Raw genomic sequence first — 144,179 nt, 5'->3', positions numbered from 1 at the left:
GTGAGTGTGTGCTCCATCTCTCCGACTGTACTTTTAAGCTAAGACATGGTAGCATTGTTAGCAGCTTTATCATGCGCCAGCTGTGTCTTTACCACTTGCAGGTTGAGCTGGTTAGCAGACAAAACATCGCAGAGAGTATCCTGGAGTTCCTTTTTGAAGATATCAGCAATATCTTTCCTCAACGAGGCCAGTAACTCGGGCTTGAGAGAAGTGGTGTCAGGGTTAGTGTGCGTTGAGGTGGCCTCCGCAGGAGCCGAGAGCGCATACGAGGATGTGGTCATGGTTTGTGAACCAGGCCGCAGTTGTGTCTGAATAGTATTGCGAGTTTTAGAGTTTTTACCAGACATCTTACGCAGTCCAAAGCTAGACTTCCCAACTAAAATTACTGCGGAGTAAGGTAAGACTATATATAGGACCAAAAAGCTCAGATAAATTACAATTTCGGCAGGAGCTTCCAAACTCACGTCCTACTCTATTGCAGCTCAGAAAAGCCTCCAGAAAGAAGAATTGTATCGTAGTTTGTGGATACAATTAATATTAATTCTGCAGTTTCTGCCAAAAAACTATATTATAAAGACAAAGTCATGCTTAACAGGTTCTTTGCATACTGAAATAGTTTTTCAGATCGATGGAGAATGTATTGTATATGGTTCCATATATTCACAGAAAAAAAGTACCAAACTATCACTGTCTCTTGTCACTGGGGTGGTGAATCTCAGTGCCTTTAGTCAGGGAACATAATTGTACCTTGTCCCATTGTAATTATATTTTCTAAGTTGTACTGACTCCACACATGCCATCTTCAATTATGCAAGAAGTCATTTTGGATTATAATGTTTGCATATCATCCTACTATCACCACAAGCCTCCACTATAGAAGCTCTTGCAAATAGCTTACCAACTTAATCAAATGTCCCTGCCCCATTGGGCTTCATTATCTTGGAGGAAATACTGAAATTCTTCAATTCACACTTCAGTCATCTCTTGATAATGTGGTACCAATTAACATGAAAAAAGTTAGAAGAAAAAAGCTCACAACATGGTACAACGACCATACATGTACACTAAAACGAAAAGCTTGTAGCGTGGAATGTAAATGGCGTATATCAAAACTATTTTGATTGATTGAATGGAAAAACACCATCAGAGAATATAAGCAAACCTTAAACACAGCCAAAGCATCCTATTTTTCATTACTAATTGAGAATAACAAAAATAATCCTAAGATCTGGTATTGCAACTATATCCAAACTAACTGGTAACATTAAACAGTTTCAAGACAATACCCAAATGACATACATCAGCAATGATTTTATATGATTCTTCAATGATAAAATAGAAAATATCAGACTACAAATCCAAAATTTGCCTGTAGGTCTAATATCACAACATGATGGGTGCCCTGCCAGCCTAAAAGCCTAATTATTATCTTTTAGTCCTATCCAACCAAATTAATTAGTCATACTGATTATCAACATACATTCTTGACCCAGTACCTACAAAACAGATTGTCCCCTGTGTTGTTAAACCTCTGCTCTCTATAAAAAAATTGTCCCTCAGTCTGAGATATGTAGTGAGGTCTCTTTACATTCATCTTGTATTTGTTATATTGTTATATTCATGTTTTTCTTTATATTTTTGTATCAACTGTTAAGCTCTCTTTTCCTCTGTAAACGTGTGTGTGTTCTGTTGAGGGCCTCTTTCGCCCCCTCCTTCAAGAGCGGGAGCTAATGTATAGAATAGCATTCCAATGGTATGAGAGCAGTATGTAAAAGGGGGATCCCACATTTTGGCCTTCAGGACTCTCACAGGGCTTTAACATTATCTTATTAATCTGAAATAAAGTTGTTCATGTTTAAATCCATATAGTGTCTACAGAGCTTTCATCTCCCCACCTACACAACTGAGAATAAACAACAGTAGCAAAATTCATTAAAACTCACAGTCGTTAAACCCCTGCTTTAAAAGCAAGATCATGATCTTAGAAAAAGTGGTCTCACATCAACTGTGCTCCTATCTACAAGAAAACACAAGATGTTTCATTCTGGCTTTAGATCCTTTCACAGTAATGAAAAACAGCATTAACTAGAGTAGTAACACATCTCCTTATGTCTCTCGATATTGGCCATATTTCCATACAAGTGCTTCTAGATCACATAGATTTGACCACAAGATCTTCCTTGATAGGCTGGAAAATCTGGTTGGTATTAAAGGACAGGTTTTGTCCTGTTCTGATCCAATCTGACTGACCATTATCAATTTGTCAGTGTTAACGGTAAGTACTCTGATAGCACGCAAGTACAATATGGTGTCCCCCAAGGATCAGTGCTCAGGCTTCTGATTTTCTCTCTGTACATGCAACCTCTTGGTAGCATAATCCACAGGTTTAGCATTAGTTTCCACTGCTAAACCAAATGAGTTTCTAAATAAACTTGAAGAATGTGATAAAAATATCAAAAGCTGGATGAACAACAATTTCCTTCTTCTTAATCCTAACAAAACTGAGGACCTACTATTTGGACCCAAAGCAGAGAGATCTCAACTCTCCAAATTTGTACTAAATTTAGATGGCCATACAATCATTCCATGCAACACCATGAAAAATTTAGGCATCACCAGTCTCTCTTTCATACACGTTTGCAACATAAGTTCTATTGCTAAACAATGCAGAAGCTGGTGCCTTTATAACCTCCAGGCTGAACTACTTTAACTCCATTTTAGCTGGATGCTCCAATACTTTACAAAATAAGCTAACACTATTTGCTACTCACTATCAACCAGAGAAGGATGGGTTCCCCTTTTGAGTCTTGGTTCCTCTCAAGGTTTCTTCCTTTCGCTCTTAGAGAGTTTTTTCTTGCTGCTGTAGCTACTGGCGATGCTCATGGGGGCTTGGACCTGAATTTTTCTGTAAAACTGCAATGTGACAACACCTGTTGTAAAAAGTTCTATATAAATAAACTTTGACTTGACTTGACTTAAGGTAGACAGTTGGACCTTAAAACAACTGTTGTACTTTTGCGTGTACATTTACACTGTTTGTACCTTGATGAATGGAAAATGTACCTGCACAGCCCCTTTATTTCTAACAGTGTATAGAACCTTTTAAAAAAAAGAGTTCTGTATAGCATCAAAAATTCTTCTATTAAGATTAGGATTAGGATTCTTCTGTTGTTACAAGCTTGACATCTCTATTTTTCCTCCTGTACAGTTGTATCCCCCATTTGTTCATATTTCCACTGTGTCTAGCTTGTCTCTGCATATGGGGGCGGTCAGTCTCTTGCAGTTAAAAAATAGGATCGAATTAGGCCAAGTGGCTATAGGCTTTTCTTGACACCTCTCTCTGTAAGAGCTGAAATGTGTCAGCATTTCTTACTCAATAAAGTCATCATTTTTACAATTTTGATCTATGGAACCAAATTATATGACCCAGTACTTTACCCAAATAGTATTGCTGTTTTGATTCTTTACTGTTCATTTTTTAACATTTAATTTTTTTCTTGTTTTCTACTTGACACATCAGTTACATGTAGGATATATGAACAGTGGTGATAAACCAAATAACAACTTTATTTCAGCTATTGAATTTGAACTTGAGTACTTGAGATAATGGGGCAGTGAAACCCTTGTTAAATAATGGCAGTTCGGGGACTGCAGCAGGTGGGCAGCATCACTACAGTGTTTTATTTCTCCATCTACTCCATATATTTTCACTTTAATAGACCTGTTCTTCCAAAGTAGCTTGCAGTCTGAATGAACTATAATGATTATTATTATAGATTGACTTTACATGGAGTTCATTCAGTGTTTTTTTCTTTTTATGCCTCATTCTAAATGAGGTCAACTTTGTCTTATTTAGAAAAGATGGATCTTTAAGGGTACTTTAGTAAAGGCAGTGGTTCTGCATAGAACCATTTTGTGCTTAACTGGTTTTTGCATGGTGACATTGTTCTTCAGGTTGATGGATGGGCTGTATATGGTTCAATATAGAATCTTTCTGAGAACAGTTCTATATAGCACCATGAAGGTTCTTCTGCTGTTTCAAGCTTGACACTGAACTCGTTCAAAGACCAAACTGTACACACAGCAATGGTTAAACTGGTGCTCTACTGAATGTAGGCCTGGCCTTTCATATTCCAACTAACTGAGCACATTACATTTCATAGCCCCCCTGTTCAAGTAGTCTAGGTTGTGCCAATTAATGAACTATCACTTTAGTGTCATCCATTTCTGTCTTGCCTTTACTTGTTTCTGCAGATGATCATTTAAGAAAGCTTTTGGAATACTTTCTGTTGGCAAACTTGCATTTGTCTGATTCATTCCTTCAAAATGCAGCCTTCATTTTGAAAAACAGAGCAATAACTATTTGGTCTGCCTGGTTTTATTAGTATTCAGATAAGCCCCACCTCCTGCTCTGTGATTGACTTATTCATATTCACAGGCAGTGAGAGAAACAGGAGGGGAATAAAACAGTTTCCTGCTGTTAAAACTTGAGGAGTGTCCAACACTTGAACCATTAGAGAGAGAGGAGCTTCAGAGGAGGATTCAGCTGAATACTGACCTCTCTTTCCTCATACAACACATTATTTATCTGTGAACGTCTTTAAATAATTGAAATGGTGCCATTGAAGCAGCTCTTCATCTTTTGCCTGATAGTGACAGCGGCGGCAAGCGCAGCAACCAGTAAGTAATGATTTAACATTTACACATTCACATTTATACATTTACTCAGTTATTACTGCTTTTTATTCAGTTATGTTTTAGTTTTTCACAGTTTAGTCATTCACACCCATTCACACCTAAAGCTTTTAATACTTATAGTGTTAATGTCATTTTTGTTGTATTTTATTTTGGTGTTTGGTTCAGCACTTAGACTGCTTTGCTGGACACATGTCTGTCTCCTGTTCTAGCTTTAGCATTTTTGAAGAAAAATATAAAAAAGAGAAGAATAGAGCTAACAGACTTCAGTTTCTATGCTGATAGGCGGTTGAGCTCAAGAGAGTTTTGACCCGCTGCTTTTTTTTTCATTTAAAGCTGGTTTTAGTAGCTAATTTCACATGTACTGAAGCTGTTACTTCATTGAGGTAATTTTTTAACATGGATCGTTTTAGTAATTTCAGTCAGGTTCCATATTTGTATATGTAAAGCATTCTTTAAAAAAAATATTTGAATACCGACCCTCTAAAATAATTTATTCATCATCTTTAACCACTTAATCCAGTCATGTAGTTAAAGTACTACTATAGTAAATATTCTACTTAAAAACAATACATATATATATAATTGTCTGTTTTCACCTCATCACGTTATTAGCTTAGCCACATCGTATTTCACCTCATATGTTAACAGCTGGAAAACAGTGGGTTTGTGAAGGGTTATTTAGATATATAACAAATCCTGATAAATTTACTAAAAGTTGTTGAAAGTTTTATTCTTATGTGCTATAGTTTAGTTAAAGCTTGCCATAGACGAGATGCAGCAGTCTTTCTATGCTTCCATCGTTAGACAGAAGACTCAGACAGGAAACAAGCTAATTTGCATGTATAAAATGAGTTTCCTGTTTATTTTTTTAAACTTTCATGACTATTTGAATGTTTGAAAATTCTGATTCTTAGGCCCAATCCCATTTTGTCTTTTTTACACCTTGTTTTCGAGTGTCATCCTAACCCCTTGGAACTGAGTTACAAGGGGTAGTGGTTGATATTTTGCCCTATGAAATGGGACAACCCTCAATTAAAAGAAAAACATCGCTTCATTAACAGGCCGCTAGCACTACTCTGTAGGCGACCCGGCCAGTCTTCAGTGAGAGCAGTGAAGGGAAAACTTCAGCAACCTCACTGCAGGGCTTCAGTATGGAGCCCTGCTGGTGACATCCTGTATAAATAAAAATAATGTGTTACCATGCCTTATAAATGCGTGGCCATGACTTAGTAAGGAGTGAGAATGATATCACAACTTACTAAGTCTTGACCACATATTAGGATCTCATTCCCATGCTGTACTAAATCGTGACCATGACTTAATTATTCATTTCCATGCCTTAAGTCATGACCATGCATTATTTTTATTTATACAGGATGTCACCAGCGGGGCTCCATACTTTAGTTAAATTTAAGGCATCATATGCTTTCAAAGAGAGACAGTTGTTTATTATCACCCACTCCTAATTTTTTGGTGATACGAAGCTGAAGTCAGCTATTCACCAACTTCTTGTTCAGATTTTCCCAACAGATACATTCTGGTGCTTCAGGCGTCAATACTGCTGGACTATTTAAGGTGGAACGGGAAAGTTAGTTATAGCTAGCTACCAAGATATTAGCACACTATTAATGATTTTTTGTGCTTGTTATGAAGAAAACGACCTTTAGCCATTGAAATGACATTAAACTAAGATAATACAATAGTTATCAGAATTTTTAATAGAGAAATTCTTGTATATACTCCGTTTGGAGTGTGCCTCTGAAAAAAGTAGCCCCAACCCTTTGGCCTACCCATCTCTCTCAACAAAAATCAGACACCCTTACCCTACACATGCACAACGGAGGGCTCAGTGGTAGGGGCAAGGGGATGAAATAGGATTGGGCCTTAGATTTTACCTTGAATGTTGTTTTCATGATTTAAAAGTGCAGGTAGTAATAGAGGGGATATTTATTGATTTGGTTGGTTTTTGTTTGCAAAGGAATTTTCCACCCTTCCTTTACGTTCCCTTTTAGATTACTGTTGTTTTATCACCTGAGATATCTAAGATGTCTAAATGTATTGTAATTTCATCAATAGTTTAGATTTGCACTCCAAGTTGCCTTGGATACCATGGACCAAGTTGATGTCTGGGCCTGAACCTACCCTACTTATAGCAAAACAGAAGTTTTGAATCCAAGCCCAGTTGTAGTCCAGGAGACCTCTGGAGTTTCATTGTATTCAGACAAAATTCTGTCCCAACACTTCCTGAACCCGACTGACACCAGTGGAGGCAGTTTAAATCTCTTTCATCAGACCAACAATAAAATTTTATTATTTTCAGCTATCCAAGAATAATTCTCAGTTCTACTCAACACCTGTTTTTGTAAATCATCAACTTCAAGCAATAAAAGGTTTTAGCCTGATTATAGTTCACAGGATGTGCTGTTCTCATGACCTTGTGAGTTTCGGTGCAAAGTTCTCCAGCATGGCAGAGTAAACGTTGTTTAAGACAATAAAAGAAGCTTCATTGTTTAAAGTAGGACATGTATTTGACTGAATTAGGGAAAATTAAAGCTGTAATGTTGGCTGTTTGGGGCAAGAAATCTGAACCTGATCAAGCTTGAGAAATATCTGAGAAAAGAGCTTCAAACCTGACCGAACCTGATAGTCATGTCCTGTTGGGTTATGGCAAATATTTCATACTGTGAGCGATCTGTAAATTTGGAAATTTCATTGCCCTAGCCCATGAGGAAATCTTACATTTCATGACTAATATTAATAATGACAGCACTTGCCCTGCTATTCTGGCTTTTATCTCGTTTGTTAGGTTTTGTATACTGTACTGTATATATTTTACTATATATGTTATGCACATACATAAATAGAGTATTTTAGCATTGACAAAAAACTGTTATTTTTTACAATAATGCTAACTCTGGTCAAAAAATATGGGGAATGTTTTTGGATTAGCATCATCAACATTAATTTCTTACTGATTAATGCAACTATTGTTAACCTCATGTTGTCTTATTTTTATATTAAAAGCAATAAACACTTTTAAATTGTGTGTTTGAAGTGTGTCAGTTGGTTTGGTTTTTTAGGACATTCCAAAGTCCTTATGCAGTATCAACCTGACCCTGGCTAGTGCTTCTAGTCACATAAAAATATATGATAAGAGCATCTAATAGAAAATGTTGCTGGATCAGGATGTGTAACTGTAGATATTGTGCTATTTAAAACTGAGAATATATCTCAAATCAGACATATTCTTGGCCATTAATGCAGTGGAAACATGAAAATTGTTAATTAAGGTAATAGTTATGCTTTTTTCTTTTTTTTCTTTAAGGCATGACTGTCACAACCTCTGCCACGACTGTATACACTTCTGCCCCAGCCACAGTCACTTCCGTCCCAGCTGCAGTCACTTCCGACCCAGCCGCAGTCACTTCCGAGCCAGCCGCAGTCACTTCCGACCCAGCCGCAGTCACTTCCGTCCCAGCCGCAGTCACTTCCAACTCAGCCACAGTCACTTCCGACCCAGCCGCAGTCACTTCCGATCCAGCCGCAGTCACTTCCGATCCAGCCGCAGTCACTTCTGACCCAGCCGCAGTCACTTCCAACTCAGCCGCAGTCACTTCCGACCCAGCCGCAGTCACTTCCAACTCAGCCACAGTCACTTCTGACCCAGCCACAGTCACTTCCAATCCAGCCACAGTCACTTCTAACCCAGCCACAGTCACTTCTGACCCAGCCACAGTAACTTCCGACCCAGCTACAGTCACTTCCGACCCAGCCACAGTCACTTCCGACCCAGTCACAGGTATGTCTGCCACAACCCCAGGCGCTCTTGTCCCCACAAGCCCTCCTTCTCCAGGTATTGCTACTTCAGGCATTGGTAGAACAGATAACATCAAAATTCCGTTCTAAGTGTACAAAAATTGTAATACCATGAAGTATATAACATTAGTTTTTTTGCAGATGCCCTAACTGACCTAAAGAAATGGTCCACAGAGAAAACGATCAGGTTAAAGAGGTTATTCTGTTTACATGCCATTATATTCCTATTATATTAAATTTAATTGAGGAATAGTCTACTTAAGTTTTCAGGGTTTCTTTGGAAAACATGACTGGAATAAGATATTTAAATGTTGTGCTAGTCTTAATAATACTATTTGTTGAAATTTTACTTTACAAAGACTTGGCTGCAGTGGAAAGTTTTGATGAACAATTGGATTGAGTGCCCAAAAGATGTCGAAAAATATTTTGGGAAATTTGATTTGGAATGGAAGAAATACACCTCTTTTGTTTTCAGTTCTACATCTATTGGGTGATAGATTGAGAAATGGACTTGTAATTAATCACCTAATCTTATTACTTAAAGGCTAGTCTCAGTAGCAGCATCCGTGCCCACACACGCATGAAACGTCTGATATCTATGGTAAGCTGAGATGGCCACAATTCCATTTTGATTGGCTACCGCCATGTATATGCGAGCAAATTTCTGCATAGTGTGTTTTATCTGTCCAACAAGAAACACTGTAGTGACTGGCTTGAGAAACATTTGTAAAATGCACAGTATCATGTCTTAAATAGTTATTTAGAAAGTTTCTTTGAAACATTTAGTGGCTATTAAGGTAGATATCCCTGCACATTTGCTCACACATACTTTAGTAGTAGGAGACGGTTCTTCAACTTGTTTAAGGGCCCATTGGAAATCAGTTTTTCCTAACATTTTGAAAGAAGAGTAATGCAATATGAAAACACTGTTCAAGTTTCTAAATATGTCACTACCTTCTCAGTCCATAAACTGAAACTAAGCAGTAAAAACAAGTTTTGAAGATCATTGTTTCTGAGATGTCACAAAAAAGTGTGTATTTACATATATCAGCCTATTCAGTTTCCAGCAGTTTTGCCCTGCCATTTCAAATTGTGGACACAGAGTATTTCACCCTAGACATTTTTACATACATCAGTCTTAAAGACACAATAACAAAGAACCTGTTTATTTCTTAGGCATAAATAGGAACATGGTCATGTAAAAATTAAGATGAACACTTGTTTATAAATATTTTAATATTATTATGTCCTTATGTCAGTTTTTACAGGTTACCATGCTGGCAGTGAAATAAGGAAAATAAGAGCTAATAGACAGAAACCAACAAAACTGCAAATAATGCAAAATAAACCCAGCCTTTTAGTGAGCAAGTAGACACTGACATAGTCAGTTATCTTGCAAATGTTACACAACAGTTAGCTAGTTAATTAACATTAACCTTGTTGAACTGAGTCTCTCAGAAACCAGAGCTCACTCTGTTAGCTTTACATATGTTTTCAGGTTTGTAGCTTGCTAGCTACAAGACTAGTGTGTAGCAAGGCTATGTGCTTATGCAGCATTGCTTACAGATGGTGAGATATGCCCCCCATCAATCAAGTTTTTTTGTTTTTTTTTTACAGAGGCCAGCTGGAATAAGAGGAAACCTCAAATATTACAAAGTGTTGTGACAAAAAAATTTGATGTAAATGACGATAGAGAGAAGTCTTGCGAAACTGTTGCACAGTTAACAACTGACAATCATATCAATGAGTGAAACACTTTAATATTTTTGTATACTGATGTGTGTTAGGGCTGATAGATTAATCTTTTTTTTATTGAAATCACAATTTGAAAGACAGCCATTTCAAGTTGCAAGAACTGCAATTTTAATTATGTATTACATTATTTGCAGTTTTAAGTTGTAAGCAGTCAGCATTTAAGCCTCAAGCTTTTAAGAATTGATGTGCTGGACATTTTGGCTAAAAAAAGGCTTCAGACCTTTTTTTCTAAATTGAAATTAAACAATCACTTTTAAATCACAGTTGCAATATTGGGCAGAAACATCACAGTTACATTTACCACTATAACTATAAACAGTGTAAAGGTACAACTGTGGTTTTAGGTGACTAATCATGTACCCTAAATAAGCTTTTCACCGTGGAAATATGTTCCTTTTCTTATCTTAATGTTTTAAAACAGAACAATAGAAAGCCTGGAGAAGAGACGGGGTGTGTGGAGTCAATACAACTTAGAAAATATAATTTCAGTGGATTATTATTATGGTACAATTATGTTCCCCTGAACATAATGACAAGAGGGGTACTGCCCCAGTGACAGTTTTGTAGCTTTTTTTTCTGAGATTGTATTTTATGTTTAATTTTTAACAATGCACAATAACGGAAATTATTAGCAGTTAATGAAATTTGTATCCTTTAAATCAATATTAGATACAAAATGTTCTGCTATATTCTTTCATTATACCTACTGTACCTACACTGGATTTTATTGGACTGTGTTATGACACATTTTATTTACCTAAAATGCTTGTTAATGTTTTATTGTATGTTAATATTTTCACCTTTTTTACTCCTGTCATTTTGCTGTTGGAACATTATTAACCCTGAAGCCACAACGACAACCATTGCCACTACAACACTAGGTATGACAGAAATAGGAAATAATGTAACTATTAAAGACTATGGAAAGTTATTGCTGCCTTTAGGGAAGAATTCAGTTCTTTAATCTGTCTTTTTTTCTCGTTATCAATGTGGCAGGTCCCTGTGGTTCGAACCCTTGCCCTCAAGACAGCAGATGTGAGGAGATCTTTGAAGGATTTAGGTGTTTGTGTCGGCCGGGACTGTTCTACAACGTAGAAGTGAATTCCTGTATTCGTGGTACATTCCAGCTGCTGTTTCCTTCCTTTCCTGAATGTTTCCATGTGCTTCACACAGACTGCAGGACTATTTGTTATAAAATAATAAACTAAATTAAAGAATTGAATTGAATGTTTTAAATTCTAGTTTAATTTGCAGGTAATAGTAATCTGTCAACTGCTGGTAATTGCAATCCTGTTTTATCAATTACAGGGAAGATTTTCTCCTTTGAACTAACAGTGAATGTAAATTACACTTCCGGTATGGAAGACGATAAAACAGAAATATTCAAAACAACAGCAGAAAAAATCATTGTGGAGGTAAGAGGTTTTTTTTTTGACCTGTTATATGATTTGAGAATGTTTCCACCTTTAATCATACTCTGGATAATCTGCTGGTTAACATCTGGTAAGTTTTCAAAGAGACAAAATTCTTCAAGTAACACAAGTTTCTGTAATTTTTCCATATTCAAAACAGCTCAATGAAGCTTTTATGAATCAACCAGGATACAGGGGATCTATAGTTTACAGTTTAAAGTGAGTATCATTCCTTTCAGTCACTTTTAATATTGATAGCAGAGTTTACAAATGACAATTTATTGTTTTAGAAGCCTTTTCACTTATTTTAAGTTAAAATGCTACCATGTTACCATCACTTTTATTACCCTTTCACCAAAGAAAAAGAAAGAAAGAAGTCTCATTTGCATAAATCCATGTGCGAAAGATACTAGATAAACGTGTTCTTGAGTAAGCTAACTGACCTGACATTGTTCAATTACTTCAGAGTTTTGAACACTAGCATCACCGATGTTAGCAATTATTTAGCAAAAGCCATGTAGAAATCATGATGGTCAACACTCCACATGTAACCCTACCGCAGGTCTTCTATAGCCCCATTTCCAAATAAGTTGGGATGCCATGCAAAATGTAAATAAAAACAGAATGTCCACATCATTTAAACCATACATTTGTTTGAAAATAATGCAAAGACAACATATCAAATGTTGAAAGTGAGACATTTTATTGTTATTTGAAAAATAAATGCCAATTTAGAATTTGATACCAGCAACATATTTCGAAAGTTGGGATGTGGTGACAAAGGACTGGTAAAGTTATGTGATACTAAAACACCTTGTGGAACATCTCACAACTAATTAGGTTATTCGGCAACAGGTCAGTAACATGATTGGGTATAAAAAGAACACCTCCGAGAAGCGGAGTCTTTTAGAAGTAAAGATGAGGAGGGGTTCACCATTCTGCAAAAGACAGTGTGGGCAAATAGTGCAAGAAAATTGATGGAAATTCAAGAAAAACATTTCTCAACATAAAATAACAAAGAATTTGAAGATTTCATCATCTACAATGCATAATATCATTAGAAGTTTCAGAGAATCCAGGAAAATATCTGTATGCAAGGGAAAAGACCGAAGACTTGTATTGGCCAGTCATGATTTTCAGGCCCTCAGATGGTGCTGCATTAGAAACAGACATGATTCTGTAGTGGAAATCCCTGCATGGGCTTAGAAACACTTCTGAAAACAATTATCTGTGAACACAGTTCCCTTGTCCCAACTTTTTAAAAATGTGTTGCTAGCATTGAATAGCATTGAACCAAAATGGTCATATATTTTTCAAAAAACAATAAAATCAGTTTCAGAATTTGATATGTTGTCTTTGTAGTATTTTCAATTAAATATAGAGTTTAAATTATTTGCACATCATTGCATTCTGTTTTTATTTACATTATGCACAGCATCACAACTTTTTTGGAAACAGTTTTGTACCTGACCTTAAAAAACAGACAGAGAGGTGTGGAAAGACTTCATAAACATAATAACAGATTGTATTTTCAATTTGTTACATTTTGCACTGCTCACGTCTAGGTGATTTCATTACAGATCTTATCATGAATGCTTTAGAAAAAAATAGGGATTCACCCTATTGAACCTGTTCATTTTTCTAGAGATGCTTCCATTTCTGTGGAGAACAGGAATGTTTGCTAAGAACAGTCAGGAAAAAGGAACTAAATATGGTGCTTTAAATGTATAAAAACATTGTTGGATTTGTTCATAAGCTAAGAAGTATAGGCTCACCATATAACATCTTTTAAAAGTCAGTGACACTTTCATTGAAACTACTGTTCAATAGTGACATAAGAATCCAAACAAGCTTTTCAAGAGATTACAAAGAACCAGCAAAACATCAAACATGTCAAAACCATGACTATTTCAACCAAAATACTAAACCTGTACCTCTTTTATGATGGGATCTAGACTGGCAGAAACATCTGGCTTACAGTGCATGGCTGACAGCAGGCTAGTTATCTCCGTATCAGTCATTACATCACATTTGAGTTGCATTAACTAATATGCCAAATTATTCAGCAGACACTTCATTACATGTGAACACTTTAGAACAGAGTTACATAGTTGTACGTGTATTTATCAAAAAACGGTTACCTAGATTTTCAAAATCTGAGCCAGAATGACTTTACATGACTTTTCAGATTTTACTCCCAAAGTGGGATTTGACTGTGTTCTGGCCCATTTCTGTCCAAGGTAACAAGAAAGTCTTAGTATTTTAATAAATACTTGTATTACTTAAAAATATATATTTCCTCTATATAGATTTTCCTGCCCTTGTCCATAATTTACACGTGTGCTATCCACAATAGCAGATTACATGAATTCTGTACTGAGCGCGAGCAGCACAGCACAAACACAGGAAGGACTATAAATCTAATTACACTAATATGAAATGTATGTTATATGTTAAAAAGAGCACACCACACCTAAACAAAACAGAATTGTCTCAGTAACAGCTCTGTACATTTGCATTTTATTCTAAGATGGTTCTTTTTGAACTGTTTCTAGTGACTAATCTCGGCATTCAGCAGTTTCATTCAAGCATTGCTGGCTGCCTGTTTGAAAGCCAGGATGGTGGCATACCTGTAAAATTATATTTAGTGATAGGCTTTGTCTATGTGAATAAGGGCTACTGATAAGGACTACTCTTATATATTTTTGTTTGATGCAGATCTGTATGGTTTTTAGAGAGCAATGTAGACATAATGAGTAGTGAGAATTTTTTTCTGTACACTTAGAAATGTACTAATTACTTTACTAATTAATAAGTAATTAATCCCTTAAAAGTTTGAGCACAGTAATTAGTCATTTTTAATTACTTATTTTTGAGTAACTACCCCAACTGTGTTAGATGGTGCCATACACATTACTGAAAACTGTTGTTTTTGAATGAATTGAATTACTGTTGTGCCATTGCACAGGCTACGCAGTGTGTTTGCAGATGTGGAAAGTTTCTTCCTTGCCAGCTCAGACGTTACGGACAACTTAGTAGGACAGTTGTTAATTAATGCAACTGCGAACAGTGGACATATCACTGACTTTACACGTATGTGCTCATCTCTATCTGTGTTCAGATCCAGTTGCTATAATAAAATCATTTATAACGGGTGAATTTTGCAGCACAAGATCACCTGCTAAGTTTACTAAAACTTGAACTAATTGAACACTATTGTACAGGCCTGGGCGATAGAGCGATTTTGTTATGTTGAAATCATTGATGAGTGACAAGTAACCTGATTGCATAGCTAATAATCACTGTGTTGGGAAAATAACTGATACAGATACTAGAGAGAACTAATTTACTGTTATAAATTTTGATAATTAAAAATTTCGCAATCGCTAAAGAAATGTGCAGGAGTGCACCCCAATAGCCAGGTTTTAAAAAAAAATTTTTCAGTTTAGGAGGCAGAGAGAAAGACGGGGGTTTGTTAAGAAGCTGTTGCAATATTAGCTTTACCTACCACACAGCTTTTCCCCTTCTAATTATTCTACTTTGTGTGAAGTTTATCTTGAGTGCATAAAACTAAAAATAGATGCAGTTGTGCTTTGAAACTTGGAAGGCCCATTGCACTGCACATTTTAGTGATTTTCCTGCTTTACCTCACCCACTTAAACTCAATCATGGGCTGTTAATGAGCTGATTAGTTAGATCAGGTGTGTTGGGTGCAGGGAAAACACTTAAAAATGCATGGCAATGTGGCCCTAGGACCAAGGTTGAGAAACACTGCCTAAGAGCAGCTAGCTCTAACCTGGACAGAAAGTTCCTCTGATCACCATCTTAGGCAGGAAATCAATCAGAATTCCAAGGTCAGTAAAAGGTAATAAATAAATGAAATACTGTGTAGAGTAAATTCCCCACTGTTTCTGCTTTGCATAATTTTTTGTTTGAGTAAAATATGCAGTATTCCATACAGCTTAAAAGTCCAGGGGGTTATCTTAATTATGAAAACACTGCTATAACAACAGAAAGCACCACATTTCTTAAAGTGTAAAGCATGTGGACATGGTTTTGGAAATCAATTACAGTTTGAAGTTTCTTTTGAAGTAGTTTTTAACAGATGGTGGGTTAGTCAGTATTGCATTATGTAAAGTGTGAACTTTAGATATTTAGATATTTTCATTAAAAAGGTAATGTAAAAAGAAAAAAAAACCTAAAAACAGAAAGTAAAATAGAAAGTAGATCAAAGCTGCATCTAATGGTGGTTATTGGTTCGGTGGACATATATTCGACAATCATAATTTTTTAAATAGAAAATATTGTGCTAATTATTTCTGTATGTCACCCAGGCCTACTGTACTTTGCAAGAACACATTACAAAGAATTGTCTTTTGTTTATAAAAGTATGCCTTACTGTAAGTCTTATCCATTTGGTCCCTTTTCAGAAATTGACACATGTACTAAAAATTACTGTGATGAGATGACCACAACTTGTGATGCTAAAGATGGTGTTATTAGCTGCATTTGCAAAGCCGCATATGTGGCCTCGACTGAATGGTCAACAGAACGGTCGTGCATTGGTAAGTTTCTTTTCATGTTGGTCTAAATGTTAAACTAAATTTCAGTGCATTGTCTTGAGTCCTCACCATTAAAGTGTAGTGAAAATTTTCATTGAACTTCTCTGACGTGAGATGGCTCGCTTCCTTTCTCTCTAGCTTGTCCCAGCGGTCAGCAAGCAGTGAATTCGAAGACGTGTGAAGCGTGAGTGTAATCTTTTACATATGGATTGTGAAAATTTTTCTGATTTGGAAATTGAAATCACTAAACGTATGATAACTTGTGCTTGATACAAAACATATATTATATAGACTATGGAACTTTCTTTGTTTCAGATGTGATTTTGGTTATTCTGGTTTCAACTGTGATGAATGTAAGTGCTATTATTATTACTATCCCCCTTAAATGGCTTTGAGATATGCATGTCCACTTCTGTTCCTCCTACTATAAATTACTCCTAACAATTAAGAATAGCCTAGCTAATTTTTATACGTTTCTATGCAGTTACTAAAGGTAAGCCTTAGGAGGTAAAAGCTAAGGATTTAAGTGGTTAATATTATAATAAAACCTAATATGAATGATGCTTGTACACAATATTTAAACCAACCTGTGTTTTAAAAGAGTGTGCGATTATGAACCTTAAAATATGTCTCTTTACAGATTATCTCTTGGCTGTGGTCATTATCTCTTGTGTTTTGGGTGCACTGTTAATTGCCGCACTTGTGGTTATTATAGTTCTGAGCTGCAGGTGAGGGCACATCATTTCACTATGCACAGATATGCACAACAATTCATATTACGCATATGCAGGTTCATGTTAAGATATTTTATGCACATTTGTGTGTTCACCTTTCAGAGAGTCAAAGAAAAGCACCCAGTTTTCAGAGGACAGTATGAATTTCCATAAACCTGTAGGAATTCCCAGAATCCCACGGGCAAACCATAATTCTGACTGGGAACAAGCCGATCTGGAAGTGACAGACAGTGGAAGCACACATGCACTGGTGACCAAAGACCAGCCAGAGAACATAGCAGTAAGAACACTGTTCATTACAGCCTGAACATCAACAAAATGGTCATTACTTCTGCACTTTGCTGGAGGGTTGTTTGACCTATACAGTGTTTCTTTTACAGATGGAAAAGTACTATGATCCCTACAATTATTACACTAGGGGCAATAGCAGCCAGACCCATGCCAGGAATGGGTATGGGAATGGGTATGGCTCCAGAGGCACAAGGAATCCCTACTATGATCCAGACGAAGACAGAATCTGAGGTTATTAATTGCACAGTCTACCCATAATTATATAGAAATAGAAAATTATGTTAACATGTCAGTGGATTCTAAATTGAGGCCCTATATATGGACTAATCTACTGAATTCGTTTACACTGTGATTCTACTAAAAAATCAAAAACAATGAAGTATTCAGATCTTATTTATATTTATAAAAACTATGATAAGATCTATTTATACCCAAGGCATTAATTGAACAGTAATAAGCTCAATATATATAAAACCATAATTTATAGGGTACTTTCTAATTGGAGGAAACTGTCTTAAACCCTGTCCCATAAATTTCATCTTGTAAAAATAATGCTACATTTTATGGTATTTTCATTTGTTTTAAAGTTTTATTTCTTTTAAAGTTGGAAGACTTAGTTTTATCATGAGTTTAGCATGGCTTTACTGTCAGACTGTGAGCAGTTAGATTCCATTATTTTGAAGTATGTGTCCCAAGGTTTAAGAATTTTCATTTAAGAATTGTCACTACTGAAACACAAATTTCTGCAGTCAACTACCATGTTTTGTGTTTTGTTAACAATATTATGACTATATGTGTATACAGAAATCCAAAGCTATGTTTGTTAGACATGTGCCCACCATTTTTGAGTTGCTGAAAACAAGCTAAAATGGTTTACCAAAACAGTCAGTACTCAAACATTTGGTAAGTTTGGTAGTGCATTTGTCTGATGAAGTACTGTACAGTTTGTTATTTTATGTCTGTTTTTGGCAAACAAAAAATGAAAGACAGAAAATAATTTGGAAAAATTGTTTTAAATCATTTACCTCTTAGAATGAACAATAAATCTGGGGATTTCAGATCATCTTTGTCATGGTTTAATGTCTGATGTAATTCAGTGTGAAAATTGTTTGACACATTTCATCTGTTTTCTTTTGCATGTATTTTATGATTTAATGCTGCCTAGGCTGGATCTTGGGTAAATAGCACTCGCAATAGCACTCACATTGTAAAAAATGATTTGTCACTTCAGCTTACAATCCTCCATCTGCTGATAAGAAATTAGACGTTTTACTTAATTCCAATCAATACTTTAAAAAACAGTGCAAAGCAGATCAGTTTAGATCAGAGGTCTGTAATTAAAATTCAGTAATGTCCAGTCAAAGAAAATTTCCTCAAGCAAAGGTCCGGAACCTCATGATGTCTAATTGCATTATGATTCAATCCATATACTGTATACTGAAGAAGTAGTTATATCAACATCTTATGTGGTCAGCAACTGAATGTCAAATCACATAAAGTACAATTCAGTAATATTTCAATAATATTTATTATCAGTTTTCTCTTTTTAGAGCACATCATGTAAAATAATCTGGCCCACTTTCGCCTCGTCCCTCCCCTGTGTGTACGCCACTCACTCAACTCTCAGTGCTGAATACTGTCACGTGTGATTTGTACAATGCATGCAATTGGTCTGTGAGTCTCTTGGGCCGCTAAAGATGCACCATAAATGCTAGAAATGGTATGCCAATTAAAATAGGACCACCCAGTCAAAATTAAATAATTCTCCTTAGTTTACTGGTTATAAACTCAGGTACACACAGAACAGTGTCTGGGTCTGGACTCGGACCTCGGTCCACCTATTAGTGAGCTCTGGTTTAGATGAAGCAAAATTATCATCAATGCAAACCTCTTAAACACTTCAAATCAACATCTGTTCCATGTTTTATAATGTACTATAACTTTAGGTAAACTTTGTAAACAAATATGAAATATGCACAATGAGCTATGATTTTTTGTCAGTTTTGCTATTGTGGACGAGATGAGTTTATGTTTGAATAAATATCCATAACGAAATACAGATGTTCGTTTCTTACTACATTATTAAAAACAGATAGGAATGTCCACCATTAGCAGTAATGACAGTAGAAGTGATAAGTTCATAATTAACTTAAACATTTCAGTCTGAAATGTTCACTGTCTGAACACTATAAAAATAGTTCATCAGTTTAACACAAAAAAGAAAACTGCTAACTAGCAGTTAAACTAGTACTAGTAAACTGGTACTAAACATGTTTAGCAGTAAAAACACTCCTCAAACTCAGATATTACAATCATGTCAATATTCAGTTTTCTCTGTGTTCTTCCAGTGGGCCAAACATTTAACCCCATAATTATTGGCACCCTTGGTAATAATTATTAAAGGAAAAATGTGTTTTTGATTAATTGGCTTAATCTCACACTTAAATTATGCAAGATATTGAAGTAAATCTAGTTTAAGAAAAAAAACTTTGAAAACAAACAAAGTGTCAGTTATTGGCACCCCTGCTTTATGCATACTTTCTGCTATGATGCTTAATGAGACTGAAGATACAGAGCAAAGAATCTGAGACCCCTCCACAGTACAGAATAATAAAATTCTAAGAAATATGGATAATCATTTTAATAAAAAACATTGACTTCATGTGGAAATATGTAAATTAACTGGTTTTGTTCAACAAAAAATACTTTACATACTTTGAATGAACAATTCTATTGAATGAGCCATTGAGCTCATTACCAACCCCTTACAGAGTTGTAGTATAGCAGGAAAAGCATTAAAATGTGAAAGGCAGTGTGCCTGCGCGATCAGGATTGGGGCATCACTGCTTTAGTGGATCACGAAGACAATTGTTCTGAGGTGAAGGAAACAATACATGGTTTTTACAAATACAAGCTGTAAAATTCCAAAATGTTCTGTATACGAAGTGAAGGAATCACCCTGTATGTGCACACAGTATGTACTGTAACTTTACAGAGTTTTCTGTTAACCTTCTAGACAACCCCACAGTCTTTAATCAGAATTTTCAATTTATAATAAAATGTTTCACAGATTTAGGACTCACCTTTAAAATGAGCTTGTAATTGTCTTTTTTACCCAGTTTGATGATTCATTTTTTTAGAACAGTAGTCAGTCATCCTATAACTTTGAAAATGGTCAGGAATCCACAAGTGTTCTAGAATTCTTTTAGGGTCTAAAGCACATGTAGAGGTCTTTTTTTTTGTGAGTAGAGCTTCCATTTTTATCTGTTTTTTATCCAGTGTAGGTCCTGACTTTCCTCTTAAACTCCTCAGGTTTTCAGTTGTTAATCTTGATTAACCTCTCTACCACCTCCTTACTGTGTTTGGGGTCAACACTTTTATCTGCTTCCAGGCAGGTTCTCTACTATTCTGTTTTTTTCTTCTAAATTAAAACTTTTAACAGTATATAGGCATGGAGCTATTTTATAGACTTCTTAAAAGGGTAGATGCTTTAGTTGCATTGCTTAGTAGAATTTCTAAATTTGTGAATATTTATCACATGTAGGCTTGTTAAAAAACATCGTTTGATAAAGATTTTTGTTTTCTTAGATCACATTCATTCCTGCTCCTGTTATTTGTCTAGTAATAATTGATTTATATGGCAAAAAAGTCTTGTAAAACTCACTCAGGTATTGAAGGCTTTCAAGGACCCTGAATTCTAACTGATAGACACAGGTGTGTTGGATCTGGACTCTTCAGCGTGGTAGATCTCCAGAATCAGGATTGAGCACCCTGATCTACTAAGGAGTGAGTCCTTACGTACACCGCTCAAAAAAATAAAGGGAACACTTAAACAACACAATATATATGGAGTCAAATTAGGGTCTTTAATGGTGACGAGAAAAAAAATATATCGCAAAAATAAGATTAGCATTTTGCATTTTACGTTCCTATTTTGTTTCTGCAATACTTTCCCTCTTTTGCGTTTCTTTCTTTTGTTTGCGCGTCACACTGCTTTTCTTTGCGTCTCGCATTTTACGTTCATCATTTTTTTTCGCGCTTCTCTCTTTTCTTTGCTCCGGTTTTACCCTCTGTGTGGGGTTGGGGAAAGAGGCGTGGCCAAGAGCGAAAGGCGTGTCGTGAACGTTCCGCGTCATCAGTTGGAGCCACCGTCACACAGAGCGGCAATTCGGTTTACTGGTATCATGGCAGTCGGTCGCCCAGCTGGACCACAGGTAGATACACTTTATAGATTGACGGTAATAATCGACCTGTGCTAGGCTGTGCTGGCTTTGGTTACAGGAGCTCACAGTGCACAGTATCTAAAAAACATTTACACACAGAATAAAATTAGAATAGAATAAAATATCATGAAATAAAATAAAACAAGCATTTCTACCATCACTAATTCATACATGCATACACACAGTCATACCTGTAAACCTTACAATGAGTCTTAAGTTAAAGTGCTGGGAGCAGCAACAGTTAACAGGTGTATAGTGGCAAAGAAAGGGAACAGTGAGATAACAGCCCAATAAGTAGGACAATAGGTGAGGTGCTAGAAGAAACACTGGTCTGTGTTGGTAGTTTCAGAGGATGGACTGTTGAGTGTGATAATATATACCAATATATATAAAAGTTCATTTTAGAAGCTGGAATATTGTTTATGTGTAATATTTTCAGTTATATTCAGTTACTATATTGTATATGTGTACTGTATATTCAGTTACTATATCATAAAAAGTTACATGTTCACAATACATTTAGATTAAATGTACATTGAATCTTGTTAAAAGGTACTTTTTAAAAAATTTCTTCCATCCATCCATCCTCCACCGCTTATCCGAGTCCGGGTCGCGGGGGCAGCAGCCTAAGCAAAGCCTCCCTCTCCCCCGCCACCTCCTGCAGCACTTCCGGAGGGATACTGAGGCGTTCCCAAGACAATCAAGAGATATAATCCCTCCAATGTGTCCTGGATCTTCCCCAGGGTCTCCTCCCCGTCAGACATGTCTGGAACACTTCCCTAGGGAGGCGTCCAGAGGCCATCCTTACCAGATGCCCGAACCACCTCAGCTGGCTTCTCTCAACGTGGAGGAGCAGCGACTCTACTCCGAGCCTCTCCCGAATCGCCGATCTTCTCACCCTATCTCTAAGGGAGAGTCCGGCAACCCACATATTATTTGAATCAGTAGAATTCCTCTGACCTGTAGTTAAAAGAAAACAATAGAAAGACCAGATATTTCATGTTTTATCTCATCATACTCATTGTTTATTGGGAATATCTGCTCATTCTGAGATTGATGTCTGCAACATGTTACAAAAAAGTTGAATTTACGACTTGAAACATTGTTACATTTTCAGAAAACATTTTAAAACAGGTGATGTAATCATGCTTGGATATTAAAGGAGCCTCCAGGAAAAGCCGAGTTCTTTATGAGTCAGGATTCAAGATTCTTTGTTATTGCAATTGGATTACAATCATAATGCTAAACAAAAAAAGATTTAACACCGAATAAAGCAAAAATATAGGCTAATGTAAACTATAAAATGCAAGACATTAAAAGAAAGACTATATAATAAGTTCTAAAAATACAAAATTAAACTATAACAATTTAAAATAAAATGATGAAGTAAAATTAAAAGGGTGGATATGAAAGAATGTAGCAGCGATGCACATGAGTGTATTGCACATGAGGGTATTGCACATGAGGGTATTGCACATATGTGAATGGGAGTGTTTCTATATACAGTGCACTTTAATAATAAAGTGCAGATGAATGTGAACATCTTTAACATCTCTTCAGTAGTTTTGGAAAGGTGCTGGTAGACCTGGTTCCTGTGGTACCTGTGTTGTTGGTGCCTGAATTGCAGTGTGCAATGTCAACATTATGATCTTTGTCAATGTCAACCATAGGATCCTTCTGGACGTCCTCACCAACCTTGGAATCACTGGCTTATCTGGAGGATCGTTCTTATTAGGTAACATGGAGAGGGTTCACATCCTCTCCATGCAGGCTCTCCACTGGTGTCCCACAAGCTCGGTGCTTGGTCCTCTTCTCTTTTCTCTTTACACTAGCTCTCTTGGGGATGTAATATCTTCTCATGGCTTCTGTTATCACTGTTATGCTGATGATACTCAACTAATGTTTTCTTTCTCACCCTCTGACACACAGGTTTCCAGTCGCATCTCGGCATGTCTGTCTGACATCTCTTCATGGATGGCAGCTCACCATGTGAAGCTCAGTCCTAGCAAGACTGAGATGATATTCATACACAAGTCCTTCGAGCTTCGAGTACAGCTCGGCTTTATCCGCCATCCTTCAAGGCGCATGGAAGACAAGTGTCGAGAATGTTCTCTGTACTGGCACCCAAGTGGTGGAATGAACTCCCCCTGGCTGTCCGAACATTAGAGTTTCTTGCTGTCTTCAAACGCAGACTGAAGACACATCTCTTTACACAGCACTTAAATGAGCATTGGAATTAAATATTGTTTGCAATATATTGTGCTGCACTTATATATCATATTTTATTGTATTGCACTGTGTATTGTATAGTTTACTGTATTGTATGGTATTGTATTGCATTGCATGGCAGAGCTCTGTGTTCAACTCTGTTCCTTTTTTCTGGCTATCTACAGTGACTTTTGTTTCTAGTAGTATCTGAGCTCAGGACTTTCTTTTTCTCCAGCCTATTGGTAACTAGCAAAGATACTTGCTCTAGTAGACTAAGCACTTCTTGTAAGTCACTTTGGATAAGAGCGTCTGCTAAATGCTGTAAATGTAAATGTGCAGTGTTCAGTTCTCTTATTGCACTGGGGTAGAAGCTGTTCTTAAGTTCGTTAATGATGTGATGGACATGTAGCGTAAGACATCAGAAGCTTCTCTTGCAGGTTGTTTTTTTGGGGGCTTCTTAGAAAGTTAGAGTCACTGCTGTGTCTTTTAAAATAATGCTGTGGTGTTGGTGGTCCACTAAAGATGAAAGGAGAGAGCAAGAATGTGTTAAGGCTTACCGCTTTGTCAAAAATGCATCAGCAAAAAAAATTTCAGCCAGAGACTGCAGGGATTTTAGGCATTTCACCCTCTACAGTGCATACTGTCATCAAAAGGTCCAGGGAATGTTCATGCATAAAACTGAACACCTTTTAGAACAACATATGCTGCCTTTTAGGTGCCATGGTATTTCAGGGATGCCCAGGCTTACTTCAACATCGCAACATCCATTCTGAAAAAAGTGTCTTCCATTATTAAGCTCAAAATATGACAAGAAAGGCCCTGAATGGCTGTGCAGCTGAAGACTTGTATAACAGAAGAACGGTAAAACATCCCGCTTTTTAAAATGGATCAGTCAGTGCTTTCAGTCCCCAAACAGTAAATAATTAAATAATTAAGTGCCGTTAAAAGAAAAGTTTCGGTAACACAGAGGTAAACACGCTTCTGTTCCAGCTGTTTTTGGAACATGCTACAGGCATCAAATTTGAATGGGCATATATTTAACAAGCTATGATATTCAGCTGCTCTAAATTGGGGAGCTGCTCTGATTTGCTGTGCATTGTTTGGCTTTCAGAACCAAATCTTAAAGGTAACCACTTTTCTTCTATTTGTATTATGAAAGGCATATTTTAAAAATGATTTTCTCTTTAATGTTTATTGAAGCAAAGTCAAAGCAATTTATTGCAAATGAATTAAAGTAAAAATAAAAATTTAATTCTACACTTTAATTCATACCTTTCCACACTACACATATATGCTTTGACATAACTTTTATTTGAATCAATACAGAAGAAGCACAACTGAAAGATTCTAGTTTTACTCATGAGATACTAATCTCAATTAAGTGGCACTCCAGTCTCTTACTCTCAGCTCAGGGGATCGAACTGCCAACCTTCTGGTGACAAGGCTGATTCTTTAACCTCCAGCCCAGGGCTGCCCCAAAACATAATGACAACAGTAAATAAATAATCATATTAATAACAAATAAATAAAAGAAATAATGCACTGCAACATTCAGCATCTCAACTTTTTCTCTCTTCCTCAATTTTTATACTAACCCTATCCCTCATAATGTTTTTTATTGATTTAAAGCTGATTTATTACACTGAAAGAAACTAGGTCTCAAACAGTGATGCTAACATAGAGACAACCTCTGCTTCTGCTTCTGCTTTGATTGATACTTACATACGGTAAACATTCCATTACAATCTTATCAGTATTTCAGATGCAATTCTCCACAGACGTGTCCTTGCCCTTTTGTCCCCAACATGCATCAGGCTACTGATAGATGAGATCAAAACCACAGCACAGCTAATCTGATAACTGAGATACACAAAATGCTTCTGACTCACTTAACAATACAGGTGTATTTCATATAAAAGCTTGTTATTCAGTAACTACATGGCAAATAAATTGAGCTATTCTTAGTTTAAGTGTGTAATAAAACTTTGAGCTTGTTAAGGGGTTAAAAGATGTGAATAAGTAATAGAATAGTGGATGTTACATCTCATATGTGTCACGATTGGCCCCTCCCAGTCCTGTCCATGTGCTCGTGTTGTGTTTACTTCCCAGTCCTGTCCATGTGCTTTGTTTTGATTTTCAGTCCTGCCATCTTGTTTCATGACTCCACTCCTGATTGTCTCCACCTGTGTTTCCACCTGTCCCTCGTTTACCCTCATGTATTTAAGCCTTGTGTTTTCCCCTGTCTGGTTGCAGGTCTTTGTTTCAATTGGTGTTTGGATGTTTGTTGATGTATGCTTGTTTGAGTTGTACTGTCGCTATTAGATCTCTGTGTTCAGCCTGTGTTCTGTTAGTCGTGTCTGCCTCACGATCTCGTATTGGCCATGTGAACCTGGACTGTTCTGACTACAAACCCTGGACTTGCTCTCAATAAAAGTCGCTTGTCTTAGCACGTGCGTCTGCCTCCTTGCTCCCTGGCATTACAATATGTCATTTGAAAACCTCCAAATTCTGCATATTTACTTACAGTATTGGAAAATAAATATTTTTTCACCATCCAAGAAATGTAAAATTTAATGGTCAGTGTTGTTTTTTGGGGAAAAAAGGTTACACATGTATAAATAAACATTAGTGTTATTTGTTGATAGAAATAAAATGCAAATTCACAGAAACAAATGATCATCTTCATTTCACAGACATTTCCAACAGTTTTAATGGTTAATGTTACTATTATTATGAATAAATGTACTGTATGTCGGCATACCATAAAAAAAGTATTTTCACTGCCAAAGTACTGTATAATGTAATGGTCAATAGCTGTTTTTTGAAAAAAAAAGTTAAAATGACCCTAACGTTGTTTTGAATTTACAGAAATATAATGTAATTTCACAAAAAAATCTTATTTCACAGATATGTTATACAATTTGACCATCATTCCATCATTGAGAAAAATTTTACTCTATCATTATAATGTATATTAATATAATAAGAATTTTAATTTATGTCAAAAATAAAATGATCTTATCCTTAAGTAACTTTACATTAAATAGACAAAAATTTGATCCAAAGAGAATACCATTCCTAATACAAATAAATGTCACAGAAACTGTTCAAATTTGGTCTATCAGCAATTTATATTGAGGTAACTGTACTCTAATTGACTGAATGGAAACGTTTGACATTTTTAAATTAAGTTCATAGATTCATTTATTATTTGAATGTACATTTACTGTTAATTAACGGGTTTTGTGTGGCATCCCTGTTGCTGGACTTTTTACCCTTGTTTTTTTTTTTCATTTTTGTACAAGGTATTCTTTACATTGTGTGAATATTTGATATGTTGAAATTTGATATGTTGAAATTTTAAATTATACAACATTATTCTTTCTAAAATAAGACAGTTGAGTTCAGAGCATTTTTTGCTTCTACTAGCAAGTCACCATTTCAGATAGATGAGGTTTTATAACAACTGTAGCATATTTAACGTCACCGGTTTGTAGGTATATGTCGTGTAAATTCAGAAGTTCTATATTGTGTATCACACTCCTAAATCTGTTTTTATCTTGATTGATCCTCTGTGCTGAAGTACAGGGCTGTGATTGTTGATAACACTTTATGGACATCTACGTTTTTATGGCACTCACTTATGTTCTGGTAAACCTGTTGTGTTATGTTTATGATAGATGTTCCAAAAATAGCTTTTATGGTTTGATCTCACGTCACGTTCATGTTTGATCTGATATTGTATGTATACCAGGAAATGTGTTAAGCATGCATTGCTACTATAAGCTGGAAGCAGTGATGCCACACCATCATCTTCCTGATTGCCACCCTGTGGACAGTGAGAGACCCCACCGTGTAGGTGATTCTAAGACTCGACTCCACCCCTTATAAATTCAGTAGAACAGGGGTATTCAACTAAATCTTGTGAGGGTACAGTTCCATCAAATGTCTTGCTCACAGACGTCTGCACATACAAACAACATAAGCAACTACATTTAAAGGACATACTTCATATATTTTTCAAAATAAGAATTTGTAATATTTTTTCATATGTTTGACACAATATGTAACTATTAAAAATGATGCTATTACAGACATTTTGTCTACATATTTGCATATACTTTTGCACATTTGCACATTTTTTTGTTTTGCTTTTGTTTTGTTCTTCGCTTTGTCCTAAATTGATTTTGTGGTTAGGTTCATTCAAAGTGATTGACATGTCTCACAGTAGCACTGACATTTAACATTTCCACTTTTGACCAGCACTATGGACTCTGAATACATGATACTTTTGAACTTGAAATGTGGAGAAAAGTGCACAGATCTGTGGTCATTCCTTTTTGCACACTCTCCAGTTTTAACAAGCTGTGTTGTCACTTCACTACTCACTACCACAAATAGCAAATAAAATTAAAAATATATGTTAAATGTGTGAAATTCTTCTCTTTCTAAGCTGTTTATCCCTTTATTCTCTGTTCTGATGAGCTGCCTTTATGTAAAAATCCATTTACATAAATCCATGGGATTGGATAAACTGACTGCTACTGAATCCATGTTCATGCATGTTGCTAAAATACAGCCATTTTTACTTGCGTTAATTGTCTATTAATTGTCTATAGTTTTTTCAAGAGGCTCAGTAGACTGATATACTCTGCTGGGTCCACATCTGCCCCTGAAGTAGAGTATAGGCTAGCATGATGGGAAGAAAGTCTGTTATAGAATCACTAATTTTACTACAATGTTATTCTGAACATTTGCAGTAACTTTCTTATCGCATTCAATTACTTTCACGTTGCTTTCCATATGTCCCTGAAGTGTACAATAACATTTTGCTTACATGTCCTGAATGTGGGCTTCCACATTATAAAGTAACTCACTGTAAGATAACAGTAAATAATGGCTACTAGTGGCATTACTTTCACCGTAATTTACTGCACCATATTAACAATAAATAACAGTACGATAGCAACACACCTTCTGAGCCACTACTCCTTCTGTTCACCCAGCTGGGGAATCGAACCCAGACTCTACTTACCATGAGGCAACAGTGCGACCCACCACACCACCATGCTGCCCAGTTTATAAATATGTTAATTTAAAGTAAACTATATATATATATATATATATATATATATATATATATATATATATATTTGAGACATTCTGTGCATATACAAAAATATATGTATATATGCTATCTTTTCCATTTTTGTGTATATGCACATCTCAAATATGCAATGATGCAAATACACAATTTACAGACAGTTTAAATCTACAAGGGAACAACACCTTCTAAGGTATGTGTCTGTTTGTGTGTGTTTGTGTGGTGTGTGTGAGAGGGAGAGATGTATGTGTTTGGGGGGGTGGGGGGTTGAGTCATTCAAATGAACTGTCACTCTGTTATTATGCAGCTCTTAGTGGAGAAGCCTTGTTTGAGTCTGATTTGCACCCTCTGTCATAACTCGGGAAATGTTTACTCTATCGCATAACCGGATAGATGGTGTGAGATAAGACCCCTTGAGGATTATTTTGGTGTAATGTTGTGTGTATTGAGAAGAAAATGTCTGAGTTATGACAAGTTAAACACAGAGAAAATCTTGAAATAAGCATATTCTAATTTGGAGAAATTTACATGGGAGTGAATGGGGCAGTTTTCTGTGCCTAGTGCCAAACAAATGCTCATAACGCTAAAGTTAATTGATAAAATGATGAGAAATTTTGAGGTTTCAGAAATGACGAGTTTCTCTACCATTTAAAACTGAAAATGAGTTTCTAGGTGAAAGTTTAAGGATTTTAAAGCAGATTCCCTGCATGACAGCTGCGTCTGTGAGACTGAGTGGCCTGCTGATTCATTCTTATGGGAGGTTTATAATTTTTAAGCTTAATTTTATTAAAAACTACCAATCGGATCGACTCCAAAAATACATAGTACAAGTCACAGCACGAAGACCTTCGAAATGCAGTTTGAACAGAATCTGTATGTTAAGCAGTTCGGGCTGTTTTAAACACAGAAAAGTGTGGTAGAAGAATAAGAAGAAGTATGAGAGATAACAATAGAACACTTTTTCAAGCACTCTAATAATAATCCCACAGACTCCAAAACCTGAATCATCTGAATAAAAGCATTTTATTTAAATGTTCATGACTTTTTAACTCTCAGACACCCATAATCATCCTCAGATATCCCATAATGCTGTCTGACGCAACATCCTCACAGTAATTCTCTGTAATGATTTCACATTAAAATGATTTCACTGTGAATATTGTGAAATCCTGACAATGATTAACAGCGCAGATGCTTCACTCATCATGTCTGTTTGCATTAGAAATGCAGAACTGACGGGGCCAGGATGGGTGTGACCCACTGTAATGTCAACACCCTTCATTTACTGAGAGTAACCTTTTCTCAACGCCTTTGTCAGACATGGTGTCCCTTCATCTTCTGTAGGCCTGACATTCTTCGCATGAATTTGCACTGGTTATTTGAACTAATTCACCATGCTTTTGAGCTTAAAAAATACAACTCATTAATGATTCTTTGCTTGGTACTTGTAGGATATTTACATCATTGGGAGGTTCTATGAATTTAAAACCACTTGCATTGTCTTATTTACACAAGTGTTTTTTAAAGAACCATTCACTGAAAGGATCTTCATGGAACCAACAGTGGCTCTTCTGTGGCATCGCTCTAAAGAGGCCTTTTGTCCTTCATATTTAAGAAAATTTTCTAGAACAGGGATGGGGAACTGAGAGAGTCCAGCACAGCTTGGTGATTTCACTGCTCTGACACACCAACTAAACCTGGTAATTGGCTGATGAGTTGAATCAGTTAGTGTTACTTGAATCAATGATGAATAAAGTACCAAACTGAGCAGAAATCCAGCCCTCCACAACCAGAGATATAACTAGCTATGAGGACAGTGAAGTCCAGACCTCAGTAGCTCAGTAGTTTCAGACAGGTTTTTTCACACATCTCTCAATTCATGACATTTGATGTTGAGCTCTTTTGATAACAGCAGCGTAGCCACAGCTAGGCTTGATTGATCACAGGCCTACCCAATCAAATAGGGGTGGAAAATGAACTAAACTGCATTTGATTTGTTTTGTTTTGATTTTTTATTTGTATTAAGGCCGATCAAAATCATTACACTCTCTGCAAAGCTCCTCTCAGTTTTTTCAGCCCTTCAATCACTGCTTAGCAACTGTTGCTATCTGTTATTGCCTCAAACCAGTTCTTTATCAGTGTCCATTATGTTTGTAACTATAAGCATATGTAAGCATATGGATACCAAAGTCTGAGATGAATGCAGTTTTGGAAGAGTTTTGTGAGATTTACTGTGGAAACACTGATGAAACTGCTCAGTTAACAATGCCTGGTTATCAGTCCTTCTCAGAACAGCTGTAACCATCAGCTCTGTTTATCACCACATAAGACGCTATGCTAACATTACCCAGAGTGACTCTGACTTCTTGAAATGATCAGGTGTGTAGCATACTTTCAGTAGACTAACATACAACATAGCTGTGGCAAATATGTGAAAGCATTAGCATAGCTCCAGTAGCTGCTTTAGACTACAACCTCTGTTATTAGCTTATATTAGCAATTAGATGAGAAATTAATGATAGTTGTGTTTTGTTACCTACTCATAACATACAATAAACTTTAGAAATTCACTATAAACTTTCAAATTCTTGGCATTAAGAAACAAGCCATACACATAGTCTGTTGGCATGTATGTGGTGTCTACTTGTCATTTTGGAGGTATGTAACAGGATGTAACTGATTCCTGTAATTGTCTAACTGTAATCCTTCTGGAAGATTTTGCCCAGGAACTTGTCTTCCTTATGTGGGGGCAAAATACACATGCCTCTAACGTGAAGCATTTTTATAGCCATAACCCAATTATAAAGGTTGACAGCTTGTTTATTCTATGATCTTCTATGTTGATAGTTGACTACAGTTGACTGGCCTGCAGTGGTGGACAGTAACTAAGTAAATGTAATTCATTACTGTACTTAAGTAGTTTTTTCGTGTATCTGTACTTTACTTAAGTATTTCCATTTTGGGCGACTTTTTAACTTTCACTCCACTACATTTCAAAGTCAAATGTCTTACTATTCACTCCACTACACTTTGTGAAATCTGTCGCTCCTTTTGGTCTATGTGTGTATAAAAATGTAATGTCAAAACGAAAGAAGCACAAAACAAGAACACCAATCAGGGCACAGCGCGCACTTTGCTTTGAGCTTATTTTGACCTGTTGGTCATACCGACCCAGTGCAAGTACAAGTTCAACATCAGTGCAGCAGCGTAAAAATTTGGGAGTGTCTATTCAACATAAATGATGAAACTAACCTAACTTTGTGTAAATAGACCACAATATAGACATATGTATACACATGCAGTTGTGACTGATGTGTCTTTTTTATCTGAATTTATACAAACATTATTTCATTTTATAGTAAATTTGTTTTTGCCAGTTTATGTTTATGAACATACAGATGAGACCTATAGATGCAATATAGTAAAGGAAACTCATTTGTGATCCTGAGTTTTTTATTAAACTTAAATTTGTAACTAAGTTGTAAATAAATCTTAAACCGAAACTTTGCTTGTTTGTAAAAAGTTATTTCACAGCCACTTGATTCTACATGATGGAAATTGTTTTGTGCTCATGGTAATTTTAATAGATGCCAGCGTCAGACTAATTTTGAACATTCTATTAAAAGACTGGTTTACCAAGAATGACATTGGAGTATTTTCACCTAAAACTAGTTAATGATGCAAGTCTTGTTACAAAAATAGTAATATGACATTAGAGTCATAATTAATCTTTTAATTTTTTAGTACTTCTTATAGCTCTACTTTAACTCAAGTACATGATTTGTGTACTTCATCCACCTCTGCTGGCCTGGAATTAAGAGTAATATATTAAGTAAGTAAATATAGCAAATTAAACCATTACTGCATTACCAGGATTTGTCCATTATGTTTTATACTCTGTGCAGTCAGGGTAAACTCATTGTAACATACAACCTTAAAAGACCTATTCTTTTTATAAAACAGCAACATAAAACATAACATTTAGAAAATGTTATTATCACAATAAACAGTTCTTCCAACAAAAAATGTCCTACTTTTTGCCGATAATTGTATATCAAAGTTTTTGAATCTCAATTAGCTCTGCATTCTTTGGTGTGCTATGTAGATCTTAAAATAACAGCTCCTTCACCCAAACAGTTAATGTCAATAATCAATCAATATGTCAACGAACTGGGATTCAGCCACAATTCAGCACAATTCCCTACTTGATATAAAGTTCACTATTTGGGTGAAGACTCCAAAATTTTATAACTCACATAGTGCACATATGTGCAATAACAACAATTGTGTGCGCAAAAACTCAGAGGGACACTAACTTAATTTAAATAATTTAAATAGTTGAACTGCTTTATACCAGATGTTTCATATTTATTATCACAATCACCGCCACTTTACTGTATTCATAAGTACTTAAATCTCGTGTACATACTGCAAATTTCTGCAAAGTATTTATTCTTTTATATAAATGGCTGCAACTGTAACAACTGCAATTTCCCCCTGGGATCAATAAAGGAATCTGAATCTGAAATGTAGACAGTATGGAGGCATTTTAGATTCAGCCTGGGTTTAATAGCACTTAAGGCAGACCTAGCAAAAGCACAAACATTTAAAGCTAATGAAGTGAGAACCTGGTTTGTTTAAACTGAGGGACTGACAACTTATTTTTTTTACCAAGATTGCACAAATGATCTTAACGAATCAGCTAGCTGACAGGCTAAAGCATAGCTAACTGGCTAAACAGCTCATCCATTAATACCAGAGGCTTTGAATTAAAGTACCTACTATATAATTTACTATATAATAAAAAAATCTAAAAGATTAAAGAATATGTCAATGTCATACATGTTTCATATGTGTAATGTTTCATATTAAGCAGATCTGCCTTCAGTAGCATCAATCCCAGGCAGAATATAAAACAATGCTTCTAATCCCAAACCATTTGTTCAGTATGGAATTGTGTACATGTGTCTATACCCCAAATGGCTATTGATCTTTTCACATATAACTTTTGCCAAACTTAATGAAAGCAAAGACTACTGAAGGTTAGAAAAATGATGCTGGCTGACAGATGTTGAGTTGTGTCTGGCCCAGTTTCTCACACTAGCCTTCTGTCAGGTCTAACAGCACCTCTGCCTCTCTTCCTGCCGAAGTGAATAAGTGTGAGCAGCAGGCAGTCTGCAAGAGCACTGGAAGACACTATGGTTGCAAGGGTGCCTCTGGGTGTAGGATAGAAAGCTCAGGCTGAAAGGGCTCACCCCCAGTGTTGAGGTGCAGTCTGACAAATATTGATGGAGAGGCACATACAGACAGAAAGCCTTGCACAGCTGGATTAGACTCTTGGAATGTTTCCAGTACTTCAGTTCCCAGTGGGCATTTGTTTCCTGATGCAGATGCTGAGGATGAAGTGGAGGAGTACTGTAACTTCATGGGCTTCAATATGCACCTTACTGACATTCCTAATGGCCAGATCACACCAATGTAACACGCTCCAGAGTGTCTGGAATGTTGTCCTCCATTCAAACTGTTCTATAATGTTTCCCATGATCTCATTAATGATAATCTCATTATTATAATATGTTGCCCACTATTTATGCAGGTGTGGAATCCACCCATTCAGTATGTTCTAGAATGGTTTCCCTCATTCCGACTGTTCTAGAATGTTCTCCACCATTCACCCTGTTCTACAATGTTCACCTGGTTCACACTATTACATTATGTTTTTCCTCCGTTCAGACTGTTCCAGGATGGTCTCCCTCATTCTAACTGATCTAGTATGTCTTACTTATGAATAACCAATCAGAAAATAATGAGTCATTAATCAGGAACAAATGAATGTCATATATTACCAACCACAAGAGTAAATTACTAACGCATGTACTAATGAATGAAGATGAAGGTAATAAAGGCTTTCTTCAGTGCCTGAATTTATTAGGAATTCATGTGTTAATTAATGTTTGTTGTCACAAGATCCCCCTGAGACACAGCGCTCTGGAATATTATGCCTATCAAAGTCAACTGTGTTTTTTTCTGTAACTCCATCTACTCATCATCCTGTCCTTCTGCTTCATCATGCTCTGTAAGCAGCCCTTGTATTTGTCTTTTTCTGTCTGTCAGGTTACCTCATCTGTTTCTACCCACCTAATGACAGTTTAATAGAATTAAAAGCTTAAACTGACATTGTTTTGCAACTAGTCTTCATTTGTGATAGTTGCCATAGTTTTAATTCATCTTTCATGTTAATAATATGACGTTTTAACTCCTATATTGATACGCAATGCTTCATGAGGGAATGGTTTATTCTACAGTTACCACTGAACTCAGAAATGAGTTAATTGTTGATAGGGAAAGTGCAGTGCCTTTCTCGTAGAGTTCTAAGAATCCTTATTTTTGTGCTTTCCCACATCTAGTACACCTGATTGAACTCAACTTCTAATTTAAAAAGAGTTGGAGGTTTACTTATGAAACAGAGTAGGATGGTTCACGTACATACAAAAACAGTAAGAACACTGATGTGGATTTGATTAACTGTACTGTGTTGCTCACCTGAGGAACAAATGAGTTCATTTACCTTAATCCTAATTAGGCCAAGGAAGAGAAGAAGGACTGTTCTGTGCTGTCAACAAATATAACTAGCCTTTTTGAGTGGGCATGAAAGAAAAATTGATTGACTGTAATACTGCAAACTGAATGGGCACTTGACATGAAAATGACCTTTAGTGAAACAAATAATGACAGTGTTATTTACTTGTTTACTTGCTGCTGCTTTGTCTCAACCAAGCTGGTGCTCTAATGCTTGCTTATGCTTTAAATATAGTATTAAATGATCAAAAACTACCCCATGAGTCATGGGTACAAACGTGTGTGAGCAGTCTAATAAAGATATTAGAGGGCCCAATTGCTGTGCGTCACCCTTCACTATGGGGCCTGAGCAGTTGCACCACCTGCTCTTGCAGTAGTCACGATACTGATAAAGACTGTATATTTTCAAGGAAGCCAAGTGATGCAGACAGCAAGCTTGCACATAGCTGAGGCAGAGGTTAATTTAGGTGCCCTTAACACTGGAAACAATGCCCTCAGCCTGCCTGCTGGAGCATGACCAGCACTGCCCCCTAGAGGGACAACTGTGCACTTCACAGAGAGTTCAGTCTGCTATTAATATGCCACTGCAAATGTGCTTTGAGTTCCTACTTTAAACATTCTTTGAACTCCTCTGTCTTTTAGGAATCCTGTCTGGTGACATTAGTGACACCATGGGTGACATCTTACCTGATTACCTGAAATCCAGTCAGCAATGCACAGTACTAGTTTTTCTTTTACATATACATTTATGGCATTTGGCTGATGCTCTTATCCAGAGCAACTTACAATTTGATTGCTTTACACAGGTAGGCAAAGGTAGTGTTAGGAGTCTTGTCCAAGGACTCTTATTGGTATAGCGTAGGGTGCTTACCCAGGCAGGGGATTGAACCCCAGTCTACAGCGTAGAAGGCAAAGGTGTTACCCACTACACTACACCACTTTTCTGATATTGATACTGAAATCTTCAGTATCAGCTGATACTGATATAAATCTGATTTTTTCTTTGAAAATGACTGTGCTTATTTTGAACTTACGATGTCTATCTAAAGGTTTTGTGCTCAAACCGCTCAAAAATAAACTAACAGATCGACTTATGAGCTAACTAAAGCTTCTCTAGTTAGCATGATAGCAAACATAGTAATACTTTACACATCATGATGAGTTGCTTGTTCTGGGTAGGCAATAGCTGCTGGTTCTGGATAGTCAATTAATGACTGTGTTAATGTGAGATAGAAAATATTTCTTTTTATTGACGGTACTGATGCTGGAAGTTCACACATGATATAACTAATGGTATTAAACCTGGATTGCCAATTAACCTAAATGATGACCAAATTTATTGGATGGTCAACACAGTCATAAAACATGATCCAATTAATGACTATATCGATTCTAGATAGCCAATTAGTTGTATTCACTGTTTTGATCCTGGACAGCCAGTTAATCAAATTCAGAATTGTATTTATCCTGGATAGAAATGTAGTCCTTTTACTGATGGTATCAATCCTGGATAGCAAGTTACTTGCATTATTGACCTTGTTGATCCTAGATGGCCATTTAACACAGCTTATGACTTTACTGATCCTGGATATGTAGGTAATCCAGTTTGTGACTTTATTGATCCAGGATGACCATTTAGTAATACAGTATATTGCCAAAAGTATTTGCTCATCTGCCTTCACACGCATATGAACTTGAGTGACATCCCATTCTTAATCCATAGTGTTTAATATGATGTCAGCCCACCCTTTGCAGCTATGACAGCTTCAACTCTTCTGGGAAGGCTTTCGACAAGGTTTAGGAGTGTGTTTATGGGAATTTTTGACCATTCTTCCCGAAGCGCATTTGTGAGGTCAGACACTGATGTTGGCCTGGCTCACAGTCTCCACCCTAATTCGTCCCAATGGTGTTTTGTTGGATTGAGGTCAATGACTTTGTGCAGGCCAGTCAAGTTCTTCCATACCAAACTCACTCATCCATGTCTTTATGGACCTTGCTTTGTGCAATGGTGCACAGTCATGTTGGAACAGGAAGGGGCCATCCCCAAACTGTTCCCACAAAGTTGGGAACGCGAAATTGTCCAAAATCTCTTGGTCTGCTGAAGCATTAAGAGTTCCCTTCAACGGGAACTAAGTGGCTGAGGCCAACTCCTGAAAAACAACTCCACACCATAATCCCCCCTCCACTAAAGTTTACACTTGGAACAATGCAGTTAGACAAATACCATTCTCCTGGCAACCGCCAAACCCAGACTCATCCATCAGATTGCCAGACAGAGAATTGTGATTCGTCACTTCAGAGAACACGTCTCCACTGCTCTAGAGTCCAGTGGCGGCACTTTACCCGACTGAATTTGACACTTTGCATTGTGCTTGGGTGCAGTTCCTCGGCCTTGGAAACCCATTCCATGAAGCTCTCTACGCACTGTTCTTGAGCAAATCTGAAGGCCATATGAAGTTGGAGGTCTGTAGTGATTGATTCAGCAGAAAGTTGGTGATGTCTGTGCACTGTGCACCTCAGCATCAGGTGACACCGCTCTGCCATTTTACATAGCCTATCACTTTGTAGCTGAGTTGCTGTCATTCCCAATCACTTCCATTTTGTTATAATACCACTGACAGTTGACTGTGGAACATATCGTAGCAAGGAAATTTCACAACTGGACTTGTTGGGCAGGTGACATCCTATCATGGTATCACGCTGGAATTCTCTGAGCTCCTGAGAGCGACCAATTCTTTCACAAATGTTTGTAGAACCAGTCTGCATGCCTAGGTGCTTGGTTTTATACACCTGTGGCCATAGAAGTGATTGGAACACCTGAATTCAATGATTTGAATGGGTGAGTGAATTCTTTTGGCAGTATAGTGTATTGTTAACTCTTTTGATCTTGGATAGCCAGTTAATCCAGTTCAGTTTTCATCATTGTGTGACAGCAGAGGACTGTGTTGTAGAAGCAGCTGCATCTTTTGCTAGTTTTACCAACTGAACCTGAAACACCATCACTGGCAGTTGAGTGCAAACTAGCAATGTAGTCTGTTTTGTCTAACAGCAATGCAAGCATTTAAAGTCAGTGGAGCACTCTCCCTTGGCGTGGAGCCATGCAGAACTGGAAAAAAATCTTGTCTTTGAATTTCTGAGAGCAACGCTGTTGTAAATAGCTCATAAAAAAGGCCTGAATATAAGTTTACATCTTTCTTTGTATGGTAAAGGAGGGTGAATGACTCTTACCCTCTGAAATATTCGATGCATTAAGACTTGCTGTATGTGAGACAAAAGCTCATCACGAGTAATCAGGAGAGTTTGAGAGTCACTACACAACACTGATAACTCATCAAGACTGTCCATAGCGTTGAGAACTGTAATCATGCCTTCTGAACATGTAAATGAAGAAGACGTCGGCATGTCAGGATCCAATTGTATCTTACAGGATGGATCACTTTGTGGAGATGATTTCTTGTATTCAGCAGTTGGACTTTTATTCTTAACATCCCTAAATGTCTGCTGACAGCTTTTCTTCTCTTTTGGTCAGTATATTGCTGCCAATTTCTGTTGTATTGTCCTGAAACTGATTGCTCAACAGTTTCTCAGGGAGCTCAGAAGAGGGACGATGATTTAACGTAGCCTCTTCGTGAACAGACACTGATTCAGCTGGGATTGACACAATGTCCTCCTGATCTCTACCTGGTAAACTGTTCTCAGATGAGCTTCTGCTAATGATGACAAGTTTCTCCAGCTCTTACATCACCTGATGAATCTCCTGGTGGTAGGCTAAGGAGATTTATGAACCTCCTGTGGATGTGCAGGGTTTAGCTTTGGACACATCTGCATGACAAATCTATACAATTCCACTTACTATGTCATTTATGCAGGTCAGTGTGAGATGATCTAGCTGGGAAGCACTAGCAGGTTGAATCAAAGTGGAGACTTGTTCATCCACTGACAGCTCTGAGGTCTTTGGTGCACTCTTGATTATTGAGGGTTCATCCAGTAGTGAGAGCAGATCTTCTGATCCACTCTGTCTAGGGACACTTATTTTAGTCAGTGTCTCTGTGGCGCTGCCCATCATATTTTTTGAGATGTTAAAGAAGTCCTTCACCTTCTGATGAACAGTGTGGAGCATGGCACTAGTGACTGAGCAAATTCCACAGTCTTTGCAGAAGCCACTGGTCAAGGTGTGGTCAAGAGAGAGGCAAGACATGCTGTATGTGGACAAGGCATCCATGTTTTCCACAATAATGTCCACAATTTCAGTAATTGAGTAGTGCAGATGAGACATTAAGGACTCATTTGTGATTTCTGATGGTTCTTCTTCAACATGGTGTCATGACCTAGCTCGCGAGAAGGGCTGCTGGAGGACTTGCAGGACCTTCCATTCATCATTCTGTTTCCAGCGCTGCTAGGAAGCACTAGACTCACAGCCCTGGAAGACTTAGTCTTCAGGTCTTCACAACTCAGGTGAGTTTTCTTCTGAGAGCCTACCTTATTGGCCAGGTGTTCCTCTGAGTTCACTGCTGAGGTCATTAGTTTGATTCTCTCAGCAGCAGCAATCAACAGATCACTGGTTTCTTTAAGATCAACACTCTCATCACTGTTGCCCTCCATGAAGTCAAGAACGATCATCACAATCTTACCAGTCATTGCTCTCTGAAATTTACTCCCAGATTTTACTCTCTGAAATCTCTGCAGAAGGAGAACACTTATGTCTGGCTGACAGGGCTTTCATAACTTCATTAGCCAAAGGACTGAATAGAGTGTTCCCCATGCTGGATCCTGAGGACGATGGTTTTCCTGAGGCTAGCCTCTCACATTGCCATTTTAACCTCATAGAAGATGTTCTCAAGGTTGTCACATATGACATTAGACTGGTCTGCTGATGATCTATATAGATAATAAACAAGAGAAGAATATTTAGGACAATATTTAGAACACATTAATAGATCTATAATCAAAGAAGATTTCAGGCAAAAGAAAAGTCTAAAATAAATACATTCACAAAACAACAGACTTTTCTAGAGAGAAGTGTTCATTTGCTTGTGCTTTCCTTTGGTTTTTCTCTTTCCTCTGGACGAACTGAATCTGTTCTAGGTTCATCAGTCAGAGTGGGGATGGAACTATTTCCTGATCTTGACACATTAGTCACAATCTTCATGCAAAGCGCTGCAAACTCCAGTTTAGATTTCTTTATAAATAAAAAAAGTCATCATGTCATTTGAGGGGTTTTCTTTTATCTGCTATTATCTTCTAATAAATGACTGGCTGCTGTGTTTTATTAATTATTTTTCAGTAAATACCTTTTGATGGTGGTTGTACTCCATGCCCTGCATCAAACACTGCCATTCCCTTTAAATATTAATTCAATAATCAGTATATAATATCAACATATTAGTGTATAATATCGCTGAATAATATGAAGCTTAAAGTTAAAAATCAACATACTCATCACTCAGACTGAGTAATGTGCAACCAGTTGCTCAAAACATTCCAGGTTTTTCCTAAGAAAAAATTGAAAAAATAACTGTATAAATACCAAACAATATTGTGCAAAGCATTGTGAACTGTTGAAATAAAACTGCTTCAATTTAAACATTTCAGTAAGATGTACAGACATGATATTCAGAGTTCTTTGTTAAACTTCACCAACACTTTAGTCTCAAAATCCTGAATGAGTGAATAATCTCTCAGCAGAACTAGATTTGTAGGTAAAGTAACAATCCTCCTTTACTGTAAAATCATTATAAAACACTCTAAAACACATCTAACACAGTTTTCACAATACATGGTCTTAAATGCTGGAGTTAAAGCATAACTGCTAATTCACCAACCTTTAACAATGAAGACTGACGTGCAGACTGCTGATCACACTGCCATGCAGATAACCTAGCTCATAGCTAACAAAAAGACAAAGAGAAAGATTTAAGACAAACATTGAGACTTTGGAGACTAACGGACTTGCATTTATGAGCACTGGTTTCCTCATGCGTTTAATTGTCCTGTTCCACCTTAAATGGCACAGCAGTACAGTCTTGTGCCTCAGGTGCCATTTAAGGTGGAACAGGGCAATTTGAACAAGAAGCTGGTGAATGAGTGACTTCAGCCTCGTAAAAAGTCTAATGTTGAGAGACATTTTACAAGAAACTCAGGGAAAAGCTTCCCTACTGAGGTGAGAGAAAAGCAGCTACAGCTGAGCTAAAGCTTAAAGCAGAGCAAAGTAAGTCTGCATTTTCATTTATATTATAATTTTAGCCTGTACTAGCACATCAGCAAATACTGATACATATTTACAGGCAAGATTGTAAAACAGATGCAAAATTTTGTGGCTCCCAAGGTGAACTGAGCTAAGAGTGCTAGTAAGAGGTGATCAGCATGTGTCCTGCTCGAACTGTCTGTGGCTCAGTCAGGATTGCACAGTCGCCACCAGCCCATGTTCTATGGTTCAGATTCTGCACAGATTGTCTGATGTCTGTAGCGAAATTGTAGCGAAAATTATCACTATAGCTGCACAAATATTTGTAGGCACTACAGCTATTAGCTACACTATATTGCTAAAAGTATTCACTTGTCTGCCTTCACACATATATGAAATTGAGTGACATCCTATTCTTAATCCATTCTTAATCCAACTTCAACTCTTCTGGGAAGGCTTTCCACAAGGTTTAGGAGTGTGTTTATGGGAATTTTTGACCATTCTTCCAGAAGCGCATTTGTGAGGTCAGACATTGATATTGGACGAGAAGGTCTAGTTCACAGTCTCCACTCTAAATTGTCCCAAAGGTGTTCTGTCGGGTTAAGGTGCAGACCAGTGTTCAAGTTCTTCCACTTTGCTTTGTGGACTGGTGCGTAGTCATGTTGGAACAGGAAGAGGCCATCCCCAAACTGTTCCCACAAAGTTGGGAGCATGAAATTATCCAAAATCTGTTGGTCTGCTTAAGCATTAAGAGTTACTTTCACTGGAACTAAGGGGCCAAACCCAACTCCTGAAAAACAACCCCACACCATAATCCCCCCTCCACCAAACTTTACACTTGACACAATGTAGTCCTGGAGTACTGTTCTCCTGGCAACCGCCAAACCCAGACTCATCCATTGGACTGCCAGACAGAGAAACACTCTAGAGTCCAGTGGAGGCGCTTTACACCACTGCATTCAGCGCGTTGCATTGCACTTGGTGATGTAAGGCTTAGATGCAGCTGCTTGGCTATGGAAACCCATTCCATGAAGCTCTCTTTGCACTGTTCTTGAGCTAATCTGAAGGCCACTGTCATGATTGGCCCCTCCCAGTCCTGTCCATGTGTTCGTGTTGTGTTTTGGTTTAGCCCGCGTGTTCTTTGTTTTGGTTTTGTAGTCCAGCCCCCTTGTTTAGTGACTCTGCCCCTGATTGTCTCCACCTGTGTTTCCACCTGTCCCTCATTTACCCTTATGTATTTAAGCCCTGTGTTTTCCCCTGTCTGGTTACTTTGTTTGAATTGTCTGAACTGCAGTGATGGGAATAACGCCATTACTTTTTTCAGTAACGAGTAATCTAACTAATTACTCTGACTGTCATTATAACACTGTTACCATTTCCGACACCCCGTTACTGCACATTACTTTAGCCGCTCAATGAACTTTTTTTTTAACTTTGTGCATACAGACAAAGGCGCAAGTGTGTGTGTGTGTGGGTTGTGTGTGTGAGTCACAAGGGAGGGGAGGATGAGATAACCGCCTAAGCAATGATTGGCTAAGGTATAGTAAGATTACGTCTTCAGCCAATCAGAGAAAATAGATGGGCGGGTGTTTACAGCGCATAACCAGAGATGTTGAGTGAGGAGGACTCCAATGGCAAAACAGCCTTTTCCATATGGAAATACCGACACTATTTCAAACTCACTGAGGTCAAAGGTAAAAATTTGTCTTGTGTAAGCAACTCCAACTTGATGAAACACCTGTCGATGGCTCATGCTTCAATCAAACTAGTGGCCCAAGAATACACAGGTAGTAGGGCTAGTGTTGACGAAGGGTCCGCTAACAAGGAAGGACCCTCCCCATGCAAGCAACAAAAGCTTGACTTTAGTGCCTTGGCTCCTCAGACAGAGCTCAATGGCTTGATGGGGGCATACATTGTGGAAAACATGCTTCCGATATCAACAGTGGAGTCAGACTTCAGGGCGTTGATAGGCAAAATCCCAAGAAAAGGAGCCGCCTTGTAGAAAGACGTTTTCGAAATACATTGATGCCGAATATGCTAAAATGAATGCTGAGCTAAAAAAAGAATTCGAACAACTGGAATACTTGGCAACTACTGCAGATATATGGACTGCAACAAAACAAAACAACCTTGGCGTAACTGCACACTGGATGCATCCAGCAAACTTGCAACGGAAAAGCTGCCCTGGCATGCCGACGGTTCAAGGGCCGTCATACACACGAGATCATTGCCACAGAACTTGACAACATCCATTCGTCATATGGCATTTTGCACAAAATAACGACAACTGTCACTGACAATGGCTCAAATTTCATTAAGGCTTTTAAGAGGTATCAGTCAGTTGAGGAGGATGACTCTGTGGATGAGGAAGATGACGAGGTTACTTTTGTTGACATGAATGATGTCTTGAAAAGCCGTGTTGATGAGGATGATGATGTGATTAATTTCCCGCCACACTACAGGTGTGCATCACACACACTGAACCTTGTGTCATGTTCTGACATTGAAAAGTGGATTCTCTCCAGACCAGAGAAGGCAGTTTACAGGAGTGCAACTGCAAAATGCACAGCCTTGTGGAATAAGGCCAGCCATTCCACAGTGGCTGCAGAGACAATAGAGGATGTGGTTGCAAAAAAGCTGATAGTGCCTTGCAGTACCAGATGGAATTCTTTTTATGATGGTCTAGCTAGGATTTGTGAGATTCCCATAGTGGACCATCTCATCCAAGTTTAGCTTGAAAGCAATCACAGAAAATGAGTAACAGCTCCTGAAGGAATATTGCATTGCGATGAAGCCACTGACAGTCGCACTAGATATCCTCCAGGGAGAGGACAACTGCTACCACGGCACACTGCTACCTACCCTGGAGACCTTGATGATGAAAACCCTTGAGCTGAAGAGTGGACTTCAAATACTTGTGGGCCTTCCAGAGGCAATTGTGGAGGACTACATTTCTGTCTAATACATCCATATATTTTGAAAATTAATAATATAGTATATATTGTACTCGTAGTGTGTGTGTGTGTGTGTGTGTGAGAGAGAGAGAGAGAGAGAGAGAGAGATTGTATTTGTATAGACAGTCAGTCATATGTTCTTTGCTTTATGTCATTTCAGGTGATTAAAGCAAGATTTACAGAGGTGCTGGACAGCGACAGTGCTCTCCTGGCTGCTGTGACTCTGCCCAGGTTCAAGTTACGTTGGCTGCGAACCCAAGAAAGAAAGGACAAGGCCAAAGCAGAACTGCTGGCGGTATGTCGTGCAAGTGTAAGAAATGAAGACCAGCAAAAAGGTACAAGCACCACCACACCCACATGTACCAACTCAACTGTTGAGGACTCCTTTGATGATGAGGATGACAATTCTGCTACTGCGGAAAGTCAAGTAGCAGATTATTTGAAATCAGGAGCCCAAGGAATGGACTCACTTCATGGATGGATGGAGAGAGGAATGCATGCATGTTTAGAGTTGAATTTAACAAACCCATGAATATTTTCAGTTCAATTTAAAAAGCACTCCTGTTAAGCTATTTACTTTCTTTAAGAAACAAAATTGGAGCACTACGTCCGTCTGTTGGCTATAGTTGTGTACTAGTTCTGTTAATTTAGAGTTGCAGTAAGTGAAAACTTGTGCAGGTAAATGTCGTTGCTTTGGTGAGACAACTGGGTTGGCTGGGATAAATGATTGCACACATGCAAAATGAATGAATGCGTGTTATGGACTTAGTTGGATTTAAGAAATCCATGTACATTTTAGTTCAGTTTAAACAAGCCTCTGTTAAATTGTGTATTCCTCTTTTTTAAAACATATTTTGAGAACTGTATGTCCATCCGTTGTCGCTTTACGTTGAGTTGCAATAAATGCAAACCTCGATGCAGGTACTTGTCTTTGCTGTCATGCACACTCATCATCTCGCTTATGAAACACGCTCTGAGAAGGTGTTGGGTGGGGGGGTGGGGGTTACGGGGGCGAGTAATACAAAAGTAACGCAATAGTTACTTTTACTGGTAACTAGTTACTTTTATAGTGGAGTAACTCAGTTAGTAACTCAGTTATTTTTTTGGAGAAGTAACTAGTAACTATAACTAATGACTTTTTCAAAGTAACGTGCCCAACACTGCTGAACTGTCTGAATTGGTGGATGTATTGTATTCTCATGGTGTTTGGTGTTGGATTCAGCGTTTATTTCGTCATGTCTGTCCCTCCTGCTCTCCATGTTGGATGTTTGAGTCTGGACTGTCTAGTCTATGACCCTGGATTTGCCCTTGATAAACGTCGCTTACCTCAGCACATGCGTCCGCCTCCTCGCTCCCAACCGTTACGGCCACATAAAGTTTGGAGGTCTGTAGCAATTAACTGCAGAAAGTTGGCAACCTCTGCGCACTGTGCACCTCAGCGTCCACTGACCCCGCTATCATTTTACATGGCCTACCACTTCGTGGATGAGTTGCTGTCGTTCCCAATTTCTTCCACTTTGTTATAATACCACTGACAGTTGACTACGGAATATTTAGTAGCGACGTAATTTCATGATTGGACTTGCACAGGTGGCATCCTATCACGGTACCACTCTGGAATTCACTGAGCTTCTGAGAACGACCCATTCTTTCACAAATGTTTTTAGAAGCAGTCTGCATGCCTAGGTGATTAGTTTTATACACGTGTGGCCATAGAAGTGACTGGAACACCTGAATTCAATGATTTGGTCAGTGAATTCTTTTGGAGTGCTACAAAAAGTACCACACTACTTACCCCCCCATCCCTGCTGATCATGCAGTGATAAGGACTATTAAGTTCACTAGTGTGCTAACTAGATAAGCTCTAGTTAGCTCATAAGTGGACCAGTTAGGTATTTGTTTATGTTGTCATACATATCCTTAAACATCTAACTCCCCAGATAACTGACTAGCCTGTATGAGAGATTGAACATTATCTATCCACACTATCTGCCTGTGGATAAAATTAGTTTAGTAAAATTTTGTATTCTAATATATATAAGTATGGAAAAAGCTCATAAACAATGTATTTATGTAGGTAAATGTTGTTCAGCATGAGCAAGAGACGTGCTGGTAGGAATTTGAAAAACAGCAAATCCGAAAATCAGAAAATCACATCATGCACCTGATCCCTGAGGTTTTGTTTTACAGCACATTTGAGATGAGGCTTTGGATTTGGACTAATTTAACAGCCATTCATGGAAGAGAGGTGCATGCAGTAAAAATAGTAGCAAAAGGAAACTATTTTTGGATTTACCACTGATTTATCATTATGACTGTTACATATAAAACACAGAGGCAGGTCTAGGTTCATTTTACATAGTAAATGAAATGACTCTATTCTCTATTCTGGAGAAATTTGAGTCTTTAAGTTTCTCTGCAATAAACCATTTCATATCAAGCCACTCTGAATGACTGAATGTAATGATTGAATTTTGCCTTTACTTTTAATAAATTGGTGCAATTGCCCTCTTATCCTCTTATCACATTGCCTACTTATGTTGTGCTGCGCTACTAGGTATTTACTGAAATTTCAGGTTAGATTTGTTACAGACTCCTCTGATCAGTCTAATACCGACAGTTTGCTCCCTCTCTGAGGCTGTCAACACCTGAAAATGTTGACATATTAATGTCACATAAATACACATAAATGTTGTAGAGTTTCGCTCCAAACAGTCCCCTGATGCTGAGCTGCTATTGAAATATGTTCTTGCATTGCGTCGATTGATCAGTGAAAGGACATTGAAGCCAGCAAGACTGAGGAAACCAAGGTAACCATGATCTTTCTATTATCTCACTATGTCTCTCTCACTCTCTGTCACACACACACACACATTTGAATTCCTTTCTTTCTGTTGACCTTCTGTATGACTGCAGCTGAATGCTGCTGTGCAGCACCTAAGCCCACCCTCCCCTTAACTTCAGCAAGCAGAAGACCACCTTTAATATTTCCCTTTTTACATAGAACAGTTTTTGCTGTGTATATAAAGAGCATTTTTTAACCTTAAAATGACCCCACAATGTCAGAAATGTTTCCCTTTACCCTGAGGATACTTCTCCCCTCACAAAGAGCTAAATACACATCAAACAAACACACACACATGTACACAAAGTGTTCTCATGTGTTCCTGAATTACACAGTAATGGGCGCTGAGCTGTTTCTTTGAGTGGGCGGCAGGTATAAATGAACCTGTGAAGAAGAGAGAGGCAGAATATTTGTGCTGCCAGGTGTTTCAGTTACTGTATTAGAGCTCACACTCTCCACTGAGGAACAGAATAAAACCCCTCACACCCCACCCACACACCAGGAGCTTTTCCTCTTCTGCAGGAGTGAGAAGAGAAACAGACACAGTGTGTGGGAGAGAGAAGCAGAGAGAGAGAGAGAGAGAGAGAGAGAGAGAGAGAGAGAGAGAGAAAATAGAAAAAAGAGAAAGAGAGGAGAGAGATTTATGTAAAAAATGTAATTGAATTAATGTCTAATTTATTAATTATTGTAATTATTACTATTATGATTATAAGCATATACATTATACTTTTATTATTATTATTATGATTATGATTATTATTGTTGTTATTTTTGCTGTTGTTATTTTTGCTGTTGTTATGATTTGGCAATATTGTATTTGATACAGTCATGCCAATAAAACTAATGCCAATGCCAATAGAGACAGACAAAGAGAGAGAGAGGGAGGGTGGGAGAAGGAAGGAGAGAGACAGGGAGGGGGGGAGACAGAAGAATAGAGGGAGGGAATGAGAGAGAGGGAGGGAGAGAGAGAGAGAGAGAGAGAGAGATTAAGTTTTATTCAGGCACCATTAACATTAAAACTTCGCTCAGCACACCATTCTTCCTCAGCTCTATGAATGTGAGTAAAAAACAAATTCAAATAGAGCCTTTTTTCCATCATGGCCTGGAACAGTTTCCACAGATCTATGTTTATGAAATATGACCATATCTAAAACAGAGAGAAAAAAAATAGTCTAGAACCAACAGAGAAAGTATGAAAAACAGTACTAGGATTCAGAGAAAAGTGGTGAAAGAACTGGGTTTAGTTTGGCTACAAAAATATTGGGAGGTATTAGATGGTAATTTCACTGCAGCCCACTCCACTCACTCATACACAAAAAGAGGGAGGAAAGCAAAAAGTGTGTCACACTTCCAAAGCTCCAAAGCAAAGAGTCCTGTACAGACTCATAACATTACTGTTAGTATAGTTGTCATTTTTTGCACTGTAGAATGTAGAATTTAGGAGCCCAGAGCCTCTACTAATATAAACATGTGCATCCTTTTTTTTTTTTTTTTTTTTTTACGTCTGTGTTTCTATTGACATAGAGAATTCGGCCAGAAACATACTGAACACAAGCAGGGGTGGTTTTAGTGATTCTGGAGCTCTAGGCAAAAGACAGGAATGGAGACCCCTGGATGCATGTTTTAAAATTAGTTGAAACTCTGACGCTCCTGAGTTGCACATCTGTCTACATCGCAAAAAAGTCTAGAAATAATTCAGTCCTAGTTAATGTATCTAACATTTCTTATTTTACTTGTTTTAAGCAATTTTATTAAAAGAATTTTATTCTTTTTATTTAAAAAAATAAAATAAGATTATCGCATTGTTTTGGGTGTACTAAGAACTATGCTATGCGTGCCAATATAGTGAGATAATGAATCTGTGCAGCACTCTGTTCTGACTGAAACTACTTTTGCCTAGTACAAAGACCACCACCCCCCGGAAACCAAGAGTGTGATCAAAAATGATAATGCCTGGCCAGCGCATTGCGAAATCACTGTCCTTCTGTAAGTGTCACGCATCCCTCCGGCTCTGAGACGCTCACAAACTCCATCTCCCGGAAACCTCTGGGGGATCAAATGACCAATGACTCTTCTCAGAGCTCCAGTCAAAAATCTCATTCTGCTGAATACTAATCTTATACACCTTTTCTGTCATGTTAGATTTAGTATATAGCTTGGGCTTTTAGACAAGTCCCTTTGAGGTATTGCTTGGCCAGGCTTAACTGTTACTACAGTGCAGTGTTTGTGTAGCTTGAGTCATTTGCATTCATGTACTTGTGTGAGGCACATTTCAGGTCTAATTTTAAACTACTGAAAAATATAAAGAGATGAGGATGATTATTAGGTGAGGAATGTTTTTAGCCATTTAGAAGCACTGCATGGCATATGCTTGTATCCATTTTTTTCGCACATGGATGAAAGTAACATATTATAAAAAAAGATTTTAGCCTGCAGTGCTCATGCGTGGCACATTCAGTTTACTTTACAACTATCAGCAGCTACTGTTTCTGACATGGCTTGAAGGCAGTACGGCAAGGCAGAGAAAGTGCAACTGTGTTACTAGCTAGACCAACTAAACAGAAACAATAAAAAGCCTCAGTTACCCATCCAACACTCCAACCTACCAAATTCTCTTTGTGATTTTTAAATAATAAAACATTCCTCTACATGACGCTACATTTTTTGTGCAACATCAGTGCTGTCACCTAAAAAGGCAAGCCTGCAGCTCTACAGTCATTTTCCCCAAACATCCATTTTGCCCATCCTTAATACAACACACACACACACACAGAGATGGATACCTCTTAGCCTGGACTCCGATGCCAATATGTTCTCCAACACAATGTATGCTGAGCGCTAAATATAGAGGAGCTGTGAAGCTTGAGAATCATTAGCGTGTCAGGGAGTGTGAGTGATAGCACACTGCAGTAGGATGGTAAACTATCAGAAGAATAGATGGCTAAAGGCAGCAGATGTGGGTAGTAAACTCTGGAGCCTGATAGATCATGTGCACTGCGACAGCATCTGTGAACTCACTAGGGGAGTGAGCAGACAGAGTTGTGCTGTACACAACCAACAACTACACATAAACTACAGGGCACCCAATTAAAGATGGGAAAATTTGTCCCAACCAAAAGGGCCCAACCGCTCACATCAAGTTCAGTTGGGTTTTTAAATATGTTTCAAGCTTGGGTCAGGATCAAATTCTGAACAGGTTTTACCCTGCAACTCCCCCACTTTAGTTTTTCTCCTTGTTTGATTCATCATCTCTAATTTCATTACCTTGAAATTGCCTTGAAAATCTGATATTTTCTTCCAATAAATTTTCTAGCAATTCCACTCATCCTGAAATTTTCACATAATATCAAGGACAGCTGCTGTGCTTCAATGGCAAGTTAAAATAGAAAACCTCCTTTAAAAGGAAAAAAAGTGAACCTGACAGGATTCAGGACAGCGCAAATCTTCAAAGCCTGTTTGAGCCGCAACCATCCAAAGATCTACTTATAGTATGTTCAAGGTGGGGATGTTATCACTCAGTTGGTACCAAATGCACAAAAGAAATGGGGAAAAAAGGTAGAAAGAGTTCTCAATATTCAAAACAACAACTTTACACTTTGGCTGTAAATAGTTTGACAACAAATGGGAATTTTTGCAGACATCTGACAGCTCTTTTTAAACTATCGTTTGCCATATGTCTGCTATTTTTGCCTCTTGTAACATAGTTGGGTAATCAAGTGCCACTGATACACATAACTTAGAAGTTAATGAGCGTAGTGCTGTTTAGAGACTCAAGATGCCGCAGGGAAAGTTTGGAACTGATGAGCAGCACTGCTTTGACAAGCTTGTTTAAAGCTAGTCCTTTACTGGTCCATGGCCAAGAAAAGGTCTAGAATTTGACAGTACACCTGCTCCCACCAAGATGTAATGGTTACATCTGGTGTAAGTGAAAATTCTGCTTACAACCAGCTATTCAGTGGTTTTAAAGTCACACCCAAAAAGTTATAACTGACTTATAACTGGCTTATGACCAAACAAGCTCAAAACAAAGTGCCACTGTGCCCTGACTGGTGTTTTTGCTTTGTGCTTCTTTTGTTTTGACATATGTTTTTATGCACACAGAAACCAAAGGGAACAACAGATTTCTCAAAATGTAGTGGAGTAAAAAGTAAGATATTTGACTTTGAAATGCAGTGGAGTGAAAGTGTAAAGTCGTCCAAAATGGAAATACTACAATAAAGTACAGATACACAATAAACTACTGAAGTAGAGTAATGAATTACATTTACTTAGTTACTGTCCACTGCTGATGGTAACCAGTGTTATCCTTTCAGACGTGATTTGACATGTGGTTGTTGATGACAGGTCATTTTCAGACTCAAAAATGTAATGCTGCATGTCAGGTCAGCCTAGGACAGAAAATTCTCAGGTGGTATTCAAGGTCACACTAAATTTCAGGCCAGAAGAATGTTATATGTCTCTTCTTTTGCAATTTGGTCATGCAGGTCCATCGTTCACTCATTTTCAGAGTTCAGATTAATTCAGTTCTGGCCCTCAGATACCTAAAAAAATGTGACACAGATCTAGGTCTGGCTAATTGCATGTGGGTTTGTTTCAGCCGCATGTCGCCTTATGCCTCACTGAAGCCTTCACATTCTCAATCTCTGTTTTGCTCTTCATTCTCTGCCTCCCTATTAACTTAGAAATGTCTTACAAGGGGATCATATGCAGATCTTGTTATAACTGCTGTGCTGGATTATTTTTCTCTGGAGGAAGATCAAAACCGTTCATATGCTAATATATATTGAAGTATTATCCTAAAAGCAAGAATTTAAATGTGTCCTAGTGAACTTTTGTTACATGCTATGCATGTTTAAATAAAAATAGTTTATTGCTGTATTGTTTAAATGAGGACTTGTAAATTTATATTTTTTATCAATGTGATATCAAAGAAATATCCTGAATTCAGCAGATATTAAAATTAAGAATGCACTGAACTACAGGTCTGCGTGGGACTGTTTTTTCAGTCCTGCACCGACCCATAACTGAAATGTTTTGGCTAATCCTGCCTGTTCACTTTCATCAAGGCAAAGCCAAAGAGATCCAATATCTGACAATCTATTCACAAATACATTATTCTCTGCTGATAAAACACAGCAGTCATGGTAAACAAGCTCACTGTGAATTAACTTCACCAAATGCCATTTATTTCCAGTAAACACAAAGCAGAAATTAAACCACATAGCAAAATAGAAAAATGCATTTGGTTGAGACAAGCTTGTAGTCTGGTATATTTTAAAGAAATCTCAATGATGTGCAAGATTGCAATCACACATACTTGCATTATTGTCTTTTTGGGGGATTTCTGCTCATCTGCGTATGTGACGCAGAGTGAGGTGGCGGACGCAAATGCGGAGGTAAGCGACTTTTATTGAGGGCAAATCCAAAATCAGGGTCATCACGGTCCAGGGTCATAGAGCCAATACAGAGAGATCCAGGTACAGACATGACAGACAAACTAGACTAGAACTGAACAAAACATCCAACAGCAAACAACAATTCAAACAGAAGCAGGACATCAAACAAAGACCAATACAAAGACCAGCGAACACTAAGGGCAAACACAGGGCTTAAATACAACAGGGATAATGAGGGACAGGTGGGAAACAAGTGGAGACAATCAGGGGAGGAGTTACAAAATGAGGGGGCCGGACTAGAAAGACCAAAACAAAAATGCACATGGACAAGACTGGGAGGGGCCAATCGTGACAGCTATCACTGTGATAATATGTGCTACTCTGGCTAAACCTAACCCAAGTCTAACTTTAACCCCAATACTCCAAAAGTAAAGTCTTTTATCTCATTGTGCTTTTTATAAAAAATTTATGTTTCTGATTGCAAAGCTTTCTGTTAAAAAAATAACTGCCATCTTTGACACATAAGATCAAACACTTGTTTACCATGTTTGGTGACTGACACACCTTTCAGTCAATCACAATCATCTCAATTGCTACTTCCTCCATCCAGCAGAGCAAAATCTGACAGAACTCCTCACAATAAGCCTGCAGTGGTGGCAGTATGGCAGTAAGTTTCTCATTTCTCATAGGACATGGTGGAAATGTGTGATGCTCACGGCTGTGTGCATTGCCAGTCCTTCCTGCAGAGAGAGACTGTGAGCTGCGCCCTCCACCCCAGCGCAGTGGATCTCCTCACCACTCCCTTGCCTTTTCTCCGCTTCCTCCAACACGGCAGCGCTACCTCAACTGCTCTCTGCTTTCTCTGCCATCCACTGTGCTGTAGACACCAGCAAGGCTGCTGCTTGTGTGTGTTGGAGCTCTGATGCTTGGACTTACATCACCATGCCACCGTCGTGCCTAGGTTCACCACCTAGCTGTCATTCTCAGCACTGTAGTAAGACTGGCGAGATGGCGGTGTGTTAGTGTGTGTTGTGCTGGTACGAGTGGATCAGACACAGCAGTGCTGCTAGAGTTTTTCAACACTGTGTCCACTCACTGTCCACTATATTAGACATTCCTACCATGTCAGTCCACCTTGTAGATGTAAAGTCAGAGACCTTGTGTAAAAGATGATGAGTCCCCTCAGCATCTAACATTGCTCTTATTAGTTTAGCTGGCTTGCTTTAGCATTTGCTCATCTGATGTGGCAGCTTCCTTCACTCAAACCTCCTTATTAGATATGAAAGCTTTAACACAGAGTGGCTAAACAGCTTCCCTGGTCTGATTAATATGAGCGTGTTTTTGTAAACGTCACTTGCATTAATAGTTTGTCATATCTCAAACACGTATTTCTGTACTGAGCATCTTGTAAAGCCAGCTGAGGTTTGAATGGATTTTTTTTTATTTGTGTTAACAGCGGTATTACAAATACTAAAGGTGGCCTGAACTGAAAGTTTGTTTGGGGTGACAAATACCAAAGCAAGTAGGACTGTCAAACACAATAGAGACCACTAGACAGCTGCTTCAGCACCTGCACTTTGACTTTTATTCTATGTATGTTTTACGTCAACATTTTTTCTATTATGTTAGAAGTACAGAGCAACTAATATCCATGGTAATTAAATGCTTGCTAGAGATGTATCATATAGAGATTAGGCTGAAAGACTTTGCAGTATTACTGTAAAGAAGCAGGACTTTCTTTCTGCCAAGCTTCCTTTTGCAAGTGTATTTTAGTGCCCAACAAAACATCTCTGTAATGTTATCCTATCATCGTGTTGACATTTCGTCTTCACAACACAAGCAGACACCCTGATAAATGCCATGTCTCTATATTATGTTCCTGGTGGTCTTGTTGAAACACCCAAGGGCTACAGAGCTGAACAAAAGGCCAGACAGAGTAAGGCATCGCTGTGTCCTCTCTCAGACAGGCACGTCACTTTAAGAGACGCCCCGCAGTCTCTGTTTAACCCAAACAGGACTGAATGACAGACTGATGCTCTTTTCCTCACGCCTGATCCAGATGTCTCACTGATTCAGCTTCGCTTCTGTGCTGGAGCTTAATTAGAGTTGTTGGCAGGACAGGCCAGGCGTCTGTCTGACCCAGACTGGGCAGGGGGCTGAAGCGGGATGAAGAGTGTAAAACGAAGAGATGGATGATAGAACGAGCACATTGTTCCGCTCTCTTAAGACAGCAATATAGCCACTGCCCACTGTACAGCAGTGCAGAGAGGGGGGAGTCGGAGGGGAAAGGGGAGAAGCAAGCATGAGAGAGGTGGTAGAGAGAGGAGAGAGGAGGGAGTAAAAAGAAGAGAGAGAGTGACGGAATGAAAAGAGATGATGAAAAGAGAGAAAGAGATGTGGAAAAAAGAGGGAAAGAGTAGGGAGAAATAGTGAGACAGGAAAAGAGAGAACGGAGAGAGAGAAAAAGGGTGTGAGAGTGTGAAAGAAAGAGGTGGAAAGAACAGAGGGAAGGGGGAGAGAGTGAGACAAGGGAGAAAAACAGAAAGAGAAAAACAGGGAGAGAGAGAATGAGAGAGAGAGAGAGAGAGAGAGAGAGAGAGAGAGAGCAGGGAGAAAGATCAAGTGAGAGAGAAGGGAAAAGGCTGAAAGAAAAGGGAGTAACAGAGTGAGAGTAGAGAGGCAGAGCAAGGGACAGAGAGAAAGACAGGAGGGGGAGAGTTAACAGAGAGAGAGAGAGAGAGAGAGAGAGAGAGAGAGAGAGAGAGAGAAGAAAAGCGACCATGGGGGATGGTGATAGAACAAGAGCCTGCTGAAGGGAAGGCTAAAAATTGGTAAGGGAGGGGGGAAAGAGAGAGAGAGAGAGAGAGAGAGAGAGAGAGAGAGAAAGAGGGGGAAGGGAGTCGCAGCAGCAGCAGCAGCAGCAGTAGAGTAGGCATCCGCGCCACACATACACAGACAGTGAATGAAGAGCAGTGTGGCAGACATCGCTACAGAGGGGGCTTCCATCAGACGAGGAAACACCCCCTTACACACACGCGCGCAGACACAGTGAGGCAGTGAAAGGTAAGAGATCTGGGGGCTTTGTTTCGGGTCTTGTGTGGCTCGGTGTGTAATCCGCTGTGCAGACGGAGTGAGCAGCAGCAGCAGGGCAGGGAGGGGAGAGGAGGAAGGATTGAGCTGGTGTAAAGGGATGTTGTTTTTTCAGTGGGCATGCCTTCTGACGGAGCGCAGCGCGGAGAGCCTGACTCACACCGAGGTACAGTGCTGAGGCTCGGGGTTCCCGTAGCGCTCCTTCCAAACCTGCTTCACCTGCCAGTGGAATGCACTTAAAGGAATACTCATTTTTCAGCTGAATCTCTATCAGCTGCACATATAGCACACATCAGTTAGCACAGACGATGATGTTGACAGATGTCCCTGTTCTCTGACTTGAAACACCCATAATTACAGCTAATGGACAGGTGCTGATGTCCATTGCTTCAATTATAAGTATGTTTACAGAGTACAGTACAGTGAAATGACCATTTGTGGTAATCAAATGTGTGATACAGACACAACAGATAAAATTCAAACAGCCTGATTTTTTTCAGTTTATGTCCACTACTGACATGTGTATTCTGTGTAGCAAAAACAGATATCATTGATTTTTACGTGGCCATTTCCAGCCTCACTTCCAACCTGAATTATACAGGCTGTTATAGGTAAATTGGCTCCTTAATGACTGGCTGGCCTGTATTGTTCCTCATTCAAAAAGTAGTCCAGATTTTAACATTGATTATATCTTCAGTGTGAAAGTGTCGAGTTAAAACATGCTGTACACTGAATAGGTGGATAAATGTGCATGTGTTGATATTCGTTACATCCCAAAAACAATAGATTCCAAATGTGCTGTTTTTGCTGCCTAGTTTGCAAAAGAACTTGTTGGACTGGAGTGTGAACTATGGCGACTATCAGTTTTCCATGACATAGGCCCCCTAAAGCAGCACTTGCCCTTTGCTCTCTGATAGAAAAAAAAGAGTCTGTTTTGAATCAGTCTGTTTTCTGATCTTTTCTAAGTGCAGGGAAATTATTGTCTGTGGTAATGGGCTGTATGCTACAGAAACAGTACCCATTGAACACAGCAAGAACTAATGCATTGATTTATGAAGGAGTGCAGAAAAAGGCTGCATAGCTGCAAAAGTCACTCTCTCAGGCCTTCTCACTTCTCATTCCTTCCACAATTCCCATGCCTTGTTTTTTTTTTCCATGCATTCGATATCTATGTTGTCACATCAGCGTGTGCGTGTGAGGACGCATGTGCATGCTTTTGCATGTGCGAAGGGTGTGAACTGTGGCAGATGTGCACTCTGTTCAGATGTCTGTCTTTGCAGTTTGATCTGTGGTTCAGTGTGGGCCCTTGAGACTTGATAATTCCAATCCATGCCATGTAAACACTAATCGGATGTAAAGAGATTTAACTTGGCGATGCTGATTATCCTCCTACCATCATCGTATGTTAACATGTACTTGCACACATGCTCGCAAACAGAGAAAGAAAAATGGAGAAATGAGCAGAGAGAACAAACTGAGCTTTCAATGCTAATGAGCCCAGAGGAGGTTTTGCTGGTGGAGGGGACAGATGGTGGCGGAGTGATGGCAGGGTGACCTTGTGGTCCAGCAGGGACTGACGCTCAACTCTGAGCCACCCGTTTGTCACTCCGCCTGGGAAGAGACCAGGAGGAAGCAACCGCACCCCCCCGCCAAAACCTGTGGAGACAGCACAAGGTCGTTAATCATAATGATTATTATTGACTAATTGATTATTATGACTATTATTATTGATTCTGTAGCACTTCTAGTAAGTTATTTACAAAGGAGCTCTCTTAAAGGGCCCAGATCATGGAAAACTGAATTTCCCTCCCTTTTTTGGAAAGCTTGGGAGTCAAATACGTAAACATTGTTAAGGTTTTAAAACATACTATTCATGATTCTGTCCATATGTTGTATTCAAGACCACGTAAGTCTAAGTCTAGACAGAGAACAGTTTAAATAAAAATAAATAAATAAATAAAATTGAAATAAAAAGAAGAAAGACTGAAAGAAAATAAACCTTAAGATTATTTCTAGCTAAGTCCTTATAGGAAAGCCTGTTCACTTGACAGCCATCTTTGCAACACTGCCAGGCAGTTATTTCCAGTCACACAAGACCAGACTCTATCTCTTTAAATGAGGAGAGACCAAAATTCATGAAACGTGAAGGTCAAATTATCATTTTTAAAAACATAACGCTGATTAAACATGACAAAACCCTCCTAAATATTTTAGCGCATTTTAATCAAATCCATCCATCCATCCATCCATCCATCCATCCATCCATCCATCCATCCATGTGTATTTTAATCAAATAATACACAAAATTGTAGGTTGTTCTGGCCCAGCTAGCGATTGAAGTGTGTAAATAGACGCCATGTTGAGTGTTACAAGCTTTCTCATTCATATTTAATTAGTTTATTGATTATTTTATAACCAGTAATTATTTTATAGATTTAGTCCAACTTCGCATTTAAACGTTTGGAAACATATGATAGTGAGGTTTGTCAAGACCTCTGAAGTCCATGTCATGCCCTATTAGAAACTTTCGGTTTTTGCTGGATTTCTCTTTGGTAAAAATGGAAGGGATTTCCTAAATGTTATTTAGCACCCTTTCCTAATTAATTATACATTACTAGTGCAAATCAGTTTATTCTCATTCACAATATACAGTAATAGCTTGGCACAACCTGGGGGAGGTGCTGCTATTGCTGCTGCTCTAATGCAGCACTGCCTCTGCTGTAATACCAGAGAGTGACTAATATAACATTCAGCCAATCATATCAGATTGCATACACACCGTATGCGGTCTGATACGATTGGCTGAAAGTTGTGTTACGTTACGTGGCTTTAAAGAGAGATTGACTAATCATATCAGAGCGAAACAGTGATAAACAGAGTTTGTATATCCACCTACAATATGGGTTTGTGGTAAATTATGGTCAGTATAGCTGAATATCTCTAATAATGATATATCTTTTTATTGGTTGCTTGTTAACTCTAGCTAACTTACGTAACTTTGGGTTTAAGTGAGGTAAAGAAAAGAGGCTAGGCTAACACTAACATTAGCTACTAGCTTGCAAGCCAACTAGTTTAACCCATAGATTCAATTAATAGTGAGTGCACAAGTGTGAACGACCATGTGGGATAAAAATAACATTATTAACAGCTATTTATATTCTTTATATGTTTTTAGATTTCTCTTGAGTATTTGGAAAGAACAACATGTATTTGCCATATTGCTGCTTACAGTAAGTTAACGTCAGTGAAAAGGATGATGCTAAAGTTGCTTGGCGAGGCGCCATAATGTAACTGCTGCCGCATTTAAGTTGAAACGGAAAAATTCAAACTTTAGCTTTGTGTAAAAAAGTCATCATAATGCAGTTTTATATCCTTTAAATCCTCAACCTTGTAGATGGAAATTAAGAGACAGAAGCTCTGTCAAAAGCCAGACAGAAGATTTATATTAATGTCACAATTGGCTCCTCCCACTCCATGTGCCTTTTTGTTTTGGTGTCTCCATGTGCATTTGTTTTGATTTACGTCCTGCCCCCTGTTTGGTTGCTCCGCCCCTGATTGTGTTCACCTGTCCCTCGTTACCCTTTGTTATTTAAGCCCTGTGTTTGCCCTTAGTGTTTGCTGGTCTTTGTATGAATGTATTGGTCATGTTGTATGTCCTTGCCCTGTTTGAATCTGTCTATAGTTTGTCATGTCTGAACCCCGATCTGTCCGTATTGGCTCTTTGACCCTGGACCGTTTTGACCACGACCCTGGATTTGCCCTTAATAAAAGTCGCTTACCTCCGCACATGCGTCCGCCTCATCGCTCCGCGTTACAATTAATTAAAAAAAAAAGATTCTTCATTGTTTCCTTGAGTTTTTGTATATCTGAGTTTAATAAAATAAATGTTTTACTAAACACTGGAAAAGAGGGAGAGAAGGAAGCAGAAGGAGGCTGATAGCACAGGGAGCAAATCTGATGCAGGTTAGTGATGTAGAAGGAAGTGAGGGAGAGTTGAATTTAATTTAATAACTTAACTGAAAAATATATTATTTGTTACCATGACCGTGACATTATGTCACGCAGCTTATTAAACATGCCTACAGAGCAAAATCACTTGAACCAACTGAGACTGAACTGATCGATAATCTGTGTTTGAATAATATATCAGGACCTTGCAGTTTATCTAAGAGAGAGGAGACAGCATTGCTTGACTTCAGTACCTGCTTGATCTGGATGGATGTAGTGTTTGTTATACTGGCTCTGTGCTTAATACAAACTATGCAGAGACAGATCCACTGTGTGCCAATTTGATCAAATAAACATGTCTTGGAATACCTAACACGGCTGCTGTACTTTTCTGGCTGTTGCTGCTCTAGAAGGGCATTCTAAACATTTTGGGGTCTCTGGACCCTACTAGTACAGGCTCAGACCCCTGAGCCCAACCCCAGTCCAGAACCTCCCTGAGTACAGATATTTCAATGTTCATATATTTTGGATTCTTAATAACCTTGTAATTTAGATGATCCAGTAACATTCAATAGAAAAATATATACAGGAAAAAACTTTGATGACTTCAGAGGACAAAAATGCACGACTTCAGAGGTGTAATGAGAACCATTCAAAGCAATGACACCAGGTCACTGTGGGATAGTGTCTGTAATGAATTCTCATAGTGATGTTTGTGTCATGTAGTTTAGCGCAGTAATCAAGGTTAAAAAGGAAACTTTATGACTTACACATTAACTTTGTTCTTATGAATACAGAAACACTAGGGCACATGCATGTTGCTGTACATGCTGCTAGGCTAGCAGCCAGGATTGGTTAACAACTCAGGGATGTGAGGCCTTTGCGTAATGCATGCTGGGTATTGTAGTGAGAGAACAATGATGAACAAAAACCATGACAAGGATATACAATTCATGAGTTCTCTGAAATGAACGAAGCTGAAGGATATAGTGCTGCGCCACAGAACACAACACATAACAACATATTAAACTCTATGTTAGGCCAGAACTCCTATTTAAAGCAACTGCTTTTTTATAACAAACTTTATTGAGGAATATTATTTTAAATGCAAACACATTTTCAGTTACAAAATACAAAATCCACATTCAGCAACATTTCTACAATATTACACAATTGAGCTATTTACGTTTAGAAAGATACAGCTCTGTTTAAAACTCCAGCAGAGTCCAGGGGAACTTTCTCTTTCCTCGAGTGTCTATTGTTCACAGTCTTTTGATCTCACACAGTATTTGTTTATAAACAGTTTCAGCAGGTATTTCACACTGTTTAACACAACTTTGAAATTAACACAAACATTGAACCAATAAAATTCTAAAACACTTTTGGAAAAAGTTCATTAAAAATCCCAAACATTACACTTTTAACATTAATTATAATAAAATAAAATTAACATTTATTTTCCTAGAGGTACTGTATATGATCAAGCCAAGAACTATTTAAGCACCTTTATTTTTCAGATTGAACTTCTGCAAAACATTGGAAAGCAAAAGTTTTACATTTTAAAGGAAAGATAAAATGAATGCACTTCTTTTGAGCTACTCAATTGTATCAAGTCTAGATGAAATGGCCTTGTGCCTATGAACATTCAACAAATTGGATTCACTGAGGGCAGCAAACACAAAGGTTTTCTGGCCTTTTGTGCCATTAATGAAAATGAATAGTATAAAGTCTCTGTATTGTGCATGGTTTGATCTGATTGTCATTGGAGTAAGAAGATGTCCAGAGATGACAACATATTCACCTGATGGAGGACAGATGTTAATGGACCGAGCTGAAGAAATGTTAAAGAATTGAAATCCTCCAGTTGTAACAGTAACGCAGCAGAGCGCAGTGCTCAGCAGTGTAATCTCTTCATCGTGCTTTCTAATCAGCAACAGAGTTAGGCAGAGGGTAGAGAGAGAGTCTTTGGAGTCTTCAGAGGAAATCAATATGGATTACTGAAAAAGGGATGTGTATGCAAAGGCTGCATTCATTCCTGAATGAAAAGAAGTGCTAAACAAGCATCAAGTTAGCTCTACTGAGGAAACAAGGTGGTTCTGATGGACAGTCAGATAGAGCAACTCATCAGATCTCTGGATATCGAGCCTAACATTCTGCGTTTTATAGGTTGTATTAAATTTTTCATAAGCCATGAGACTGCTCTTCCTCTGAAAGTGTAGGCCTGAATTTTTTGGATGATGAATCAGACGCCTTCACTTTCACCAACAATGAAGGCTATGGAGTGAAATATGTGGAAGGAACCAATGCAAGAATACTGATCTACTCAAATTCTAATGACCAAATTCTTTACAAGCAAGCTAGCTAGCTGGTGAACCACATATCATGCATGCTAGCTGTATTTTTCCTTAATGAACAACATTCTAGACAGCTTTTAAGTAGTGATTATGAAATAAAGAACCTGATGTAAATATTTTTTTGCTTAGTAGTGGCAATAGCAGACGTGGAAAAACCAGACACAAAAAGGTTTACATATGTAGGTGTTACAGGAGCATACTGATGTTCCCAATACCCTATGTTCCTCACGTTCTATATTCTGTGTGCTTATGTTCTCAGGTTTTAACGTTCAAAATGCCCTGTATTCCCAAGGTTCTGTGTCCCTAGGTTTCTATGTACACAAGGCCCTATGTTCCCAGGGTTTTATGTTCTCAGAGTTATTTGTTTTATTTACTGAACATATAACATCAGAATATGTCTAATAAGAAATATTAGTAATATAATCACTTGTAGGTAGTTTGACCAGAGGAGGATGGGTCCCCCCTGGTGAGTCTGGTTCCTCCCATGGTTTCTTCCTCAGTTCTGAGGGAGTTTTTCCTTGCCACTGTTGCCCCTGGCTTGCCCACCGGGGGGTTTCTGTACATTCTTACAGTCCTGTTGAATCTTTGTCTTTTCCGAAATTCTGTAAAGCTGCTTTGTGACAACATCCCTTGTAAAAAGTGCTATACAAATAAATTTGATTTGATTTGATTTGAAGAAACTACTCTTATTTTCATGTTGAGGAAATATGATTGAGGCAGCTTGGAAAGGCAAAGCCATTTCCATCAAAATTTCACTGTGGGAATAAATAGGACTTTGGAAATGCAGGGTTGTTAAAAAATTACAATGTACATGCAGGCAGCTGTGTACAACATGTTTCAAGAACCATATCAGCCCTTCATGCTATGTCCAAAATGTATCCCTATGAAAGTAATTTTTTACTCTTTCATTATGTTTTCATTATGTTTCCAGTGGCAGCTAAAGCCATGTCATTACAGACTGCTGGTGTTCACTTGTTTTTTCCTGGAATCAAACCTTGTCAGTATAGCAGCACAATAAGTGCATGATAAAGAGTGCATTAAGGCCATTTGCCTTAAATCGCCTGATGATTGTGCATGATAGTTGCAGTAAAACATAAAAACCCTGGGCCTTCTACAATTGTTTGAATCATGAAAATCTTAAAAGGAGCTGGGAAGAAAAGCACTGATGAAGTATTGATTATTGATGCCATGGGGACTCTTGGGAGTGTTTTCAACTGATCACATTTCACCTGACTTCACACATTGTGTTGTCCCCATTCATGCTGATCATGAGTAAAGCATCTAGCTTTCAGAAAACAGTTTTCTTTTTAGTCTTTCTTATGTAACTTCACTTGATCTTCCTTTCTTTTAACAATATTACCCACCTTATTATACAAACCCAATTTCGAAAGTCATGACAGTAAGAATAATGTAAATGAAAACAGACAGAAATCTGCACGTGCAGATTGGGACATGTTTACTACTGTGTTACATCATCTTTCCTTCTAGCATCATTCAGTAATTATTTGGAAACTGAGGACACCAATTATTGTTGTTGTGAACGTAAAATAAGATAATTAAAGATAAAGATAATTACAGTTTGTCTCCATCTGTAAATAATTAAGCATATTTTAAAAACTGAGGTTCACTAAATCTTCATTGTCCTTTTTTTTTTAGAAAAGCAGGTGTATTTTTTCTATCTGCATTGCTTTTACTCATTTTTCACACACTTTTCACAACAGTGAACTCAGATCTCATAGAAAAACGCAGTTCAACTGTGTCCAACTGTGCAACAACATGTGATGACAGCTTAAAGAAAATGCTCATAGTTATAAATACCTTCGGCTGCCATGTAAATAACAGTGCACAATGGCAATCTGTCATCATCAGCTGCTTATGTAAGCATCAATAAAAGAGGTTTTAGACAGGTGTTTAAGATGAGAAAAAGGTAACAGGTAAGACATATTATATAAATATGAATTGATTAACAATTGATGAAAATGATTAACAAAGTGACAGATGTACCTGTTATTCTAACAGAGACACTTTACGTTTTGCTTTTTTCCATGCTCACTGAAAAGGGTGAGAATAGTGGAAAGAAGCTTTGTCCCGAATGATAATAAACAGAAGGCCAGTGACAATATTTGTCAGTAAAAGATGTTTAATAGATTTATAAAATGGTAGATTTACCCACTGAGGTTTTTAAAAATGTGTGCAATGAATGCTGCAGTCTGTAGACCTTTTAGGTTTCATCCTTCTTCCACCATCTCAGATTCAGATTCCTTTATTGATCCCAGGGGGAAATTGTACTTGGTACAGTTGCAACCGCTAATGTAAAAATAAACACTTTACTAATAATTTAAGACAATATAGAGACATTTACAGTATGTACACAGGATTTAAGTACTTATGAGTATAGTAAGGTGGCAGTGATTGTGATAGTAATATGAAACATCAGGTATAAACAGTTACAATTATTTAAATTAAGTTAGTGTCCCTCTGAGTTATCGTATTGAGTTTGTGAATCACACACTGAGGGAGGAGTTATAGAGTTAGAATGACTTCCTGTGGCGCTCTGTGGTGCATTTTGGTAGAGTGACATGGAAATGCTATGATTGATGACATTGTAACCTTGAGTATACAGTTAGTATATTACAGTGAAATATATCTCTGGTTCCACATAAAACTTGCAGATTCTAAGTCAACTTAAAGTAAAATATCAGCAGATATTACAGCCCCTATATACATCAATAATGAACGCTGAAACCTGTATTTTATTTTAATTTGGTTGTTGTTTAGTGAGTGATTGAATTAATTTACTAACCTGATTATCAGTTATTGTGTTTTATGAAAAAAAAACTTTGCTTTTGTGGCTTGTGTTTAGTGTTTTGTAAAGTCTTGACCATCTTGCAAAGAAAAAGCATTGTTTGGCCAGAAAGCCTCTGTTCAGTATTGTGTGTTAACTGTCTGAATGAACATGAATGAAAGTGTCCAAGCACTTGAGAAACACTGTAAATTGTTAAGGAAGGTTCCAGCTGTCTCTAAAATAGATGCAATATGAATTAGAACCATATGGGTCAGTTTGGATTTGTTCTCGTGTTTGAATATATAGTGGAAAATGTCCATACAGAGGCAGTCAAATGGTTAAGAAATTAGAAGTCAGTCACAGACACACTCTTTTTGTGCTTGTGGTTGGCAGGACTGTCAGATTAGGCGATCCTCTGAGCGGGGCTGAAAGGAGAAAGAGGGAGACCTCCTGTGTGTGTTCCTGTCCGTCTTGTGCTCTAATGAGAGAAGCCATGCCTGTCCTGTCAGCCAGCACAGGTAAGAACTTGAGAGAGGCTGTTCTCCTTACTGCTTTGCTTGGATATCACTTATAATGATTCTCATGCTCTATTTCTGAATCAATGTGCTGACCAATAGGGGAGGTGATGTGCTACTCTATGTTTCTACTTTGTGTAAAGGCCTACACGAGATGCTAGCCTTGCTAACATCTCAGCTGCACCCAGACGCCAACCACAAAGAGGATCTGGTCTTCCTCCGAGAAGTCTTCAGCGAGAGGAGCCTCAGCTACCTAATGAGAGTGCGTATAGCCTAACCCTGCATTCAAATTCCATAAAACAATCTGACTCCTTGTTTGCACTTGGAAATCCCTGCTGTAATCTTAAATCCTTTATTTGATTTGAAGGAGAGAATCAAACAAAACTGTTAATCGACCGCACAAGTCGTATACACTATATTGCCAAAAGTATGCGCTCGTCCGCCTTCACACATATATGAACTTGAGGGACATCCCATTCTTAATCCATAGGGTTTAATATGATGTCGGCCCACCCTTTGCAGCTATAACAGCTTCAACTCTTCTGAGAAGGCTTTCCACAAGGTTTAAGAGTGTATTTATGGGAATTTCTGACCGTTCTTCTATAACCCCAATTCCGATGAAGTTGGGACATTGTGTAAAACATAAATAAAAACAGAATACGATGATTTGCAAATCCTTTTCAACCTATATTCAATTGAATACAATAGAAAGACAAGATATTAAATGCTCAAACAATATTCACTCATTTTGAATTTGATGCCTGCAACACGTTCTGAAGAAGTTAGGACAGGGGCAACAAAAGACTGGGAAAGTTGAGGAATGCTCAAAAAACACCTGTTTGGAACATTCCACAGGTAAACAGGTTCATTGGAAACAGGTGAGTGTCATGATTGGGTATAAAGGAAGCAGCCCTGAAAGTCTCAGTCGTTCACAAGCAAGGATGGGGCGAGGTTCACCACTTTGTGAACAACTGCGTGAGCAAATAGTCCAACAGTTTAAGAGCAACGTTTCTCAACGTGCAACTGCAAGGAATTTAGGGATTTCATCATCTACAGTCCATAATATCATCTAAAGATTCAGAGAATCAGGAGAAATCTCTGCAAGTAAGCAGCAAGGCAGAAAACCAACATTAAACCAACATTGAACTTCGATCCCTCAGGCGGCACTGCATTAAAAACCGACATCATTCTGTAATGGATATTACCACATGGGCTCAGGAACACTTCAGAAAACCATTGTCAGTGAACACAGTTCGTCGCTCCATCTACAAGTGCGAGTTAAAACTCTGCCATGCAAAGCGAAAGCCATATATCAACAACACCCAGAAACACCGCCAGCTTCTCTGGGCCCGAGTTCATCTGAGATGGGCTGATGCAAAGTGGAAAAGTGTCCTGTGGTCTGACGAGTCCACATTTCAAATTGTTTTTGGAAATCATGGACGTCGTGTCCTCCGGGCCAAAGAGGAAAAGAACTGTTCGGATTGTTAGTGCAAAGTTCAAAAGCCAGCATCTCTGATGGTTTGGGGGTGTGTTAGTGCCCATGGCATGTGTAACTTGCACATCTGTGAAGACATTATTAATGCTGAAAGGTACATACAGGTTTTGGAGCAACATATGCTGCCATCCAAGCAGCGTCTTTTTCAGGGACGTCCCTGCTTATTTCAGCAAGACAATGCCAAGCCACATTCTGCACATGTTACAACAGCGTGGCTTCGCAGTAAAAGAGTGCGGGAACTAGACTGGCCTGCCTGCAGTCCAGACCTGTCTCCCATTGAAAATGTGTGGCGCATTATGAAGTGCAAAATGCGACAACGGAGACCCCGGACTGTTGATCAACTGAAGCTGTACATCAAGCAAGAATGGAAAAGAATTCCACCTACAAAGCTTCAACAATAAGTGTCCTCAGTTCCCAAACGCTTATTGAGTGTTAAAAGGAACGGTGATGTCCCAACTTATTTGGAACGTGTTGCAGGCATCAAATTCAAAGTTTTTGTGTGAATATTTGCAAAAAACAATAAAGTTTATCCATTTGAACATTAAATATCTTGTCTTTGTAGTGTATTCAATTGAATATACGTTGAAAAGGATTTGCAAATCATCGTATTCTGTTTTCATTTATGTTTTACACAATGTTCCAATTTCATTGGAATTGGGGTTGAAGAAGCATATTTGTGAGGTCAGACACTGATTTTAGACAAAATCTCCACCCTAATTTGTCCCAAAGGTGTTCTATCGGGCTCTGTGCAGGCCAGTCAAGTTCTTCCACACCAAACTCACTCATCCATGTCTTTATGGACCTTCTTTGTACACTGGTGCACAGTCATATTGGAACAGGAAGGGGCCGTCCCCAAACTGTCCCCAAACACACAAAAATGGGAGAATGAAATTGTCCAAAATCTCTTGGTCTGCTGAGGCATTAGGAGTTCCTTTCACTGGAACTAAGGGGCTGAGCCCAACTCCTGAAAAACACGCCCACACCATAATCCCCTCTCCACCAAACTTTACACTTGCTACAGCGCAGTCAGACAAGTACTGCTCTCCTAGCAACCGCCAAACACAGACTCATCCATTGCCAGACGGAAAAGCGTGATTGGTCACTCCAGAGAACAATGGAGTTCAGTGGCGGCGCTTTACACCACTGCATTCAACGCTTTGCATTGTGCTTGGTTATGTAAGGCTTGGATGCAGCTGCTCAACCTTGGAAACCCATTCTATGAAGCTCTCTACGCTGTTCTTGAGCTAATCTGAAGGCCGCATGAAGTTTGGAGGTCTGTAGCGATTGACTCTGCAGAAAGTTGGAGTCCTCTGCGCACTATGCGCCTCAGCATGTCATTTTATGTGACCTACCACTTTGTGGCTGCGTTACTGTCGTTCCCAATCGCTTCTACTTTGTTATAATCCCACTACTAGTTGACTGTGGAATATTTAGTAGTGAGGAAATTTCACGACTGGACTTGTTGTACAGGTGGCATCCTATCACGTTACCACTCTGGAATTCACTGAGCTCCTGAGAGCGACCCATTCTTTCTCAAATGTTTGTAGAAGCTGTCTGCATGCCTGTGTGCTTGGTTTTATACACCTGTGGCCATGGAAGTGATAGGAACACCTAAATTCAATGATTTGGATAGGTGAGTGAATACTTTTGGCAATAAAGTGTACTTTCAGTCAGCAGTGTAAAGAGTACACTACTTACTCTTACTACATTAGTGATTCACGAATACAGGCAGAATAATTGACAAAGAAAACTGCCTACTGCTATTTTTTTAAATAATGAGTTAAAAACCTCAATCCAAAATTAAACTTTTTTCTTGACAGTTGGTGGTTTTTGTCTTATTATTATTATCATTACTGTGATTTATCATCTCTGCTGAAAAGAACAGCACAGACCAGCATGAATTCTATGCTGGTCTAAGGTGGTTTATGCTGAGCTAGTCCTGATCTGGTGGTGGATTAGGTGGATTGGGTGACCAGCATACCAGCATCCAAAACACAGCACCCAGCGTACTCTTGCTGAATGCAGGCATGCCAGAACATATGCTGGTTTTTCTGGTGGCCATCCATGCTGTTTTAATCTAGCAGGGATCATTAAAATGACAAAAGTGTTATGTATTAATTTTGCCCTCTTCTAAAGTATCTTCCGATTTTTGGCTGTCGCTATGCATGGGGGGAAGGGTAATTGAGGGTATAGCACTAACCAGTAAAATCCTGTTTCACCTCCACCTCACACCTCCTAACCTATCCTTGAAAGAAAACACTCGCAGAGAGCCTCTCCCTGATATCATGTGTTACAAGGAAAATATGTTTTCTGATTCACATTAACATTGAACATTTACCTTACAGTAAGAACGTCAGCAATCAAGGTTTTACTGTGGTTACTGGCTACTCAGTAGCTTACTCTGCTGGAAAAACAGTACTGACCGGTTTAAGGTGGTCTCTTCTGGTTTATGCAGATCTAGTGCTGGCCAGCATACCAGTATCCAAAACACAACATATGCTGGTTTTTGCTGGTAACCATGCATGGTGGACTATGCTGTTTTTTCTAGCATGGTTTACTTAAACTGCTTTTGTTTCAACAAAAAGCTGTTGTGCTTTTTAGGAAGAAAATAATCAGTACAACAATAAAACAATAAACACAAAATGCATTTGCTTACACTTTTTATAGTAAGTATATTTTTTATAGTAAGAATATATATATATCACAAGTCAGGTAACTGCTGAGTGTACACAAATGCACATGCTTTATTTGTAAAAATGCAAATGCTTTCCATTCATGCAGTAAAATGGACGACACAAGACAAATTGTTTCTAATGTCTGTAATGTTTCACAGTGGACAGTGCATGTATGGCTGGCGTGTGCAGTCTGTAACAGTCACATCACCTGGTCATGAGCAGTCTTGCAACAAAAGCAAACACAGGCACTCCAACCTTCTAAAAAGCTGCTGCTCCTTCATACACTCCAGCCAGAGAATTTGATAGAGGAGAACTGCTAGTCAGTAATGCCTTCTGGGTTTGTGATTCCGTAACGAATGGGTTAATATGGAGTATTTAAGCAAAATCGTGTGTAAATATTTTTATGTAGAAAAATGCATTCATTTCTCAACACAGACAGCAGAAAACACCATTGTTATACTTTTGGGTGCTTTTGAACTCCAGTTATAGGATTTTGTAATGGTGCTTTATGTATGTCAGTGAGCATAAACTGCTGCATTCTGCCACTGAGCTGCTCAGCTCATCAACCAGTCAGCACTCAGTAGCAGTAATGTTAGTGTCCTACTGGCCAAAATATGTTTGCTGTAAAAAAAAAAAAAAAAAGGAAGTTTTCTATGATTTTTTGGTGAAATACATTCTTATACTTAAAATTAATGGATGATCTTGGACAAGTGGTTAGAAACTATTTTAACTTTTCATTTTTAGCTGGTTACCTCCATTCACCCTCACTCACAGAGGTGCCCGCTGGCATTTTTGCTTGCTACTTAGCTGAGACTTAGCTAAGTATTATTACAAGGAAAATATAATTAAGCAGCTACTCTATAAGAAGAATAACTGTATTTCGTGTACAGCTGTATAAGTGTAGCCATTAGCAAATGCAGTTAGTAACTAGTTAGCTGTTTAATGCACAACTGTTGGATGGCTAACTTAACAAATCTGTCCCAGTATCATGTTGGTGAGTGTACAAGGGGATTAAGTATTATAAAAACTCACTGCATCCTACATTTCCTTCAGTGAGAACTTCATTTCAGGACAGGGTGGAGGGAAATGAATATGAAATAGCATTAGAACTAGGGGTTATATATCCACATCTTGTCCCTGTTTGTGTCTGTGTTGTGATCACTGAACTCTTGCTTTTGTTGTTCACAGATCCATGAGCGTCTCAGGCAGTATGAACATCAGAGCCCTACCCCAGTTTTCCACAGCGCCGCCTGTCTTGCAGAGGATGTAAGTGCATTCTCAGACTTTATAAATTGAGCATTTAGCTCACTAGCCGCCCATAGTGATGCACGACTCTTGACTCCTGACGCTGGAGTAGACTCTGGTATTAATTCCACAATTTCACTTAATTTGAACCAAAACAGCGCCAGGGCCATTAGTAAATGGATATAGCAGAGCAGTTTACCCAATTTTTCCCAATTTTTGCGTAGCTACAGATTATACTGATGCTATGAAAATTTGTAGGTTAAGTTTGTAGCTTGACAAATGATTACAGCTGACTAATGTTTGAACGTTTGCATTTTGCCTGTTTCACATAAAGAGACTGCCAAAGGAAGTGCAAGCTCGAGCTGGCTACAGGATGATGATGTACTGAGAAAATAATTACTGCCGTTGTAGTTCTTAAACCGTGGTTCTCGACCATTAAACACTTCATCTGATTTAAAGTAAAGTTTGCATTTCAGAGATGCTGAACATTATCTTGTTCCCCTTTTTATAAGATGCCAGAATGTAAGCGCACAACCATTTAAGGTGGGACAGAATTTAGAATAAGAAGCTGGCAAATAAGAAACCCCTTCATCCTCTTTTCCAAATATTCTGTGAACAATGTTTATTTTTAGTTTTCAGCATAGTTTCTTGTACCATTATTCGTAGCAGAGTGAAAATGCTTTTGTGACCAGAGTTTGACCCTTTATCGATTACTGCTAATTGGCTCAAGGGACATTTTGACAGAATCACTTGTTAAATTTGAGCATTGCAAGCTTTACCAGTTTTCTGACAATCCATTGTTGCTCAAATGTCCCTGATAAAAACATTTTGGATGTGTCTGCCTCTACATTGCACTGCTCTGCACTCCAACTCTTGAATTCACTCAAACTTAGGCTGCAACAAACAAGAGTTTAAAACAGTACAAGCAACAAAGATGCCAATAGTAGACAATATTTTTACACTGGGGACACTAGCATGTGGCTGAAGTTGGAGCAGTGGGTAGCGTTGTTGCCTCACAGCAAGGACGGCCTGGGTTTGATTCTCTGGCTGGTCGACCAGGGTCTTTTCTGTGTGGAGTTTGCAGGTTTAATATCTGCTTCTTTTATCGACCCCATCAATTCCAGTAATAAAAGTTGGAGTCCAGACAAGCCAGATAACCTATGTGTGGTGCAGGATTATTGGGGCACACTATTTTTAAAAGTAGGAAAGGTTTGAAAGTTTGGTTGAAACATCTGTGAGTAAATGTAACCTGTTTCAGTAATAAACTATTTAGCTTATAGTTCTGGACTAAAGGAGGAAGGCTCCATATGGTCAATTCTGTGTGTGTGTCAATGCGTTGTGGCTGTGACTGACAGGTGGCTGAGGAGCTGCAGAATGGGCCACTGGATGGAGACGAGAAAGAGCTGCTTATGCTTCTGACCACTCCACACGTGAAGGTACACACACACACACACACACACACACACACATAAACACTCTCGCTGGCATGTATCCATTGTCCTCTTTCTAATTCAGTTGTGTTCATTTATTTCAGAGGTGTAGCTCTTTCACCTCACATAGAGATTTTGATGACAGCACACAGACATTCCTGTTTAATCGCTGTCATTAACGGGATTAAAGTGATTAAATGTAATTAGATTTAGTTTTATGGCGTGTGGTATGAAGAAATGCCATTTAAAGACATATTTATGAGCTACTAATTGACCCATTTTTACTGTGCCTAAGACATCATACCCCTTTTTGTTCAGTGTTCTCTCACTCTCTTTCTCTCTCTCTCTCTCTCTCTCTCTCTCTCTCTCTCTCTCTGTGTTGTTTCATTGCCCAATTTCTCTTTCTCTGTCTCTCTCCATTTTCTCTTTTTCTCTGTCTCTCTCTCTTTCTTACTTATATTCTTCCTTTTTTCTCTTTTACTTTTTCTCTGTCTTCCCACTTTCTTTCTGTCCCTCACTCTCACCTTTTTCATCTGTATCTCTCTCAAACTCTTTATTTCTTTATTCTCTCTCTTTTTTTGTCTCTCTTTCCATCAGTCTTTTTTTTCTTTCTTTCTCACTCTCTCTCTCACCTTTCTCTCTGTCTTCTCTCCCTATCTCTCTTTCTCTCCTCCTTCCTTTCCTTCTCTCCTCATTTCTGTCTCTTTCTTCATTTGTTTTTCCACTCCTGTCTTTCTTTCTCATTCTCTCTCCCTCTTCCTTTCTCTCTCTGTCTCTAAGCTTTCCTCCCTTTTTCTCTTCCCCTCCCCTTTCTTTCTCTATTTCTTTCTCACTCTCTCTGTATCTATTTCTCTGTCTCTAATTGTCTGTATCTTTTCTCTCACTGTCTCTCCCTCTTTCTCCTTTCTCTCTCCATCTGTCTCTTCCCTCTCTCTTATTCTCTCTGTCACTCTCTCACTTTTTTTTATCTGTCTCTCTTATCCTTGGCAACAGTCGAGCATGTCAGATTTGATTCTGGGTCTCCATTTTGCACCCCTCCCCCCGGGTATGTCTACGTCTGTGTCTGTGTTCCAGGCTGTGCTAACGGTTCATGACACGGTGGCACAGAAGAACTTTGACCCCGTGCTGCCCCCGCTACCAGACGACCTGGACGATGAGCTAGAGGAGGAGTCGGTCAAGATTGTTCGTCTGGTGAAGAATAAGGAACCACTGGTGAGTGTGAGAAAGAGATCAGTAGTCAGTAGAGCACACCCCTCAGACCACACCATCACATTATGCTCAGTGGTCAACCACTAAATGTCAGTGATGGAAGCTGTACACTCATGTCCAGTGATATGCAATATACCATGGACATATTCCATATTCTGTGTAACAACTGAACAATTAACTACTACTAATAATAATATAATATAATAATAATAATAAAAAATGATCTTGCATCCAATTACGTTAAAGGCATATTAGTTTGACAGCACTGCTGTCAGTATGATGTATTAAAGGGCCCATATCATGGAGAGCCAATGTTCTTTAACATAGGAGTTTGATGTACTATGTAAACATTGTTTACTAATCAGTTCCCTGTCCACACAGTCCCAAGATGGAAATTAAGCTGCAGAAACAGCCCATTTTGAATAAATTGCTTTTGTGATGTCTAACAAACCAGTACTTTTACATTAATCGATCTTCTCAGCCACAGCAGTTTAGCCTCACGCATTCTCAGGCCATGCTGCTTTTTAAATGACTCAGAAAAGAGGGCAGTCAATCAGAGGAGAGCTCATTTCCATGTATATATTGGTCTAAAAAGCAGAGGAACCAAAAATATTTATTGCAATATGATAAAGTTTAGTACATTACTTATTATTTATTTATTTATTTATTATTTAGTACACTGCTCAGTGAAAAAATGTTATATGCAACAGTGTAGGATATGAGGACTAAATTGTCACAGACATATCAAAATCTTACATCATTTGAAAACTGCTCTTTACATTGTATGGCCATTTCATTAGATGGGCCAAAGGAAATGGTCCAAATCTTGAACTATCTAGGGTAGCAGTGCTGTATCCTCTCTTGGTCTACTACCAAGTAGCACACTGAGATATTAATGTGATGCTATGTGACCTGATTTGAGCTTTTACTGTTCAGGGGGCAACCATCCGCAGGGATGAGGTAACCGGGGCAGTGGTGGTTGCTAGGATCATGAGGGGCGGCGCTGCTGACCGCAGTGGTGAGTGACTGCTTGCCGCCAGTATTCCAGTATTTTTTTTTTCATTTTAGCCCTACTCCCCCTTTTTCTCTACACTAAGACCAGATTGCAAAAGTAGTGACAAACACAGCTTGCAGATTCCAGGGAAGAAAAATCCAGAGAGAAATTTGGAGGACAAGCAGAAGTATAGAACTTGTGACTGTGCATTTTTGTTGATTTTTATTTTTCTACATCATTTGAATATGGCAGCTGTTCTTTACATTGTGTGAAAAATTCCTGATAAGACCAATAGAACTGCTCCAAAATGACTTGTAATATGTGTTGCATTAGGTAGCATCAATAGGTAATATTCTCCTGTAAAGTTACTATTTCGGAAAACCTTTTTTCTTTCACACAGCAACGGCATGTTTCAAATACAGTGAAATTGACTAAATGAAAAATGATGGGATGTTATGTGTAAAATTCTTACATCCATGATTATATGATTATATATGTTTATTTATTTATATATATGTATATTTATTTATTTATATGACTGTATACAATCAAAACAGGATCAGAACTAAATTTGACGAATAATCTAATGCAAAATGCAACTTTCTAAGCGACAGATGGAGTTTAGTGACCATGACTTTAACAATCCTTCAGATTATGCCCATGCCATTACATTGATAATATATGGAATTCATCAATAACCTAGAAATTCAATTTGTCATAAGAGATCATGAAATGAAATGATTTGGCCTTGCCGTTTGTCCTGCTACATGCATTTCAGTCTTAGTGTAACTTAATAAGAAATCCTATTCAGATTGCGTTTGGCATCCTCTTCACCAGATGGATGATTGCTCTTTGAATGATAAGGTCATGTCCAGTCTGGGCTCCAGTGTGTGTGTAATGAGTGTGTATTGCAGTGGCTACAGCTTACTGAATGTGCCTACAGGGCTGGTGCATGTTGGGGACGAGCTGAGGGAAGTCAACGGAAACCTAATCATCCATAAACGACCCGATGAGATCAGCCAGATTTTGGTGCGTACTATTGCGTGCTGTAGCCTGATATTGTATTACATCAACTCTGATTTTCTCAGAATAGTTGTATTGAAGCACATGGGTCAAATATGTATGACCGCTTTTTGATTAAAGGAATAGTTTGTTTGAAAAATGTAATTTACTGTTTTATACACAAATCGTACTGCATGCAATTATCTATGAAAGTGGACAAAATTATGCTGCACAGTTAAAAACAGTAGTAACACCCATTTTTATGTGTACACCAAGTTTTATCTGTCTTTTAAAAATGAAAGTCTGTTTGGGATTACATAACAACTCAACACATAAGGCAACTGTCTGATGAGTTGCAGTTTGCACAGGGCTAATTTAATATATTGCCCTGTGCTGTGAAGTGTGTAAAATATTAATTCATTCAGTTTTTGTATAATATTTTTATTGTGGCATTGACTCCTCTGTGGAAAAAAATCACAGTTTTGATTTTGTTGGCTAATGACTATGGCTGAATAGTTTGGGCAATCTTTTCTGGCCACTATTGTTATTGTGATTAAAACTGTGATTGTTTCATATATTAAGGTCCAGGTGTATTATTGTGGCCAAGAGGAACAGAATATACAGTGCTGAACAAAGTGATTTTGAAGGATCAATAAAGTGCATAACATAAAAGGCAAATGAGCACCATATTTCACAATTTCATAAATGTAATATATTTAAGTAACATGTGAACTGGCAAATAAAATGCAATTTTGTTTACTGTCTGTATTGGGGTGAGGAGAAAAGAGTATAAATGACATATTTTATTGCTGAACTACTCCTTTAAGATAAAAGACTTTGATGCAAGCTCTGTTCTTTCTGTGGCTGCAGTCTCAGTCTCAGGGCTCCATCACTCTGAAAATCATCCCTGCTATCAAGGAGGAGGACAAATTCAAGGAGAGTACGGTGAATAACATCATTGTTTACAATCCACAACCACTTTCAACAATTCAGGTGGAAAACAGTGGCGACAAAGGTCACTGGGCACAACAGCGAGTTTAATTAAAATTCCACAGGAGGTGTTGGTTGGGATCCTGTAGTATTTACTCCAGCATTTCTCACCATACCTCGTTGACATTTGCAGTGTGCTCATATCTCTTCTGATTCTTTGAAAGGGTCTATTTGAGGGCCTTATTTGACTACTCTCCATTTGAGGACAAGGCCACGCCCTGTCAGGAGGCAGGACTACCCTTCCAGCAAGGTGACATTCTGCAGGTGGTCAGTCAGGATGACTCCACATGGTGGCAGGCCAAACGTGTTGGGACAGCAACCTGCGGGCCGGCCTTATCCCTTCCAGACTAGTGCTTCCAAGAGAGGTCTGCTCTTTCATACTGGAGCTATGGTGATAACTGCCATCTACGCATTAATCTTTGACTTTTTAGATTGAAAAGGTTTTGTTCAGTGAGGACACAAGCTGCAGTAATAACAACATTACACCAAGAAAACAAATGTAATACCAAGAAAGGACATTGAAAATAGGGACTTACAATTGGAATCAGCCAAGATCAGGATCAGCCATGATTGGAATCTGTAATCAGCCAGTTTATTATTTTTATTTTGGCTGGTCTGATCTGAAACATATTATGTTTTCCTGGTTTTTCCCTTTCCTGTAGTGTGTTATATACCTTTTGTGCATGTGAATGGTCTGCAAAGTGACAAAGCTCAAAGTACATGCCAGAGGGAGTAACTCCCACAGAAACCACTTTTCTCAGAAACACCTCGTTGGAATTGCAGCCCTTTTCCTTTGATACACGATGCTACAATCTCATAACACAATATAGCCCACCTACCACCAAGCTTCGCATACCCTCACACAAAGTGTTTTTCAGGCTTGAACTCTGGCTCAAACTGCTACAGCACAATGTACGCCATTGTAAGGAGAGTCACAGCAGTATTTACAGTTACAGGAAAGAAGGTCTGCCTGCAGACTGCAAGACAGGGGTGGAAGTAGAGCAGGATGCAGCTACCACTTTCAACTGCTCTGGCGGTTGACGAATCAGAGCAGAGTTGGTTAGCTGACCAATCACAGCGCACTGAGCCCATTGAGAGGCAGGGCTTAAAGACACAGGAGCTCTGCCAGAGCGTTTAGACAGAGGGTGAATAGATACTGTACAGTATGAGAAAAATAATTTTTCTGGAACATTAAAGTATGTAAATCTAGCATAATAGGTCCTATTTAAAGAAAGAAAATAATTTTCCCCAAGTAAGTGTCTAAAGTTTCCTTTTTTAGTGATGGACAAAGAAGCTGCAGACAAAGTTCAGGCTTCAGGATGGCTGCTATATTTTTATAGTATATGATTTAGCTATCACTCTTAAAAAAAGATTCAACAAGGTTCCTCGAGGGTTCTTCGGTAAAGACAATGGTTCTATATAGGATTCACTTGCTTGTTTCTTAGCATGGTTTTATATAACATCAATAAAAGTTGTTCTGTTATTGTCATGATCTCAAGCTTGTAACAATAGAAGAACCCTTTTGGTGCTATATAGAACCATTTTCAAAGGGTTATATATAAAGTTATGCACAGCACATTCTCCATCAATCTGAAGAACAATTTTACCATGCAACAAACCCTTGAAACCTGCAAATGGTTCTTTGAGTGTTTATGCTTCTATATAGAAACACTGTCTTTACTAAACAACCCTAGAAGAACCATCTTTTTTAAGAGTGAGAATGAACGTTTGTCCAGTTTTAGAACTAATAGTACATCATAGAATGTCAGAAGCCACATAATCAAGTGTATTTTGAGATTACTTAGCAGCTTAATTTAGGTGTGCCGTTTGTGTGATGCTAATTGGTGAGATATAAGCTTACAATACTTGCCAGCTACTGATTAGCTTACCAAGTACTGATGAAATGTCTGCTTGACTCTTAGCTCCAGCACAGAAACAAAATTCTGACACAAAATGGGAAAAATTATATATTTTTTCTTTCCTCCCATCAATACAAATGTAACACCAAGAAAACAAATGGAGCAAAAATGTACAAGACAGCAGATATTGGCATGTAGATCTTTGTGTTTTCCTCTGAATTTTTTGTGCAGGCGGCTGGCACACAGGATGAAAATGGGCACCTATCAAAGTCCTAAGTCACCAAGAGCACCACCCTGTAAGTGAGACCAACATGCCAACAGACTAATGACATTACAGTCAGTTCTGTCTACCCAGTCATGAGCCTTTGGTCCACACATCTGCAGTGACAGCTCCATGTAAATCTTTTTCACTTCCTCTAATCTGACAGCAGCATGCTCAGGCCAGTCCAGAGTGCAAACAGGGCTTTAGGAATATGGCAGATGTCCTGCTGCTGCCAAAATGAGACGGAAGCCAAAACATTCTTAGATTAATCCCCTTCTGTCCAGGCCCCTGACCATATTCACCCCTCCTTTTCTAAGCGTCTGTTATTTGACCCAGACTATGCATGCCATTTTTCCCCTGTGTGTGTTTTTTTTTTCATTTAAACAAAAATGGACGCACAAACACAACAAAGACAGATGTGTATCCATCGATTAATCTTGTTATGGTCACTTTACCCCACAATGGCAATAATGCTTCCAGTTTTGTCCAGTTGCAAATGCTCAAATGCTTAAGTTGTGCTGTTTGTTTTTCCACTCTGCTTGCCACAGATGATCAAGCCTGTGACAAAGGTATGTGATATGGGAGAAAAAACACAGAAGGCTGTTATATTTACTATATAATGCTAAAAAAAGGCCTAGAAACTCATGTTGTCACAAATCGTGTTTCTGTTTATATTTATGGCTGCGACAGAGCAGTCTGCAATCTTCAAACCTTATTCAATCCTGAATGTTACTGTGTTACTTGTTAATCTGCTGTATCAGGCCCACTTGTTGGGTTACTGATAAAACTGTAAGTCATGTCTTTTGTTCTATGTGTAAAAATGGCCTTAAAAGCACAGTTACAGCCTGTCTTAATATTAAAATAATAAAAACTGAATTACTGGAACATAGTAAAATGCACACAAATGTTATATGTGTAACAGGGAGCGAGGAGGTGGACGCATACGCTGAGATAAGCGAGATTTATTAGGGGCAATAGTCCAGGGTCATAGACAAGACAGTCCAGGTTCCAGTAATCGATACCGAGTTGTGGGTGGACAGACATAGGAGACAACTAAACCAAACCACAAAGACAATCCAAACAGCATCAAGACAACCCAATTCAACAAACAGTACAAACACGACAAGCAAACATCAAACAGAGCAAGGACAAAGACCGATACAAAGACCAGCAAAGACAAAGTGCAAACACAGGGCTTAAGTAACAAAGGGACAACAAGGGACAGGTGAAAACAATCAGGGGTGGAGTCACGAAAAGAGGGGGCAGGACTAGAAAAACCAAAACAATTACACATGGGCTAAACCAAAACACGAACACATGGACAGGACTGGGAGGGGCCAATCGTGACAATATGGAAAAAATACAAGACAAATACAGGATATGGGGTGCCTTGAAGTTATTGCAACTCAAAAAAGGAAAACATGCACATCTGTATAAAACATTTTTCAAATGCTCGGGTGTCCCCAAACTTTTGACAGGTAGTGTATCTTTAGTAAATGTGTGTTGTTCATGCCATCTGAGCCTCAGCCCCCTCTCCAGCTGCCTATCCCGACTAAACAGCCATGAAATTGCCTCTATTCCTGTGTATGTTCCACCTCCTCACTGATTCTCCCTCTCCTCATCTTCCCTCCTCTCTCCTTTCCCTGTAGAGGATTGTGACTGTGAGGGCAGTAGCAGTGGGCAGCACGTAGGTGAGGCAAAGCACCTCAACACACACAAACACATGCGCACACACATGCTGGATGTGGCTTTGGCATATGGTGCTGCTGGGTGGCGTGACAGTGAAGCTCAGTTTACGTCATTTATGTGGTGGCTGTGTTGCATAATACATCACACATATAGGCTGATAACAGGGTTGTAACAAGACAGTCAACAGCTGGGAGAAAGTTCTGAAAGCATCCCCAGCTGCTGACTGACTAATTACCTCATATCCTGTGTTTGAAATACTCCTGCATTCCTAAGCTTAATCTCTATCTGATGCATCTGTACAGTACAGTAGTTTACCACAGACAATCATTTCATCATATTTTCCTGAACTCAGCAAAATAACAGAAAATCTTATTATAGGATCTACTTGGCAGCTGATGGATTTCTTGACTATATAACACAAATTCAAAACTACAGCCATTACAGTCTAACAATGCAGTTTGTACTGTAAGGCAGGTAGGAGAGAATGTCTTACCAAAGCTCTTCATGCCAGGGCTCTTAACTGTAAAGTGCTGCCACTATTTTCTGTTTCTAACTGACTGAAACACATTTAAGCTACAGCTCATACTGATAGTTAGTAATGTATCGAGAACTTTCAGAAGGCGCAGAGTTATGTTTCTTTTTCCTACGAGTTTCCTCCTCATTGTAAATCAATGATTACCAACCCTGGTCCTGAAGTCTTTGGCTCCAACCCTAATCAGTGTCACCTGATCCATCTAATTATTGTCTTCAAGAATCCTTAATTAGCTGAATGAGGTGTGTCGGAGGGTTTGTGACCACTGCACTAGACTAAACCACAGTTTGTTCCTAATTATGTCAGAGGTTAATCGGATACATTAGATATTCAGTTCAACTCCTGACAAGCAGGAGAAGCTGATGGCCATATCTACCTAGATACCATAGAGAACAAAAAATCCTACTTTGATCATTTTCAGTTCATTTCAAGAAATTAACTCCTCTATTTTGTTACTGTTTTTTTAATTTAACAATAAAATAAGAGTTTTACCGCAACTAATGTAAAATTTATCTTACTTGGTTGTTGAAATCATTCGTTTTTCTTCTAAATAAAGAGATTAAATTATTGAAACGCACCCATCAGAAAATGATCTAATTTGTACTTTTTTCCTTTAAAGCAAACGATGATTATACTACATTAAAAATATAATTATTATAAATATATATATTTTTTTTGCTTCACAGAAATAATTCCGATGAATGAGATGTATTCTGTTAACCAAATTCAGCTGCTCAGAGGCTTCTTATTGTGATTGTGTATCGATTGAACAGGTTTTCTGTACTTTCAAAAATACCAAAAAAAACAACAAAGTTATTGTTCCTGGTAATCGAGTACCTACTGCAGATGCGGCAGAAAGAGATTAGGTTGAAAAATGCTGGAGTGTGTTTTTAAGTGAAATTGCTGTATGAATTATGTGACTGTTCCTTGTACTGTGAGCTTAACTGTGCTGTGTCTCTTGGTACATACTTCCGCAATACAAAACATCCTTGCGGCTAGTCTGTAGGTCCTCCAGAACTACTGTGTGACTGTGTGAATCTGGAAGCCTTGCTGTCTGCCTTTGGTGTTTTGCATCTCAGTATCAGTGTGCGTGCTGTGAGTGGAGGAAGTTTACCTCAGCGTCCTTGCTGCACTTTCATGCTTTGGGGAGCTGGCTGTTTTAGCTAGGAGGGGCTTGGCTTATGAACCTGTGACACAGTCTCTGGCATGGCTGCTAGCTTGTGCTGCTGGTCCAAGTGAAGCATTGTTGGATGTATGACAGTCTAACACTAGTTGTAGTTTCTCCGAAGTGTAAGGCGGTGGCACCCTCCTGTGGCCATGCCTTTTCCTGGGAGTTCTATTCAGGTACCACTCCTCATTTTTTCCTGTGTGCCAACTTGAGTGCCGTTTTTGATGTGTGGACCAGTTTTAAAAAGGTATATGTAGTAACTTGATGCTGTAAGAGCAACATTGACAGCAAGCATGTACACCTTCAAGTAGGGTATAAATAGACTGGTGGAACTTCTAGTATTGATTTTTTATTTCGCATATCCTCTGATTCCCATCCCTCACCACTTGGTCCTGTTACCAGTGTGTTTTGCATTTCCCTTAGTAAGCTTATGGTTTTGCAAAGGAATCCAAATGACTTCTTAAATATACCATCCCATTGTGGATATTCAGCTGGTCTCAGGAGAAGTTTACCGTTTGGAGCCGTAAGGACCGACAGAGTTCTCCTGGAGAGTCTCGGCCTCCAGAATCTGGAGAAGCCGAGTTGTCACCTATGAAGAGGTGACGCGGTATCAGCAGAAGCCTTCAGAGACACCCAGCTGGTGGTGGCTAATCGGTGAGGACTAAAGACAGACAGTCTCAATCTTAGCCACACTGCAAAAAATTATATTTTGGCAAGTCAAAACATCTTAACTGTAGTCAATATAGCTAATGTTTCTGAGTGTGAGGCTGTTGTAAGAATATTGTGTGATTCTTTAAGTTATTTAAAGATACGTTTACTTGTTTTAAGTGTTTTCAGTGTAACTGTCTTAATATATGGACAGGTAATGTAGCTTTGGCCAGAAATAATGCCTTAAACAAGTAAAAGTATCAACCAGTAGAAAAAGTAAGTGCAAGTAAAAACTAAAATACAAGACAAATATAGGATATGGGCCTTTAAAAAAATAAATGAATGGTTTGTATATCCATTAGTTATAGTATATCTGATATTTTTTCTATTTAGAATTGGTGTTAAGTGTGCAATTGGACACAAGTGTGTGTTTATGCCATCTGGTAGAGGCACAGTATTTAAACTGTCTCTCTCTCTCTCTCTCTCTCTCTCTCTCTCTCTCTCTTTCTCTCTTTCTCTCACTCACTATTTCTCTCTTTCTTTCCTTCTCTGTCTCTCTCTTTAGGGTCTCTTGGGGCTCGGATCAATGAACTGAAACAAAAAGTGATTGCTGAGAACCCTCACCGCTATGGAGTAGCCGTTCCACGTGAGTTCACTTTTACTTCTCAGAAAACCTCTGGCCCTGGCTGGCTACATTAAAGAGCTGGACAGATCAGAACCATTCTCTGGGCAGAAGGGCAGAGTCTTATCCTCACTGGTATAATTCATGAGCTAACCAGGAATGTCTTTCATGTGAACTGCAGTGATAAGAGCTAAAGTCCATATGTGAAGGCAAACTGAGGCATACTGTGGAAATGTTTTCTGACAGACACCACCCGGTCCAGGAAGAGCCATGAAAAAGAAGGCGTGGAGTACCATTTCATCTCCAAACAAGCCTTTGAGGCAGACATTCAGAGTAACAGGTATGTTCTGCTGAGGCATTTATAAGACGCTTTCAGAGTTTTGGTCCATTAACTTGAGAAGCCTGCAAAGCACGATACATCATATGCACTGACTGCATCGTCACGTTAAGCTTCCAGTTCAGCTTCCATCCACTCCACTATTTCAGGTTCATTGAGTATGGAGAGTATAAAGATAACCTGTATGGGACGAGTCTGGAGTCCATCCGCAGTGTACTGGCCAAAAACAAAATGTGTTTGGTGGACGTACAGCCTGAGGTGAGAATTATTTTTGGTATTAAATGTTATTTATATTACATATAATTTAATAGTAATTATAATTAGTAATTATATATAAACTGCCTGGGATACCACAGCAATGGCCTAACACTTTAACAACAACACTTTAGCAACCACCTAACAACCACCAAGCAACACCCTAACAGCTGGTATACCATAGCAACTTCGTTTGCAAAACCTTAGAAACTACCAACTTCTTTAACATTTGAAATATTATTAGCTGAGAACTTATTTATTTTCCAGGAGATCTTTTTAGAGGATATTCAATATAAGTTTCCAAAACTAGAGTTCAAATAATTACAAAAATATATAAAGAAAATGGGACTTTCATTCTTAAGAGATTGAGGAGAAAATCAAGAAGAAAATTTACAAATCACACAAATAAATTGCTGGTGTTCTCAGAACAAGAGACTAAAAAATAATTAACTTGTAATTAATGGTTTTGCCAGGAAGTCAAATAAATGAATGGGGGGTTACTGATATGTGTGTACATATTATTCAGTATTGTATTCAATATTCTTAGGTTTATATTCTATATATTTTGAGTTTTTTAATGCTCTCTAATTTGCTTTTATTCATTCACTTAAACATCAAGATTTCATTTTGTATATTTGGGTTTCATTTAGCGTATTCCAGCACCATTCAATGCTCTTTTGTTTTTCCATATTCATATCTGAAAGGCTTCTCATGAAACTGCTGTGGTCATTAAGGTGCCTCATTAATTTACCAGTGGCAGATTTATGAGTTACCTACAGCGGCGCTACGGAACATGGCGACCCAGTGTTCTGACAAATTGTGCTACCTTGTCGAAATGTCCTACCATACTGAATATTTTTAGGTACATGGCTCTACATAAAGGTAGGATATTTTGATTACTGAAAATGCTACCAGCACAGAAATGTATAGGTAGGATAATTTGGCAGCTTAAATCTCCTTATCAGAAAACTGTGCCAGCATTAAAAGAATAATTAGTGTGTTTTGATTGCCTAAATCACCTTATAATTGAGTAAGTAATATTATCAAACGTATATTAAGAGTCTGTATTGAATTCATATTAAAAACACAGAATGTTTGAAACCTTATGTTACCACGCTGTAGTAATTTCATGTGATTTTTTCTATGAAGGCTTTATGTCCTATGTTAAATTGGACTCCCACATTGTTGTGTGTTTGGTGTTCTCCAACCATTCTGGACACATCCTAGAATTCAGATCTTGGCAACTATGACAAAGATGAAGTGGCACACCTTTCTGTGGTGAGCTGAAGTGATACGACTGCCTATATTTCTATGGTTAATAAATGTTCATAAGGCAATAACGGAACGTTTATGCACTTCTGTTTCTTGTGAAAAGGGCCTTTTGTGTGCATGTGTGTGCTCACATCCTGCTATATCACAGTGCATCTGTACTCACAATAGTCTCATGCTGTTTTGCTCATCAGGCTCTGAAGATCTTGCGTACAGCAGAGTTTAAGCCCTATGTGATATTTGTGAAGCCGCACCTACCTGAGGATTGCCGCCAGCACAGCACGGCTACATCACCAGGAGGTGGTGACAACGGTCAGATCACGGTCAGAGCCTTTATGTTTCATCAGTGTCGCCCAGACATAAAAACAGAGCTGTCTCTGATTAATGGTGGATCAAAACTGAACAGAAAGTTCACTGTTAACTAGCAAAAGATGGCATCATGTAACGTTTATATCTGTGTATCGCTTTGTCAGTGGCTTTGCAATGTAACATATACAAACATTTTAAAAGAGCTGCTATTTACCAAATCAGAGACCATCTTCCATTTATTTAATTTACAGTCAGAATTGCCATTAGTGAAAAAAAAGGAAACATGTAAAAGTAAATATACAGAAGCCCCAACAACTAAATATAATATTATTTGACTATTACTTAGTGTGTCCACCGTTTGCCTTAATTACAGCTTCCATTACTTTCAGTATACTTGTTTCAGACGTAGAAGTTTTTTCTGCTTCTCATGATCCAAGTAATCCCAAACACATTTAAATGATGTTGTGGTCTGGACTCTGGGGTGGTCAGTCTATTTTTCTGAGAGAAGTAGCTTATTTGTTTGAATTTGCAACAGACAGGAGTAGATTAAAAGGCAGAAATAGCCAATAAAAGGGTGAAGAGCTACAGAAGTCTGCTTTGTCTTTATTTATGTGACCAACCGATCTCTCACTCTCACTGTGTAAAGGATGAAGAACTGGCGGAGATGCGTCACTCAGCAGAACAGATGGAGCAGCAGTATGGCCACCTGATGGACAGGGTCATGGTGAAAGAGGACTCTGTCAGTGCCTGTGTGGATCTGAGGAACATTCTGGAGCGACTGGAAAGGGAGCCTCAATGGGTGCCAGTCAGCTGGGTGCGGCCGTGACTCTCTGACCGCACCACGTCATCTGATGGTGCATTGGGAAGGTCCTTGTGAATTCACAGTTATCAGTTTCTGTGTTCACCGCAAGGAAGCTGCATTCAAGCGGCTGACAAAGGTGTAAAGATAGTTGTAAAGTGGTAAACTCAGGCAAGTTCAGTGTTAACCGATTTTATTAGCCAGTACAGTCTCTGATTCCACACAAACATAGCAGACAAAGACGGCAAACAATGCATTACTGGTAAATCACTGCAATCAGTCAATGTGTCACATTCATAAATGATTGTAATATGAAGACTACCTCTATTGAATAGACAGGCCCTATCAGTAAACAGCAGTAAGTGATCCATTTGCAGTGCTGTGTCATTAGTAGCATGTTATTCATTTTTCAGCAACAGGAAAAAGAGCAGAAAACATATATTTCACAGAAAAATACACAAAAAGCCTAAAATAAACTAAATATAGGCTGATCATAATAATAAGGCCCATTTTCTTTTTCATTTTCTAATTATTATTCCACTTTGGCAAACTCCTATTTTTTCACTTGTTTTCCTTTGACTTTCCCCTTTCTTTATGCAAGGAATCTGATCTCCTTTATCCTGGAAAAGTAATAACTTGTACTTAATGGCCACTTTGAGTAAATAAATGAATTGGGATCTCTGATGTTTGCACAGTACTGCATGTATTGTTTACATGGAAAATACCAATTGTTGATGATAAGCCAAGCACAAAACTGGCAGTTTCTACATGGTTGACAAGAGCCAGCTGAAATGCATCACAACATAATCTTTGCCAACTCCAGTCTTGATGGCCACCTACAGTATCTCACAAAAGTGAATACACCCATCACATTTCTGCAAATATTTTATTATATATCTTCATGGGACAACACTAAAGAAATGAAACTTGGATATAACTTAGTCAGTGTACAGCTTGTATAGCAGCATACAGTGGTGCTTGAAAGTTTGTGAACCCTTTAGAATTTTCTATATTTCTGCATAAATATGACTTAAAACATCATCAGATTCCTAAGAAGTCCTAAAAGTAGATAAAGAGAACCCAGTTAAACAAATTACACAAAAATATTATACTTGGTCATTTGTTTATTGAGGAAAATTATACTACATATTTGTTACTGGCAAAAGTATGTGAAAATGTAGGATTAGCAGTTAATTTGAAGGTCAAATTAGAGTTTTCAATCAGCCCTGCAATGGACTGCCGGCCTGTCCAGGGTGTATCCTGCCTTCCGCCCAGAGACCGCTGGGATAGGCTCCAGCACCACCCGCGACACTGAGTGGGAAACGGCTTAGAAAATTTGTGTGTTTGTGTGTGTGTGTGTGTGTGTGTGTGTGTGTGTTTTCAATCAATGGGATGACAATCAGGTGTGAGTGGGCACACACCCTGTAAAGCTGGTCTGCTCTTTACAACTCATGTTTATGGAAGTGTATCACGGCCTGAACAAAGGAGATTTCTGAGTACCTTGGAAAAAGAGTTGTTGATGCTCATCAGGCTGGAAAAGGTTACAAAACCATCTCTAAAGAGTTTGGACTCCAAACAAATCCACAGTCAGACAGATTGTGTACAAATGGAGGAAATTCAAGACCACTGTTTCCCTCCCCAGCAGTGGTCGACCAACAAAGATGACTCCATTCTGAATTATATCAGAGAATTCTAAAGGAAAACGTCAGGACATCTGTCCATGAACTGAATCTCAAGAGAAGGTGGGTCATGCAGCAAGACAACGACCCTAAGCACACAAGTCGTTCTACCAAAGAATGGTTAAAGAAGAATGAAGTTAATGTTTTAGAAGGGTCAAGTCAAAGTCCTGACCTTAATCCCATCGAAATGTTGTGGAAGGACCTGAAGCAAGCAGTTAATGTGAACAAACCCACCGACATCCCAGAGTTGAAGCTGCTCTGTACGGAGGAATGGGCCAAAATTCCAAAATGTGCAGGATTGATCAACAGTTACCAGAAACATTTAGTTGCAGTTATTGCTGCACAGGGGGGTCACACCAGATACTGAAAGCAAAGGTTCACATACTTTTGCCACTTACAAATATGTAATATTGGATCATTTTCCTCAATAAACAAATGACCAAGTATAATATTTTTGTGTCATTTGTTTAACTGAGTCCTCTTTACCTTTAGGACTTGTGTGAAAATCTGATGATGTTTTAGGTCACATTTTTGCAGAAATATAGAAAATTCTTAAGGGTTCACAAACTTTCAAGCACCACTGTAGATTTACTGTCCTCTGAAAATAACTCACTCAGCCATTAATGTCTAAATAACTGGCAACACAAGTGAGCACACCTCACAGTGAACCTGTCCAAATTGTGCCCAACTGTGTCGTTGTCCCTCCCTGGTGTCATGTGACTTGTTAGAGTTACAAGGTTCCAGGTGTGAATGGGGAGCAGGGCCGTTAAACTTGGTGTTTTGGGTACAATTCACTCATACTGGCCACTGGATATTGACCATGACACCTCATGACAAAGAACTCTCTAAGGATATGATAAATAGAATTGTTGCTCTCCACAAAGATGGCCTAGGCTATAAGAAGATTGCCAACACTCTGAAACTGAGCTATAGCACGGTGGCCAAGGTCATACAGCAGTTTTCCAGGACAGGTTCCACACGGAACAGGCCTCACCAGGGTCAACCAAAGAAGTTCACATGTTCATCATATCCAGAGGTTGGCTTCAAAAAATAGATGCATGAATGCTGCCAGCATTGCAGCAGATATTGAAGAAGTGGTAGGTCAGCCTGTTCAGTCATACACCGCACAATGCATTAACTCAGCCTGCATGGAAGAAAGGAAACCCCAGAAGGAAGCCTCTTCTGAAGCTGACGTACAAGAAAGCCCGGAAACAGTTTGCTGAAGACAAGCAGTGCAAGAATATGGAATACTGGAACCATGTCCTGTGGTCTGACGTGACCAAGATAAACTTGCTTAGCTGAGATGGTGTGCAGCATGTGTGGTGGCACCCTGGTGAGAAGTACCAAGACAACTGTCTCTTGCCTACAGTCAAGCATGGTGGTGGTAGCATCATGGTCTGGAGCTGCATGAGTGCTGCCAGCATTGGGGAGCTGCAGTTCATTGAGGGAAACATGAATTCTAATCCATTCCCTTTGGAAACTGTGCAGTTTTCCAATACAATTATGAACCCAAACACACCTCCAAGATGACAACTGCCTTGCTGAAGGTAAAGGCGATGGACTGACCAAGTATGTCTCCAGACCTAAACCCAATTGAGCACCTGTGGGGCATCCTCAAGTGGAAGGAAGAGCAGCGCAAGGAATCCACCAGCTCTGTGATGTCATCAGTGGAAGAGGATTCCAGTAGCAACCTGTGCAGCTCTGCTAAATTCCATGCCTTAGAGGGTTAAGGCAGTGCTAGATAATAATGGTGGTCACACAAATTATTGACCCTATGAGCACAATTTGGACATGTTCACTGTGAGGTGTACTCAGTTGTGTTGCCAGCTATTTAGACATTAATGGCTGTGAGTTATTTTCAGAGGACAGTAAATCTGTACTGCTATACAAGCTGCACACTGACTACTTTATACTTTATAGTTATATTCAAGTTTCATTTCTATAGCGTCGTCCCATTAAAGATATAATAAAATATTTGCAGAAATGTGAGGGGTGTACTCACTTTTGTGAGATACTGTATACTGCACTCTGCGCACCTCGGTCATTTCACAGCTAATGATCAAGTCATTCTGGAACAGAATCAGGTGTTGTTTGAGTAAGTAAAATATGAAACCGTGCACCAGCTGGGCATAATGATCTCAGTATATCGACAGATAATTTCATCTGTTATAGGAAATGCTTTGAACAAGCAAATAATCTGGTGAGAGATCATTTTACTTGATAAAAATGACTTAACACGTACAAAATTTGTAAAAATATGACAATCTTACAGTATTCCTACACAAATGTCAAAATGAGAGGTAGATATATCAACTAGATATAAGCTAATTTTACTTGACAAGTTGGCATTTTTTGCAGTGTAACCCAGTCACATATTCAGACAGCTGCTTCTGTTTCCTCCACCTTGTTCTATCTCAGGTGAAGCAACAGAAATGGAGCATTTGACCTTCTACAGTGAAACGATTTTGGACACCTGCAGTTAAATTAAGCCTGTGGAACATATTGGTTGCTAGAACTTGCATGAATTACCACATGTATAATCTGTATCCATGGAGACAAATAATACTCCTTGACTGCGCCTAAAAGGCCAAGAATGATTACTGTAGCCATGTGAATTGTGAACTGTGCTGTTTACTGCATATCACTCAAAGCCACTTCATCATGAAGGTCTCTTCTGACTTCTTTCTGTAGTGACTGTTTAGCAGAATGTGAATGATGGTGTCAGTGTATATATATATATATATATATATTTGCAGTTAAATCCAGGATTAATTTTCTGTATAAAAAATAGACTTTACTGAACTATTTTTATTTATTATTTGTTTATTAATGATTTTGTAACCTGTATTCTGTTAAAACTGTTAAACTGATGACTGTTCTGCTAGCTACTTTATCTTAAGTTGCCCAAATATGAAAATTTTGTATTATAATTTATTAGGAAATTGGTATCACAATAAAATCTAGATTAAGGACTGAGGCATGTGTTAACTTTGGGGTAATGTAATACTAAGATATGATTACATATCCTTTAGAGTGTAGGATGTTTTTAATGCCCTCTGTATTGTGTGAATCTAAAATAAGACAAATTTTTTGTGATTATTTCCGCCAAGTGTACTATGACATAGTTATGAGTATGAAACTGGAATTCTCTTATTTTTATATTAGTGTGTAAGAGGCCTGGAAATCGAATAAAGTGTATGAATTTTAGATATGGGATGCAGTTTCTATGGATCACTAAATGCTGAAAGTTACACAGATAAGAACAAAATTCCTCCTCCATTTTGCAAATTTCCTCCTAAAAACTGTAAGAGGAAAGAGAACTCTGAGAATCTGGGCTGGAAAACCTCTGCATGAGCTAGAAAGATGGACCCAATTTGATTAAAAAGATAAGACTTTTTACTCATGTTTCAAATGAAAAAAAAAAAAAAACAGCAACCCCTGAATCACTTCCTGCTGTGGGGTCTGTTGCATCTGATGTAGTTTGCTTTGTGTTTAAGACACTTTTGGTGCTAGCCTTATTTTAGCATGGACACCAGACCTGACTCAGGCAGCTGCATCAGATGGCACTGTGGTCTCCCACCCTTGTCCACGAAACAAGCCATAGACCAGCTAGTTCACATGTGTCAGGCTCCAGTCCTAGCATGCTTAAACTCTGCAGATGTCAGCTGCCTCATTACACGCCTGATTCAGGTGTGATCAACTAATTAGCAAGGCCTTGAACTGAATTCAGAGCATTAGAGGATGGTAAATGCTAATCTTTGCAGCACTTTGGCTCAGAAGTTCCCTAGTTTGACAGGCCTGAGCTAGTTGATGGCATGACTATAATATTTTCCAAATTCCAGATGGTTGGAGGCAGTGGCACAGGCAGAAATGTTTGAGTAGACCTAGAGGTGGGCGATATGGCAAAACGTAATATCAAGATGCTTCAGAAATGTTTCTATGATACATGATCCAGTACTGGTAATGATAGTAGTATTTTTGAGGCTTATTAAGTTGAAACAGAAAAAATAACCTGAGGTGACACATTTTAAAATGCTACCAAAAACAATGAGTACAAATTATTAAATAAATGCACTAAATCAGGGTAAACAGGACTAATTATGTTATTTTTAATGAAACATGCAGTTAGTCAGTGTCCTTAAAATACTGACAATGTCCACGATATGTTCATAAAGGCTGATTGTGACATAAATTATCATGATCAGATAGATATCATTATATTGCCCAGCCCTTAGGCCTGTGAAAAAGTAGACTGACTTGGTAGATACAATTTCAATGTACGGTCTGCTAAGCCTGCACAGCACTTTGTTCTCCTTGTTTTTGCATTTCTCAACTGCATTAGCATCATTTTAATTTTCCCTCACAACACCCAGAAAATCACACAGAAGAAACTCCACTGTGTAATCTAGATTATTATTTATTTGCCTTGTTCATAGCAATCTGTCTTTACGCAGCTGTGTCATCACATAACAATATGGAAAAGTTTAATATAACCATGACCAGGAGGGATGAGGCTGCCCTGACATTATTGAAAATAGCAACAACAGTTTTAAATAGCAGCTATTTTAAAATGTATGTATATGTTGGAGTGCAAAGACTGACAAAACCATACACAGATATTAATGTTATCCTATGGTAGTTAACAGTGAACTTTATATTTGGTGTACTGCATGAGTTCAGTTTTGATCCACCATAAATTCCTGATTTTACTAATATAGCTAAGCTAAGGAGTTTGTCACGTTAGTCTCAGTTGAGAATGTACTTAATAATTTAGCTAGCAATAGTAGCTTGTGGTCCAAACAAAAACCAGGGGGTTTCCATTTTACAAACTTTCACATTTATATACTGCGTTGTATGTTAGCCTAAGACCTCAGTGTCCTAATGCTGGTTACAGGCGGTTGCTAAGAAGTAATTGGAGGGCTGATGAAAAGTTAGACGGATAGTGCAATGATTTTGATTGGTCATAACACAGCGATCCCACTCACAGAAAACAGATCAGGGCAAGTTCAGTCTCAAAGCATTGTGCACCGTTTTTTGTGCACCGTTTGCTATGTTTTCTGGGTTGAACTACATGAGTGGTGGGCAATCACCAGCGACGTGTATAAACCCTGCCGTATTAAAAAGTAGATTCTAATAAAGTCTTACAGCTACATAATGCAGCAGCTGCAGCTTGGTATGCACAATAGTTAAAAACAGTAAAAGATGTCTGTCGTAGTTAAACCCATTTCATGGGGCTCCGAAAATTCTTCAAAAAGGACGCCAAGGAGGGCTTTCTCAGCTGACATAGTTGCAGCCCTTGCCTAACACAACTGAGTGTTCAACGCTGCACCATTTCCTATTAAACAAAGAATTTGCTACGTTTTATCGGAGGTGAATGCAGCCTATGTTTCAATATTTTAAAGACATGTGGCTTAATAAACATTTTTCCCTATTTGATTGTTAGGCCTGTGGTCAGTCTGGGGCTCCCTTTAGCTTCCTAGTTGGAGGCCCGAGTGTGTGTTATGTGGGGTCCAGCAATTTGATAATGCTAATCTTGGGTTCTTAGTGAAATTGTCCACTCCACCTTAAATGGAGCAGCATTTACATTCAAGCACCTGTACAGGTGACAGAATGTAACTACTGCTTAATTTAAGGTGAAATGGAAAATGCGTAGATAACAAGAAATAACAAGAAAAGCTTTTTACTTTGTTAATGACTATAAATGAGGGCTTTCATCTTGAAGTCAACCAGAAATGTAAACTACCACAATTTATCATCTTCCGTTGAAATCTAATGACTTTTGCCTGACTCTAAAACGTCTTCTGAGGTGTGGTTATGTCACCATGTACCAGCAGGTGGGGAAAAATATTAACAAAATAATATATTCACCTCCCTCCTTCTGTCTTCCCCACCTATCATCAGCTAGCTCAGAGACCTTCCCTGAAATCAAGTCTCACTCTCACAAATACATCACGGTACAGAAAGAAAGGATTTCCAGTTCACATTGACGTCAACATTGTTCATTCTCATGCAATATGGTACAAGATGAAATTTGCATAATTTGATATCCACCACTAGATGGCATTATTGGACATGTACTGTTTGTTTTGTCCACCAGGCCAGGTCCAAGTCATTGTTAGTAATAAGAGTGATTACTGATATCTGTTCATTTGACTCAAATCTTCTAAGCCAGACATCGGACCAAAGGTAGGATACACCCTGGACAGGTCACCAGTTCATCGCAGGGCAGGACAAAACAGATATCACAATTTATTTATTTTTCCTATGGAAGAAGAGACATTAAAGGTATAATCTTCATGGTCTACAATACAGGTACATACATGGGGTTCATGCATCAACTGTAATGATAGAAATAACTGGAAAAAGGAGAAGTGCTTATTCTGGAAGATCCTCCTTTATTCTTAATATAGTGGATATGACTCAAATATGTAGCCTACCTTTATAAGGCTCTTTTATAAATGCTTACAGCACTTGGCCAGTGTATTCAATTTTAAATGCAGCCTATCCTTGCAATAGCTGTGCAAATATTGTCAAATCATGCAACACTGCCCACACCTTATCCACCCAGACAGCTGGCGAGCCTGGGTCTACCTCAGGTCAGGGCCTCAGGCTGCCCAGAAAATGCCAACCAAAAGCTGGTGTGTATCCACTGTATGAGCAGCATTCTGCTGAATGCTCTTAACTGCTTTCTCTTGGCTCCTTAACAGGTGGCATAAGGTGAGAAGACTCTAGTATGAGAGACAGGGGGGTACTCATGGGGGCAGGGTTGAGCAGGCTGCGCAGTGACTTGCACAATCATATGTATGGTGAAAGCCATGAAAAAGTGCCAAAGTAACTGGAGAGGGCAATGTTAAAAATAGCCCTGTCCGTCTGTGCTTAGTCATTCATATCCCAGAGACACAAGAGGGGCTCGTCCTCGTCTTCCCTTAACGAAAGAGTGGTGTGATATGACGTGCTGTTCTCCCCAAGGCTGTCAGTAAAATGTTGCAGAGATTAAAGCTGTTGTATTTTTCAAATCTAGCTTCAAATCTAAGCTGCAGAAACAGCCTGTTTTGAATTTGTTAAGTTTTTGACATCACAAAACTCAATGCATTTACACATATCTACCTATTCAAGAGCAGTTTAGTTCTTCCTATTTAGTTATAAGGAGTGTTTCAGCTCAGACTGCTTTTTGAATAAGGCACAACACAGGGAAGCCAATCAGAACAGAGGTCTTTTACAAGAAAAACAGTTTTGGCACATAAACTCACACAAACATTAAGGGTGAGTAAAAAATAACTACAAGAAAAGTGTAAACTATTTTTGTAATATAACTAGAATTTATTCCAGGGAATTTTGCACAACTTCTGTTACTCCATTTGCAATTAAATATTTACTTGATGTAAAAAGCAGCAGTTGTTTCCAAATACTGTAAAAAAGTTACAAGGTTTTGATTTCAGCAACTAAAAGAACTAAAAGAAAACAACTGTACTTACACAGTGAATGAAGTACATATTGTTTTACTTCATGCTTTTTTAAGCACAACTCACCTGCTGACTATACCTTGAGGTTTTGAGAGATCTGTATTTATATACACATATTTCATATACATGTGTTTAAAGATATGGTAGAACTTTCCATTAAAACATGATGAAATATTGAATAAATGAAAGCAGCCTCATTAATGGTCTTAGGTATGGAGTATTACAAAGTGATGACAGGTGCAGACTCACGGTTGTGCTGTCACTTTAGAAGACGTTTTGTATTCAGTGATGGAAGATACAAGTAGACCTGTTCTTGTTTTGTGGCAAATTATGTGGTTAACTGCATGACTAGCAGCCAAATGAGTAAAGTATGGTTTATAGTAAGAACCAAATACTGTACCAGCTGTGGACAATAATGAAGTATTAACTGTTATTGCACTTGGGCATGTTTGTCAAGTATTTGTACTTTAACAAAGTACACTATATTTCCAAAACTATTCACTCCCCATCCAAATCCTTTGAATTCAGGTGTTCCAATCACTTCCATGGCCACAGGTGTATAAAACCAAGCACCTAAGCATGAAGACTGCTTCTACAAACATCTGTGAAAGAATGGGTCGTTCTCAGGAGCTCAGTGAATTCCAGCGTGGTACCATGATAGGATGTCACCTGTGCAACAAGTCCCGTCATGAAATTTTCTCACTACTAAATATTCCACAGTCAACTGCCAGTGCTATTATAACAAAGCAGAAGCAATTGGGAATGACAGCAGCTCAGTCACAAAGTGGTAGGTCATGTAAAATGGCATGCTGACGCGCATGCCAACTTTCTGCAGAGTAAATCATTACAGACCTCCAAATTTCATATGACCTTCAGATTAGCTCAAGAACAGCTTAGAGAGCTTCATGGAATGGGTTTCTATAGCCGTGCAGCTGCATCCAAGCCTTACATTACTATGCGCAATGCAAATCGTCAAATGCAGTGGTGTAAAGCGCCGCCACTGGACACTACAGCAGTGTAGACGTGTTCTCTGGAGTGATGAATCACACTTCTCTATCTGGCAATCCAATGGACGAGGCTGGGTTTGGTTGCCAGGAGAACAGTACTTGTCTGAGTGCATTGTTCCAAGTGTAAAGTTTGGTGGAGGGGGGATTATAGTGTGGGGTTGTTTTCAGGAGTTGGGCTCGGCCCCTTAGTTCCATTGAAAGGAACTCTTAATGCGTCAGCAGACCAAGAGATTTTGGACAATTTCATGCTCTCAACTTTGTGCGAACAGTTTGGGGCTGGCCCCTTTCTGTTCCAACATGATTGTGCACCAGCGTACAAAGCAAGGTCCATAAAGACATGGATGAGCGAGTTTGGTGTGAAAGAATTTGACTGGCCTGCAGTCCTGACCTCAACCCAACACAACACCTTTGGGTTGAATTAGAGCGGAGATTGTGAGCCAGGCCTTCTCGTCCAACATATCTGACCTCACATATGCGCTTCTGGAAGTATGGTTAAAAATTCTCATAAACACACTCCTAAACCTTGTGTAAAGCCTTCCCAGAAAAGCTGAAGCTGTTATAGTAAGAATGGGATGTCACTCAACTTTACATGTATGTGAAGGCAGACGAGCGAATACTTTTGGAAATACAGTGCATCTTTGGGGATGTTTTACTTTCACTTATTTACAGTGTGGGAAAAAAGTCTGCAGTAGTATTTTTTTTTTTGTAATTCAATAAACCTCCAGTAAACCAACCATTAGGGGTGTACTTTGTGTACTTCTGGTGCCGGTCCCAAGCCTGGATAAATGGTGAGGGTTGTGTCAGGAAGGGCATCCGGCATAAAACTTGTGCCAAAACTATCATGCGGATCACAGATATGATTGCCATACTGGATCGGTCGAGGCCCGGGATTCTGGATGTAAAGAGAGTGTCAGACAGGATCATGAGCCTGAAGTTGGAGGTTGATGGTGTAATTTTGAATGTGGTCAGTTCATATGCACCACAGATTGGTTGTCAGTTAGAGGAGAAAGAGGAATTTTGGAGTAAGATGGATGAAGTGGTAGATGGTGTCCCTAGAGAGGAGAGATTAGTGATTGGTGCAGACTTCAATGGACGTGTTGGTGAAGGGAACAGAGGGGATGAAGAGTTGCTGGGTATGTATGGTGTGAAAGACAGAAATGCCGAAGGTCAGATGGTTGTAGATTTTGCAAAGAGAATGGAAATGGCTGTGGTGAACACGTATTTTCAGAAGAGGGAAGAACACAGGGTGACATACAAGAGTGGAGGGAGGTGCACACAGGTGGATTATATCCTTAGCAGGAAATGCCACCTAAAGGAGATTGGATATTGTAAAGTGGTACCAGGGGAAAGTGTAGCAAGGCAGCATAGGGTGGTTGTCTGTAGAATGAGATTAGAAACATAGAAGAGAAAGAGAGTGAAGACAGAGCCAAATATTAGATGGTGGAAGCTGAAGGAGGAGGATGGTTGCAGGCAGTTCATGGAAAAATTGCAACAGGCCCTTGGGGGCAGTGAGCAGCTACCTGAGGACTGGGAAACTACAGCTAAGGTGGTGAGAGAAACTGGCAAAAATGTTTTGGGTGTTTCGTCTGGTCAGAGGAAAGAAGACAAGGAAAGTTGGTGGTGGAATGAGGAAGTCCAGGAGAGTATTCAGAAGAAGGAGGCAGCTAAGAAAAAGTGGGATAACCAGAGAGATGAAGGAAGTAGGCAGGAGTACTGTGAGGCTAGTCGCATAGTGAAAAGAATGGTGGCAAAGGCAAAGGCTCAGGCCTATGATGAGCTGTATGAGAGGCTGGACAGTAAAGAAGGAGTAAAGGACTTGTATCGTTTGGCTAAACAGAGAGATAGAGCTGGAAAGGATGTACAGCAGGTTAGGCTGATAAAGGATAGAGAGGGAAATGTACTAGTGAGTGAACAGAGAGTGTTGAGTAGATGGAAGGAGTACTTTGAAGAACTAATGAATGAGGAAAACGAGAGAGAGAGGAGGACAACAGGGGGAGAGATAGTGGATCGGGAAGTGCAGAGAATTGGTAAGGTGGAAGTGAGGGCAGCTTTAAAAAGGATGAAGAATGGAAAGGCAGTTGGTCCAGATGACATACCTGTGGAGGTATGGAGATGTTAAGGAGAGAAGGCAGTGGACTTATTAACCAGGTTGTTTAACAAAATCCTGGAGAGTGAGAGGATGCCTGATGAGTGGAGAAGCAGTGTACTGGTCGCCATTTTTAAGAACACGGGTGATGTGCAGAGCTGCAGTAACTACAGAGGTATAAAGTTGATGAGCCACACCATGAAGGTATGGGAAAGAGTTATTGAAGCAAGGCTAAGGCGAGAGGTTCAGATCAGTGAGCAGCAGTTTGGTTTCATGCCCAGAAAGAGTACCACAGATGCAATTTTTGCATTGAGAGTGTTGGTAGAGAAGTACAGAGAAGGCCAGAAGGAGCTACATTGTGTCTTTGTGGATCTAGAGAAGGCATATGATAGGGTGCCAAGAGAGGAACTGTGGTACTGTATGAGGAAGTCAGGTGTAGCTGAAAAGTATGTTAGGGTGGTGCAGGACATGTATGAGGATAGTGAGACACTGGTGAGGTGTGCAGTTGGAGTGACAAATGGTTTCAAGGTGAAGGTGGGCTTACATCAGGGATCAGCTTTGAGCCCCTTCTTGTTTGCAATGGTGATGGAAAGGTTGACAGATGAGGTCAGGCAGGAGGCTCCATGGACCATGATGTTTGCAGATGACATTGTAATCTGTGGTGAGATTAGAGAGCAGGTGGAAGAGAATCTGGAGAGGTGGAGGTTTGCACTGGAGAGGAGAGAAATGAAGGTCAGTAGAGACAAGATGGAATACATGTGTGTGAATGAGAGGGAGACAGGTGGAAAGGTGAAGATGCAAGGAGTAGAGGTCGTAAAGGTGGGTGACTTCAAATATCTTGGGTCAACCATCCAGAGCAATGGACAGTGTAGAAAAGAGGTGAAGAAGAGGGTGCAGGCAGGATGGAGTGGGTGGAGACGGATGTCAGGGCTGATGTGTGACAGTAGTGCGTCCTGCTATGATGTATGGTTTGGAGACTGTGGCTCTGTCTAAAAGACAGGAGGCTGAGCTGGAGGTGGCGGAGATGAAGATGCTGAGATTTTCATTGGGAGTGACAAGGATGGACAAGATTAGAAATAAGCAGATCAGAGGGACAGTGAAGGTGGAGCAGTTTGGAGATAAAGCCAGAGAGGCCAGGTTGAGATGGTTTGGACATGTGTTGAGGAGGAATAGTGGATATATTTGGCAAAGAATGTTGGAGATGGAGCCGCCGGGTAGAAGGAGAAGAGGTAGACCTCAGAGTAGGTTTATGGATGTAGTGAAGGTGGACATGGAGATGGTTGGTGTAAAAGTAGAGGAGGCAGTGGATAGGGCAAGATGGAGGCAGATGATCCGCTGTGGCGACCCCTAAAGGGAGCAGCCGAAAGAAGAAGAACAATAAACCTCCAGTGCACACACAGACATACCAAGTCTCCCGGAAGTCGCGGGAGTCTCCCGCATATCAATAGTGTCTCCCTGATGCCCGGAAGTCAGATAAAATCTCCCAGAATCCAGAAGTAGTGGCCCAAGAGTGAACACAAACGTGTTCTCCCTGAAATTAATTTTTGCAAGTTGGGATGTCTGCACACATCCACTTCAAAATCACACACATAATCTCTTTTGACTTTGTACTGATATAACTATGAACTAAAAAGTATGTATTTATAACTATTAACAACCATCTCTTTTTTTAAGAAGTAGTAAAAAACCAATATGTATCATTACATATGGCTGCTGTTGGAAGAAAACCTCTTATCTCCTTTTTTGTCGTTTTTCAGTTTTTGACATCATTTTAAAATACCCGTTGTTCTGTACATTGTGTGAAAATTTCATGATGAATGGCCCAAAAGAAATATCCCAAAATTACTTGGAAAAACATCTGGTTCCATAGACTTACATTAAAAGTGAAGTGTATTTTTCCTTCTCCTGTAAAGTTACCATTTTGGAGATATGAGGTTTTCTACCAACAACCACGACATAAAAACTTTGCACATGAGCATTTGGACAAATCAGAGCTCGTTTGGAACAATGTACTCTGCTCAGACTAAACTGAAAAGGAAATAATTCAGCTAAGCATTTTTGGAGAAAGAAGGGACATAAGGGACATATTGTTATGTACAGACATAACAATATGGCCACCTCCTTGTTTCTATGCTGATTGTCCATTTTATCAGCTCCACTTAGTATAAAGGTGCACTATGTAGTTCTACAGTTACAGACTGTAGTCCATCTGTTTCTCTGATACTTTGTAACCCCCAGTTTTACCCTGTTCTTCAGTGGTCAGGACCCTCACAGAGCATTTGGGTGGTGGATCATTCTCAGCACTGCAGTAACACTGATGTGGTGGTGATGTGTTAGTGTGTGTTGTGTTGGTACGAGTGGATCAGACACAGCAGCAATTTTTAAACACTGTCCACTCTATTAGACACTCCTACCTTGTCAGTCCACCTTGTAGATGTAAAATCAAAGATGATAGCTCATCTCCTGCTGCACAGTTTGTGCTGGTCATCCACTAGTCTTTCTTCAGTGATCACGTTCACCACAGGATGTTGCTAGCTGGATATTTTTGGTTGGTGGACTATTCTCAGTCCAGCAGTGACACTGAGGTGTTTAAAAACTCCAGCAGCACTGCTGTGCCTGATCCACTCAGACCAGTGCAATACACACTAACACACCACCTCCACATCAGTGTTACTGCAGTACTGAGAATGATCAACCACCCAAATAGTACCTGCTCTTTCAGGGCCCATGGGGGGGTCCTGACCACTGAAGAACAGGGTAAAAGGGGGCTAACAAAGTATCAGAGAAACAGATGGACTACAGTCTGTAATTGTAAAACTACAAAGTGCACCTATATAGTAAGTGGAGCTCATAAAATGGACAATGAGTGTAGAAACAAGGAGGTGGTCATAATGTTATGCCTGATCGGTTTATGATCTCAAGAACACCAAACTCGCAGTGAAGTATGAAGGTGGCAGCATCATGATACAGAGTTGTTTGTCTGCAAACCGTACTTGGTCATTGCATGTCATCACATGTACCCAAATTTAATCTCATCAGCCAACATATTTAATCTGGGGAGAGAGAATGGACATTTCAACAAGACAAGTACCCCAAAAAGGGCCAACATTGAACCATAGTGCTGTAAAAAGCTAATTATCTAAAGCTGTTGTTGCCAGCAGCAGCTTTGCAACAAATGTTATTCATTTTTTCCCTAATCACTTTCTTTTGTTTATGCTTATAAATATATACTTTTTGGTTTGTAAGAACAAAGTCAAACAATATTGTGTATGTAAATTTGAACTACATATATGGACTAGAAGTATATTAAATTACAAAAAACAGAAGTCACTGTAAATTCATTTCCCCCCACCGTACATTTTAAAAGAAATTACGTACATTTCAGTTCTCATAACTTTCCTGTGTTTTCAATTTTTCAAAATTCTAAAATGTTCTATTGTTTATTTCTGAGTTTAAATACAAAAAAAAACGTCGATTTTAAATGTGGACTTATACTGCTTGGCTAATTAGTTTGTGGCTAAAGCCATATAGCTATAATTTTAAGCATTAATAAACGATAGTTTGTCCATTTAAAATGTTTTAATTCCATGTCTGCAGCCACACAGTTCATCAAAATAAAATGACATAAATATAATAAATGACTTCTTTTAGTTCTGACACTTGCACATTTGAGAACAAGTAGTTTTGTGCTTGAAGTATAATTATTTAAAAGCTGCAGTAACAACCTCTTGTGTTTTTCCATGCATTTCAAGGCTGTAATTTCAATAGCTGTAGGCTGTTATGAGAGGGGAAATTGTCAATGCCAGGCTCCAAGCGAGCTGCTGCTTGCTTGCTTTATATTCCCTTCTCTGGTAAACAGCTGTACAGACATAAAGTGAAAAGCACTCCCACCCTGTATTGTTCTCTTTTGCACTCAGGAAAGTATCCATAACCTGACAGTGTGGAAAACAATACACTTTTCTTTTCATATCTGGACGTCGTGCCACAGTTCATAACCAGTCAGTTTGTATTTGCTCTGTCTTCTGCACTCTACAGATTACAGGGCAGTGACACATGCACCAATACTGTCTGCATCATCAACAGAATTTCACTTTTTAACAGTGTTGGCAAGACATATGATAGTGTAGCTGTAGCTGACAGCACTGTCTTACACAAATGCACTGAGCAGCCTGAACTTCCTGTTTTGAAGAGCTGCGGAACTGATAGAGCACTGCAGATGGTGGTTGTGGAAGCTGTGTGTGTACGTGCAGCGTATTAACCTCTGAAAACAGAGCTCAAATGCCATCAGCAGACAGACTGGATGTAGACCCAGCTTAACAGGTAAATCAGATATTTAATTTGCTTTTAGCAATTCTCATCTAACTTTTGGCTGCTGTTATTGTCCAGGAGAGAAAACCACCAACATCTCGAAACTTTTAAAGTAATCACAAAGATGAGATTCGACAGTTTTGACGTTTACACTTTCTCTTTTAACAACAAGAGCCATTTCCTTATACAGAGACAGAGAGCAATATCGATACAGCTTTTCTGTTTATGCTAAAGCTGCCCAAATTAGAGACATGAGAATATTTAAAGACTGCATATTCTATGTTTTGCTTTAGTGCACCAAACATGGTCAATATTTTAGTTTTGCATTACTATTTTCCAACCTATCTGTCCCTAACAACAAGGGCTATGTTGTTTTTGTTACTGTGCCTTTAATACTGAAATAAGGAAATAAGCTCTGTTCTGATTGTATTTTGTCTTATTTTAAAATGCCCCCAGAGTTAAAACACTACTTAGAACTTCAATTTTATTGGGTGGGTCAAAAATGCAGTTGGCTGAATAGGTGGACACAGGAACTGGTTCTCGTGACATCACAGAAACTATTCGAAATTCTGCAGTCTAGTTTCCATATATGCACTGGAAGGACTGGTACAATACATTTTAATATATACATTTTATACACTTGAATTTTTTAAATGTTGAAGTCTTCTGGGTAAACTAGTAGACAACCGTTTACAGAAAGAAGTCAATTTTCCCCTCAGATGGCTTCAAACAGTTGAAAAGGTTTGTTTGTGTTTAAAGTAAAACCAAATATTCTCTATAGTGTTCAAACATGGACAAAAAATATTATATTTTGGGCCCATTATATATATTAACCTGATGTTAATGTGACACCTGTTTTTAAGTACATTTATGAGGAAAAAGTCCATACAGTTTACTGAATGATTGTCAGCAGATATCATACTGAACATTTTAACACAGAAAAAGCAATATTAGGTGTTGAAGCTTGACAGTGCCGATGAGGATTAGTGGAATATTTATGTGTCAGGATATAGAAATAATGAATGTGGTCATAATGTTTTGCAAGTTGTTGCATCCTCACCAAGACCTGTTTGACACAACATGCTGGTTTACCATAAGCTACATAAAAAAAGCGAAGTACGTCAGATGCAAATAATCTCCAGTAACACTCATGACGTCAGTTTGCCTTTTGCTTAGCGTGTTAGCATATGGGATCAGCAGGATTGTGCGGTGAGACTATATTGTCGCACATGCTAGGAGAAATGAATAGTGTGTGAATGCAAAAAAGAGCACAGTAATACAGGGGGCATTACATATTTATTTATTTATTTTTGCACTGGGTCCCACAAGATCCTAGTTATTCCACTGATCACATGCAACAACGGCAACAACAATTTCTCCTAGCATACGCGACAAAAAGTACTTTCAGTTAATAAAAAATGATCAGATAATATGCATGTTTATCCTGTTATTTCTCAACCGAGTCATTCTGAAGGCATGCAACTCCACCCACTAGCATCTAATGTTACATCTAATGTTATTTGGATTGCTACATATTATTGTAAGTGAAGTTATTTATCATGTAGATTAGATAAATACAGTTAGAAGTACACAGGTTTGCTTTCTGACTTCTCTCTGCACTGGGTTTGTTCAATTCCATCAGTAGCAAAACTGTATCAGTTTAAAGAAGGACTGATTTATGGAGTGGGCAGTATAATGATGTTTTATCATTATCGTGATTTAGTACATCACAGTGCACTTTTCTGAGTATATCATGGATATCGGTACTTAAAGAAAACTGATTAACTATACATTTCATTACAAAATTGGCATAATTAGGCCTGTTTAATAAGATTTAGTGCAATTCCATTTGTAAATTTTTTTTATTTACTATAAGTGATTCCAAATGGTTAAACTGTATGTTAAACAGTACGGTCTTGCTATATACTAGGTTTAGTGGCGATCAGCTGGTCTATGCTGGTCTATGCTGGTATTTCTAGCCATGAGGTAGGCTAACTAGAGTGATCAGGCGAGAAGAGGAGGCTAAAGACGGACCTGTGGCTCTTTTGCTAGCTATTCTGAGCACACTCTCTTTTTACCTCTCAGCTCCTCTTTTTATACATTTTGTCAAGTTATAAACACAAACCGTGATGCTGTAGGCTAGCTGACTAACTGAGCTAGCTCTGCAGTTTGTTCTACTACACCTCTCTGATCTTAGACCAAGTATTACACATATACCGTGTATGTAAGAAGACCAGTCATGTGAGAGATTAGGTGCAGAGGGGTGAAGAGGGTTGTTCACATATGTGAACATGCTGTTGCTCTAGTTTAATTAATCTTTAGCGCAGGTGGTCTGGATGGTCCAAATGACAGGTCAGACTACCGTCTGGAAAATCTCTCAGTACTACAAATGGCCCGGTGTTTGTGCGTACATGAATTTCATTCATATGTTTGTCAAATACAATGCTCATGGAAGTTGTAGTCAGTTCTTCATAGTCATTTGTAGTCATAGTCATGAGTTCTAGTGTTTATGGTTGTTGTTGTCCATCGGCTACTTTGAACACTATCCAAATGATTGTAAAAGAAGTACAAAATACCTAAAAGTAATATGATATGATACCATACGTAAAGCCAGCATCCTGTTGAAAAAAATCTAGCAAAATGCCTAAAAACGTCCCAGGATACAGAATCTTATGCTACTTTAAAGAGGCCTCAGTTTAACAGGAAAAATGAATGTCCCACAAAAAACCATCACATGAACACCCTTCAAAGTTGGATGGTGAAGTCGGGACATCGAAAGTGGTGCAGCACAAATTTGCTGAGTTGTGACGTTGTTGGTCCTCGTTCACCAATATCTTTTTATGTTTTTTTTTTCTTTCATTTTTTCCTGAGAAGTATCCTAAGAAAAAAAAGTCAGATTCTTGATGCATTCTTAAAGATTCTGTTCTTACCTAAGAACAAATCCCAACACATTTAAATCCCAGTGTTACAATAGTGAAAAGGCAGACAAGAGATAAACTGAAAACTGCTGAAAAACTGCAGAAACCGAATAACAGTAATGCTAAAGTAATTTTAAACATGTAAAACCCACATTTTAGCTTCGTTTGAGTAAAGAAGCACCAGTCAAATTGGAAAAAATGACAGATGCCAGCTAATAAATTACTCCCATGTTATATTCTTAGTGTTATATGAAAACTTTGAAATTTCTGACTCCAACTATACTGTGTTACTACTGCTGTGGGTTTTCTTGTGTGCAAAAATGCTAAAAAATCCTATGCACAAATTAATAGCGCCCCCTTGTGGGAAATCAGAATTATTGTGGAGAAAAGAAATTACTTGAACATTTCGCAAAATGAACAATAAGATAGAAACCATTTACACGTAGCTTATTTTTCAACAATGTGTCCCAGTTATTGACATTTATACCTTTTAGAAGCATTTTTTGTAGTTTTAATCTTTATAAAACATGTATATACAACACGTGCAACTTTGATAGTGCTGCCACTACCTGCTCAAAAAGTTTACATACAGCCCTGATCAGTATATAAAATTCTAACTTCAGTCAAGGAGACAACTTCCAGTGCCTAATGTAAAGCATAAGCAATGCAAATATATAAGCAAATAAGTTCTATAGCCCACAGTGAAATATAACTAGACACAGCTAGGAGAAAAATAGGTGATTAGAAAAGCATTTTATTCAAACTGTTCAAGAAATAAAAGAAATAAGACTACTAAAAAAATCCTGGATGCTGTGAGTAAATGCACGTATTTCAGTACTTGCCAGCCTGTAAAAGTCTTGCTTTGCTGAAAGGAGGCCTTTTCACAGAGCTACTCTTACTGTGGTTTTGGCTTTGTTTGGGGAAAGCTGCACTAGCACAAGCCAAAATGAAAAACATGATAGTTTAAAGCATTTATTGCACCACTTTACAAACAACTTCTGCTTGTCAAAATGTCTTCCCTTTTAGAGGCCCGGAGATAAACAGGCCATATCTTTAAGCGCAGACCAGAACACATTTTCCGAACCATGACTCCAAAGGCATGCAGTGTTATGTTAACACTTTACTGTCAGGATCATCCAAATGTAGTTAATGACCATGATGTGGAAACTAACAACAAGCATGGAAAACCTTAAAAGTTATTTAAATACAAAAGCTTATTATCTTAATTTAAATCAACTATGCATTCTTCAACAGGCCCTTTGCATTCTTTAAACAGGTTTTATGTACTATAAATAGTCATAATTCATTTTCATATGATCATTTTTCATCCTCTTTTTATCTCTTAGAATTAAACATTCTGTTTTTAATACTGTCCCTTCAGTATAAATGAGCTCTGCCTCATTCAAAAAGTAGTCCAGGCTGAAACACTGCTTATAACTTCAGTGTGAATAGGCGTTAAACTGCTGGAAGCTGATAAGGTTCATATATGTAAATGTGTTGGTTTTCATGCACTCTCAAAAACACTGAACTCAAAACAGGCTGATTTTGTAGCTTAGTTTCCCTACATGGATTGTATGAACTGGGGCGTGAACAGCATGTTTTGAAACTATAATAATGTTTGTATTATATATAATATATAATAATGGAAAATTTGATTTTCTATGATTTGAGCTCTTTAAAGCATTATGCGACTTATCCAGTAGCATTTTATTCTTTATTGAATTTAGCATGAATATTGTTAACTGATGGGCAAGGAAGAGCATAGAAGCCATAACTTTAAAAATGCTGTTCTCAGTTACCCAATTGATTCCTTCTCACGACATGGAGCGAGTTTTTTTCCCTTTATAATCCAGCTGACTGACATGACAGTCAGTAATTTATAAAATGAGAATTCATTAACAGCATTACTTAATGTACCGCAGCATCTACAACACATGCAAGACATTGAAATTTCATGCCTGGTTTTGGTTTGACAATATGCCACTGCAATGTTTTCCATTATTGGTCTTGGGAGTCTTTCTGCACTGCGCATTTTAGCTTTTGTCCTACTCCAACACACCTGATGGAACTCATACTCATTAACAAGTCTTCTTTGGGTTAAAAGGGTGTTGGAGCTGAGAAACCACAGAAATGTGGTGTACTGTGTGACATCACAACCATAATTAGGAATCGCTGGCCTGATGCTACCTCAGCCTCTATATTGTCCATCTACTGAATGTACCTAGTGTGACTATCTGAAATCATGCATATACAATGTTTTGCATTCCCTTTTCTCTTAAATGAAACATTACCAGGTCTGCTTTTTAGTGGGTGACTAAAAGGCGTCTAGCAGGGATTAAATCACCGCATCTGGGAGTGTCTACGAATGTGTTCAGTTAACCAGGTCAATGAAATGTCTTATAGCATTAAGTCAAGGTGACTGGATTTATGGTATAATCTTTAAAGATTATAAGATTATAACATACGTCTAGCTACCTTGACTTACTTAAGAACGGATTAGACCACACTAAGGCCTAATGACCTTTAGTTGCAGCAGATTTCATCTCCATTTTTACAGCATCAAACTTCATCCCCAATGTAAATGCCACACTTTTACTAAAACACACTCTGGATTTAAAACCAACTGGTAAAAATGAAACTCTTAATTAAAGACCCTTTCAGAAGAGAAAAGAAATCAATATTTTCCCTTTTTCTGTTTCAGACAATACGTCAGTGTTTTGATCTCAAAATAATGACTTATTTTCCCACTTTTACTTATGTCAGAATAACTTTTCTCAAAATACTGACCATATGTTGAAGTAATGACTTATTTAAATAAGTTAAGCTAACTTTAAAATATAGTATGTTAGACATTTTTCTTCATAACTCAACTATTGATAAGCAAAGTCATTATTTTGAGTCTAAGTCAAAATTCTGAGAAGTTATTATTTCAAGACACTATTTCAGGAGTCCATATTTCAGGAAAAATAAATCACTCCTTCAAGATACTAAATCAACTCTTCTAGAAAATGAGTCAGTGTTTTGAGATAACCAAGCAAACATTTTTAGAAAATGAGTCATTATTTTGAGAAACTACATCCAAATTTTGACATAATTCTTCCTGAAATGGAGAAGAATAAAACAGCTTATCTATAAACTCACTCTGTTATAAACTCACTCTGATATAAACTCACTCTGTTATAAACTCACTCTGTTATAAACTCACTCTGATATAAACTCACTCTGATATAAACTCACTCTGTTATAAACTCACTCTGATATAAACTCACTGTTATAAACTCACTCTGTTATAAACTCACTCTGATATAAACTCACTCTGATATAAACTCACTGTTATAAACTCACTCTGATATAAACTCACTCTGATATAAACTCACTCTGTTATAAACTCACTCTGATATAAACTCACTCTGATATAAACTCACTGTTATAAACTCACTCTGATATAAACTCACTCTGTTATAAACTCACTCTGATATAAACTCACTCAGTTATAAACTCACTCTGTTATAAACTCACTCTGATATAAACTCACTCTGATATAAACTCACTGTTATAAACTCACTCTGATATAAACTCACTCTGATATAAACTCACTCTGATATAAACTCACGCAGTTATAAACTCACTCTGATATAAACTCACTCTGATATAAACTCACTCAGTTATAAACTCACTCTGTTATAAACTCACTCTGATATAAACTCACTCTGATATAAACTCACTGTTATAAACTCACTCTGATATAAACTCACTCTGATATAAACTCACTCTGATATAAACTCACGCAGTTATAAACTCACTCTGATATAAACTCACTCTGATATAAACTCACGCAGTTATAAACTCACTCTGATATAAACTCACTCTGTTATAAACTCACTCTGATATAAACTCAGTCTGATATAAACTCACTCTGATATAAACTCACTCTGTTATAAACTCACTCTGTTATAAACTCACTCTGATATAAACTCACTCTGATATAAACTCACTCTGTTATAAACTCACTCTGATATAAACTCACTCTGATATAAACTCACTCTGATATAAACTCACTCTGTTATAAACTCACTCTGATATAAACTCACTCTGTTATAAACTCACTCTGTTATAAACTCACTCTGATATAAACTCACTCTGATATAAACTCACTCTGTTATAAACTCACTCTGATATAAACTCACTCTGATATAAACTCACTCTGTTATAAACTCACTCTGATATAAACTCACTCTGTTATAAACTCACTCTGATATAAACTCACTCTGATATAAACTCACTCTGTTATAAACTCACTCTGATATAAACTCACTCTGATATAAACTCACTCTGTTATAAACTCACTCTGATATAAACTCACTCTGTTATAAACTCACTCTGATATAAACTCACTCTGATATAAACTCACTCTGTTATAAACTCACTCTGATATAAACTCACTCTGTTATAAACTCACTCTGTTATAAACTCACTCTGATATAAACTCACTCTGATATAAACTCACTCTGTTATAAACTCACTCTGATATAAACTCACTCTGATATAAACTCACTCTGTTATAAACTCACTCTGATATAAACTCACTCTGTTATAAACTCACTCTGTTATAAACTCACTCTGATATAAACTCACTCTGTTATAAACTCACTCTGATATAAACTCACTCTGATATAAACTCACTCAGTTATAAACTCACTCTGTTGCTGTACTTTCTCCACTCTGGGCTCTGCAGTAATGGAGGCTCAGGCCTTTTGCTCCGCCCATCCTGGCTTTCAGCCCTCGCACGCGCACGGCGAATGATCCTATTCTTGTCGCTGATTGGTCGCTGTGTCCTGTGTCTGTTCTCTGATTGGCGGTGGCGCGGGCTCGCGCAGAGCGGAGCGGGCCAAAAGGAGTGGAGCAGCGGCTGAAATCCGCTCTGTTTTTCCGATGCAGCAGGACTGCGGGGGGCGTGCCGACAGAGACGGGCTTCTCCACCGGTCTGCTGTGGCTAGAAACACTCAGGAAATGAGAAAAGTGTTTTTAAAATTTGTGTGAAACGGATTTCTTTTCCCTAAACGGGCTGTGCGCTTGTGTTCGGTTTGTCGCTGACGGCGTTCACCGCGTTTCCAAATGAACTGCACCAGGTAAGAGTTGGTGCGTCACTGAACTGGAGAAAGTAGTTAGATGTGCCCGAGTCAAAAACAGCGAGTCTTTCTGTTGGCGTCTGCTTTAGATGGGTCGTTTGACTTCCCTTGCATTTTTCTCTCCCTTACTGTGATCGTGTAGGAGAGTTTTACACTTATCAACTGCTGTCATGCTCATCTTTGTTTTTCTTTGTCATTTGTTAAATTCAGTCTAGTTCAGGGATTTAGCCTACCCTCCCCGCACTGAATTAGCGCCACTTCATTCACATAATTTAACCTCCTGTTTTTTAAAATACAGCCAAATATGCGTCATGTTTTTCTTTTAAAAAAGTAATGAACCTTTCTATCAATATAATGGACGTAACCAGCTTCAGAAAGCATGTAAAACATGTACATGAAACATTGCAGTCTTACACCTGTTCAGACTGTTAGTAACACCTGATTCTTTTTTTTTTCCCCCCATAAGAGTTTTGCACATCTTGAACCCCAGGCCGATGCCATCTCCAATCATGCCTGTGGATGTGGCCATGAGGATCTGCCTGGCACAATCTCCACCCCTCCGCAGCTTCCTAAGTTCATATGAGGACTGCAAGTCCAGAAACCTGATCAACCAGTACAAGCCACTGAGACCCTGCATCAGCTCCAAGGCCAAGGTGGAGGCCACCACCCGGGGGTGGAAGAGTCCTAAGGGCAAAGCCAAGAAGAGGGTGGTCTTCGCAGACTCCAAGGGCTTGTCCCTCACAGCAATCCATGTGTTCAAGGAGTTTGAAGAGGACCCTTTGTCCGAATTGCAGTTTGAGTTATTGGACTTGGAGAACGCCATGGTGGGCTTGAAGGTGGAGAAGGAGAACAGTTTGGTTTTGGACTTCCCTCAGCCCGCTGCAGACTACCTGGACTTCCGGAACCGTCTCAAGAAACACTTGGTATGTTTGGAGAACTGTGTAATCCAAGATAAATCTCTCACAGGCACTGTGAAAGTGAGCAACATCAGTTTCGAGAAGTCTGTTCAGGTCCGGATAACGTTTGACTCCTGGAAAAGCTACACGGACGTTCCTTGTGCCTACATGAACAATGTTTATGGTTGCGCAGAGATCGACACCTTCTCCTTTGCTATTGACCTGCCGAGTTCTTTGCCCCCTGAAGATCGTGTGGAGTTCTGCATATCCTACAAAACACATGACCAGACACACTGGGATAATAATGATGGGAAAAACTACAGGTTAATACATGAGGATGATGACGGGGACCACTCCAGCCATGTCACTCAGACAGCATCTGAAATCGAGAGCCCTGGTAAAAGGCCAGAGATGGAGTTTGATCAGTTTGGGAGCCCAAGGACATCCAGTGGCTTTTTTCCAGAGTGGCAAAGCTGGGGTCACATTGAGAACAACACCCCCTACTGGTGAGGCCATTTTGCCACACGCCTGCTAACAAAGCCACAGGAAGTTCTATGGGTAGCATCTGTGTTAAGAGGAAATGGTTAAAAAAAAAAAAAAACAGTTCCTGGCTCCATCTGAGTTGTCAGATGTATAGCTACAATATAAATCTAATAAATAATTTAAATATAAAATATTAAAAACCACCAGTTCTTGTTAAATTGAACACTAAGCCCATCAAAATGTGAGCCCTTATTGGCTGTGTTCCTGATTCGACAATGGAAATGTGAAATTTCATGATTAGTACATAGGTAAACTTTTCGTTGGTTTGAGCCCAGAGATTATTTTAACACCCTACACTGGCAAGGTGCTCAACTTGAGATGATGCTTAATGGTTTTTTGTTTTTCCTAATTCTGCTGTGCACTAAAGCACTTAGATTTGAAATGTTCTAAACTGATTGTTGTTAACATAAATTGCCTTCCTTCGTGATTCTGATTGTTAGTCTGATTGTGGGGGGAAAAAATGGCATTAGCTATTCAGTAAGCGCCGTCTTTAACAAGGGCAAATTTCTCCTCTTCAAAAGAGACTATTGTGCAATTGTTTCCTTCCAATAGATTTTTTTTTTTCTTCTGTTTTTAAATGCTTATTTTGTGAACTTGAAGATCAGTGTACAACATTGACCGAAATAATCAGTCTTGTCCTATGGCTACTCTGAAGCACTGCATTTAACTAAGGGGGAATTATCTCCTGCTTTTGTAATGTGGTTATTCTTATGGAGGGGTTTTTGCACTGTGCAAGATGCCTTTAAACTGAAGAATGTGAAAGTGGAATAATGTGGTACAACATGAAGTTGCTTCATATTGAAGTTTGTGTTTTTTGTAGTACCATTTTATTGGCCACTTTCCAGGAGAAGCAATAATCAGAAACTAATGCATTATCGAAATCAGTCAGATAGTGTTGGCCATTAAATGTCATTCTTTTTTTCATGCACATTTTCCTACAACTGTTCATTTTTTAATATATGTAAAGCTAAGTTGTACATTCACTGCTTTTTTTTTTTTTTTTTTTTTTTTCCTTTCTTGCTGTTTCTCTGCCTCCATGTTTGCTGCTGTGGTTTAGTTTAAGCGTTTCGCTGCTTTGTTTCATAGGCCCATGGTATGTGAACTCTCCTGGCACTTGGGATGAATGATGAGGGGAAAGTGAATGTTATTTAATGGAAGTGATGGTAAGTTTAGCTGGGCAGGCAGAAGTCTGTGGAGCAGGATATTGAATGAGATTGAATGATGACTTCTTGCCTTTTCTTGTGCTTGTTTCTTCTCTGTCTTCCAATGGAGAAAAGAAATGGTCTGGTCAACTTGAATGTGAGTGAATTTTTATTTTTTTTTGGTGGGGAGGGTGGGTATGGTTGGCCTACTGCTTGCTGCTGTTTATTTCAGAGATGCAATAGGTATGTTGAATGTATAAAAAGGCTGTGCAAACTATGGTGTAGGCCTAATGTTTTTACAGCACAGAAGGTTGTCTATCTGAGAGTATTTACAGTGTTCTGTGTTCCTTTTAGAAATAAAACCTAATGTTTCTACTGTGAAAGACTCCTGTCTCATTTACTACATGTGAACTTGCACTGAAATAAGCTGACATGGTCAAGCAGATGCAGTGTGCATTGTAATCAGGCAAATTTTTGAATGTTCAGCTTTATGCAATATTACTTTACATTTTGGTGGCTGTACTGAATGGCTAAAGCAGTAAATTCTTTAGTCATTGTGTATTTAGGCCTAAGACCGATAAATATTGCTATTTACATACCTAGCATATCATCACAGCCCCTGAAACCTTGTGCTTCAAAGTGTTTCATCTTTATTTGGCAATTCGGCACACTTTTGGCAATGCCAATATTGACACAGCATAAGCCATAAGTGGTTTTATTGGCTCCAGCCTAGACTGCAGCCTAATTAACACAAACCTCAGGGCTGACTTGGTTGTGTTTACATAGTTTTGGGATCTCCAATAGGACGGACTCAGTGCACAGCTTTTAGCGAGTACACTGATTCAAATCAGGGAAGGAGGGGGATGGGACGAGGGAGGCCTTTCTGTCTGGAAATGGGCAAAGTGGTGGTGGTGGGGGGGGTGGGGGGGAGGGGTTCAACTCCCTACAGCCTCTGTTTCTCTTTACAGGCCACTGAACATAGAAAAATAATCAAGCAGTGGACAGTTTATTTTGGGAAATGTTTCAGCTGCACAGATGATGTTTAAGGTCATCACAGCAGTAAATGCTTGCTGTTAAGCATTTGTTGAAGTGCAGTATGTTGACATTGTGTTTAGAAAATGTTCTTCTCTGCTGACCCCATTTACTGGTTGTCTCCTAAACAATCATTGTGCCATTTTTTACTTCCCTAATATTTGGCACTACTACAAAAAGGTGATCACGTGGTGTTGACATTGATCCAGAGGAGACATTGATACTTGTGAAGAAGACGTCTTTTGAACACTCACTTTTTTTCAGTAAGTGCAGCTTGCACTTCAAACGAACTGTAAACTATATTTGAAAATTAGCCAAATTGGCTAAACTGGCACATTTGCAGCAATATTTATTAATGCGCTTTGTCCGTGTAAATCCTAATTGAATAAACTTACATTCTCAAAGGTGTCTTTGTTTCCTACAATGTCTAAATAAGTGAAAAAAAATAGCCCCCCATAAAAATGAATCTGAACCTGACCAGTTCAAACTGGTGACCTCTCCCACACTCCATATTTTAAATCTTTAATAAAAACACAGCTTTTTTGCTGCCACTATCTGATTAGACATGACACACTGGCAGACAAGCTGCTGATTAAAATTCCTGCTATTATATTGCTGTTAGTAAACTGTCTGATAGAGAGCATTTGAGATAAAGAAGCTCTATTCTTCTGATGAAACAAGACAAAGTGCAGTGCACTAATTTACCAAAGTGTTCAAAATATTATGGAGACTTTTAATTTCTGGGTCATTAATGCTCTAGTCAACATTTTACACTGTCTTATTTGTTTATTGAATAAATTAAGGTCATTCATGGAAAGTGAACCATTTCAGGTGTGGATCTGACTTTCTAGATCTGTGAATCTTGTGAACTTTACCTTCCATAAGGACAAGTAGATGCAGGAAAATTTTACTGGAATTAAATACAGTATAGTAGTATTTGGTTCTGATTTGTGATGACTCTCACTGCATGTACAGCCAAATGCAAGAGTTTAAACACCTGCAAATGCTCATTTGGTTCATAAAAACTGAGACCACACATGAATATGGCACTTTTCTGCAAATTTTAGTGCACTTCTGTTTTGCTGAGCTGAACATATTATAAAAAGTAAAACATGCTATATAAAATGTGTATTCAGTTTTGCACTGGCTACATTTTATGTTTTATTTGTGCGGTGTTCTCAACAAAGAGTGTGTTAACTTATTTTGTCAAAAACATGTGATTTGACTGGTCTGCCCAAACCTTGGCATTCGAGTGTATGTCAGCAGAACATCCTGCCCAACTTTTAGGACCACCCAGCTTCAAACAAGTCTTGGTAATTGAGCTGTCCAAGCATTTAGATGGCAAGGTGAACCCTAGGTATTAATGATAATATTAAAAAGATTTTTCAAAATCACTGCATAATTCAGTCATTGAGATGTAAACAAACTAATTCAGACTGGTCTGAGGTGATATAGTTTACTGTACATGAATGTACTGACTCAGATTTCTTTACAGTGATGGTGATAGGAACCAAACGTCATGATGTCTCCAATGCATATGTAGCCATTTCATTTAATATACAAAACAATCAGTGAATCTGCAGGTGTCTCTGAGTTTTATATAGTGCTGAAAATGGTAATGCATTTACCTCTAAACCATGAATATATTTAAAAATTGTTTATATGCCAAAACCGTGTTCTAGAACTACCATAAACAATGCCTCTGGCATTAAGCAGCATATTAAATTCTTCAGACATCTGGTTCCCTTCACCACCACTGTAAAAAATTCAGACATGGTAAGTTTCTGTAGAACAGGGCATTTCACATCAAACCACTCGGAATGACTAAACCGTTTAGTTATGTAGAACGGTTGAACAAAAATGGTGTAATTTCCCTTTAAATGATGTATTTGACTCTGCACTGTCTGTGGTATTGATTCATCAACTGACACAACACCTCAGATTCAGTGCTTGTGTTTTAGTTGGCTGATATCCAATCAAGATAGTACTTCCCAGCAGGTCATGGTAAAAACTTGCTGTATCCGGTCTGATTATGTTTTGCACTTGAAAGCCATTCCCCAAACTGTTTGTAACCCTGCCTTTGACTGGCTATGCTTTTCTGCAAAAAAAGTGGCTAAGGTCCTTCCACTGGGAATTCTGATTACACATCGGTGGCTCTGTGGATCCAGGTGGTGTTGTTTCAGCTGGAATTTGAGGCCAGATATAAAAAGAAAATACTGAATTGCTGATTTGTGCTCTTCACAACACTTGCTGCTTGGGTGATTTGGCCTATATATGGCCGATATGGTCCAATAGTATGGCTCAAAGACATTTTAGAAGACTTCAGAGGGAAACAAAATTACAGATTACATCCTGTTACAAAAAGATATTTTAATAATGCCACACTCATTGCTAACAATGTATAAAATCAAGCCCAAACCATGCAACCTCCACTGGCAGTAGAATGGGTCATACTGAAGAGCTCAGAACATAGAAATTTCTGCTCTGCTAGATCTGCCCTGGTCAACTGTAAATGCTGAACCATGTTCTCTGAAGTGATGAATCACAGTTCACTCTGGCAGTCTAATGGATGAATCTAGGCTTGGTGGGTGGCAGGAGAATGCAGAGTGGCAAAGTTAAAGTACAAGAGAAATAAAATAAAGTATAAAAGTATATCTATTTACATGGCATATGAGACATATTCACTGTGTTTACAAGACAGCAGGCACTGAGTGGTATGAACCAGTCTAACAGCACATATAATAGACATAACTAACTCTGAGTTGTATCAGTATTGTAGTGTAAAGTGCATAGTGAAAAAGTGTTATTTTAGTAATTGTGATATATTGCACAGTGTGTATTAATCGAAGAGGAGATTGTGATGCGGTTCAGCATAGTTCAGATAGCAGATGATCAATACTCTCTCTGCAGTAAGGAGAATTGTTGTAGAGCCTTATAGCAGTAGATAAGAAAGATCTCACACGGCACTCTGTAACACAGCGCAGCTATAACAGACGGCCACTGAATGTGCTTCTCCACTCATCCAGTGTCCAAGATGGCTAACAGCATCCTTGTTGAGCATCCTTTGTTTTGCCACAACCTCCAAAGAGTCCAGCTTGACTCCTACAACAGAACCAACCTTCCTAATAAGTTTGTTAATTTGTTCAGAGCACTTTTCTTAATGCTGCTGCCCCAGCACACAACAGCATAGAATAGAGCACTAGCTACGCCAGTCAACAAAGTCCTTCACCAGCTTCCTGTATTCCTCCTCCTGTCCATTCCTTGTGCACCCCACAATGGCCGTGTCATCCAAGAATTTCTGCAGATAACACGACTCTGTGTTGTACCTGAAGTCAGAGGTATACAGTTTGAACAGGAATGGAGCCAACACAGTCCCCTGGGGTGCCCCAACACTGCACACAGCCTTGTCTGAGACACAGCCCTGCAGTCGCACATACTGAGGTCGTCCAGTCAGACAGTCCATTGTCCATGAGATGATGGATTCATCCACCTACATCAATCATAGTTTCTCTCCTAACAGCACAGGCTGTATGGTGTTGAATGCACTGGAGAAATCGAAGAACATGATCCTAACAGTGCTGCCTGATGTGTCCAGGTGAGAGTAAATTCTGTCCAGCAGGTAGATAACTTCATCATCCACTCCAATGCCATCCTGGTATGCAAATTGCAGCGGGTCAAGAGCTGTTTTGACCAGAGGTCTCAGATGAGCTAGCATCAGCATTTCAAGTGTCTTCATTAAGTGGGATGTCAGCGCAACCGGTCGATCATTCAGTGCTGTCGGTTGCCTTTTCTTGGGGACAGGAACCACACAAGATGTTTTCAACATAACAGGGACTCTCTTCAAGCTGCAGCTCAGACTGAAGATGTGCTGAAGAATTTCACACAGCTGCTCCGCACACAGTTTCAGCACCCTAGGTTCAATGCCATCAGGCCCCGCTGCTTGCTTTGCTTGAGTTTTTTTCAGTTCAACCTTCAGCTGATTAGCAGTGAATGTAACATCATTGCACATTCCAGTTGTGGGGGGAGGGTGAGATGTGTCCATTACAGACAGTGGTTGCTGATGGTCACAGGTGTGAATGGCTCTGGTGGAGGAAGGTGAGGCTGTGGATGGCCCATGGTGTAGTTGTGTTGTGTTAATCTGCTTAGCAGACGGGCACAATGGGGTAGAGGAGGAGCCGTTGTCAAACCGAACAAAGAACTGATTTAACTTATTTGCCTGTTCATGCTTTCCCTCTGCTGAAATAGGACTGAATATGGTTGAAGCCAGTGATGTCTTTTAGGCCTCTCCAGACATCACAAGTGTTATTCAGCTCTAGTTTGTTTTCCAGCTTGGACTCCTTGAGTGCTCCTCTTGACATGACTTGTACTCCTCTTTGGCCTTCTTACTTGAGGTTTTAAGCTTTGGATTGGAATATCCAATATCCTTACATAGGTGTGATGGTCAGATGTCCACATACCTTTTACCATACAGTGTATTTCTGTTGTATCAACCATGAAAAAAGTTTAAAAGAAGGGTCAATATTTTAATGAAAAATATAAACACAATACCACAGTTCAATGTTAAACAAGCCTGATCTTTTCTCAGTAATGCTAAATGTTGTTATCGGGTTTGGAAGTCAACTATTCTTAAAATAAGACACTGATAAGATGTTTGCTGTTTTATCTGACTACTGTGGTCATTTAAGGAGTGAAAAGCCACCAGCTTCACATTCACTGAGTGACGCAAAGGTTTGGTAGCATTGTGCTGTAGCAAAAAGACTGGTAACACCTCCGCTACTTATGCACCTCCCCTCCCTTCTTAGCTCACTCAATTATATTTATCCAGTGAATGCGTGGTCTTGGCATACCTTCAGAAATTAGCAACACAGTGGTCCACAGTGGATAGAGTACTGTGCAAAGGTCAGAAACCATTCATTCAGTATTCCATTCATTATTCAGTTTTCAGCATCAGGAAAATAGCAATAAACACAAACATATATTTAATAGAAATATATTTCATATATTTTAAAGCCCCAACAGCAAAATATATCACATTTTCCAATTGTGTGCCCACTCTTTAATACAGCGTGCATTCCTTTCGGGAGGTTTGCTTTTAGTTTTTCAAAAAAATCCCACACCTCCAAGTGTTGGTTGCATTTTCTGCTTCTAACAATCCAAAAAATCCAATTTTACATTTCGACTCATCAGCCCATAAAATCACACTCCACATCTCAGATGTCAAGTTTTGGTTTCTAGTGCAAATTGTCTTCTTTTTTGTCTATTTCCTTTTCTCAGTAACAGATTCTTCACAGCTGCACATCTTTTCAGATTCACAGTGTCGAGTTGTCAGTTGTTAGGAATCCCATTTTGTCTGTGACTGTTTGGAAACACCTTTTTTGTTTCTCAGAAATATTTTAAAACTGTGAGGTTGGATGAGTTAAAGTGGCAGAACAGAAGTAAAGAGTGGACAAATTTAATACTGATTTGATCTAACAATCTATCTGGCGCTGAGACAAACATATCCACATTCTAAGGGGTCATTTTCTACTCTTATTGCTGCCCTAGTCCTTACAAACCCTGCCCTATCATTGCACAGTTGTCTTCTATAACAGTGGCCTATACAGTGGCCTTCACATTGTGAGACAAAACAGGACCACATTAGTCAGCGTCTTCAGCCTTACATCACCCACTGTTTGGCTGGAGCTTTGACATGCTGTCCCTCAGCAGATTTAACCTCCTCACAAACACTTTCATTCCTTGGCCCATGACAGAAGTGCCTAGCACAGTGGCAACTGCCTTTAAATGTCAAGCATAATTCACACCAGCACACTATGATAAAAATAATAAGACCATCAGTGAATGGAGAGTTTTAAGCAAGCAACTTAATACACTGCTAAAAATAAACTGCTGGCAAGAGAAAGTATTGTACACATGATAAATATATCTAAAATTTCATATTCTTAACAAGTATATTACTGGATTATTCCACCAATTTCTAGACATTTTCATAATTTTAATAATTTATTAATTGCAATTACCTCACTATTCTGGCAGATCATTTTGCTTGTATATATATATATATATATATATATATATATATATATATATATATATATAAACACTTCTGTAAAATAAAATGCAGTTTATGATAAAATAATCACATTACAGGCCAATGACAAGCTTTCAAAACGATAATTTAAAACATTCTATTCCAGGTGTTGATTATTGTTTTTGTAGCTTTTATACTTGTTTTATACTTTTATACTTATACTATTACTTAATTTTTAAACAAGATCAGTCAATTTTACCACCCATAATAACAGTAAAAATGTTAGATTTTGAGTGTATTTGCCATCACTGAAAATATTTATAAACTAGTTGTGGTACTTAGACCTCGCATAGACTTGGATCATTGAACTCAAGTTTTTACATACATTCTTTTTAGTAAATGAACATCATTGTAATGATAACAGGATCACACCACCTGAGATGGACTATTCAGCCCCCACAAAATGTAGCAAAACATCTACTCAAACAGATACAGTGATGCATTGTGTTGCACAAGCGTTGCAACTATGGCAGCTGAGAAAGACACTCAGCATCAGTTTTCAGCTGTTGTGTACACTAAACTGTAGCGGCTGCATTTGTAGAAGACTTTGTTAGAATCCATTGTGTGCACTGCCTTTTCAATATGACAGGATCTATGTTGCTGCTGATTGGGTAACACTGCTGACACACTCATCGAACAAGGGAAAACGTACCTCAAAGCATGCATGTTGTTTCGCAAAATGTTCCGATAAAACATTCCAATCAGGAATCCAAAGCAAAATGGTGCACAAGATTTCAAAAGTGAACATGTCCCTGCTAAACTGAACCAACTTGACTATGACTCAAAAACAACGTATTCAATTTTGATGAAAGGGTTGGTGACCTTGGCATCGCACCATGAGGGTTACAGTGCAGTACTCTGCCCAGTTTTTCTTAAAATCAGGTCAGAACAAAAGCCATTTGTTTTTGATTGCACTTCATGACATTTGAGGAAATCAGAATTGAAAAGTTTTTCAATGAATGCATTTAAAGCTGGCTTAAAAATAAAAATGCCAAGCTATTTAGAATTGTATATGATTAATTACCTTTTTAAACAGTTTTCTTAATATGCACGTATGACTGGATGGTCCTTTAACCTGACATTTTCAATTTTAGGAGGGATAAAAACTCTGAATAAAAAAGTCACTTGACAAGATATAACTTTCCACAGATTTTTATTTTTTTGCATCAAGATCCTGTGATTTTATTCAGTAAAAGTCCTGTCAAGAATATTATTTATACTTGTTTTTATTTGTGCATTTTATTATGCATTATTTTTTAGCTTAGAAGGACTATTTCTCTAAAGGCTTTTAGTTATCTAAAATATCAAAGAACATTTGAGCTCATGATCCACTGAATCTTAGAGGAGCACGCTGCTGAGGCAGCTGCCAAATGTGACTTCAGAATAAAAAAAGAGCACAAGAAAAAAAAACATAAAAAAACAGAGTCAAGTGATCAAGCCTTAGGCTTTCAGGGTCATACACTTACATGGACATTTGAGCAGCGTATCATAAAACATGACTTTGAGCCAGATAGGTGTTCAGATAAGTGTGCCCCAAAGATGAATTTCTTGGTTTGAAAGCCAAAAGGTTCATGGCAAAATGACTAATTTGAGAATGATGTATGCACCTGCAGTGGAAAGCCCCGTTAGGGAAAGGTACTGATCTCAGTATTAATCGTCAGAAGTGTTAATATCAGGGAAATACAGATGCATTGAGCATGAGCAAACTTGTCACTCTTCCCACAGTGCTGAGTGCTGGTGTAATGTATTTGTGCAGTGAGTCAGCCATTTCTGCACAGCTACAGTGCACGCACACACACACACACACACACACACACACACACACACACACACACACACACACACTGACAACAGTCCTACCATTTTTCTCACACAGGACACTTCTGGGTCCGTATGACGTGGCATTATACTGCTGAAAACATGACCAACTCGTATTTTATTTTCGTCCACTTATGACATTGGAGTAGTTTTATGCACTAATCAAAATGAGTAATTGTAAGCAGTAATTGTGCTTTTAAATATACTTAACAAATTTTCTCTGTAGAGAATGTGTTTACTTATTTTTACTTAGAAAACCAACAAAGTATAATTTGACCAGGGGCGTCCAAGCTTTTGCCTACAACTGTAGCATGTTTAAGATATTTGCTTGAAAAAATATAAATATTGAATCAATGACGTTGGATTAAAGGATATTTTAACATTTATTGCACAGTAGCATTTTATTCATAACCCCATGTAAATACATTTTACATCTCACTGTAATGGATATAGTGGATGTAGTCCCAAAATTTATGCATTAGTGTCGACAGATATAGTAATATACAGTATATGCATCAGCCCACAGTTCCCATATCAGTGCATCCCTAGTAATGAGCTCTGCTCTGCTTGACTGCCTCATTCAGAAAGCATTCCAGGCCAAAGCACTCCTTATAACTTCAGTGTGAATGGGCGGGGCTAAACTGCTGTAGCCTGAATAGGTGAATACTTGAGTAAATGAGTTGTTTTTTGTGACATCACACAAACATTGAATTTAAAACAGGTTGGTTCTTAAGCTTAGTGTCCATGTATGGGCTAGGAAGAGAACAACATGCTTTAAAACAATATTTACAAACTTATATTTAAAAAGGAAAAAAAACGTTTCCATGATTTGGGCCTTTAAGTGCATGATATTACTCTTTTAAGAATGAGGCTGCAGTGTTGCTGCTGCTGGTACAGGTCACTGTACATCAATATAAACTTAAACCTACCAGGATAACTGTTGCTATGACTGTGCACTAATAACCATAAACAAAAAACTCTTCCACCCATTCATTCTTGTGTCTCTTTCAGTGCCTTTATTGTGAGAGAGCTGGTTTCTGTCTCTGTCCTGTTACAATGGGATGATATTCTGGATAACATTGGGGGAGGGGGGGGGTTAAAATGGGGCATCCAGTGGGATTAACACAGCCTGCAGGAGTCCTGCTCTTGTAACTCCGGATATCACTGTCATTAGCAGGGCTGCTATAGGCTCAGTGATCCACAACAGGCCCAGACACGTGGCCAGAGTGCGTCACAATCCCAGGCCCTTTCCACGGCTGTATGGATTAGCCACAGTCAATCCAGTGTTGTTTACTTCGGTAGCTTCATAAAACCGACAGGCAGGGATTTTAGACAGTGTATGCTGAGATAAAGCAACTCCTGTATTTAACTATACAGACAATTTGAATTAGTTCAAATGAAGTATTCAGATATTTACAAAGTTATGTTTAGTATGTAGATATTTATAAAGTTTGTTCCATTAATCCATTAATTTAGATAATAATAAGGTATAATATAAACAAAATAATCATTTATAAGATACTTTATATTGGGATGTGGCTCTGTCCCAAACCTTAACCCCTCAATTTCAACTTGTGAAAATAATACTTCATATTTTTAATGTATTTTTTGTTTCTTTTGAAGTGAAGTTAAATTATTTAGATTTATCATGAGATTTTTTAAAAATAAAATAAGTGTCTTAGGTTTTATTGTCTCTACTGAAACCAAAAGTGTTTTAGGTTGTAGGTGGAGCCTATTTGGCTATTTTAGCCAAACCCCTGCATTTTAGAGCAGGAAGTAGACCCCGGTCCCTCATGACCACGTGGTGAGCAGTTAGATTCCATTGTTTTGTAGTAAATATAGTATCTCACAAAAGTGAGCACACCCCTCACATTTCTGCATGCACTTTATTATATCTTTTCATGGGACAACACTTAAGAAATGAAACTTGGATATAGCAGAGTAGTCAGTGTACAGCTTGTGTAGCAGTATAGATTTACTGTCCTCTGAAAATAACTCAACACACAGCCATTAATGTCTAAATAGCTGGCAACACAAGTGAGTACACCTCACAGTGATCATGTCCAAATTGTGCTCAAAGTGTCAATATTGATCTATTTATCCATTATTATCTAGCACTGCCTTAACCTTCTTGGGCATGGAATTCTCCAGAGCTGCACAGGTTGCTACTGGAATCCTCCTCCACACTTCCATGATGACATCACGGAGCTGGTTGATGTTAGACAACCTGCGCTCTTCCTTTTTCCACTTGAGGATGCCCCACAGTTGCTCAATTTGGTTTAGGTCTGGAGACATAATTGGCTAGTCCATCACCTTTACCTTCAGTAAGGCAGTCATCTTGGAGGTGTGTTGGGGTCATTATCGAGTTGGAAAACCGCCATGCGGCACAGCAGGGAGGGGATCGTGCTCTGCTTCAGAATGTCACAATACATGTTAGAATTCTTGTTTCCCTCAATGAACCATAGCTCCCCAGCACTGGCAGCACTCATGCAGCTCCAGACCATGATGCTATCACCACCATGCTTGTTTGTAGGCTAGAGACAGTTGTCTTGGTACTCCTCACCAGGGCACCACCACACATGCTGGACACCATCTGAACCAAACAAGCTTATCTTGGTTATCTTGGTCAGACCACAGGACGTGGTTCCAGTAATCCACGTTCTTAGACTGCTTGTCTTCAGCAAACTGGCTTTTTCGTGCGTCAGTTTCAGAAGAGGCTTCTTTATGGGACAACGGCCATGCAGACAGAGTTGATGCATTGTGCGGCGTATGGTCTGAGCACTGACAGACTGATCTTGCACTTCTTCAACCTCTGCAGCAATGCTGGTAGTACCTATGCATCTATTTTTTGAAGCCAACCTTTGGATGTGACGCTGAACATGTGGATTCAACTTCTTTGGTCAACCATGGTGAGGCCTGTTCTGAGTGGAACCTGTCCTGGAAAACCACTGTATGACCTTGGCCATCGTGCTATAGCTCAGTTTCAGGGTCTTAGAAATCTTCTTATAGCCTAGGCCATCTTTGTGGAGAGCAACAATTCTATTTCTCACATCCTCAGAGAGTTCTTTGCCATGAGGTACCATGTTGAATATCCAGTGGCCAGTATGAGCGAATTGTACCTAAAACACCAAATTTAACAGCCCTGCTTCCGATTCATACCTGGAACCTTGTAAGTCTTACAAGTCACATGGCACCAGGAAGGGACAACGACACAAGTGTCAATCTCCCGCTCCCTTGTACCATCACTCGGGAACAAGACCCCGAGATACTTGAACTCCTCCACTTGAGGCAAGAGCCTATCCCCGACCCAGAGAGGGCTCTCCACCCTTTTCCGCCTGAGAACCATGGTCTCGGATTTAGAGGTACTGATTCTCATCCCAGCCGCTTCACACTCGGCTGCAAACCGATCCAGCGAAAGCTGAAGTTCGCGGCCTGATGTCCCCAATAGGACCACATCATCTGCAAACAGCAGTGATGTGACCCTGAGGTCACCAAACCGGACACCCTCCATCCCTTGACTGCGCCTAGAAATTCTATCCATAAAAATTATGAATAGAATCGGTGACAAAGGGCAGCCCTGACGGAGTCCAACTCTCACTGGGAATGAGTCTGACTTACTGCCGGCTATGCGAACCAAACTCCAGCTTTGTTTGTACAGGGCCTGAATGGCTCGTAGCAAAGAGCCATGTACCCCATACTCCCGAAGCACCTCCCACAGAATACCCCGGGGAACACAGTCAAATGCCTTCTCCAGATCCACAAAGCACATGTGGACTGGTTGGGCAAACTCCCATGAACCCTCCAGAATCCTGGAGAGGGTGAAGAGTTGGTCCAGGGTTCCACGACCAGGGCGGAACCCGCACTGTTCCTCCTGGATCTGAGGTTCGACTATAAGCCGGACTCTCTTCTCCAGTACCCCTGCATAGACCTTGCCAGGGAGGCTGAGGAGTGTGATTCCCCTGTAGTTGGAACACACCCTCCGGTCCCCTTTTTTAAAAAGAGGCACCACCACCCCAGTCTGCCAATCCAGTGGCACCGCCCCCGATGTCCACGCAATGTTGAAAAGGCGTGTCAGCCAAGACAGCCCCACAACATCCAGAGTCTTGAGGAACTGAGGGCGGATCTCATCCACCCCTGGAGCCTTGCCACCAAGGAGCTTCTTAATTACCTTAGCGACTTCGGCCTCAGTAATGGACAAGCCTATTCCCATGTCCCCAGACTCAGCCTCCTCACTGGAGAACGTGTCGGTGGGATTGAGAAGGTCCTCAAAGTATTCCTTCCACCGCCCAATGACAGGCAACAACTGAAGCCGCAGATCGCTTGGCCTGTTGATACCTGCCAGCTGCCTCTGGTGTCCCACAGGCCAACCATGCCCGGTAGGACTCCTTCTTCAGCTTGACGGCATCTCTCACCTGGGGTGTCCACCACCGGGTTCGAGGATAACCGCCCCGACAGGCACCAACTACCTTACAGCCACAGCTACAGTCAGCCGCTTCAGCAATGGAGGAATGGAACATGGCCCATTCTGAGTCAATGTGCCCCACCTCCCCCGATATCTGGTCAAAGTTCTGACGGAGGTGTGAGTTGAAGATCAATCTGACAGGTTCTTCTGCTAGACGTTCCCAGCAAACCCTCACTATGCGTTTGGGCTTGCCTGGTCTGACTGGCATCTTCCCCCACCACCTGATCCAACTCACCACCAGGTGGTGATCAGTTGATAGCTCAGCTCCTCTCTTTACCCGAGTGTCCAAAACACATGGCCGCAAGTCCGATGACACGACTACAAAGTCAATCATTGAACTGCGGCCTAGGGTGTCCTGGTGCCATGTGCACTTATGGACATCCTTGTGTTCAAACATGGTGTTCGTGATGGACAAACTGTGGTTTGCGCAGAAGTCCAAAAACTGAACACCACTCGGGTTCAGATCAGAGAGGCCATTCCTCCCAATCACACCCCTCCAGGTCTCACTGTCATTGCCCACGTGAGCGTTGAAGTCCCCCAGTAGGACAATAGAGTCTCCAGGAGGAGCACTTTCAAGCACCCTTCCCAAGGACTCTAAGAAGGCTGGGTACTCTGAACTGCTGTTCGGTGCATAAGCACAGACAACAGTCAGGACCCGTTCCCTAACCCGAAGGCGTAGGGAAGCTACCCTCTCGTCCACCGGAGAAAACCCCAACATACAGGCACCGAGTCGAGGGGCTATGAGATAGCCCACACCTGCCCGCCGCCTCTCACCATGGGTAACTCCAGAAAAGAATAAAGTCCAGCCCCTCTCAAGGAGATTGGACCCAGAGCCCAAGCTGTGTGTTGAGGTGAGCCCGACTATATCTAGCCGGTATCTCTCAACCTCGCGCACCAACTCAGGCTCCTTCCCCGCCAGTGAGGTAACGTTCCAAGTTCCAAAAGCCAGTTTCAGCAACCGAGGATCAGAACGCCAAGGCCCATGCCTTCGGACACTGCCCGTTCCACAACGCACCAAACCCCTACTACTGCCCCTCCCATTGGTGGTGGGTCGATGGGAGGTATATATATATATATATATATATATATATAGAGAGAGAGAGAGAGAGAGAGAGAGAGAGAGATTTTATGGCATTATTTAAATGGCCCCTGAACAGGATCTGTGGCCTCACAAAAAAGAAATCCTAATGTGTCTAAACAAGGGGCTTTGAGCAGCAAAAGCTTTCCCTTCAGGTGAACTAAGGTATTATTTAGGTGGTGGATCATTCTCAGCAGTGCAATGACACTGGTGTGGTGGTGGCATGTTAATGTGTGTTTCACTGGTACAAGTGAATCTGACAGCTGTGTCAAAACATGCACACTTGATTTGGCAACACAACTACCCAAATTTATTTAGAAACATTTCACAATTTTATTCACTTCTTCTCAGTTCTTGGAGTAATGAATTTCATCAGGGCATAACTGTGCTAACTTGTGTCTCCGGTGTAATGTTTATTTTTTATTTCATAGCTTCCTTACTCAGATAATGGTCAACAAGCAAAACAACTCGCTAGCTTGCTAATGTGAAAGGAAAATAACCAGAGCATTTCAAATTGACCTTTTGTTCCATATGTAGTTAAGTTACTGGGGCCATTCTCTAGGATTTCTAAATTTAGATTTGGCCTGAGAGAAATGCAATGTTCATCCCTTGCCAACATCCCACACTCCACCTCAAAAAGGAAAAAATAAATGTGTTCTATCAAATCTAGTGTATCCCACTGCAATAAGAATTTAATTTAATATGAATCTGAATTGCCAACCACTATTTATCACATAGTGATACAAGCAGAAGTGAATGCCTCAATGTTCTGGTTACTTCACTCATTTTTCACACTGTAGAATTGAGTATTAATTGACCTAATTAATATATGCTCTGCCTACAAATGTGTTCTTTTATAGCAACTGCCATGAGGTTGGACAAGCTTTAAAGAAAGCTAAACTTTTCATTTAAGCCTAATTAGAAATAATAGCAAAGAATAGCACATAAATTAGTGTTTTATTCAATTTGAATTATATTTATTTGGTGTTTTAATGACACAGCATCGACAAAACATTGTTTCATTTCATGCAGTTAAGCTCATATTAACATGGTGGCAAATTCATCACTGTCTTTACAAACCTGCCTAATTTGATTAGCAAATTAATAACATAATCCAGCTGTGTACCATAGCATTTTATACTGAGCACTCACAGCTACATGGCAGCATAAAAACTGTAGCAGTTCAATGTGAATAATTTATAAGTCACTTACAACAGAAACACACACACACACACACACACACACATACACACACACATTATCTTCCTAGGTTGCTGGGGCGTATCCCAGATACAACCTTGACAGGCAACCAGTCCATTGCAAGGAAGACACACAGACATATACATTCAGACCTAATAGCAATTTACTATCTCCTATTCACCTGACTGCATGTCTTTGGACTGTAGGAGAAAACCCGGGCAGACACAGGTAGAACATGCAAACGTCCCACAGAATGACCCTGATTGCCAGGCTGGGCAATCAAACCCAGGCCCTTCTTGCTGTGAGATGCAATTTTTGGACAGCAATGATAAGTTGCATGGTGCCCTACATTTTCCCATTAGGTTAAATGGTACTCTCCACATGTAACTGAACCCAGTGCTCTGCTTATATGTTCCAAGCAATATAAAACCACAAAAACACAATTCAACCACACCCACTGTTAAAATGCCCTCTAACCTCCTGTATCAACTGTTGGATTGTAATTGCATAACCACCTACTGTCATGTGCACTGCATACAGGGTATTTCATCCCTGGCTGGGATTCAGAGCTGCACAATCCCATGGCCTTTCCATGTCTGTATGGATTAGAGAAAATCAATCAATGCTGGTCATTCCTGTGGTTTCATAAAGCCTTCAAAGCAAGTTTGAGATTTCAGATGGTGTATGAATGAAGATGAAGTAGATGAAGTAGCTCCTGCATTCTTTCTGGAGTTTTCATCTTTTTTGGTCATGTGACTTTTTTCATGCAGTGGCCAATTAATGACCATCTCCTGCAATGCCTCAGTGGGTGCAATGAGAATTTAAAAAAGTCAACACCCGGACTGAAATTCCGGTGAAATGTTAAAAAAAAACTAAAGTAAGACCACAGTTTATACATAGTTGACATCAGTTAAATGAATTAGAGTCTTTAATATTGCAGTGGACGCCGCAGTGAGTTTTTCCTAGTTCAGAAATGAACACTAATGTCACTGTTTTAATAATAAAAATAGTTCTATATGACTCCTTATGCTACACTTGTCTACGTTTGGATAAGTGTCCACTGAAAACCCGAATGAAAGATTTACAGCCTCATGTATTTATTACACAGTCTGGCCCTGGGCTCTGTGAATTCCTGAACATTATGAAAAGTAGCCTAGCTACTGCCACTGCAGCTTCCGTGCTGGATGGGCAAGTGGTACAGATTTAGGAAGTAGAAAAAAAATCTGTGAACGGGACAGAAAATAAACAACATTAAAAAAAATATATCATGGTTACTTTAGTTTCCTAATGTTATGTAGATTATCCAGTGAACTGGGAAATATAATATGAGTCAGCATTAAGAGAATGTGATTTCAATAAATAAAATGTTCCATTAATTAATGTTCTAATAGTCTTTTATTTCGTGAACATTTTAATATGTGTATATAAACATATTAGCAACTACCTGTGATACTACAGCAACGGCCTAGAAACACCTTAGAAACCACCTGGTTTAATAGCAATTGCCAAGTAACACTTTAGCAAACACCAGGAATATCATACATAATGCCTAGCAACAGCTTAGTTCCCTGCAACAGAGGAACACATATACGTGCTATATAGAACCACTCGTAAAAACATATACAACAGATGAGCAATTTAATTATGTAAAGACCCACTTATGCATTCAAATGGTTATATACATAACCATTGCCTTTATTAAAACCCCAGGTTTTTAGGGTTGTAGCATGTTGGCAAATTCATCATTACCATTTCCAACAATTTTATAAACATGTAATTGTAGAGTGTGTTAATTTCAAATTATTTCCTACGATGATATAGTCCAGTTACCATAGCATTTTAAACTTTACATTAGGTGAAAGGTGATTTTGACAGTGTTCTGTAAAGCTTGTCCAACCTTGCAACAGTTGCCATAGAGAACATATTTGTGGATCATGCATGGACTAGTTAGTTCACCATGTATGGAACTAGTGTTCAAATTGAGCCACAGCCAATGACAGAGCTAAAGGTGAAGTGAACAGAGGTTTAACTGTACTTGACCCTGTTAAGGATATAAAAGCCAGTGTTCTCTACTACAATGTATTAGGTTAGCACATTGTTGTAAAGCAGAACACCAAAACACATTGTTTACAGTCCACACATTGTTTACAGTCCTCACACTGTTTACAATCCACATATTGCTTCCTAACCTTGTGTATCAGCTGTTTAGATTGTGATTCCCTGACCTCATATACTTATGTTACATTGTTTACAGATCATTTCGTCTCTGGCTGGGATTCAGCTGGTTTAATTTAATATTGCTGCTCAAGACACACGCAGGATAGAGCTGGCTTACAAAAACAATCCAACTCAGTGTAACTCCAGAGGTGGCAAGTCTGTTTATTTAGTTTAGAGAACAAATGAACTCCTAGTGCTTACAGCAAAGTTAAAGATCAGAACCCCACACTGTAACCTACATAAGCTCTTCTCTTATAGAAGAGCTCAGTCAAACCCTCATGAAATTGAATTTTCTATATATAATAATGAAAAACTCTGATGGAATGCAGTTCTGCAGCATTGCTCTATGAAATCCAGTCGAGATGCTAATATGGTTTTATCCTGAGAGTTGAGGTGAAGAGGTTGCTACAGAGCTTGAGCAGAATTAAGTTCAGTAGCACAGCTTGGAGAATCAGCTATTTGAGCTGAGTCATCTGCCAAGCAGAAACAAAAGAATGAGCGAGCCAAGGGTAATCTTCAGAAGACAAGACGGAAATTGAAAGGCTCACCAGATAAAGTCTTTCTTCATTCTTCCTCTTTGTAGTGGCACGCTCCGCTGAGGCCTCACAAGGACTTGCTGGATTTTACGGTTATGAAAATATGAGGGTGCAAGAATCTTTCTCCGTCAAGCTACCCTTAGGCTTAGAGGCAATATCAAAGTAATATGCCAATACTGACAGTGACCTAGGCACTATGGCCATGATAGGGGGCATTACCATAAAGGCCTGGTTCCATCAGAGGGAGAGGGGTCAAATATTGCCTTTTGAGTTACTCTTTGCCGCACTTTATAAAATGTGAGTAACATGAGGAAAGTTTTTAATCAAGCATGCATGCTGAGAAGAACATTCTATAGACCTTCCCTCACTCTTGTGTGGGAATTCTTAAAGCGGCTTCCTGTTTCTTCAAGCAGCTCAAGGATTCTGTGTCCAGATCCAAGCCAGACAGGCAGTGACAAAATTAGGGGAAGCTGAATTGTGCTGTAAGTGGACGTCCCTGTGGGGAAGGTCGGGAATAAGGTCAGTCTGTGCAGGCTGTTTATTGTTCATTGGGTCAGCAGTCAAAATTTATCTCTCTCCCACCCACATATCTACCACTTATGGCCATGGTGAAATGTGGGCTGCGTCACTGCTTACCCACGCTGTGTATATATGGGCTATTCTACTTTAGTAGTTCAAACAGCAGTCTCACAAAATGTTTAATAAACAATGCAGTATTCAGACCTTATATATTTACAAGAATAACATTATGATTTATTTAAACCCAAGGCACTAATTGAGACAGTAATAAGAAAAATATGTACATAATTATCATTTATAGTGAACTTTCTATAGGCGACTGTCCCAAACCCTAATTTGTGAAAAGAATACTTTCATTTAGTTTAGATTTAGATTTAGCATGATTTTTATTTTTTATAAAAAAAACTTCCTTCAAACATTCTGGCCCACAAACTTATGTTGCTATCGAAAACATACAAAGTTTTAGTCCATTGGTTGAGTCTTGCTTTAGCCACACCCCCTGCATCTTAGAGCAAGAACTGAGACTGCATCCCTGTCCCTCAAGTCCACATGGTGAGCAGTTAGATCCCACTGCATTAAAGTACCAAAGTCTGAAAATCAGTGTGGAACTTTAAGAATGGTCACTACTGAAACACATCGATTGGAATTGATTTTCTGCGATTAGTTTTAATGAAAAAAAAAAGACTATTTGTCTGCAAAAGTACACAAAGCTGTGTTTGCTAGTCATGTACTAGCTAGTGTTTTTGAGTTATGCTCAAAATGAGCTACTGAACCATTTCAGTTGAATGACCCATGGCACAGCAAAGCAATGCTACTTCGAAACATTCACTCTTTAAGGAACAGTTCAGTCAAACGCTAACATTGCTAACAATGGTAAAAGTGTTGCTCTGGGAACAGTGGCCTATAGTTTGATGAGCTGGTGATGTTATATAGAGTTAAAGTATAATAGTGACCTTACTTTTGTGCAACGCCCTTTCAGTGTTCTTGTGTTATCCTGCCTGTGGTTATATGTATATCAGCTTTACACAACCTTGAAATTCAGAGGATCCAGTGACATTTGGGTGGAAATGAACATAGGACAAAAAACGTATTGGCTTCGGAAGATTATTATTCAGTGCAGCGCTCAACAGTGGTGAAAAAAAACATACATTTATATCCTTTTACACCAATTACAAAATGAATCAGAAGTCTATGGATGCCTACCTTCCATTCATTATTAGCCACATTAGCAACTGTTTAGCTGTTCTTTTAATGTATTGCTAGCTCATGTCCTTGTCACATGGGCCTTAACTACCTTTATCTAGGAATGTGAGTAAAAATACCACACAGATGTGGGACAGATGAAGGACATGCATGAATAAGTAGAACGAAAGCTGGATCCACTTGCCATTTTCCTAATGTAAAACACTACAAGATATATATGACTTGGTAGCATTTTATTATGCTTTTTTCACTAATTAAAAAAGGTGTGGAAAAAGTTGTAGTGCCAGGTTTGGCTTTTTCCTCATAAGGGACTCAAACAAAAGTCCTTTGTGCAAAGCTTGTAGCACTTTGGTGCTTTTAGTTAGTCTCACATCTTCCCTCTCACAGATAAATTTAGGAGCAGTACAAAATTAAATTTTCTGGTCACATAAACTCTTTAAGCATGGATAATTTATGGGTTTTTTTTATCATATGAAAATACCATGGCTGTTTACATTGCTGTTTTTGTCCCACTGATGAAGTATTTCAAATAGTAATATGTAAAAGTAAAATACAATTTATGCACAGGTAAAGTGACATTCACAACAGCCTTAATGTGTGTATCTATTTAACATCTCATGCTTCAAACATTCTTTTTTTATAAGTCATATGTTATGTTATGTTATGTTATGTTATGTTATGTTATGTTATGTTATGTTATGTTATGGAAAATGTACATTTCCGTGTCCCTTACCGTTTGCTCTACCCTACTACCTGAACACATTCACCCCTGAGATTTTTTAAATGGTTGAATGTGTGTTTGCTTATATTCAGTAAATAAATAATAAACAATAAAGAGCTAAATACCACCAATTATATAAAATCTCTAAGTTCTGTTAAATGAATACTCCAGTGTTTTTCAGTGTAATCTCTCAATGCTTTTCGGTGTAATCTCTATCTGCCACACCTGTATCGTGCTGTCAATACATTTTCCATTACATGCAGACTTGGTTGTATAGTGCTTTTTACAATGGGCATATCAAAGCCCTAAAGGAGCAATCCAAGTGCAAGAGTGTCATGGGCAAACTCCCCAAGAGCAAGAGAAAGAAACCTTAAAAGGAACCAAGACTCAAAAGGGGAAATCTGGCCAATGCTAGACAGTAAAACAATAATGCAGCAAGAGAAATCTGAGTAAAAATCATGAATTGCCACTGATTATAGAGTAGTAAATATGGAATAAACAGAAAGAAATTAACATGTAATTGGACAGAAATATTTAGATTGGCCAATGAAAACCTGTTACTACTATTAGAAGCCTGGAATGATGACATGTTAGCATGAATATGGCAACCTGGCAATACATAGCAATATGAATATAGCAAGACCTTTAATTCTGGTCATCAATGTTAAACCCTGGTCAATATTGAGAAGAAACATCTACTTATATGATAATGCTAATTTCTGATAGCGCCCCTATGGGATTCAAGTAGTACATTTGTGCTAAGCTCATCAAGAGAGTGAATGGTACATGCACACGGAAGAGGAACTGGTCTGAAGAAGTGTTTCCCAGTTCTTAGTAAAGGTTTTTAAACTGGAATGATGCACACTCATAACAGAAGCCAATGGGCAGATGCTACAGGAAACAACTGCTTATCAGTATAATTGACTGCATGGTATGGATACAGCAGATAGAGGATTTTCCTTCTTTTTATTATCGTTGTTTCAAAGATATAAGGCATTTATATGACACAGACAATATTGGACATAAACAACTGCTATTGTAAATGTTATTTTAGCTGTCTATCACAGCACATTGGAATAAAGTTCACAAAATGCTGAGTTAAACTAAGTAGTAACTTTGGGGAGGTACATCCAAATTGGGTGAATGGTGTAGGAATTATAAGCATTTTCATATATAACACCAAATTTTAACGGAATCAAAAGTAATTGGACAAAGTTACAGTCATTAATTAAACTTATTTAACTTTAGCTAACTAAAATTAAATTGTCATTTTTAATACTTGGCTGCAAATCCTTTGTAGTCAATGATTGTCTGAAGTCTGGAGCCCATAGACTTCACCAGACACTGAGTTTTCCCCTGGTGATGCTCTGCAAGGCCTTTGCTGCAGCGGTTTTCAGTTCCTGCTTGTTCATGGGTAATTTTACAATCAGTTTTAACTTTAGAAAGTGAAATGTATGCTTGATTGGATTGCAGTCAGTTGATTGACTTTTTCATTCCAGAACATTTGACTTTTTTAACCTTAAGTCTTAAGCCTTGGGTACAGTACTCAACTTTGAAAGTCTTAACACATTCTAAAAAGACTGCATCTCACACTATCTGACTGGTTTTGCAGATTTTGGGAGACTGAAATATCGGGGATCACACAATAAATGATTACAGATCAAAACTACTCAACTTTTAAGCTATTGCTGAACAAAAAACGGAACACACTGAACTGTGAGCTTGCATAAACTCACGCATTCTCCTGTTACTTGGAGACCCAAATAAACAAAGGAGGAGATGCTAGCTGTTGCTGCTGCTGTTTTTTCTGCCATTTGCACTGACACGGTAAAGAAGCAGCAGGTAAACATGTTTAAGTGAAGTTTATATATTTAAAAATGTTATTATTGTGGTATTTTATATATTTTCTATTATTTTAAATAAATTTGATTGTGCTTGTGCCTTAAACTCAGCTCATTAAAAAGCTCCTCTCCACATGTCATTTTTCTTTATTTGCTTGCTGTATTTTCTTTTTTTTCTGCTCTCTGCTTTCACTGGCTGTTCCAGGAGTCTGTTCAGATTGAGTCATTGACCAGTATGCACTACTAGATTAGGCCCAGGGTCGGGTTGAAAAAATCAAAGATTTAATATACTCTGGTCTGAAAAGTGATCGGGAGGCCAGAAATCTGTGTCTGTGCCCCTCGCACACTACTGGATTCTCTCTCCAACTGTTGACTCGGACTGACCCCAAAATCTGCAAACTACAGCCAGCTAGCACAGACTTGGATAGACTGAGAATCAGGGATAAAATTGGGGTAAAAGTTGTGTAGTGTAACCCTGGCTTTATGTTGCTCTTGCAGTATATGGTTCGGCTCACTGTCCATCAGCTCTGTTATGCACTGTCCAGTAAGTTTTAAAGCATTTGGCTGAATATGAACAGATAATAAAGTCACAGTGTCAATAAATACAAAAGAACCATCTCCATTTGCAGCCATACATGTCCGCATAATACTACCTCCACCACGTTTGACAGGTGAGGAGGTATACTTTAGGTCATGAGCAGTTCTATCCTTTCTCCATACTGTTCAATTCCCATAATTTTGGTAATAGTTAATCTTTGTCTCATCTGCCCATAAGATGGTTCATAAGGTTGTTCCAGAACTGTACAGGCTTTTTTTTAGACATTTTTGGCAAACTCTAATGTGCTCTTTCTGTTCTAAGGGATTACATTTTGTGGTAAACCCTCTGTATTTACTCTGATGAAATCTTCTCTTGATTGCGGACTTTGACAAAGACATGCCTACCTCCTGGAGGGTGTTCTTGATCTGACCAGCTGTTGTGAAGGATTTTTTTTCACCAGGGAAAGAATCTTCCTTTCATCCACCCCAGTCGTGTTCTGTGATCCTCTAGGCCTTCTGTGCTCTTTAGTTCATTCTTTTATCTGTTTACTTGTAAGTAAAATAATAATGTCTATCACACCCCCTGGCCATAAAACAGCTGAACAGGCATTTGTTCAATTACTTTTAAGCCTGTAAATATGTGGCGGCTATGTATAAAAACGGTTATAATTGCTACATTTTTCAACCAATTTGGTTGTTAAAGATAAAAGTTAAAGTTGAACCAATTTTGACAGAAATACTATTAAAGCTGAACATATGCACTCTGAACACAGCTTATTGACTTAACTGAGGAATCTTTCTTGCAAGCAGCATCTGTGATTTGTCTTTCTGCTAAAAATTTCATGACTACAAACTGGATGAGATAGCTATGCGCTTGATGGCAGATAGACACAAATGACTGATCGGCTCTGACAGGCAGCCCAGCCCTCCATCTTCAGGCCCATTGTGAGTGAAGAGAGCCCTTGTGCCTACAGCCATGAGACAGTTTTATTCCTGAGTTCTGCTGCTCCAGCAAGCAGCAGCACATAATCAGCCCTGACTGCAGCCCACAAACACTCACTGTGGCTGGATCACACCCAAAGCCACTGATGAATGAGGGATGACACAGCAATTTGCAGAGATTCAACCTCTAGAAAAGAGATGCTCCAAATGCAGTGTATGAGTCCTCATTACTGTTTATTTTTACACCATTTTACAAATTCAGAGAGTTCCAAAGCAGTACAAAAGTTTTATGAAGACAGATTTGAAATGATTTTTCCACAGAAGAGCTAGTTTCAGGCTTGTTAATCCAGTCAGTGCTGGCTCTAGCTAATAAGTGACATAAGCAGCTGTTTTGGGCCTCGTGGTTATCAGGAGGCCTGCTAACATCTTCTGGGTTACTATTGCACCATTATTTTATCTAAGATGCTCAAGTGAGGGGAAAATAGCAACTGGTTAAATATGTCTCAAAACAACATATACATCTAGAGCTGAAAAACAAAAGAAAAAGAGAAGACAATAGTATGTCTGAGGTTTTTAAGTGTTAACATTCCATTATTTGTTCTGGTTTGTAGTTGGACAAAAAGAAGCAGTGGTTCTGGGGTCTGTCAACAAAGCAGGTGCAACTTAGGCTTTTCAGTTTTACAAAATTTCAGGCTGTTATAAATCCAAGTGCACACGAAACTTGGTGAGGAGTCACCAAAGAAGGAAAAATAAATCATAAATATGTAGAAAGTAAAGCATTTACAATGATGAAAAAGCCATACTTTCACCACTGCCCCCAGGTTAGATAGACCTAGGTTTGGTGGTAACTGTGTAAGCAAGAAATACTGCACAGTGATATCCAGAAGACATGAAAACCTCATTTTCAAAAAGGTTGGGACAAAATGTAAATAAAAACAGAATAAAATCATGTGCAAATAATTTAAACCATATATTTAATTCAATATATATGATGTTATTGTTTTTTGAAAAATATGTTCCCTTTTTGAGTTTAAAGCCATCAACATATGTTTTAAAAAGTTGGGGCAGAGGTATTTTTACCTTTGTTACCTCACCTCTTTGTTTAACAACACTCTGTAAGTGTTTGGGAACTCTGAGGAGACTAATAGCTGTGCTTTAAAAGGTTAAATGTTTTTCACATCATAATGTGCTAAATGTTTTCAATAGGTGAAAGGTTAGGCCTGCAGGCAGGTCTGTTTAGCACCCTAACTCTTTACTATAGAGCTGTGCTGCTGCAATACTTGCAGAATGTGGTTTGGCATCGTCTTGCTAAAATAAACAAAGCTGGATAGCTGCAAATGTTTCAAAGCCTGTATGCATATCATTCAGCATTATTGGTGCCTTTATAGCTGTGCAAGTCACCCATCTTATGTGCACAAATGCACCCCCATACCATCAAGTATGCTTTATTTAAATTGATTTCAAATTTTGATTTGTTGGAGCACAGGACACCTTTTTACTTTATGTTATTTCTGGATCCTGTTTATATGTTTTTTTCTTTGCAAGGTAGAGTTTTGACTTGCCTTTGTGGATGCAGCAATTAGCTATGTTTAAAGACAAGGGTTTATGGAAGTGTTCCTGAGACCATGCAATGATTTCTGCTGGAGAATCATACCTGTTTTTAATGCAGTGTCGCCAGAAGGCCCAAAAATCATGGATAGCCAGTATTGGTTTTTGGCTTTGTCCCTTGCATACACAGATTTCTCCAGATTCTCTGAATCCTCAAGTTCTATGCTATTTTATATAGAGGATCATTATTCTTGAATTGGGTCCAATCTCCTTGAGAGGGGCTGGACTTTTTTCTTTTCTGGAGTTGCCCATGGTGAGAGGCGGCGGGCAGGTGTGGGCTTTCTCATAGCCCCTCGACTCGGCGCCTCTATGTTGGGGTTTTCCCCGGTGGACGAGAGGGTAGCTTCCCTATGCCTTCGGGTTGGGGAACGGGTCCTGACTGTTGTCTGTGCTTATGCACCGAACAGCAGTTCAGAATACCCAGCCTTCATAGAGTCCTTGGGAGGGGTGCTTGAAAGTGCTCCTCCTGGAGACTCGATTGTCCTACTGGGGGACTTCAACGCTCACGTGGGCAACGACAGTAAGACCTGGAGGGGTGTGATTGGGAGGAATGGCCTCTCTGATCTGAACCCGAGTGGTGTTCAGTTTTTGGACTTCTGTGCAAACCACAGTTTGTCCATAACGAACACCATGTTTGAACACAAGGATGTCCATAAGTGCACATGGCACCAGGACACCCTAGGCCGCAGTTCAATGATTGACTTTGTAGTCGTGTCAGCGGACTTGCGGCCATGTGTATTGGACACTTGGGTAAAGAGAGGAGCTGAGCTGTCAACTGATCACCACCTGGTGGTGAGTTGGATCAGGTGGTGGGGGAAGATGCCAGTCAGACCAGGCAAACCCAAACGTATAGTGAGGGTTTGCTGGGAACGTCTGGCAGAAGAACCTGTCAGATTGATCTTCAACTCACACCTCCGTCAGAACTTTGACCAGATATCGGCGGAGGTGGGGGACATTGACTCAGAATGGGCCATGTTCCGCTCCTCCATTGTTGAAGTGGCTGACTGTAGCTGTGGTCGTAAGGTAGTTGGTGCCTGTCGGGGCGGTAATCCTCGAACCCGGTGGTGGACACCCCAGGTAAGAGATGCCGTCAAGCTGAAGAAGGAGTCCTACCAGACATGGTTGGCCTGTAGGACACCAGAGGCAGCTGGCAGGTATCGACAGGCCAAGTGATCTGCGGCTTCAGTCGTTGCCAAGGCAAAAACTCGGGGTGTGGGAAGAGTTCGGTGAGGCCTTGGAAAGTGACTTTAAGTCGGCTCCGAAAAGATTCTGGCAAACCGTCAGGCGACTCAGAAGGGGAAAGCAGTGTGCCACTAGCACTGTATATAGTGGAGATGGTGTGCTGCTGACTTCGACTGAAGACGTCATTGGGCGGTGGAAGGAATACTTTGAGGACCTTCTCAATCCCACCAACACGTTCTCCAGTGAGGAGGCAGAGTCTGGGGACACGGGAATATGCTTGTCCATTACTGAGGCTGAAGTCGCTAAGGTAGTTAAAAAGCTCCTTGGCGGCAGGGCTGCAGGGGTGGATGAGATCCGTCCCGAGTTCCTCAAGGCTCTGGATGTTGTGGGGCTGTCTTGGCTGACACGCCTTTTCAACATTGCGTGGACATCGGGGGTGGTGCCACTGGATTGGCTGACTGGGGTGGTGGTGCCTCTTTTTAAAAAAAGGGGACCGGAGGGTGTGTTCCAACTACAGGGGAATCACACTCCTCAGCCTCCCTGGTAAGGTCTATGCAGGGGTACTGGAGAAGAGAGTCCGGCTTATAGTCGAACCTCGGATTCAGGAGGAGCAGTGCGGGTTCCGTCCTGTTCGTGGAACACTGGACCAACTCTTTACCCTCTCCAGGATTCTGGAGGGTTCATGGGAGTTTGCCCAACCAGTCCACATGTGCTTTGTGGATTTGGAGAAGGCATTCGACTGTGTTCCCCGGGGTATTCTGTGGGAGGTGCTTCGGGAGTACGGGGTACATGGCTCTTTGCTACGAGCCCTTCAGGCCCTGTACAAACAAAGCAGGAGTTTGGTTCGCATAGCCGGCAGTAAGTCAGACTCGTTCCCAGTGAGAGTTGGACTCCGTCAGGGCTGCCCTTTGTCACCGATTCTATTCATAATTTTTATGGATAGAATTTCTAGGCGCAGTCAGGGGATGGAGGGTGTCCGGTTTGGTGACCTCAGGGTCACATCGCTGCTGTTTGCAGATGATGTGGTCCTATTGGGGACATCAGGCCGTGAACTTCAGCTTTCACTGGATCGGTTTGCAGCCGAGTGTGAAGCGGCCGGGATGAGGATCAGTACCTCCAAATCCGAGGCCATGGTTCTCACGCGGGAAAGGGTGGAGAGCCCTCTCTGGGTCGGGGATGAGCTCTTGCCTCAAGTGGAGGAGTTTAAGTATCTCGGGGTCTTGTTCATGAGTGATGGTACAAGGGAGCGGGAGATTGACAGGCGGATTGGTGCTGGGTCAGCAGTGATGCGGGCTCTTTACCGGTCTGTTGTGGTAAAGAAAGAGCTGAGCCATAAGGCAAGGCTCTCGATTTACTGGTCGATCTACGTTCCCACCCTCACCTATGGTCATGAGCTTTGGGTAATGACCGAAAGAAGAAGATCGCGAATACAAGCGGCTGAAATGAGTTTCCTCCACAGGGTGGCTGGACTCTCCCTTAGAGATAGGGTGAGAAGTTCGGTCATCCGGGAGGGACTCGGAGTAGAGGCGCTGCTTCTTCACGTCGAGAGGAGCCAGTTGAGGTGGTTCGGGCATCTTGTTAGGATGCCTCCTGGACGCCTCCCTTGGGAGGTGTCACAGGCAAGTCCACCGGGGAGGAGACCCCGGGGAAGACCCAGGACACGCTGGCGTGACTATATCGCCCAGCTGGCCTGGGAGCGCCTCGGAATCCCTCCCAGGGAGCTAGTGGAAGTGGCTGGGGAAAGGGAGATCTGGGCTTCATTGCTCAGGATGCTGCCCCCGCGACCCGAACCCCGGAGAAGCGGAAGATGATGGATGGATGGATGGATGGATGGATTATTCTTGAATTGTTGCACTATTTGCCTGCATAGCCTTTCACAGAGTGTTAAAACTCTCATCATATTTATATATAATTCTGAAAGACTCTGCCTCTCTGGGATGATCTATTTATACTCATGTAACTGACCTATTGCCGCTTAACCACCAAGTGTTTTTTCATAGCAATACACAACTTTTGTAATGAACTTTTTTTATCTTTTGTAGTGTCTATTCCAACTTTTTTGACAATTGTTGCTGGCATCAAATTTTAAATGGGAATATATATATATATATTTTTTAAAAATAATAATTCATTTTTAACCATTGGTATGTTGCCTTTGTACTGTTTTCAATTAAGTGTAGGTTTAAAGTTTACACAGCATCCCAACTTTTTTGGAAACAAGATTGTAACTTATTTGAACCCTAAATGAGTATCCAAGCACCAGCAACACACAAATTTTCCAGTTATATGCCTTTAACTGCATATTGCCAGGCTAGTCCCTCCAAAGACATGAACAAGATGCACAAAATGCATGACCTGAATGGCAGGCCGATTACCAAAGCTCCAACAGATGCTTTGAAGTTTAATCAATGCTATTCTGAGCATATACTTATTGGCATGTCATGTGATCTGTTTTTACCTTTGTTTTTTTATGTTACATTTCCTTTAGGCTGCCAAGTGTACTCATTTCATTATGACTTCACTCAGTGCTGAATATGAATTGTAATGACGCTGTAGCATAATTGAGCACAAACTTGAACAGACTGCATTTAAGCAGCCAAAAAATCTTCACTGTTCAATGTCCCTGTATTTTACAACAGTTTTTTTGTTTTTACCAGACGTCTTCCAACAGCAGCATTCATATAACCTGACTGGAAGTCTCGTCATGATCTCCACCCAGCCACAGGCAGATAGTGAACATTTTTATGCGTTTTGCACAGGATGTTGCTTTGTAGGAATGCATCTCATCGAAAAAAAGGGTGGAGTATGTCTTTCCATCGTCTGATGGAGATGTCAGTACTGTTTAAAGTGGCTGCGTGGATTTGACTGTCCTGATTTATAAAGTTCCAAAAGACAGACAGAGATGTAGTCAGTTAAGATTAATTAACCTAAATTACAGATGTCATCATCAATATTACAATCCTGCTAAATAATACCATTCCATTGTTATTTAATATTCCTTATGTGTCCTTTTCACTGTGTCCTTTCCATCTACTATTTACTCAAGTAAAGTCATGTCTGGAAAGCAGTGCCAACCTTCACTATTAGAGACAGGCCTTCAGTTCAGATCATAAACAGGAAAAAAAACACCTCTGCATAAATATTAGTTCTGCTAGTGCCCCTATGCGACTCTAGTAGTATACATGCACTAAGCTAAGAGCAATGTGCAACATTTTTAGACTAATGCAGCAATGCATGTGAAGTTATGGACTACACACAGACATTTAAACCTTAAATATGTTCCTTGTTTTATTTTAAGCATGTGGCAGGCATATTTTTTACCTTGAATGTTGCTGTTTTACAGACAATACATACAAATGCTCATATTCTCAGTCAGTGACGTATCTAGGCCGTCCAGAAGGCAACGAGTGTTTTGGTCCTACCCATTGCACATCAAAACATGATAGTTGATTCCACCAACTTAAAACTTAACAAAACTTAATGCATTTTCACATTTCCCAGAAATCATTAGGCTTTCTCTTAACATTCCCACTGCTGGAAATGTTTCATTGTTGATACTTAGGCAGATGTAAACACTGCATTAATCTTCAATGCTTTCCTGAATTTGATTCAAAGTGCAATTTGCAAAGTTTATGTGAAAAATTCTACCATATTTATACTCGCTATTATGATTATTAATAATAAATGTAAACTAGTTTGTGCATATCTGTGTGTGCACACATGCATGAACTGTTACTTACATACAGGAAACAAACTCTTCTGAAAGGAAATCAAAGAGATAA

General features: G+C 39.1%; 3 protein-coding genes across 4 annotated transcripts; all 3 read left to right on the top strand.

Annotated features, from left to right (window-relative positions):
• The first annotated feature begins 4,505 nt into the window (after window positions 1-4,505).
• On the top strand, window positions 4,506-20,346 carry muc13b (mucin 13b, cell surface associated). Its single transcript, XM_037544206.1, has 13 exons — window positions 4,506-4,680; window positions 8,024-8,497; window positions 11,118-11,150; window positions 11,266-11,385; window positions 11,578-11,684; window positions 11,842-11,900; window positions 14,650-14,774; window positions 16,112-16,246; window positions 16,382-16,427; window positions 16,559-16,596; window positions 16,884-16,971; window positions 17,080-17,257; window positions 17,358-20,346. The coding sequence occupies exons 1-13, from the start codon at window positions 4,614-4,616 to the stop codon at window positions 17,496-17,498; spliced, it is 1,611 nt and encodes a 536-aa protein (XP_037400103.1). The 5' UTR covers window positions 4,506-4,613; the 3' UTR covers window positions 17,499-20,346.
• A 35,310-nt stretch (window positions 20,347-55,656) lies between these two features.
• Window positions 55,657-87,153, top strand: mpp3b (membrane protein, palmitoylated 3b (MAGUK p55 subfamily member 3)). Its single transcript, XM_037544210.1, is given in 22 exon segments — window positions 55,657-55,824; window positions 65,332-65,456; window positions 65,597-65,715; window positions 70,812-70,889; window positions 72,224-72,304; window positions 73,373-73,510; window positions 74,444-74,525; window positions 75,445-75,530; window positions 76,374-76,448; window positions 76,659-76,858; window positions 78,584-78,648; window positions 79,163-79,183; window positions 80,264-80,305; window positions 82,114-82,179; window positions 82,495-82,520; window positions 82,523-82,583; window positions 82,586-82,657; window positions 83,217-83,297; window positions 83,520-83,613; window positions 83,760-83,868; window positions 85,329-85,457; window positions 86,090-87,153. Coding segments are annotated over 21 exon segments (1,842 nt in total). The 5' UTR covers window positions 55,657-55,824; window positions 65,332-65,419; the 3' UTR covers window positions 86,270-87,153.
• A 15,503-nt stretch (window positions 87,154-102,656) lies between these two features.
• ppp1r3cb (protein phosphatase 1, regulatory subunit 3Cb) lies at window positions 102,657-113,796 on the top strand. 2 transcript variants are annotated; one of them, XM_017681947.2, is made up of 2 exons: window positions 102,657-102,797; window positions 111,299-113,796. In XM_017681947.2, exon 2 carries the CDS (start codon window positions 111,327-111,329, stop codon window positions 112,236-112,238), a length of 912 nt encoding a protein of 303 aa, XP_017537436.1. In that variant the 5' UTR covers window positions 102,657-102,797; window positions 111,299-111,326; the 3' UTR covers window positions 112,239-113,796. The 2 variants fall into 2 exon arrangements, with proteins under 2 accessions (XP_017537436.1, XP_017537435.1); XM_017681946.2 differs by lacking the exon at window positions 102,657-102,797 and adding an exon at window positions 110,617-110,832.
• The last annotated feature ends 30,383 nt before the right edge of the window (window positions 113,797-144,179 follow it).

This window comes from Pygocentrus nattereri, chromosome 13 (assembly GCF_015220715.1).
Source record: "Pygocentrus nattereri isolate fPygNat1 chromosome 13, fPygNat1.pri, whole genome shotgun sequence".
NCBI lineage: Eukaryota > Metazoa > Chordata > Actinopteri > Characiformes > Serrasalmidae > Pygocentrus > Pygocentrus nattereri.
Note: the sequence above shows the minus strand (reverse complement) of the source record. Positions and strands in the feature narration are given on the sequence as shown.

What these genes read in the sequence shown, in the direction of transcription:
- muc13b (XM_037544206.1), top strand. Translation starts at nt 4,614, where the DNA reads ATGGTGCCATTGAAGCAGCTCTTCATCTTTTGCCTGATAGTGACAGCG. An exon ending in ACATATCACTGACTTTACAC is followed by an intron (nt 14,775 to 16,111) that starts GTATGTGCTCAT and finishes GTCCCTTTTCAG; the next exon opens with AAATTGACACATGTACTAAA. An exon ending in AACAGAACGGTCGTGCATTG is followed by an intron (nt 16,247 to 16,381) that starts GTAAGTTTCTTT and finishes CTTTCTCTCTAG; the next exon opens with CTTGTCCCAGCGGTCAGCAA.